Genomic DNA, 121,896 nt, shown 5'->3' with positions numbered 1-121,896 from the left:
TCATGCTTTGAAATAATCATAAACTTTTGTTTTCTAGGGACATCCCACCACAGACAAGTTTACTTATGGTTGAGTTTGTTAAGCATGTAATTTCTACTCCCCGTCTCGCTCTGAATGGGTCGCATCCGGTTAAAACAACCGCATGAAAAACTGCACAGGTCACTTTTTTTTTTCTCGATTGGCGGAAAGCTACCATGACATTCGCACTGTTCACTGGTTCCTTCTGGTTCATGTCGGCTGTTTATGCGACTGCAGCTGTCTCAGATGCTATAGGGAGCACCGCTGCCTCCGGGAAGGATTGCAACCAGTCAGCGGATGTCCACGTGGTAAATCTGTATTCGCGAATGTCACCTCCATCTGAACGATCGCTAACTCCGACAAAGGTTTTGACATAACTGCATTTGAATTTGGCAGCGAATGAACTTCACAGTTGGCTGACGCTTTACTTTACCAAGGGGTGTCAAAAGCGTGCTGCTATGGTTTTAAGAGAAAGCGCGAAAATGTTTATTCATGAAAGAACCAAACGTAAACGATATACGACGACGAAGCCTCTGCGAAAGCATGGAACTGTGGTAAAAATTCGTCGATGCAGTAGTGATTTTTCTTGTTTTTCATTTGAACTACAAGGGAGAAGGGCTGGCTGGCTCAGTTAATTGTTTGAACGCAAAAGTAGCGAAACGATGAGATATGAAGGGGAGCACGAGGACGCGGATACCACGACACTTTCCACATAACGTGTCTACGCACTGTAGTTTTAAATGTTTTTGCTTTCAGATGCTTTGCTATCAATATTTCGCAGGATTCCTTTAGTAGAGCAAGAATACGACTCATTTATCAGATGAAATATCTCGATCTGCCAGAATAGTTATCCACTTAAGGCCCTTGAATTAGTAATAACAAGATATGGTCGTATTGTCATTCAAGTTTAGGGTGATTTTAACTTGCAGAGCTCTGCAACTGCCATCGCTACGGTGTTCAGCGTATCTTTAGAACGTTCTAAACTGACAGGATCCGACACATTTTTTTTTTCAGAAGCGAAAATTCTCAGACATGGCCGCAGCTCTTACAGGCGCAGCAACTAGACTTTATCGTTTTTATTGCGACAGCAATTATACAGACGCGCGAGGCCCATTCGCACCACCACCTTCGTACTGTCACAGTATCGACGCGCATGCGCAGCCCGCGCGTTTAGTATTAGGCTTCTAGAGACGCGCAGTGCGTTTGGCTGCAACAGCGGCGAAGCCAAGTAGACGCACCATCACGCTCCACTCAGTCGGCTCTGCCGGAGCCAGCTTTCTGGCCTCCACTGCTCGCACGCACCGAGCGGTGGTGGTGGTGGTGGTACAAACTTTATTTAGAGAAGGCCAAGCGGAGGCACCACTGCGCGTGTGCGGCACGCTGGTAACGCTGGTGCGGCCAGCGTGTTACGGGGAGCGGCTGATCGCTCGCTCCCTTGTCTCTTCTCTCCAGCGGAGCGCGCGTAGCGTTTTTGCGAAACAAACATGGCGGCCACCCGCACGAACAGCGGCACGTCGTCGGCGTCGTCTTCAACCGCGGCGCTGACTCGCCTGCAGGCGAAAAAAAGCCTCGTAGGTGTTTCACCACTTGAGGGCCCCTATATCCTGCGAGAGGTTTCAGCAACGAGGCCGTTTGGCGACGATTTGGAGTGGATGACTGCGATCGAGAACCTGAAGTGAGCGCTTGGCCGCGAGCTGACACTTCGCAACAGGAACGCCAACCTTGTCCAACAGTTGGCACAGCAAAGCGCTCCGCTCTAAAGCCCCTTAAACTTCGTAAAGTAGTGCCACGCTTTGAAGAATGCCTCCTCTTCCTCGCGCGCTCTGGCCGAGGCCGACGCCGCGTCGTTATTGGCCTAATAGCGCTACGTGGGCCCTCGCGCCGTGCATCAGCACCACTTTTGCTCGAGAAGCGCCTACGGAGTGGCGAGGAGCGCATGTTGGCGCCGTTGCTACGCTTGAGCAGTGTAGGCGGCGCCACGGTCGAGGAGGGAGCGTAAAAGAGAGGAGAAACGAGGAGGAGTGAAGGCGAAGGAGAGCGTCGGTACTTTACGAAGTTTAAGGGGTTTTACTTCGCTCTAGTGTCGCTGCGTAGCCAGAAATTTCGTAAAGGGCGGGGGGGACTCACATTGCAGCTCGGCCTCTTTAAGAAGCTTTAGCTCGGGTGCTCATCTAAATACATGTAAATACGTTTTTCTCGGCAACCACTACACCAAATTTGACCAGGTTTGTTGTATTTAAAATAAAAACTTAAATTCTACTCACTTTTCGTTTCGATTTTTTTCATTTAGGTTGTCAGTTCTTTACTTAACATTGGAAAAAATCAGAAATTTCCAGAAAACGAAACAATCAAGTTTAACACTCTGTAACTCAACAATGAAAAATAATATCGCAATTCTGTGAATTGCATCCAATAGTACATCTACAGCGGACAAAATTGATCTGTTACACATCAATCTCAAAAAATTTCGTATCATGGAAATACGGCTTTTGCAGAACCCTTGCACACAACGTAACCAGTTCACGTAAGATACAAATTGACATATCAAATTTGTCCGCTTTGACTGTTATAATAGATGCCGTTTACAGAACCGCGATATCTGTTCTTGATGCAGAGCTATTAGCTTTTAACCTCGTGCTTCTATTTTTTTCGAACTTTCGAATTTTTCAACATATTTAAACAAAATTCAGACCCTAAATCGTAATTCTGCTTCCAACAGACACTAGAATTTAACTTTCTCTCTCAAGTGCAACAAATTTCAAGAAAGGCGATCGAGGAGTTATCTCAGAAAAGTGTTTCTGCGTTTTACATGTACTTGAATAGGCCGCGTCGGAGTTAGGCCCGAGCTAAAGCTTCCTCTTGAACAATTTGTCGAGGTTTCAAATACATGAATAATAACTGCATTGTCATTGCCAAAGATGCTGCAAACGAATTCTTGAATGCTACACACTGTAAAAAGAAGTAAAATAGGTATTTTTTAATAAAAGAATGTACTCGTATGTGCCAAAAACTGTGCCCAGAATACCTGATGTCAACGTTTCCATGTTTTTTGCCTATCTAATAAGTAAAGAACGTATCAAACGAACTTTAGAACTATATCAGTTAGAAACCAGCAAAGCAGTACATGCAGCTGATATGAAAAATGTAAAGGCCATGAAATGAACAAGTTCATGGCAAATGTGTTAATGAAACTTTGTCATTCAGTAACCTTGTTCACATTCTTGTACATATGCAACGGCCAGTGAAAAATCTCAATGACGCTTTGATTTGTTCGAATGTATTACGCAGGAGCAGTTGTGTGTCCAGTCGTGTGTCGTGAGTAATTGCATCGAAATTATAGTCGCAACACAGAGCACGTATAAAAAGCGGCAGTTCTGCAAAATATACGAGGGCGAGTCAAATGAAAATGAGCCAGTGGGAATACATGACAAACGGGGTACTTTATTTAAAAGTAGTCTTCATGAGCATTTCGACATTTCTCCCATTGACTAGCGAGTTGCGTGATTCCCGTCTCATAAAGCTCCTTGGGTTGCTGCTTGAAAAAGCCTGCAACTGACTCTTTCATGTCATATGAAACTTTCACGTCATATGCAACTGACTCTTTCACCATGGTTTGTCCCCGATCACAGTTGCAGACAAGAAGTCGTCACCCTCATTATGATACCGGATCAGATGAGTCAAGGCAGCGCCGATCTTCTCCGTCTTCTGGCGGTAGTTCAATATATTGGGCATCCATTTCGCACACAAGAGCCGATAACCGAGATGTTCATGAATTATGGCGTGAACCGAACCGTGACTAATGTCCACACGCTCTTCCAGTTCATCGATGCTAATGCTCCGCTCTTGTCTCATCAGATCATCAAGCTTGGTAATTTTGTTGGGGGTGATTGCACGATGGCTTTGGCCCGGTCTTGGACCGTCTTTGCAACTTTCACGTCCTTCTTTGAACCGTTTACTCAAACGCTTCACAGTGGCCAATCAAATTAAATGTTCAACGAACACGGCAGCCATACGGCGACTAATTTCTTTTTGGGAAACACCTTCAGCTGTAAAAAACCTCGTGGCACCACGCTGCTTAACTTCTGGAGCATCCATTACGTCCCGCAACCATGTTCAACCCAGTGTATGAGAGCATTAAAGAACATTTATCCTCACACCTGCGTGTCACTTTTGTAAATGAGAGATGTCTGTGTGCTACGCGCATGCCTCGCAGATAATGAATCGAACCATTATTGCGTGGAGTGGGTAGGCTAACTTTAATTTCACTCGCCCTCGTACATTATAAATGCGAGGATACAGCTTGATAAAGGAGGGCAAAAAAGTGTCACTAGAAATAAAGTTCACTGCACGTATACACAAAACCTGGCAACAATATATTTAAGCGCATAAGTATCCAATAAATCTACCTATCTAAGAAAAAGCCACTCTATGTAATGCGTCAGACAAGGCGAATGAACATGTTGCGCAATCACAGATTCACAGAATCCTAGATCCCGCCCCCATTCCATCCACTCTCCCCGATGTATCGCGCGCGACGGAAGGCGGTGCGCTTGCTCCTCGCTTTTCTCCTTTGCGCACACAAGACTTAGCAACCATCGTCGGCTCACCCATTCCATTACCCCCCCCCTCAAAGTCAAAGTAGAAAAAATAAATAGGAACGTAGTTAGTTTGCCTGGCTATAGTGTCTTGACATGGATGCTTTGGTGTAGGTGAAAAAGAAATGTTGATATATTTTTATGTGACATGACGGCACGAATGAACCACCCCAACGCTTCGTCTCATCGGACCTCGCTGCGTGCTTTGCCAACTTGATTGATTGATTTACTGATTGATTCTTTATTGGTTTATTTTGCCTGATAGTGTGTTGATTAGGCTTGTCTCGTTGTATGTTCCGATGTAAGACTTTAGAAAAGTCAATGCATCTTTGGCGTCAAATGTTTATAACTACATTAAACCCACAAAGTTCCGCAATTCAAAATCTGAAGCACAACTTTGGAAATGTCAATGCACCTTTCGCATCAAAATTTTATGAGAATTTATACCCATAAAGTTTCGGAATTGACATCCATGCGCTCCGTAGATTCCGCGGCGTCCGCGACATGCCGCGGTGAGTCCGTTCGCCATCAAAACGCCCTTGAAATTTGGTGCTCGGATGGGGCTCCTTGCGTTATGTGACTCCAGGTGCATGAGCATTGCCACGAAATCCAGCCCGAGTTCGCAATGTTCGCGGTGAAATGTCTTTTCGAGCGTGAAAAGGACCCCCCCCCCCCCCATTCTAGACAAAATCCAGAATGATTTCCGACGCCGGAGGCTGCTTTGGTGGGCCGTGCATGGACAGCACGAAAAAATTTCGGGGGGGGGGGCTGAAGCCCCCCCCCCCCATAAGCCTCCCCCCCCCCCCGAAATTTTTTCGTGCTGTCCATGCACGGCCCACCAAAGCAAAAAAATTTCGGGGGGGGGGGCTGAAGCCCCATAAGCCTCCCCCCCCCCACGAAATTTTTTGCCCCTACGCCCCTGGCTGTATATGCTCCCACAGGGAGCAGAGTTTCGCATAGTTCCGCTTTGTGTTCTAGCTCTGCAGTGAAGCCACTTCTCGCGCGCGCAGGAGGCAAAGCCGCGCGGTGTTCAATTTGGTTTTTGTCTGCTGTTCGCGAGCTACCTGCGGCAATTGTTCGCAAGCACTGAGCTAGATGGCATTATTTTATTCAGGCTGCGCTTGAACCATTGGCGTAGCCGGAGGGGTGGTAGGGTGCCAACCTACCGAAATTTTTAGTTTGTATGTGCATATATACCCGCGCATATACAAACACACGCACGAACGTACATATAGGAAGTAGGACACCTCTCGATCTCTTGAAATAAAATCCTGACTACGTCCGTGGCTTGAACAGCTCAAAAGTTCGCGTGCAAACGCGCATTTACTTGCAACAAAAAGCGGCGTAATGATTTTCAGTATGAATATGAAATTTTCTCGCCGAGGACGAAAGGCAAGAAATGTTTAAAGGGTGTTTAACGAAAACTTCACACACGTACGGCGGACGATTATGTGAGCGCTTTTTGGCTTTCGAAACCAGCCGGTTAATGCTCGTCGCCAAGAAAACTATTGTGCCTGCAGTTATGTCACTGGCCGTTAACAGGACGTCATTTATCACTAACCGACATTCAGAGCAGCTGCACGTTTTCGATATATCCGGTACAGACACGCAGATTTAAACGCATCTTAAATGTTCAACCACGCAGATTTTATGCAAAGCTTAATTTTATGGTTCACTCATATCGCAAACTAAACAGCTGCTTCGTAGCAGCAAATCTGCAACTGGAAAAAGGTGCAAGATGCACGAGCTTCTAGATCAAATTTATTTCGTACAAGGCAATGGATGAGCAATGGCTCGTGGCAGCAGGGGAAGAGTGCGGGTTCTTGGAGCCTTGGGGGGCAGAGTTCAAAGCCACTGGAAAGGCAACAAGCTATTAAGGGTAACAACAGGCTATTTTTATTGCGCTAATCACATAAGATGGCAAAATTGCAAACTAATTATTCACACATTGCACACTGTAATACAACACATTTTTCTTTATCTCTTCATACTACTCAGGTTAATTTACTATAGCACAGCGCTTATTAAAAATACAAAAAGAATTCTACATTCCTCACGTCGACTAAGGCCGATCGAACAAGCAAGATATTGCGGAGGGTATATACTGAAGCTATCACAGCTGTCTGACAAGCGGGAGCGCACGATATTTTCGCTTACTACAAAACAATGAACACCAGTACATCAGAAAAATCAGAAAGCCGACAAAAATATTTTAAAAGCAGAGGAGAGAAAAACCAGGGTGCAGAGGGCAAATTGTATCGGCTAGTATTTACTCTATTTTGAACGCACTGTTATAGACCCGCATAATCAGAACAATCGTACAAGCAGCACAGCGAACTGGGTGAGTTGGTAAGTTAACATTCTTGGCGTATATGTGCAGCGCGACACAGACGTATCATTCATTCTTTGTCCCGCGTCTGTGTCTCACTGCACATTTACACAAAAAATAGTACAAGTGAACAACATTTCATGCCAGGCATGCGCATTTCAGCGTGTACAGGAGTGTTACTCGATATAAATGCTGCTTTAGTGTAAACAAGGTGAACGCCCCTCGCACCTGGTCCCTTTCGGAGCCGGTCGGTCCCGGCCAATACGCAATAGCCATACGTGTCTCAGGCACACGTCTGTCCGTCCTCACGGCACTGCATAAAAAACTTTGCCACCTTCCGTGTAGTTTCAGCAGTTTGGTGCGCTGCACCCCGTCATACTGGAATACAAGTGTCAGTATGATGTGTTTAGTATCACTTCACCAAAATCCTTAACTTAATATCGTCGAATACCGTACATGCAACCCGGAGCCGATGAATGCAACGCACGCTCGACGGTCCGCTAATTGCAATGTCGGTGGCACTGTCGGAAACGAGTCGGCGTCGCGCCCGTAAAGTTGGCTTCGCAGCGGCACAGTCGAACATATGACGTCATTTTCCACGTATAACGATCGTCGAATAGCGGTGCGAGCGGCGCCGAAAAAGTTATGCGCAACTCTGCTCCCTGCGGGAGCATATACAGGGACCTTACTCCGCTCTAAACTCCGCTCATTCCGCTCGACCAAGCGAGGGATCGCTGAGCTAGCGCTCTTCTTTCCGCCGTGGTCCGCTGCCACCTCCGCTCGCCCGCTCGCCCGCTCGTACCGCTGGCCCGCAGACCCGCTAGGCTCTATTGTAAAGCCCCTGAATTAGATCATCTAAGGGCTTTACTCTATTGGCGTTCCTGCTCCCACCAGCGCCAGTGAGAGAGTAAAACTTCTTTATTAATAATATTTGAATGGCGAGAGCAGTGTGGGAGGAACCCTCAGTCCAGAGTCCCTAAGATGATTCCGGCGATGTTTCGAGCCCGTTGTATCACAGCTCGGAGGACCTCGGGTCCGTCGCGGAGGGCATCATCCCACAGGTCTTTGTTGCGTAGGGGGTAAAGGAGAGTTGGCAAGGGAGGAAAGAGGTTTGCAGTGCACTCAGTCGTGACGTGGAAGATTGTGGGCGAGCTGCCACAGCCAGGGCAACGATCTGCATAACATAGTGGGTAGAATTTATTGAGAGAGACAAGATTTGGAAAAGTTGCGGTTTGTAACTGGCGTAATGCCACTGCTTCCTCCCGCGAGAAGGACGGCGGTGGTGCGGCGTGGGTGCGACGAATGCGTGTATAAAGACGGAATATGTCTTTGTAACGGAGCAAGGGATCCCCCTACTCTGAACTAGTCGCCTCACCACGCCGAGTCGCCCGGAGGGAAATTTCTCGGGCAACCGCATGTGCGCGTTCGTTACCCGGCAGCGAGGTATGACCAGGCGTCCAGAGTAAGTGGATGCGGGGAGGTGTGGTTGGTGTATTTTGCGGTATCTGTTTGAGAATTTGGTGCGCCGCTCTCGGGATGCCATGTCCTGATAGGAACGCCCGGCATGCCTGTGGCGAGTCCGTCAATATATACACTTCCAAAGGAACACGGATGGCGTATCGAATTGCAAGAGCAACACCGAGAATTTCTCCGTAAGCGGCATTTGTTCCGCGCATTGCAGCAGAGTCTCTCAGGGATTCGGTGCCATCCAAAACTACCGAGGTATAGCCCTCTTGAGTGCGTGATGTGTCCGTGTATAATATATGTGTTTCCGGGATGTTTGCAAGCATGCGGCCAATGTATCGTACACGGGCTTTGCGCCACCTTTTGCCATGCTCGGGGTGCATATTACATGGCAATGGATGAATACTTAGTGCTTGGCGTATCGCTGACGACAAGATTGTTGGACGGGTTTCATACTCAAGGGGTGGGACAGAGTATCCTAGCAGTGTGAGAAGATGGCGGCCAGTAGGAGTGAGTAGGAGGCGCTGTCGATGGCTGACCCAATGTGCCTCTAGCAGCTCGCCTAGTGTGTTATGTGTCCCTAAGTTAAGGAGACGGCGTGTGGAAGTATAGTTCGGGAGGCCATGGGCCAGCTTCGTCGCTTTGGGAATCATTGCGTCTATGCGAAGTTGTTGCGCTTGGGTCAACCGCTGAAATGGGAGATGGTATGTAAGGCGGCTGATCACTCATGCCTCCACTAAGCGCAGCAGGTCCTCTTCTCGAAGGCCCCAGCGCCTGTTGGAGACCCTCCGGATCATGGCCAGAATTTGCTCAATCTGGTCTGGATAGAAGGGAAATAGTGTAGTTTGACCTGCCATCCGCTTGGATGTGTAGGCCGAGGATACGAGCACGATTAACCTGTGGTATCGGTGTGCCATCCACGTGCACAGTGATAGGGGGAGTAGAGGAATGGCTCCGGGGGCGAATGATTATGAGCTCCGACTTTTCCGGAGCACATATTAAGCCGTATTTTCTCACGTACTCGGAAACTGTATCGACTGCTTGCTGCAGTTGGTCCTCGATGGCTCCGTCGGAACCCTGTGTCGACCAGATAGTAATGTCATCCACATAAATAGCGTGGGCGACATCAGGGATCTGGTCGAGTAGCCGGGGGAGCCCTGCGAGCGCGATATTGAATAGAGTAGGGGAAAGAACTGAGCCCTGGGGTGTCCCACGTCCTACAAGGCAAATCGTACCGGATCGATGCGGTCCCATTCCTACGGTGGCTGTGCGATCTCGAAGAAATGCGCGGATATAGTTGTACATACAAATTCAACAGTGTGAATGTGCAACATTGCGAAGGATGAGATCATGTTCAACATTATCGAATGCCTCTTTTAGGTTTAAGGCGATGAGTGCTCTCGTTTGGGCGGACGACGGAGGTCCTATGACTTCTTCCCGCAATTGTAAAAGCACATCTTTGGCAGACAGATGAGCCCGTTATCTGAATTGAGAGTTAGAAAAGAATGATTTTTATTCGAGGAAGGGCTGCAGACGCCGCAAGGGTACATGCTGTTTGGATCGCACCGCTGGCGCGATCGGTTGTTGGGAACTCGGCGCTGACGCCCGTGGTTGTACCTGGGTCGCAAGCCCCAAGGGTAGCATTGGCCTGGCGGCCTGGGGTACAACTGGAAGCATCCGAAGGTCCCGGCAAAGCATGGGTCGACTGGTAACAACAAAACAACTTGTTTATTTTAACATCGCAAAGAGTTGGCGGTCAGGTTGACCGAGGTAGAGAGACGGGAGAGCACTTTACTCAACAGAAGAAATCGGAGCCCTCCTTTTGGCGTCCGGGGGCAGCTGTTTTTATACTCTCGCAGTTGAGGGCAAGAAGGAACCCCTCAATAGACGAGCACGTGAATGTACAATGGGCTAATGGTGACGCACACTGTCGTAGCGCTGCCGGTCGGGCACAATGACTGGAATGAGAGGGTGATCCCTTGCTTTCGCATCGCCTGGTTCAGGCACAATGACTGGAAGGGGAGGATGACCCCTGCTGTCGCATCGCCTGGTTCAGGCACAATGACTGTAAGGGGAGGATGACCCCTGCTGTCGCATCGCCTGGTTCAGGCACAATGGCACATACACTCACACACGCACATGAAGACACGTGGCATCGGAACATGCCTGGAAACGCCTGGCGGGGAGCGTTGCGGCGACGCCGCACGGGCCAAAATGTCTGCCGCCCCGCCGCAGTCGCGCCGGCAAAACCGCGTGTCGCAGGCGAAACGCAACAGACCGCCCCGCCGGGGGAAGGAGATCCCGATGGACAGGGGACTGCATCCGCTGTCCGGAGGGATGTCGCTCGATGATGCTCATAACCGAAGTCGGGCGTCCCTCGACGTTTCTTGAGCGCAGCGCACAGAGAAGGCCTCGTTCTCTCGTTCAGGTTCGCACGGGACACTGCAAAGTGACTTCGGGAGAGTTCACATTTTTGCTCTCGTTCCCGGCAAGCGTTAGAACTACGCTGAAACTCAACCGCTCAGTCAGCAAGCACGGCACAACCCTCACTAAGCCCTGCCAGGCTCTTTCCCCTTTTTATACCACTGCCTAGTTCCTTACAGTAGTCTAGCATCACTCAGAACGCGTCCACAAATTGAAAAATTGCACTAGAAAGCATATCATCACTTTGAAACACTAAACAAAAGCAATATGTTAAAAAAAATCCTGCCTCAGGAAGAAAAACATCGGTAACAAACAATTTTTAGGCTGATTCCTACGTTAGGGGCTTCGACTTAAGCCATCGGCGTTACCGTTGAGACTCCCCTTTTTGTAACGCACCTCAAAGGAATATTGTTGTAAAGCGAGGCTCCAGCGCAGGAGGCGGCCATTTTTGGGAGAGATGGTCTGCAGCCATTGGAGAGGGCAGTGATCCGTCTCAATGATAAACCTCGAGCCGGCTAGATAGCATGACAATTTCTGAACGGCCCACACGAGACACGCACACTCTTTCTCGGTGGCGCTATACGCCTGCTCACGACTGGTCAGCTTACGACTAGCATACAGGACGGGGTGTTCTACTTCTCCATTTTCCCGTTGGCACAGTACAACGCCCATGCCTCGCTCACTAGCATCGCACTGAACAATGAACCCTTTTGTATAGTCTGGCGATCGTAGCACATGCTGGTTTGTTAGGGCACTCTTTAGGGCGCTAAAAGCTCTTTCCTTTGTCTCGTCCCAGACGACTGTTTGAGGCTCTGACTTTCTTAGAGCATCCGTCAGGGGAGCCGCGATATCAGAGTACCTGGGAATGTACCTCTGATAGTAGCCGGCGACACCTAAGAACGACCGAATATCGGTCTTCGTGCGCGGTTGCGGAAAGTCTCGCACAGCGGCCACTTTTATTTCAGAGGGGCGGCGACGACCCTGACCAATCACGTGACCGAGGTAGACAACCTCGGCCTGTGCTAACTGGCACTTAGGAGCCTTTACTGTCAAGCCCGCTTCGCGCAGGCGGGTTAGCACTGCCCGCAAGTGTGCCATCTGCTCAGACCAGGATGCGGAGAATATCGCTACGTCGTCTAGATACGGTAAAGCGAATTCTTGCTGTCCCCGCAACACTTTATCCATGAGGCTTGAAAAACAGTATGGCGCGTTCTTCAAACCAAAACTCAGCACTTTAGGACGGAATGTTCCCATTGGTGAAATGAACGCCGCATACCTACTAGCCTCTTCTGTAAGTGGAACCTGCCAATAACCCCTGACAAGATCTAGGGTGGAAATAAACTGAGCGCTACTAACTTTCTCAAGGCGCTCCTCGATGTTAGGGATCGGATAAATTTGATCCTTAGTGATGGAATTAAGCCTGCGGTAGTCGACGCAAGGACGAGGTTCCTTGCCCGGTACCTCAACTAAAATCAAAGGGGAGGTATAATCACTCTCACCTGCCTCAATAACACCGAGCTGTAGCATTTTCTTTACCTCAGCCTCCATAATATCGCTCTGGCGGGGTGACACCCAATACGCCTTGGATCGTACTGGCTCAGGGGAGGTAAGTTCTATATCATGAGTAAGTACAGAAGTCCTACCAGGCCTCTCAGAGAACAGACCTTGAAACTCTTGTAATAGCTGGTGTAGTTCGGTTTTCTGCTCAGGCGACAGCGGTGCTTTACTGATAAGGTCACTAATGATTTGACCGGTGTCTTCCCTGTTCGTCACTGAGCCTAGTCCCGGAAGCTCGACCGGAAGCTCTTCAGGAACGTTTACCATCATGCACACCACTGCTTCCATTTGTCTATAAGGTTTGAGCAGATTACAGTGGTAAACTTGCTGTGCTTTCCGCTTTCCTGGCAGACTTACCACGTAGTTAACGTCCGACAGTTTCTGAACAATTCGTGCTGGGCCCTCCCACTGCACGTCTAGTTTGTTGTTTAGCGATGTGCGCAATATCATGACCTCATCGCCCACCTCAAAACGACGGGCCCTGGCTGTCCGATCATAATAAACCTTGGCCCTCTGCTGGGCCTTTGTCATTGCTTCACCTGACAACTCCTGTGCCCTTCTTAAGCGTTCGAGGAGCTTAAGTACGTACTCCACCACGACTGGCTCGTCGCCCCTACCTTCCCACGATTCTCGAAGCATGCGAAGCGGAGACCGAAGCGAGCGACCGTACACCAGTTCAGCTGGCGAAAACCCCGTAGCTGCATGCGGCGCGGTCCTTAATGCAAACATCACCCCAGGCAGACACAGCTCCCAGTCAGTTCGATGTTCAAAACACAACGCTCTCAACACGCGCTTCATGACGGAGTGGAGCTTCTCAACGGAATTCGACTGTGGGTGGTACACTGAGCTGTGTAGCAGCTTTACCCCACACCTTTCGAGAAAAGTTGTCGTCAAAGCGCTAGTAAACACTGTGCCCTGATCTGATTGGATTTCCGCAGGAAAACCAACTCGCGCAAATATGGACAGTAGTGCATTAACTATCTCAACTGAGCTGAGTTCTTTAAGCGGCACTGCTTCAGGGAACTTTGTCGCTGGGCAGATCACAGTCAAAATGTGTCTGTACCCCGTGGCTGTTACCGGCAGAGGTCCCACTGTATCAATAACGAGCCGTCTAAAAGGCTCCGTAATGATAGGTACCAATTTCAACGGCGCCCTTGATTTGTCCCCTGGTTTGCCCACCCGCTGACAGGTGTCACATGTCCTCACGAAATGGTCTGCGTCCCGAAAACACCCTGGCCAATAGTACTCTTGCAAGAGACGGTCCTTAGTTTTCTTAACTCCTAGGTGTCCGGACCACGAACCCCCGTGTGACAAGCGCAACAGATCCTGACGATAGCATTGAGGCACGATCAGCTGATCGAACTCCACTCCTCGGCGGTCTAGATACTTCCGGTACAGGACTCCACCTCTTTCCACAAAACGCGCATTTTTCCTGGCGATACCTTCTTTGACATTGCAGCGTATGTTTTCTAGGCTACCATCCTTCTTTTGCTCGGCTAGCAAAGCCGACCGGCTGACTTTTAGCAACCTATCAAGTCCGTCTGACGTAGGCGCGATGAGCAAATCAGTAGATAGCTCTTCTAACTTTCCCGTGTCGGGCGTTTCCTCTCCAGTATCTGGCGCCTTTAACGTTACAGACTCAAGTTTATTCAGTTCGGGCGTGCTCTGAATATCAGCTTGCTGCGCCTCTGACCCTTTTTCGTTGTTTGATAACGTCGGCCCCGCAACTACCGCCTTTGCAGCGAGCTCCCGAACCTTCGATCTGGTTAAGGCCTGAACACTAGCTTCACCAAACAAAAGCCCCTTCTCGCGCAGGAGGTGATCGGACCTGTTTGAAAATAGGTACGGGTACTGGGGTGGCAGCATAGATGACACTGCCGCCTCTGTCTCAAGCGCTCCGAAAGGTCCTTCAATAAGCACCTTTGCTACTGGCAGACACACGCTATGAGCTTCCACGGCTTGCTTGATCCATGCGCACTCGCCCGTGAACATATGGGGTTCTACGTAAGACGGGTGAACTACATCCATCGTAGCTGCGGAATCGCGAAGCACTCTGCACTCTTTCCCGTTCACGAGGAGGTCTCGCATGTAAGGCTCGAGAAGCTTCATGTTCTCGTCAGTGCTGCCTATTGAAAAAAACACAACTTTTGGTGTTGTTTCCGGACACTGCGCCGAAAAGTGACCCGGCTTCTGGCACGTATAACAAACGCGCGCTCGCCTCATCTCGAACCGCTTTCTGCGTTTGGCTGCCGCCGTCTCTTTACGTTTGGTCGGACTGCTTTCACTCGCATCCTCACTACGCGTGTCCCCCTTTAATCTCATGGGCGTGAACTTCGGCCTCTCAAACTTCAAGCCAAATTCACCCTTTTGACCGTCCTTAGCTCCGCGAGCTCGACGCGTCACAAACTCCTCGGCTAGCTCAGCGGCTCTAGCCACCGTACAAACGTCTGGCCTATCCAAGACCCAGTATCGCACGTTCTCCGGTAACCGACTATAAAACTGTTCTAGCCCGAAGCACTGCAAAACTTTATCGTGGTCACCAAACGCTTTCTCTTCTTTGAGCCACTCCTGCATGTTCGACATAAGCCTATACGCAAACTCTGTATATGACTCACTTTTAGCTTTCTCATTTTCCCGAAACTTCCGACGGAACGCTTCCGCAGACAGCCGGTACTTTTTTAGCAGACTCGATTTTACTTTGTCGAAATCCTCTGCCTCCTCTCTATCCAAGCGAGCGACTACGTCGGCCGCCTCGCCGGGTAACAAAGTGAGCAAGCGCTGTGGCCACGTTTCCCGAGAGAACCCCTGCTTCTCGCACGTTCGCTCAAAGTTAACCAGGAACAAACCAATGTCCTCTCCAAGCTTAAACGGCCGCATCAGGTCAGTCATTTTGAACAATACTCGTTCTCCTGCACCGTGTGCCTGACTTCCATTACGAGCGCGTTCCATCTCTACCTCAAGACGCTTCATTTCCAAAGCGTGTTGACGGTCACGCTCTTCTTTTTCTTTCTGCTCTTTAAGTTCGCGCTCCTGTTTCTCTTTTTGCTCTTTAAGTTCGCGCTCCTGTTTCTCTTTTTGCTCTTTAAGTTCGCGCTCCTGTCTTTTTGACCTCTCCTCAATAGTCTCAAGGCATTCCGACAGCTCGTCATCCTCAGCCTCTAACTCAAGAATAGTCCTTAGCAGTTCAGGTTTTCTTAGTTTGTCTGAGACATCCAGACCCAACTCTCTTGCAAGCTCCAACAATTTCGGTTTGCGCAACGACTTCAAATCCATGGCTGCTCTGAATGCTGCTTTCTCTACTGCTTACTATTGTCTTGCCGCAAACTAACCCGGCAGCAACGACAACCACAATTACCAGCTCTGTTTCTGACACTAACAAAAGCCTGGCAAAGCTCAGAAGAAGAAAGTCCCGCACTCACCAAACCTCGCAGGCAGGAATTCCGCGCAGTCGTTCCGCTGCAGGCAACCAGTCGTCACACAGGGCTCGTTGCACTGCTCCCGGATCGTCGTTGAGCTGTTCAGCATACAGTCAACTGCATCTCTTTGCTGCTGGCCTCCGTTGTCGCGATCTCACCGCTGGCAGACAGTTGTTTGAAGTCGGAGGCGATCTCACCGCTGCCAACCAGATGTTTGGATCGCACCGCTGGCGCGATCGGTTGTTGGGAACTCGGCGCTGACGCCCGTGGTTGTACCTGGGTCGCAAGCCCCAAGGGTAGCGTTGGCCTGGCGGCCTGGGGTACAACTGGAAGCATCCGAAGGTCCCGGCAAAGCATGAGTCGACTGGTAACAACAAAACAACTTGTTTATTTTAACATCGCAAAGAGTTGGCGGTCAGGTTGACCGAGGTAGAGAGACGGGAGAGCACTTTACTCAACAGAAGAAATCGGAGCCCTCCTTTTGGCGTCCGGGGGCAGCTGTTTTTATACTCTCGCAGTTGAGGGCAAGAAGGAACCCCTCAATAGACGAGCACGTGAATGTACAATGGGCTAATGGTGACGCACACTGTCGTAGCGCTGCCGGTCGGGCACAATGACTGGAATGAGAGGGTGATCCCTTGCTTTCGCATCGCCTGGTTCAGGCACAATGACTGGAAGGGGAGGATGACCCCTGCTGTCGCATCGCCTGGTTCAGGCACAATGACTGTAAGGGGAGGATGACCCCTGCTGTCGCATCGCCTGGTTCAGGCACAATGGCACATACACTCACACACGCACATGAAGACACGTGGCATCGGAACATGCCTGGAAACGCCTGGCGGGGAGCGTTGCGGCGACGCCGCACGGGCCAAAATGTCTGCCGCCCCGCCGCAGTCGCGCCGGCAAAACCGCGTGTCGCAGGCGAAACGCAACAATGCTCCATGAGCTTACCAATGCAGGATGTTAGGGAGATGGGTCGTAAGTTTGCAACCTTAACAGGCTTGCCCGGTTTGGGGATCAGTGTGATGTCGGCGTGTCGCCATGCTTGGGGGAGCATGACTTTGCGCCAGCAATCATTGAAGATATGGGTGAGGTGGTTAATATCCGCGTCACAAAGGTTACGAAGGGTGGCGAATCGGATGTGGTCGGCTCCCGGTGCCGTGTTGCGGCGTAGGTCTTGTAGGACCACCCGCACCTCGTCAGATGTGATGTCTCCATCGAGCAATTCGTTCGCCTCGCCTACATAAGGATAGTCAGGGTACTGCGGCGGCAGGCCTGTGGGTATTAAATGCTTCTCTAGCTCTCTGAGGAGTGTCGAGACATCGTTCCTGTACTCGTGCATCAGGATGTGCAGCTGTTGAAATGTTTTTCCCTTTGTTGTGGTGGGATCTGTGAGTGAGCGAAGAATCGACCACGTTTTTGCTGTGCTCAATGTGCCTGAGAGGCGATCGCAAAATCCTCGCCAGTTATTCCTCGTAAGGATCTCTGCATACTCCTGAGAATCCCGTGTAATTTGATCTCTACGTTTCCTAAGTTTGCGGTTGAGGCGTTGTCGTTTCCATCGTCGTGTCAACTCTCTGCGGGCGTTCCAAAGATGAAGTAAATGCGGGTCTATGTCTGGTGTCTCGGTTGTGGTGCGCAGTGTGCTCGCGGTGGCCTCTAGACCTTGTGCGAGAGAGTCAAGCCAGCGTTCGTACACTTGGCGTTCAGGTGGGTTCTGGCGACGTTTCCTGAATTTCGCCCATTCCGTTATACATACATTTCGCTCGGGCCTGCGTGCACCCCGTAATGACAAGGTGGTCGCCACAATGTAGTGGTCACTACCAAGGTGCTCCTCTAAAGGCCCGTGCGCAACGACTGGGCCAGTATTGCGCACAAAGGTAAGGTCAGGGCAGGTGTCACGAGATACGCTGTTGCCCATACGAGTGGGGTGCTCTGGGTCGGTAAGCAGTATGTATCTCATGTTACAGATGGCATTCCATAAGCGGGTCCTTTTAGCCTGCGATTTAACGCAACCCCATGCAGTATGCGGAGCGTTAAAGTCGCCGGCCACCACACAAAGAACTGTGCTGGGTGCTGTGCTGGGTGCTAGGTGCTGGTGGGTGCTGAAAACAGTGCGTTCGCGAACGGGGCGAACTGTATGCATTGAGTATAAACAGACTCTCGCTGCGTTTACCTTGCGTAATTATTTCTAATATTTGGTGAGGAATGTCAATGTTAGTGGTATGCATGCGACATGTAACATGTTTCGAAACTAAGGCTCCCACAAGAGGAGAGACACCCGAGAGCGTGCTGTAGCCGGATAAAGAAGGGGTGAAATTGACTTCCTGTAAGAGGATGACATCGGGAGGGTTCGCCGATGTGGCGATATACTGCTGTAGGGAACCTCGTTTTCGGCGGAATCCCCTACAATTCCACTGCCACACTACTAGTTGCTCCGTGTTACGCGGCGCCATCATCATCGCTAGAGGAAGCAGGCGGTCGCGCATAGAGATGACGGCGCCGGGTGCCCACATTTGAAGGTTGCGGCCGAGAGCCTTGGTCGGAAAGCGCGCTTTCGTTGTTACCGCTAAGCTCAGGAACTTGCATGCGTGCGAAAGTGCACTCTATACATGATTTAACTTGCTCCCTAATCCCTATTTGAAGGGCCTCCATTTGGCGTTCTATCCTGTCCAGAGCCGCCTGCATTCTAGTGCTCATGTCTGCCACCAGCGCGTCCATTTGTTTTTGCAGGCGCTCACAGCGCGTCTCCATGTCATGACGTAGGCGGGCTATTTCTATTAGAGGATCGGGAGTTGATAACGAATTGGTAATAGGGGAAGGGGTAGGGAGAGATTTACGGCGCGGAGCGAGCTGTGGGGGACCCTCCACCCGACCTACCTCCCGAGGCGCCTCCATTGCTGTTTTCTTCTCCGGGGTCCGCTGCACCCCTGAAGGGACCAGGGTCACCTTGGCTGGGGCGTTGGTCTGCAGGGCCTTCTTGTAGGGTTGTTGGGAAGATGGGGAAGGAGGGCGCTTCTCCGGGAGTCGCACCGATGCCTCGCGGGATCGGGACCGAGACTTTAAGGGGGTCCGGAACTTGCGACGGGATCTCGAACGGGTCTCCGACCGGACTTTTCTGGTCTCCTTCGTTGGGGCGCGCGACGTTCGGGTATCCGCCGTATCTGTGGTAGTGGTCGGGTCGCTGGAGGGTTGGAGTTCACGCTGCTCTTTCTCGAGAGATTTCCGCACCCAAGCTTTGTTCAGTGTCTGCCTAGCACGCCGCGGGCAGTTTGGATCCGCTGTAGGGTGGGTTCCGTCACAGGATCTGCAGTGTGGGGTGCACGGATGTGACGGGGTGGGGTTGTCAGTCCCGCACGTCGCGCAAATGACCACGTGCGGCGTAGTACAGTAATCAGCCCAATGGCCGAGCTTGTGACATATCTTACAAACCAGCTGGCGGGGTCGATGGGGGTAGCAGCGGAGTTCTGCACCATAGAAACGCACGTAGCGAGGCATTTTAAGTGCTTCAAATGTTACTAACGCAACGTTGGTTTGACCCATCATTCGTGCCTGAAGTATTTGAGTTCCAGGAGCCACAAGCTTATCCACTAGCTTGGAAGACGGTGTACCGGGCAAAAGGCCAGGAACAATTCCCTTGCATGAGTTGTCTGGGGCCGCAAAATATGTCGTGATGGGATAGACCCGCTGACCAAGGTTCAGCTCCCTCACCTTGTACAATGCGTCGGCTACGTGTGACTGGGGTGTGCTGATGATTGCCAAGTTCTGATGAGGTCGCAGTCGGAATATGATGTCCTGACGATCCTCGGTGGTCAAGCCGGCTGCACTCCATAGAGCACTGGCGAGTTCTGGGCGCGTCCACTTATCGAGACAAAGTCCTCCGTGAGGCCACAGAATTATCGTTTCCTCGTGCAAAGGAAGTTGAGGCAGGTTCTGATTCCGACTGCGCCTGCGTACGGTAGGGTGGGAGGCGTCCGGAATGCCCGAGATGTTCTCGGAAGGTTGCGTCTTAACGCGCGTTTGACGGATGCGTCGCTTATGTATGACTGTCTTCCAACAGCCACCTGTGTCGTCGTCAGTTTTGTCGTCGTAAATGTTCGGGGCAGTATCTTCCTCCATCCTTTCCCCGGTCGGAGTGTCCACCTCTCGCTGTTGGGAGGGAAAATTGGCGACGATGGGATCGGCGGCCACTGCGGCGGTATCCACCTCGGGCGCCTTCGTTGTTGTCGAGGAACGCGCGGCGGCGTTCTCCGTCGCCGATTGCGTCTTCTGCTCGTTGGAAATTGACGTTGCGGTAGATAAATGCTCCATCGAAACGGAGCGGTGAGTTGGCCGAAGGCCCTTTGCACGCCCGTTTAGAACATGGGCCTCGAAAGAGCTGGTCGCTTGGCGCTCTTCATTCATTGTGTAGAAAACACGCCAAGGCAGCTATCAGCGTCAGTGAGACTCCTCCAGCGCAACGCTCTAAACCTTACTATTGATTTCAATGTAACTTCTGAAGTAACTTTTCCTTTTTTAAGTAGGCATGCCTCAGACAGCAACTGCATCCGTGATAGTCAACATCATTTGTGCGCTGTTCTTTCTTTCTTTGTGTCCACGTATATAGGGTAGCAAGCCGATCGTGCGTATTGGCAGCCTGCTTGACCTCGTTCCCTTTTCTTGATTCTATTTTGCTGTATACAGTGCCGGAAGTTTCAGCCTTGGCAGAGAAACCCTGCATCATATAGAAACAACAACAACAACAACAACAAAAAAAAGCAGACGTCACTTTGCTACCTATTGGCGGCGAGGAGTTACGGAGTCGCCATCTGTCGGAAGCGCCTCCCTTGCGTAGTATGAGGGATCACGTGGCGCGCTCCTCATAGGTTTCGCTTACGGTGCTCAATAACACCACCACGCGGCAGCCCTCCTGGACATTTATGTAAGTACTCTCAAAACGAGGGAAGCTTTTGACTGTCGATATAATAATCTTGGGCAAATTCAAAGCACAGAATCGTTTACATACGCTATCTCTTTACCGAATACGTACAGTAAACGCCACTGCGCGCGGTCGCCGCGATGGAGTCTCCCGAACCGGCTTCTTGCATGAAAGGTAGGCAAACGCTGAGAGTAAACCTTGTTAAATATGTTCTTATAGTGGGTTGTCTGTATAACCAAATGGAGCATAATAGAATGAAGCCTCACTGCAGCGATCGCACGGGTCCGCAGCGACCGACTGCGCGTCTGCATGCATGTGCACACACAATGTTTTTGCTTTCGCTGTGAGTGCGTTTTCGCACCGGGCCGCGAGCTTTAGGCCGCAGCATATGAGAATTGGACATTACACACAAGCAACCATTGTTGCGTGGACGCCATCAGAACTGTTCAAAAATAATTTCGTTATAGAGACTTCGACGCCTACGGCGACTGTGATGTGCCGTCGCGACGATTCAATCTTTTTTTTTTTGTCTTCTAAATTCTTGAACACTTCAATATTATTTCTCAAGTTGCTTCGCACTGTATGTTTATTGGTCTTCTCAGCGTGCGATTTCCTTCTGCTTCTTTTTCGTAATCCAGTGCATTTATTCGTAACACAAACATGACCATATGCCGTGCCTTTTTTTAATGTGCGTCGTACAGCTTCCTTTCCGTTCCAGTGAACTTGCCAGTATCTAGCATCAACAACCAAACTGTCATGGCATTAACCGGGCAGCGGGCGCCGGCGAGCGTCTCTGTACGCGTTTTCTGCTACTCACCTAACAATCGCAGACCCGGCGCCGTAGGAGAAATCTTTTTCACGTCTGTGCTTGCTGCATACTCGAGTTGTAGCCGATGGCTGTCTGCCGGTTCTAAGTTTCGCGAGCCAAGCTTCACGCAGCTCCTTGTCCTGCGGCTACGTGTGAATAAGGCTGACACCGGGCTCCGTTGTGTACGTCGGGCACTGCGACATAGACCAGTAGCCTACCATGCTGCACGCCTCCAAAGGCAGCCACTACCTATTATAGTACTTTCAAATGTTGTCAAGCAGACACCCAAGGCGGTAAAGCCTAACCACTTAATCAGAACCGCAGCGCAGCTGGGACTTTAAACTTTAATTTCAGCTCGCTTCGGTGCCGCCGAAGCAGCCGACGTGGCCACTGTGTACACGTGATCCCTCATGCCACGTCACGCCGACGGTGGCGCCAGCTCTTCCAGTGGTGGAGCTCGAGGCCAATAGCAGTGCGTGAGGTCCCGCGGGAAGACAATGCGTTTTGCTTTGTCACTGCTAGACGTCTCTCTTCAAGCTGCGTAGCAAGCAGGTACGGGTAGCGGAACAGTTTTGAAAAAGAGAACGAAGATTAAGGAGATGTATACAAAAATGCTAAACTGAAATATAGCATACCTGAAGCAGGCTAGGCGACTATTTGTCATCGCCCCGCTTCAAAGAGAATGGCAATAAATCATCAGCAGCAGCAACAGCAGGGAAAATTTGCATTCTCCGGAGGAAAGCGGAGTCCTCACTAAAACGAGTTCCATCCCCCAATTATCAAGATATCTACTCTGCGTTCCAAAAATGTGTAGTCCACCGTGACCTTGGGAGGGGCGCACGTGAAGCCTTGTGGCGATGCTGCCGACGCCGGCCATATTTAGATATATTGGGAGAGAGAACGACAGAAATAAACTCTCAGATAGTTCTTGCCGGCATGCATATGACACTTACATGCTGCTATGCATAGGGAGGGGGAAGGGAATTAACAGATTCTAGAGCAGAGTAGAAAAAAAAAGAATAAAATAAATATAGTATAGGTATTTTGATGACACAGCCATTAAATAGGTTAAATAAACCTAGAAATATTCTGCACACAGCCAGCATGAACGAAACAGCACACACAGCAGGGTCCGTATTGACAAAGCTTTTCGTTCGTAAATGCTGTTTGCCATTGGCCGTCCGCCTTTGCTAATGCTAATATGTTCGGCAACGCGTTTAACAGACATCTGTGCTTACGAACGGTTCTAGCGTAAGAGCTTTTTGTCATTACTGGCCCAAAATACGACACGTGACTTGTAATTTATTTTGTGCCGTCCCGTTTGTCTCAGCCTTTGCGTATAGGCGCAACTGAACTCTACTCGAAGTATTCAGTCAGTTAGCTAAGGAGAAATTCTTATAAATCGCTCACGAAAGCCTTCGCCGAGTGAGCTCCATGTTCCCTCTTCTGCGCATAAGCCCCTACAAGACAAATATACAGTACCTATCCGACCGGAAAAAAAGAAACATTTTGTGTATATCACGAAAATTGAGGCTGGGCAGTACTCTAAAATCGCCGTCTCTGAGAAGGCCCATAAAAGTGTCCGATTAGAGCCACTTTGTAAATATGTTTACCCCAACTGAGTCGCCCGGCATCAGTTAAGATGTGCCAGAAGCTGGCAGAACCCTCATTAGACAAGGGATCCGATAGGTCTGCTGCTCACGCTTGTACTCTGGTGACGATAAAAGCGTCCAAGTAGCAGGAGCAGCGATTGGCCTTTCTGTAAAGAGAAAAACTTTCCACAGCCACTCAGACGGAAACTGCTTGCTTGTCTCACTGCTAATTTGATCACTGAATGATTGAGACAACATTTCGACAAATGTATAAAACCAGTTATCAGCCCGCACAGCCAGTAAAAGTGAAATCTTGTTTATTCAAATATTAAACGAAACAAATTTGAGCAGTGCATTTATTTGTTTAAACTTCTACAGAACAAATGAACACAACCCGTGGTGTGCTGAACACGCTGCGCTCTACTCGGACTGCGACAAGGTGCCTAGTTGTGGCGTATTCAACAAGCTAAGGGAGTTTCAAGGCAGGCGAGAGCGCCAGTAGCGCCATACCTTTGCAGAAGAAACCACAATTTGATCAAATTTCTTCACTATCGCTTGCTATCTCAACATACAAAAAGATGCATTCCGAAAACACATGACACATTGCCTTTCATCTTTTTCAAAGTTTTGCGCAACGCCAGACGCCGATGAACATGTGTACGTGAGAGCGTTGCCTAGTCTCACGCCGTTTTGATGGCGCAGCGCGTCTGCGTTCATCAAAATCCATTGACTTTGACGTTTTCAGGTGATGGCAAAAAACAAAGAAGCAAAAATAAACAGTTTGTTCCTAAGGAAAAGTGATGATAGAAACGTAATTGTTGCGATATCTTTCTGTGCGAACGCCTCATTTCAATCCTAAAGTAAATAGTAAAAGTGTCAACCAGATCGAACAAACGCTTCACGTGCACAAACAATAAATTGCGAGCTCCTGTATAGGCTGTGTCCGGCACGCACTTTAATCACACAGCGCGCCACAGGCGCAGTTCGGCCATTTATTTTATCTCTCTCTCTTGCTCACTCACTCATTTCTTCCTCGCGCGTTAAGCATGCCGCTACGCTCAGGCGAGCTACGAAAGCAAGAAAAAAGCCGCCAAGTGGGAGCCGAGTGCATGCGCAGTTCAGATATCGCCCATGGCAAGACACCCAAGGCTGCGGACAGACTGGTTCCTTCCTCGCGGAGAGCTTTCCAGAGCCTATCGCGGCATCCTCTGCGCCAGACGCGTTCAGAGAGACCGTGCGGCGAGGACCGACGGCGACACTCCTTCGCGGCAACTTGGAAGCCTCCGCTCGAGTACAGGTTGGTCCGGTTCGTTTTCTGCGCGCCTGGTGCCCCCGTGTATACTGTGCACAAGCCTGAGTCACTTGCACGGGCACCACTAACGGTCTGCGGCGTTTCCGATGACTTCGGAACAGCCGGGGGCTTGACGGCGCTCGCGTTCGTTCACGTCGGGCAATCTCGGCCTTTCCATGCCTTGCCAGTGCGAGTTGTCCTGTGCGAGGCACTCGGAGGCCACGTTGCCAAGCATTGCGCAATCGATTATACAATTTGGAAACGCCTCATATGGGTTTATCGGCTGTGATTGGGAACAACTCAGCATGCAAAGAACAGGTCATATCATTGTGTGTGCATGTCTAAGGTAAAGAAGTGCCGCCGCTCGCGCGTGACTGTTGCCGCAACGTGAAGACCATGTAGTCAGAGGTCTCTTGTCATGTCTCCTCGCCTCTTATAGGTTGATCCATGAGCACACACTCTGACCATATGCAGCGTAGCCTTTGTCCCTTGAACACTCATCGATCTAGTGCCCCTGTGTATGTAACGAGTGCTGTTTTTACAAGACTGCTTGTTCGACGCATGTGCTATGCATACGGCGATTCGGTCACGCTACGTGTAATGTAGCACAACAAATGTTTTCGTACCCATACGACGTGGCAGTCATCATGCGAGTAATCGGTATCTTTCTACAAGCCTTTCGCTTCCTTATTGATGCTTGAACTTTTAGTGGGGGGGGGGGGGGAGGGGGGGAGATAGGAATTTTGTGCAACCGATAAAAATGGGACAGCGTTAATGTATACATTCTGGTACATAGTGTGACACCAGATATTAAACTTGAGAACATTCCGTCTCAAACATTTTCATTTGAGCGTTCTTTGTTCTACATTTTTTTTTCTAGAACAGCCCTTCTCAATATTTTCTTTTGAATATTGCAGAGATTTCAAACACATCCTGTAGTATTTTATTTACTTTCTACAGATAGTCTCTTTGCCAGTGCAAATTTTTCATAGTGTTAGATACGGTAAACGTAGTATGACATCTTTTGGCCTTTACGCTGAATTTAGGACGTTCCGCAAGTGAGAGAAACGAGGTATAATGCTGAATTTCTCTATGGCGTTGCAACATTGTTGCAAAACACGCAAATAAAAAAAATATTTTGGGGTAAGTGTTCCCGAGTTAGTTTTTTCATATGCTTAATATATGCAAGCTGATGTGCGCGTTTTACTTATCAAATGCTCGCTTCATAGTACTTCGTACTTTCTCATCTTTTTCGCAGGTTTCAATGCTAAGTATAGGGAGAAACACTGATCGGTTTGAGAGTATGGCGCGACCTTTTAAGAAACGAACACCCAAATTGTTCACTCGAGAGTGCATAGTTCTTCCCGCTTATAAAAAAGGCGGAAGGTCAAATATGTATATACGGAGGACATTAACATGTTAAAAGAAGAGCACATAAGTCACAACGTAGAAGCAAATAAATGAATACACGAGTAAAAGCCAGATCGATAAATGTATATACGCTCGTACTCTCCGAAGGATGGGTTGTACTATTAGTGGCAGATCAGAAAATCCTTATATCGTTTTAGTTGGAGCAAGCTAAATGTGAGGGAGTTCTTGGTCTGTAAATACGCCGTGTACCTGTGTGTCATCGTTTCTTAGCAGTGAGGATCACAATTAGGCACGGTTGTGCACATGTCTTTGCCGAAATAAATACGTACGCAATTGTACGAATTTTTGCAGCCGCTTATAAATAGAGGCGAAAACACCCGTGTACTTAGATTTAGGTGCACGTTAAAGAACCCCAGGTGGTCGAAATTTCCGGAGTCCTCCACTACGGCGTGCCTTATAATCAGAAAGTGGTTTTGGCACGTAGAACCCCCTAATTTAATTAATTATAAATAGATACCGAAACCAAACAATATATATATATATATTTATATATATATATATATGCTCACCCTGTTACTGCTAATCCTACATAGCTCGTTGGATATTTTCATGCACCTTAAAGAAACGCGTGCCTAGAACCGACAACATCAGTAACGCCGAGCACGTCTTATTCTGTAGGAATCTTGCCCGCCTTGCAGGCACGACCCGATCGACACACTTAGACGCACCGCACGGGTGCCCAGTTCGTAATTGCTCGAACGCTATTACGAATATCCTTGGTTGTATGGCGCGCCGAATAGCATGTTGCATAACCGTTAGTGACGGGTTCTCCACAAACTTGCCAAGCTGAATATAGGCATTGTGCTCTTGCCATTGCTGAACTATAGAGATCTCTGCTGCTTCTCTCACTCATGAGCACTGGAGCTAATGGCATTATACTGGACGGACACATAAGTTATGCATCTAGGAGATGCACAAAGCACGAGCATGATACAGGCAGGTTTCCGTGTACAGTTGGCCGAACATGGAAAGTAACCGCCGCAAAATGCGCGCACAATTTGAGGCTCAAATGAATCGGCCTCATTTCCCCAAGCGTATTTGTCCGATTAAACCGACTAAAAAAGAAATCGCCATTGACTCATGAATCGATTTATCGGAAACTTAATCGGTCAAGCGCTAAGCCTTACTGTGTTTTGTGTATGCGACAGATTTCGATGCGTATTTTAATCGAACGGTGTGTCTGAGAGCCATCAAATTTTGTATCTTTTTTGCGTCTAATACAGTTACCACTGTACTCAAAGACGGCAATGTCTTCCTTGCACGTTTAGACCTGACACAAATAGTGCCGCTAGCACCGGTGGCTTCCGCAAACAGGAGCGCATAATAGAATAAAAAAGGGCAGTAGATGACATGATTCAGTTAAAGAATATCTGTTTTTAGCTAGTTCAATAGAATAAAGATATTTCTGTACATTAAAACTAAATCAAATGCACACTCAACTTCCTTACATAGGTGCCTTTGGCTGACCTAACCTTACGTTTTGCATCGTGCATCGCACAGCACGACTCACTTAGTTCTTAAAGCGCTGTGTTTTGGAAAATGGGCGACGCGAAAGGTAGCATACTTCTTCGACGTTATCAAACATGCAGTAATTCGCTTGCGCACTTTGTGCCACTATTATTCCAAGATAAAAAAACACACACACACACATAGTCAGCATACTAAGTATCAGAAAATTAGTAAATGTGTCAAAAATCGATGGAATCCAGCTAGCGCCTGCATTCAGAAAAACATTCCTACACTATAACTGTTCGTAGAATCTGTTGGAACGATAGATTAAAGCTAGCGCATTCCACGGACTAGCTTGTTTGGAATAAATAAAGAAAAAGAACACCTGGGTTGGGAATCGTCTGCAGCATCATCCTTTATATTACAGTGCTAACATTACGATTACATATAGAGCCCGCAAAATGTCGATATATTTTCTTTTTCATCATGGGGTGAGTAGTCTGTGGCGCTATAACCTAAAACTATTCCAATATGTTTCTATTCCAATCTCCTGACGTCAAATTTGCGTAACCACCGACGCAAGCACCGGGCGGTCACCCGCAGGGTTGTCTGAACAGACCAATCAAACGCTCTTCTCGTTCAATAGGAGGTCACTTTTGTTCGCTTGAAAAACGAATAACATTGCCTACACTGAGTGGCTTGTCGTATCTAATTGGCTGACAAGAGGCCATGAGCGCGCTCAAGTGGAGAGGGATTCGATGGGGCCGAGCCACTGCACTGAAAATCGATAACCGGATGAAGAGGGTGGTGCCGGTGTCTGCGATTGGTCGGCTTTCCCTTACTTAGCTTGTGGTGGCTGGTCGAAAATCACGGCGGCATGCAACGGAAGCTTAAGAATGACGCTAAAACTGACCCTCAGCAAAGAAGAGTTGGCAGAATGAGGTGGTAAACGTGCCGAAAGGGCTCGAAAACGTTACACGGCCACGCAAGAAGTTTTACTATACGCAAATATACACCCATGCTCTCCGGCAGGTGCGAGTAGCCAGCGTCTCAGCGATCGGCGGCAGCCATCTTTTATTCCTTTCGGAACGGGGCAGTCTGCGGCTATTCCGAAGAAAAATTCAGTTTTGTTCGGCGTATTAATTCATCTTTATCGCGTACACATCACTTTGACGCGGTGAGTTTGTGCGGTTTCGTGACATCGCGTGGCAGGCAAGTGAAGAGGGTGCCGACCGAAAAACTTTTTACCAATAGCGGCGGGCAAATGGCGAAAAGGGTTCGAATCAGAAATAACTGTTTTTCTTTTTTCTGTCAAATCATGCATAATCAGTGTGTACACATCATATAAGGTGGGGAGGTATCGCGGTATTCGTGACGTCGCGTGACAGACAGGTGAAGTGGGCGTGGTCGAAAAAAGTTTTTGACCAATCGTGGAAAGCTGATAGCAGAATTGGAATAGAAAAGTTTGGAATAGTTTTACGTTATAGCGCCCCTGGAAATAATTTTAATGATCCACCGATGAGTCAGTGCATCTGACAATACTATGCCCTTAAGGTTTGTTGTTTTTATCGATATATACATGTACAACCACTGCGATTATATATAATTAGTATCACACCCACTGGAAGGAAATACCCGAGGTTTAAGAACTCCCCTCTCTCTCTCTGTCGTTAGCTGTATATTTCTTTCGCTGTTCGTTTTTTATATCAGGCAAATCTAAAAACCTAGTCACAGGTTGCGTTTATAGATTGAGCCACGGGGACAGAACGGGCTGCGATCACGTGGGATCAATCGACTCTGGAAGAAGCTTGTGTAACGCTACAACTCATTTCTACTGTGTCTGCGCAGTAGAAATGAAAACTGGTGAGCAATTGAAAACTGGTGAGCAATTGCGTAGCGAAATAAAAAGAGACCACTATATTGCCGCTCTCAAATGGTTATTTTTTATCAGTGAGGTAAAAATAAGCCGACTATCAATAGAACTCTTCATGGAGAACAGAGCCACTGACTGTTAGGACTCGCTGGCGGACGATATATGGGTCGTTGCTACACACAACGGGCCACGTGGGCCACGGATTCTGCGCTTAGCGGATTTGACGGACTTTTCTTTTCAAGGATGTCATTTCGAGCTTTTGGGATGACGACGACGAAGTTTTGTGCTCGGTTGGTGGTTTCTCCTAGTGCTGAAGTCTTTATTTATGTGCTTTTCATGCATTAGTAACAGGCAACGAAGTTTTTGCTGAACCCTGAAGGCTCCTACTCGATCTGCTGAGAGATACTCCCCGATGAGCTTGCCATGGAAGACCTGGTCTTGGACTCGTCTGGCGGCCAGCACAGTTCGCTCGCGGCTCGGAAGCGGCTCAGTTCTTCAGTAGGATCAGACGCCGCTGATTCTGAGCTTTCTGACTCAAGATCTTAAGATTCGGATGCTTTCATACCTGCCAGGCACCACCGTGCAAGACGGACGTCTCTGGCGTCGTCCTCAAGCGAAGCGACTATCATATACAGCGGCATCGTGAGTACGACAGTAGCTTTCAGGCCCGTCGATGCGATGGTAAGCCTGAATGCTGTCTCCCGACAGAACCTTAATGATTCCTTCTTCAAACTTGCCCCTGGACTAATCCAAGAGGTTCGCGGGAACACCTGGAAAAATGTCATTGCCGTTGACACAACAGATGATAAGATAGTGCAAACTCTGCTTGGTTTGTCTGAAATCTGTGGTGTCCACACGCAGCCCTACTTTCCCCAGGGTGCACAATAGCAGCTGGTGTCGTATTTGATGTCGACTTGGATCTCAAAGACGACTTGTTTAAGAGCATGATCGTTTGCGCGCCACCATGCAAAATAATTAGCGTTCAAAAGCTGGGATCCTCATAGTATATAAAGATACTATTTGCCTGAGGTAAACTGCCTAGTCATGCTTGTGCGCTATCATGTTCAGCCCTTCGTACCGCGGCCCTTACAATGTCATAAATGTTTTAAGATTAGTCATGTTCAGAGCTTTTGCACCACAGATCTGGTCTGTGGCGGTGGGAACCACCATGTAAATTCCTGTGAAAGTCAGGCATATGGGTGCCCTAACTGCAACGGTGAACATTTGGCAACGAATAAAGGATGCCCATTTATTGAAAGATGAACAAAAGGCACTAAAAGAGAAAGCCAAGAAAAGAAGGCAGCAGGATATGAAAGCTCGCGTCGCCGTAGTGCTGCTCCAGCGACTGGAAAAGCAGTGCGTTCAAAGAATGACAAAGACACAACGCATCGAAAAGTAGGGGGCGGACCTTCTGCCTTTCAGAGTCATCGTGGCCAGCACTGCCATCGAAATCGTCGGAACAAGACTCTACAAATACTGCGACCACAGTGGAAAGCCCTGAAAACACAGTACCTAAACCAGTCTCAGACAACGATGATGTGCAACTTGTGAATCTTGAGATCTCTAATCGCCGCTCGTCAGACATTAGCAGCGACAGCACCAGAGCAACTTTTGGAGGCCCTCGTTCCAGTCCTCGACAACCTTCACGAGACGATTTACCGGAAAAAATCTTAACAGTTGTCAGCAGCCTCTCCCATTTGTGCTGCAATAGAATCGCCATGAAGGCTCCACCCGATATAATAGCGTTTCAGGGCACTAACGTAAGGGAAGACGAATACCGACTGCCAGGCTTTGTGGGTGTCCACAGTACCACTCGATGCGCGGAACCAACTTGAGGCTCTTTCTAGTGTGTGAACCCGGCTTAGACGCGCAATGCTTCAAAAGGTTCAGTGTACGTACGTGATGACTTGGATTATGATGAATTTGAGTGTGCAGATGTTACTGTGAGCCTCAGGGGTGTGACTACGACGGTGGCAAGCATATACAACCGGCCTACACGTTCTTCAGATACCTCACTACTTGAGTGCTTAGTGTCTCGGTGTGGTTAATCGTTCGTGTTATGCGGAGATTTTATGCCCACCATACGCGATGATGTAGCCACGCCCAAGAGAGTCTTGGGGCAGAGATTACCGAGCTTACTATCAAGAATGATCTGCAAATACTAAATGACAGTTCACGTACATCTATAGGTAGAGGAAAGGAGCATTCCACTAAATAAGGACCTTGCGATATCAACGAAATATGTGTGCTTAGCTTGGTCACGCGAAGCTGACCCGTGGGGCTCAGATCACCTACCCATTTGGTTAACACCAACACATACTACGCGTCGCCATATTGCTATGTATACAATGTCAAACAGAGACAAGTTCCCTCAACTTATCTCAGAGGCACCATCTCAAGAAAGTATGTTCAAACTGATAAGTGAGTGTTTACGAGAAGCTACAGCAAACGACGATGGAGTATCGGCAAACCAAATCCCGATCTAAAGCTTCTGCGGCTCCGCGCATGTTTACGCCGCGCTTATAGGCGGGCACAGAGCTCGAAACGACGCACCGACTGGACTATGTATAATCGAATTGATGCAGCCATATACGGCGGCATACAAAACAGCTTCGTCGCAAGAGCAGTGTAACCTTATGTAGTTCGCTGCATACTGGAAGTGGTTTTGGAAATGTATGGCGCATACTCAAGGCTCTCCGCACTCCCGAAGTCTGCAAGAATCCTACGGCTGCATTGTGCATAACGACTGGCCAGTCACCAAAAGTTCTAACGGAAGCATTTGCAGACCTTTTCACCTCTCCTATGTCCAGTGACACCAAAAATGGCGACCCTCCTTCTTTGACAAGTCAGAGTACCATAACCATTTCCTGTGGTCCAACCTGTCAGATGGACGAGGCAGACTCTTGAGAAGCTAGCTGCGACGTGCGCTCAGCCTCTCCAAACGCCGCACTACCCCAGGTGAAGACGCTATGACGTATCAAGCATTGCGGAACATTGATAAGGGTTTTCACGACCGTATATTGGACGAGTATATTGAAGTATGGAGAACTGCTGTAATACCTGCTGCTGAATGGAAATCGTCCGTGGTAATACCAATTTTAAAGCCCGGGCGCCCTGCAAGACACTTCAAGTCCTACCGGCCAGTATTCCGAACTGGAGCGAAATGGAAATGGAGCGAATGGTCCTGTTTCGCCTAGATGTCAGGCTAGAGAAGCTGAATTTTTCCCCTGGTGTCATGAATGGCTTTCGTCGCCGCCATTCAGCTCTGGACAACATTTCAGACCTTGCCTCAGCGCTTGAATTTGCTGGAGGAAACAAGTATTCCGCTTACAAGCTCTTCTTAGACATACAGCAAGCTTTCGACTCGGTTCCGCGTAAGGCGATTATTGTCGTTCTTGCAACCGCGACAATTTCGGGCCGTCTTCTCCGCTTTGTGCGCAATTTTCTATCGGAGCGCCGGATGAAAGTGCGCGTTGGAGGAATAACAAGTGAGTCCCGCACTATGAAGTGCGGTGTCACACAGGGCAGCGTTTTATCGCCGCGTCTCTTTAACACCGTACTCGCCGCGCTTCCAAGTTGCTTGCCTCGGGACAGTGACTTCCCTGTGAGCATAGCTGTCTACGCAGATGACGTTGCTCTGTGGATAAGCGGCCCTTCGCTCCTTGGTCCGCGGCTTCATGCATGCTTGCAAAGAGTTCTGAACGCGAATTCAGAATACATGGGTGATGTTGGTCTGCAGATATCACCTGCTAAGTCGGCTTCAGTAGCATATCATCCCAAACAGCGCGCTCGTCGCCGACTGTACCTTGACGAAACGCCGATAAGGTGGATGCGACAACACCATTACTTGGGCTTAACTGTAAATGATCGCGTCTCTTGGCGTCCTGTCGTTCAAACTGTACGGCGCAAATTGCGATATCTCCTTAATTATGTGGCCCCTCTGACTACTAGAGGTGCTGGCTGCGACCAAACAGCGGCTCTGCAGGTGTACCAGTCATCTGTACTCTCAGGCATGATGTATGCGTTACTAGTTTTGAACGTACCACCTAGTTTGATGGGCCAACTGTAACGAGATCGTCGCGTTGCCTTCGAGTAATGCTTGGATAACTTTGTGAGGCGCAATCTGTTGAATTACTCACCGAAGCGTATGAGTTACCCCTGGGGCTGCAAGTAGACCACAGAGCTCTATATTATATTGAGGTCTGCACTGCGCATGACGCATCAATCGCTCCTTGATCGTCTGAGTCACCGCCCGTTTTCTCGCATGGGAAAAATGGCGGCATTATTTATGAAACACTGCTGACATTTCTTAACATGCTGCTTTATGTTACGCCTCCGCCTACGAAAAATATCACCAAACACGTATTCCCCATTAACCTCACAATCCCTGACATACAAAAAATGTCTGATATGCCAGTTTCAGCAATATTCCAGCAATATTCCAATTGTCTCAGTAGGACATGTTCGGAAGATTTCCAGATTATCTTCAAGTATTTGCAGATGCATCTGTACACAGCGACGGTCAAGGCGCCTCTACAGCTTTTTTCTGTCCTTCGATTCAAGTACGACGTATATTTCATATACTCCATCAAGCCTCGTCAAGAATTGCCGAGCTAGCAGCGATTAATTTTGCACTGAAATACGCGCAAGAGGAGTTCACCGTATCGAAGACTGCCATCTTTACGGATTCCAGCGCTGCCCTTAGCAGACTACAACGCAGTCACACTGATTGTCCAGTTGTGCGCAGCATTACTGAGTCTGCAAACGTTGCTCAATAGATACCTTCACACATAGGCATCGCCGGAAATGAAAAGGCTGATTGGCTGGCTTCAACTTGCGCTCATAACAACTGTGTCTGCCCTCAAACTTTGTGCTAGCTTGATGACGCTCGTCCGCTGATTCGTCGCCACCTACTCAAGCAGCATGCAAACCAACGCGTCGAAAAAGGGAACATTCCCGCCCTGTCGGTCGAGGCTTGCCTCGTCGCGATAGAACACTACTGCACTCTTACTCAATGCTGGCTTAAATCAACGCATATAAAGCGGAAAGTAATCATAATTTCGCCGTTTATGAATGGCTGACTCCAAACGGCCTATTTTATGCGGCCCACATTTAAACGGCCCCATTCGTTGCAGAGAAGGGGCGCTTGGAAAATGTCACTCATAACGCCAAATCATTCTGCGGTATTTCAGATCAAATCTGTTCGCCTTACTAGGCGGCTCAAATTATGCGGCCCAATGGGCATTTTTAATGGTAAAATCTTTTTTTTGTTATAAACAGACGCTGCCCAGAGTCGTTTTGCACGAAGTTTAATACATATAGCTTATAAACACATTATAGGAAATTGGGAACACTGATCACATAAACATGGAAACACAGGGGATCGAATCCGGGTGCACCGCGTGGCAACCGAACACTGTAACCACTACACCGCATCACTACGCTGACACGGAGGATTCGCATAGCTATTCGTACATACATTTGTGCTTCTGAGGCTGCCGTTTTATGTAGATTGGTCACCGCAGGCGATCGTGTGTGGTATACATATAGTTCGTGTAACTGTTGCCGATGCTGATGTGGTTGGTGATAGTAATAATGTGTTTAAATAATTAACAGTATACGACCACCGCTTTCAACAGCTGTCACGTGCGGCAGAAAGGCTAAAAGGGGTAGGAACCGAGCATGGGAGCTGCGCGAAAACAAAAACTGCTTCGCCAGTTGAATGTTGTTCTTCATTGTTCTGTCTTTATTCGCTATGCTGCAGATTGTTTGCTGCAGTCACTGTTTAATCGGGAACGTGGCTTTGTCTGAGAAACTTTCAACCTCGCTCACAAGGTTCAGTCAGATATGATCCGCCGCCAACATGCACACCTGTATATATAGGTAACTGCACTTACTTCAAGGTTGCGCTGCCTCGACGGTGTAACGGCAATACGGCTCCACTATTCTGAGACGTTGAATAAGCGGGCGGGATTTTGCCGGCACGTATGTTTGATGAACCGACGAATATTTCTAGGAATAGGTATCGTGTACAGAACTTGAGTGCCTCTGTGTTTGTTATATTTGTTATATCAACTACACAGTTATTAAATGCATAAGTTTTTCTCTCACCACCTGAAGTATGCTTCAGTGAAACGTCCCCTTCATCTGTGTACACAATCTGAAAGCATCCTGTACATTTATACAGACATGTTCATGCAGACTTAGACACATAACATATCTTTCAAAGGAGAATGATTTATTTACAATACAACAAAGTGGGCAGCATACTTTCGCTGTAGGTTCTTAACACAGAATGAAGACTTATATACCAAGCTCTGAGCGTAAAAACGAAAAGACAAGAAAAGCAGATAGGCAATGTTCATGCCTACACCTTTTAAAATGTGAAACAAGCATAACATATGAACTTGCACGAACTTCATGCTGTTGTGACCAACAAAAGTTGGGCCCCTCACTTCGTCGCTTTCTCGTTCATTAAAAAAAGTTTTGTTTATAACCAAAATTATGTAAAATAGCAGATAAGCACAATATCAGGCACAGAACACACATACGTCCCAAACTTAGTGTAAGGTCACATTTTCTATAGATGGGTTATCTAATGAGGAACTTCGACAGCGAAGTGCTTGCAGCTAATGAAAAGATAGCTATCCATGACTAGCATGAAAAAAGAAAGGATGAAAGTGCTGCAAGAAAACGTACGTATTTGAATTGAACTCTTGTGGGAGCCAAGCAACATATATTTTTTTTGTCCTGCACAGCACACTCCGTATACATGTCGCAGTGCCTTGATGAATAATAGAAAAAAGAAGTCTTTTCAAATATGCATTTCAAATGTACATAATTGCTTCGCCATCACAAACATGTCAGATATCCTTTTTGTCCTCATGACTCCTCATGACTCTTAACTATTTGTCCTGATGACTCCTGGACCTCTAGTCGATCGTCGTACCTGGAAGGAAAAAGAAATTCCACTCAATGTTAGACAATTCCAGAAACTGCTTCACCTTGGCCCTGTTAGGGCTATGTTTTGTTCAATAGATGTTCAAGACCAATATAGTAGCGATCTTTCACTAAACAGGTCTCAAGGTTAACCGCAAACTTTTGAGGATGCGAGATAATGATGCGAGATCTCTTATATGACTGCCCTCATTGTGGTGTGGCTAGAAAACCAAACTTGACTGCACTTATTTGCACATTGCTGGGGGAGACAACCAGTGTCGACACTGTGCTCAACACCCTTGCGTTGCCCTGCTTCTTGACATGCGGGCTGTTGCTAGAGTGCGCTCCATCACATTGATGTGCACACATTCTTTTTATTTTTATTTTAAATATCGGCTCTCCTGTTTCCTTTCATTCTATTTATACCCTTTCCCCAGCACATAGTATTTCGCTTGTATTTATGCTGGCTAACCTGCCTATCTTCCTATCTTTCTTCCTGCTTCCTCCAAGAGCATGTGTCAGCATTATAAAACTGATCTAATGCGAAAGGCGCGAAGACGACGACGGATGATCTGGTCAATTGCCAGTCTAGTCAATCTAGTCAAGCTAGTCAAACGCAACATGGCTAATATATGCCTGCTGAACATTTTCAAGTCCTGCCCGCATCAAGCTGCGGAGAGTTTTCTTAAGCAGGTTGAACGACTAATAGGGGCAGGCTACCGACAACTTGTGCCAGTTTCCGTAGCAGAAACAAGCCTCAAGAAGTTGTGAACTCGCCAACTGGCCCAGGAGCCACCTTTCGAAAAAAAAAAGGTAGCCGTCATACCTCACATACACCGCATGTCGCATAATTTGCAGAAGATTGCCCAGCGAGCCAATGTAAAAGTGGTGTTTTCTGCCCTGTGCAAGCTTTCAAGGATCCGCAGAATGACCAACCCTTTTTTCACAAGGCACCGGCCTGTGTAAAAATCACGAAACTAAGTACATTGATTGTCAGGCAGGAGTCGTTTATGAAATTACTTTGTCATGTGGTAGTAAGTACATGGGACAAACCGAACAATGCGTGAACGATAGGCCGAGGCAACATCAAAACAATGTTAGAAATGGGAGAGGAGCCACCTGGCAATTCATTGTAAAGATTGCAAATGTAAGCCAAAATTTCACGCCTGCCAAGAGGCGTGACAAATGGGTTAGATTAGTAATTGAGGCCAAAATGATCATTCAGGCAGGTGATAGACACATGAGTGTTGCATCAATCTCATTATCGCAAAAATAACTGCTTTACCTGAACGCGAATGTGCGTAGATGAACTGTGATAGTGCTCCTTCTATAATAGTGGAGCTTTTTCCTGATTGAATATTGTTGTAAATAAATAAAGCACCCGGTATGTGTGTTTCTCGCTTTGTTTGTCATCCTTGCGCCTTTCACATTTCACAATAAGGTAATTGAAAAGCTAATAGAAAAACGTTTAACTAATTACCTTACAAAATTTAACATTCTCTCACCACTCCAATACGGCTTTCGCTCGGGTTACTCGACTGAACTGGCTCTCGTTGCTCTAACCGATCAACTAAAACTCGCTATCGATGAAGGGAATTATGCAGCTTCAGTGTTTGTAGATTTAAGCAACGCGTTTGAGAAAATAAATCACCGCATCTTATTTCGTAAGCTTGCATCATTGGGAATTACCGGCCCAGCACTCTTGTTGCTACAAAATTACTTAACAGACAGAATGCAGGTAGTAACTATTTCAGGCATTCATTCTAAAACCATGTTCACTAATATTGGCGTGCCCCAGGGTTCCATATTGGGTCCGCTTTTATTTTTATTATACATCAATGATCTGCCTAACTGCATGTCCTCTTCGAAATGTATACTTTATGCAGATGATACTACTATTATTAATTCCAATAAATGTATTACAACCTTAGTATCTAACGTTAATGGTGATTTACATAGCCTGCTGGAGTGGTGCCATACTAACCAGCTACAGATAAACCCATCGAAAAGAAAATTTGTTGTATTCACTTCCCACCAACGAACACTTCACTCCATTCCTCCTCTCTTCTTGGGCGGAAGTCCTATCCCTGCAAGTTTTTCCTGTAATTATCTTGGCATAGAAGTAGACAAACATCTTATATTTATTGAACACTTAACCAAACTAAAACAGATTACCTACATTAGGGTACTTCTAAAAGCACAAAACATATTTGACCATCAAATATTGCTATGATTATATTTTTCATTTATTCATTCCCACATTAACTACTGCGTTACTTCCTGGGGAAACACTTGCGTAATCCATTTAAACTCATTGCAAATCCTACATTATCAGGCTATTAGGATAATTACATTTAGCCCGTGTAACAACAACGCCTCATATCTTTTACGAACTAATCACATTCTTACAGTCACACAACTCGTTAAATATAATCTAGGTACCTTTTTGTTCCCTCAAATCAATTACACACGATGCGATAGCTTGATTATCAATATTCTCTATTAAATACTAATATTACTAGGTTTGCAATAAATAGGAACTTCATTTTGCCTAAAATACATACTAATTATGGCAAACAGAACGTCCATTTTTCATCTATCGCATTCTGGAACACACTACTATTATACATAAAAACACTTAAAATTCACGAGTTCAAGAAACAACTAAAAGATTACATTCTGTCGAATACTGATGCCTATAGTCCATACTCACCACCATTCTTTCAGGCTGCTTTCATTTCATTTTCATTGCCATACCGTTAGGTTTCTGTTTCTGCCTCACATATACATTCGAGTTAGCAAATTATACTGTGTTCGTCACGTCATCTACGCTGTTACTTTATCAGTTGTCAACGAGATTGCGTTACAGTGCTTTCTTTCACGACATTTATGCATATGTAATTCTTCAATCATGCTATTCATACTAAAACCTGTAGTTTTTTTATGTTAACAATTTGTTGAAACTGCTGTACTTTTGTTTGATTACGTTTACTTTGTAAAGGAGGTCCCATTGCAGTCTTTGACTTCGGGACCTCCTTCTGAATATTAACAACTTGTAATCTTTCTAATGATCTCAGTAAAAAACGATTCTGATTCTGATTCTGATCTTGCCCAACCAACACGCCCAGTTTTCCATCTTAACATAATAAAACTAGGTGGCGAACCAGGTCAAATGTATGTGTGTTTTCAAAACAAATAATAACAATAATGTCATTTAATTTACGTGTCCGCGAGCCACGTCTACAGCTCAGTAAAATGTGTACTAGTTAACAGTGACCGGGGGTCTCTTCAAGCAACAGTACACATTTATAGTTGCTAACTGTAAACAGCGTATTTTTCTATTGAATGGAAACGTTGACGAAGACGTGTCTTCGTATGACAAAAATCATAAGAAAAGGGACTCATTTCAGAGAAACCATAATTTAACATTTTCATAACTACGTGTAAGAATACGTGATCAAAGGGTTATTATGCATGCGTAAACAGATGAGAACGATAATTTACCATTATCTCGAAAACGACGCTTTCAAGAGATGCATGATTGCTATACAATGCTCAATAAAGGATGACAGGCACGGCGAGAGAAGTGCCGTGAATCACAATGGATGGATGGATGGATGGATGGATGGATGGATGGATGGATGGATGGAAACAACTTTATTGTAAATCCGGCAAAGTTTAATGACCCGGGCTCAGGTCTCCCATGTGGGTACTTCGGGGCCTTGCCTCGTCGCCACCTCTCGAGCCCGCCGGACTGCCCACTCTTGTGTGTCTTGAAGTTGGACCTGCACAGGGCGGCGGCCCACTTGGACCCAAGAGCCTCCGGAGCTACTGCCATTTTAGCTGCTATAACAGGACACTCCCACAACATGTGCGAGAGCGTCGCTCTAGTTGCCTGACATAACTTGCAAAAAGCACTTGGGCACCTATGAGAGAGGAGAATTCGGTCACGTGACGCAAAGCTCGGTTCCCTGAAACACTTCCTGAGGGGGTTCCCCCCGCGCATAACTACGCATAACTGGCGGCCGAACCAACCAAGGACGGAGAACATCGGTGTGTGGTAAACTGCGTGATGAAAACGTTGGGACGCTGGCCTTTTTTTTACTTACTAACGTGAACCACGTGGTGGTTTGTGATGGATTCATTTAACACCCGAACTTCCTCGAGTGAAGCTAGCTTAGCGGGACTCTTTGAGGAACTATCAGACATTGTGTGGGATATCATTGACCTTAGTGAGGTTAGAAGAACTGGTGAGGCTTGTACAATGCTGAGAAATGCAATGCCCACGTCCTCTTTTATAGAGGACTTCCAGATAAGAAGCAGTACGGAGTAGGATTCCTAATCCATAAGGACATAGCTGGCAACATTGACGAATTCTACACCTTTAACGAGAGGGTAGCAGTGGTCGTAATAAAACTTAATGAGAGGTATAGATTAAAGGTAGTACAAGCCTCCAACCTCCAGTCATGATGATGATGAAATAGATCAGCTTTATGAAGATGTGTAATTAGCGATGAGAAAAGTGCAAACTCAGTATACTGTAGTAATGGGCGACTTCAATGCAAAAGAGGGCAGAACACAGGCTGGTGAACAAGCAATTGGCAACTACGGCGTCAATTCCAGGGATACTCGAGGAGAGATACTGTTAGAATTCGAGGAAAGGAATAACCTGCGATTTATGAACACTTTCTTCAGGAAGCCTAGGAACAAAAAGTGGACCTGGAAAAGCCCTAATGGTGAAACAAAATATGAAATGTATTTCATACTTTCTGCCGATCCCAGCATAGTGCAGGAAGTAGAAGAGTTAGGCAGGGTAAAACACAGTGATCATAGGTTACTGAGGTATAGCATTCACCTCAATTTGAAGAGAGAAAGAGTAAAATTGGTCATGAAGAAACAGGCCAACCTAGGCGCATTAAGGGTAAAAGCAGACCAATTCAGGCTAATACTTGCAAACAAATATGCAGCCTTAGACCAAAAAGAAGCTGACATCAAGGTAATGAATTAAACCGTAACTAGGCTGGCTTCAGAAGCAACAATTGAAGCAGGACGTAAGGCACCAAGACAACGAGTAGGTAATTAAGCTCTCCCAAGCAACAAAGAACCTAATAAAGAACCGACAAAGAATGAAAGTGTCCAACTCAAGAGATCAGATAGAATTCGCGGAACTGTCAAAACTGATCAACAACGAGAAAATAAGGCATATTCGAAATTATAACGTGAGAAAGACTGAGGAAGCAGTAAAAAATGGACGCAGCATGAAATCAGTGAGAAAAAAACTTGGCACAGGAGAAACCAAGATGTATGCGCTGAAAAATAAGCAGGGTAATGTCATCAGTAGTCTCGAAGGTATTGTAAAAGCAGCGGAAGAATTCTATACTGACCTGTACAGTACCCAGAGGAGCTGCAATACGTCCATTCGAAGCAGTAATGAACAGTTTGCAGAGACTCCTTCTATAACTAGCGAGTATGTTAGGAGGGCTTTGCAAGACATGAAACGGGGAAAAGCGGCAGGATAAGATGGAATAACAGTCGATTTAATCCAAGGTGGAGGAAACATAATTCTTGAAGAACTGGTGACCTTTTATACAGCTTTATACGACTTTTATCGACTTCAAAGGTTCCAGAGAACTGGAAGAATGCCAACATTATACTTATACACAAAAGTTGAGACGCTAAAGAATCGAATCATTATAGGCTCATTAGCTTGCTTTCAGTAATGTATAAAATATTCCCCAAGATAATTCCCACTAGAATAAGGGCAACACTGGACATCATTCAACCAAGGGAACAGGCTGGCTTCAGGAAGGGATACTCTACAATGGATCACATTCATGTCATCAATAAGGTAATCGAGAAATCTGCAGAGTACAATCAGCTTCTCTATATGGATTTCATAGATTACGAAAAGGCATTTGATTCAGTAGAGTTACCAGTAGTCATAGAGGCATTACGTAATCAAGGAGCACAGGACACTTACGTAAATATCTTGAAAAATATCTACAGAGATTCCACAGCTACCTTAATTCCCCACAATAAAAGTAGGAAGATACCTTTAAATAAAGGGGCCAAGACACAATATCTCCAATGTTATTCACTGCGTTCATGGAAGAAATATTCAAGCTATTAAACTGGGAAGGCTTAGTAGTGAGGATGAACGCCGAATATCTCAGCAACCTTCGATTTGCAGATGACATTGTCCTATTCAGCAACATTAGGGACGAGTTACAACAAATTATTGAGGACCTTAGCAGAGCGAGTGTAAGAGTGGGGTTAAAATTAATATGGAGAAGACAAAGAAAATGACGAATGCCCGGGCAAGGGAACAAGAGTTCAGGATCGCCAGTCAGCCTCTAGAATATGTGAAAGAGTACGTTTACCTAGGTCAATTACTCACAGTGGAACCTGATCACGAGAAGGAAATTTACAGAAGAATAACAATGGGTTGGAGCGCACATGGCAGACATTATCAAATCCTGACTGGAAGCTTACAACTATCACTGAAAAGAAAGGTGTACGATCAGTGCATTCTACCGGTACTAACACATGGGGCAAAAACTTGGAGACTGATAAAGAAGCTCGAAAACAAAGACCGCGCAAAGAGCGATGGAACGAAGAATGTTAGGCGCAACGTTAAGAGACAGGAAGAGAGCGGTGTGGATCAGAGAGCAAACGGGGATAGCCGATATTCTAATTGACATCAAAACAAAAAAATGGCGCTGGGCAGGTCATGTAATGCGTAGGTTAGATAACCGGTGGACCATTAGGGTTACAGAATGGCTACCAATAGAAGGAAGCGCAGTCGCCGACGGCAGAAGACTAGGTGGAGCGATAAACTTGGGAAATTTGCGGGCGCTAGTTGGAATCGGTTTTCGCGGGACAGGGGTAATTGGAGATCGCAGGGAGAGGCCTTCTTCCTGCAGTGAACATAAAATAGGCTGATGATGATGACTTTTTCATGGAAGTGATGCACGTTTGCTGTGGTGCGGTAAAGTGTGTGTGTGTGTGTGTGTGTGCGTGTGTGTGTGCGTGTGTGTGTGCGTGTGCGTGCGTATGTGTGTGTGCATGCGTGCGTGTGTGCGTGTGCGTGTGCGTGCGCGCGCGCGCGCGCGTTTGTGTGTGTGTGTGTGTGTGTGTGTGTGTGTGTGTGTGTGTGTGTGTGTGTGTGTGTGTGTGTGTGTGTGTGTGTGTGTGTGTGTGTGTGTGTGTGTGTGTGTGTGTGTGTGTGTGTGTGTGTGTGTGTGTGTGTGTGTGTGTGTGTCTAGCAATACGATTAGCAATACATCTCGCTTGCGAGGCCGCGGACGCGCGTTGTGTGCAATAAGGCCAGTCGTGGTGATCAGGCGCCGATAGAACTTCAGGACCCGTAATTCTTGAACAAGTGAGAATGAATGAGACGCGATGATTAGTGAACGCACGTATCTCGGTGGCATCTGCGTTGTGTGCAGAAAAAAAACCTTCATTTGAGCATAATCTATTGACTGAAAGATATGACTATAAATTAGTTCCTAGCATGTTTTGCCACCGCCGAAGCTGCGTGTATACATTTCACCACGGGAATGTACAAAAGGCAAACCACTGAAATTATTGTGTTTTAACGCAGATCTCAAGGGTATTAAGTAAAACTGAAGTTTCTTCTTTCTTTATTGTTACACTTACGTTTCAGCACAAACTTCATGCTGTGATGATGCACATATACATGCAAAAGTTGCGTCTTATAAAGTTGAGAGCAGAAAAGGGAGGCACCAGAGAATTTGGAGGCATCAGTCACAGGGAAGTTACCACGCAACGGATTATGTATTTATGTACGCTTTTGCTTTGTACATTCACATGGCCATGACTAATAACTGAAATAAATTATGGTGTTTAACACCCCTGAGTTGCACAGCGGCTTGTGGGGGACACTGTAAAGAAAGGCTCCGGATCAACTTTGATCACGTGCGGTTTCTTTTCGCGCTCATAAAGCACGGTAACAAATGTTTTTGCATTCCTCCCTCATCTGAATTAAGCCGCCACTGTGTACGGCTCCCCTGAGTCGCCGTGATGGGTACAGCTGATAGTTGTAGACAAAGTTCATCTTAAGTATCGTTTAAAAAGTATTTACTAAGGTAATTGCAAATAGAATCAGGAACACCTTAGACTTCTCTCAACCAAAGGACCAGGCAGGATTCCGTAAAGCCTACTCAACAATAGACCATATTCACACTATCAATCAGGTGATAGAAAAATGTGCGGAACATAACCAACCCTTACATATAGCTTTCATTGATCACGAGAAAGCGTTTGATTCAGTCGAAACCTCAGCAGTCATGGAGGCATTGCGGAATCAGGGTGTAGACGAGCCGTGTGTAAAAATACTGAAAGACATCTATAGCGGCTCCACAGCCACCGTAGTCCTCCATAAAGAAAGCAACAAAATCCCAATAAAGAAAGGCGTCAGACAGGGAGATACGATCTCTCCAATGCTATTCACAGCATGTTTACAGGAGGTATTCAGAGACCTGGAGTGGGAAGAATTGGGGATAAAAGTTGATGGAGAATACCTTAGCAACTTGCGATTCGCTGATGATATTGCCTTGCTTAGTAACTCAGGAGACCAATTGCAATGCATGCTCACTGACCTGGAGAGGCAAAGCAGAAGGGTGGGTCTGAAAGTTAATCTGCAGAAAACTAAAGTAATGTTTAATGTCTCGGAAGAGAACAGCAGTTTACGATAGGCAGTGAGGCATTGGAAGTGGTAAGGGAATACATCTACTTAGGACAGGTAGTGACTGCAGATCCAGATCATGAGACTGAAATAATCAGAAGAATAAGAATGGGCTGGGGTGCGTTTGGCAGGCATTCTCAGATAATGAACAGCAGGTTGCCATTATCCCTCAAGAGAAAAGTTTATAACAGCTGTGTCTTACCAGTACTCACGTACGGGGCGGAAACCTGGAGGCTTACGAAAAGGGTTCTACTTAAATTGAGGACGACGCAACGAGCTATGGAAAGAAGAATGATAGGTGTAACGCTAAGGGATAAGAAAAGAGCAGATTGGGTAAGGGAACAAACGCGAGTTAATGATGTCTTAGTTGAAATCAAGAAAAAGAAATGGGGGGGGGGGCATGGGCAGGACACGTAATGAGGAGGGAAGATAACCGATGGTCATTGAGAGTTACGGAATGGATTCCAAGGGAAGGGAAGCGTAGCAGAGGGCGGCAGAAAGTTAGGTGGGCGGATGAGATTAAGAAGTTTGCAGGGACAACATGGCCACAATTAGTACATGACCGGGGTAGTTGGAGAAGTATGGGAGAGGCCTTTGCCCTGCAGTGGGCTTAACCAGGCTGATGATGATGATGATGATGATGTAAATGGTGCGCAAATTATAACCGTCACGACAATGCAATACAACTTTTTGTCCAAAGGGCAGTCATTTAAGTGAAGTTTAATTTCGGCACCGTCAAAATCTGCATCTTCTGCGATAAAATGTTCGCATTCGAAGAGTAATAAATTTTTGCGGCTGTTTGATCGACGCAAGAGGCACATTCTTACGAAACCACTACATGTTGACCCAAAAGAACCATGCGCTCGGCAACAACGCTACGTTATTATGCCGGTAAAACGGGGACGATTATACTTTATAAGCACAGTTCGTAGATGCTATCACTTCAAAAAATAGCGAGATGCTGGAACTACGATCGCGGCAGGTGATATGCAAGCAGCGTTCTCACGCAGAGAGAACAGATCGCATGATCGTTTTTTGCTAACCAGCGCCAACTTCGAAGATGCGGCGGATCGGAGGGGCACTCGCAATGACGTCCCGCTGTTTGCAAACAGGGAAAGAGAGGTGTATTGCGCCCGCGGTATCGAGGAGAGAGAGAGAAAAATACTTAGTTTTTCCGCGACGTGGTCACGCCTTTACCATCGTGAGTCGGTAGCGGAGCGGGCGTTTGCCGCGACGCCTCATTAACCAGACAGTGTTTACAAGGAGCGCCGGTTGCTTGCTCGGCTCAGCCCAGCTGCACCAGCGTATGCTTAGAACTTGGAAAGCCGGCGAGCACTCCAGCATCGGAGAGGAGCTCAGTAGCTTAAACCGGAACGCAATTAAAGATAATTTGCACCACAGAATTGTCATGAAGGAAGCACGACCTTCAGACCGCACCCCCCCAATTGATTCGGCGAGCTTGATATCGGGAGCGAGAACGTGTAGCCCAGACCCACGCGCCCGGACCACAGCTCAAGCTTAAAGGGCAACTCCGGCGTTTTCTTAACCATATTAGGATATAGTCATTTTCAAATGGCCCTGACAGTCCTGTCACCGCTAGGGCGGTTCACTTTGCCTAGAAATTCATCAATAATTTTAAATTAACCGTAAACGAGATACTGAAACCGAAACGGGTAGCAGGTTCATGTGACGGCACGATGGATCGATGACGTCAGATCTTACACTACCATAATGTAAACACGCAGAAGGCGAGCTAAACACGCAGTACACGTGGTGCTAACGCCAAAGAAGCGAAGCTGATGATGTCTCCTGACGACACAGGGAGCTATTACAGATTTTCCGAGCTAGATTGACAGCGGCGATTTCAGCGACGATTTAAGGGACAGTGGCGGCGTAGTCTCTGACGTCACAAACACAGTGTGGCCAGTAAAAAGCCACGAGTCGAGAACTGAACCAATCTCCAAAATCCGTTTTCAGAAAAATGACATTACTCGCAGCCATATTGTTTGGCACAGATAATCAGAGTGCGAAATAGAACGTATATTCTAAATTTTATGAATATCAGTGGACATCGAAAAATCGCCGGAGTTGCTCTTTAAGTATTTCGAGTTACACGCTAGTAAACATCGTGTAGTTTTTTTACAATATATTAAGATTGTTTGAAACTGCTCATTCACTGACATTCCTTCCGACAAGTGTTTCAGCATTGCTCTTCATCACACGAGTAATCTTGCTGTACACACAAATAAAGATTGCTTCACACTATGGCGCATATAGAGTTCCAGTGCTTGCAACTCCAGCCTCTATAGTCATCCGCATAGCCTGCGTAAAGCGGCATGCAACTACCTCACTTCACCTGCATCGACGCGAACACATGCATGCTTCTGCTGCTTCATCGGGCCAAGGGAACTGCCGTGATGTAGTGGTTAGAACATCTGCCTAACGGTCGTGAACCCCACCGCGTTGAAGGACTTTTTTATGGCCCCATTTTCCCAATAACTGCGCAGAAACCTATGCGACCCTCCAGGAGTGCTTCGTACAACGACGGTTGTCATTAAAAGAAAAGCTACATAATATCGTGACTTGCGTGTCTGCAAGCCACGCACCTACAAATTCTGGCTTGCGTGTTTATTATTGTGTGCGTTGTCTTGCTCGCCTGCCTCGCGCAGCGCTTCTAAATTATGAAGCGCTGAATGAGGTGCCTGTGATTTTGGCATTTCCCAAAAACTGATCAAAGGCGGCGCTCGGGCGGAGCAATTGCCGGCATGTCTCGCACAGATAGATCCGCCTGCAGCCAACAATATCCACTGCCTGCTCACACAAGTACCCACGTACCCACTGCACTTGTATGAGGGTATGCTTGCACTTGAACTGCACGGTTCGATTCCCAGGGTGGGTACATAACAAAAAATTCATTTCGCTCGATTCGACTCATTTCTTGTTATCTATCGTTCACGGCCAGTCGATTCTGGTGATAACGTATAGAGGAGCGCTGCTCGGATCACTGACGAAGCACGAAAAAGAATAGCCATTGCAATAGAATCGTTACATTATCACTGCCTCAGCCCGGTTCCACGGCCGAGAATATGTTCAGGGACGCGTATTCACAACGCAGTTGATGTGCTATAGTGGCTCGAAAAATTAGGCGTCAGCCAATCTTGATAGCGCGCATATTATTAGTGAAAGCGGCTAGCCAATGACAAGCAATTCCACTCGAACGAAAGGCTTTTTGAATTCGGCATCTGTCACAACGGCCCGGACGCTGATTTTACGAGCAGCTCTAGTGAACGAACTGCTTTGACAATAGGGACCAAAGGCAGTCAACCACTGACAAAGAGTTCTTGGGAGCAAAACACTAAATTTAAGCCCCAGTGCCCTTATTAACAAAGCAGTTCGTTCACTAAAGAGTTAGAAATGATGGCGTCACCAATGAAATATTGCTACAGCTGTTGCTACATTTAGCGATAGTGGTCGACCAGTGACAAAGTTTGGAAAGCTTTCTGAATTCGTTCTGAGTTTCTTTACTGTTCACGCGTCGTATCGATCACAACTTTGTAACAGTAGTGCCACATTCCTTAACGCACTTTCTGCAGCTTTCATATTCGTGCACACAAATGCGTTCATAAAAAAGTACCGTCTCATAAAGTGGTTATTTTGTGTCCCTTTCGACGGTGTCCTCGCTGTCATCTGTTCGACTAGCGCGGTCGGCCAGCATTCGAATCGTTTTTGCGTATAGAACAAAGCATTTTTGGAAAGTCAAGTCGATTCCGGTCACATCACGATAGGAAAAAAAAAGCTACGTCAACATTTAGACGACGCTCTGCGCAAGTGCATAGTGCTAAATGAACAAGGTTGGAAACATGCTTAATATGGCAATACACGTTGCTGATGTCCAAGGCCGGGACAACATCACGAGAATGCGCCCAAATTCTACTTTAATCCGAATCTGTCCTCCCTTCACCATCGGAGGGACCCTGCCCAAAGGCTTTTCATACCGAAAGTCTAGCCTAGTGAGCCGAGGGACACCGTCACATCGGGCTCAGCACAGAGAAACAACTCATGAACGCCGGAAGCAGCTTTTGGCAAGAAATGTTATGCATTCGCGTCACCAGAAGTTACTTCTTATACTGAGGCATACGGGCACGTGTGTCAGAATTCGCAGAAGGTATGCATGAGCTCGTACCCTGCACAAATGGAAACGGATGCACTTCAAGGATGGGGCTAGGGCACTCCAGCGTTGGAGCGCGCATCGGTAGAATAACGCAAGCGCTTCCTGATCTGCCTGTAAACTCAAATTACTGGCATCGGCTGTAAAGCTGGTAAGGTACTGAAATAGATTCCATGCCCTCTGAACAGACGGGTGACATTTACAAAACGAAGCTAAATAGAGAGATAGAGAGAGAGCAACTGATAAATGAAAGGCAGGGAGGTTAACCACGACTGAGACAGGTTGGCTACTCCCCACTGGGGAAAGGAAAAAAAAGGGAGGGAAAGATTAAAAAAGCTGAATACGTTAACCATACGCAACCTAACTTGGACAAAAAATTATCACGATAAAATTATTTGAAAAAAAATTATCCAAGTAGCTCGCACAAACAAGAAGTCATTCTCAACGTGAGCAGAAGAAAATCCCCAGGAGCCGAATTCGCAACGCTCTAAAGCAAAGCTGCCTTCGCCTCTTCCCCCACTTAGCTGCTGGCTGCCATCTTGTACGATGAATCAAATGCAAGCAAACGGGCTTATATAACCCCTATATGCTGACCGACAAAATAGTGCGAATAAACTCACCTTTGTTCTGCGTAATAAGCAAATAAATTCTTACCTAAGGCCTGAGCGTATAATGTCGGCTGATAGGTATCCCTAAAGAACATCGATATTTTAATGGAATTGCGCATTACATTCGACTACTTCCTTCATTTTCTTAGATTTGGCCATTCGGTATGTGCCAGTGGGTGTCTGCACATTTTCGGAGAAGCCTCTAGAATGGCTATGTGCCACTGTTACACAAGAGGTACAGGCGCGATCGGAGATCGTTGTTCGAAACGAACGTTCAGTTTGCGTTCAGTTTCACCTCACGCGATTGGCCTAGGCCTCACGCCTGACGCCTGTTTCGCCTCACGCACGGCCGAGGCCACGCCGACGGGCTCGGCTGAAGACGTTGGCGCAGCCTATAGGCCAATCGCGTGAAGCGAAACTGAACACAAACTGAAGGCGCGTTTCGAACAACGACCTCCGATCGCGACCAAGGGGCGTGGCCAAGGGGCTAGATATGTGCCGTACTTCTCTGTGCATGCACATGTCATTCATTGCCTTTACTTCTACAAGCATCATAGGTTGCTACGTTCTCGTGACATCGCTGCGTAGGCGTCTACCACTGTGCATCTGCCGGGTTTTTTTTGTGTGTGTGGTGTGGCCTCAATACATGTCTCATACCCACGAAGGGGGTTGGCCACACTGGTGTTTGCAGTTCGGTATAGCTTGTGAGTGATATAGTGCATTAACATAAAAACTACATGAGATTAAAGTTGTGACCTTTGCAATGGACAAACACTGATTGATTTATTTAACCCCTTTATTCCAACAGATGGCGCAGTATGGCCTCAATATGGGATCGGGGTAGAGTACGAAGGCAATAAAGAAAGAAAGAAAAAGAAAAGAAAAGCGTTCACTTCACATCGGCGGTCGACGCCAGCCGAACGTGCGGATTTCCACAAGCAGATTAGCGTTTCCTGGCATGCACGTCGTTCCTACTGGGTGTGACGCATTCTTTGAGAGAGGTTATTAGGGATGCAAATGATCGGTCCTTTTGCTCTGCAGGCCACTGCAGTCCCAAAGGAGGTGCTGCACAGTTGGGCTGCACCCCAGCCATGCATGTACTGCAGACAACCTACGGCGTTGTTGACCTTTGTTCCTCTTCTGCTGCTTGAACGTTGTATGAAATTACACGCTGCACAGTATTAAAGTAAACACGTTTGCACACGCATCGTCCTTAATTGTATAGCGTTCACCGCTTCACTAAAGCTTCAGTTCATATGGATTCCACCACATGCGTTCGATCTGAGTATGTTTTTTTTTTTGCCTCTCTCTGGGGGCGACCGTGTTTTGTGGTGCTGTGGTTGCCATGTGCACCATTGATAGTTATTAAACTTTGAAGGAAGATACTGAACAGATAAGTTAATTATTTAATTAACGTACACGAACGGATTTGCGAATTCTGCAGGATCCCTGATATGATGTGGTAGCAGTGCTTGCTGTCAGGAAAGCTCATAAAATGCAGAATTAAATAAAAACGCTAAGGTAACGCCTTCTCATGCACTCGATTCTCACGTGTTTTGCAGCTCAGCCAGAGTTGCAGGAGTACGCGTGTTTTGCAGCCTTCATAATGATATTTTTTAATTCTATTTGCGATGCCAAATAAAGGACAAACATTTTACAACCTCTTGTCGATGCTGTACTTTGCGGTTAAGTTAGATACTGACTCAGGTTTAGCTAGTTAAGGTTATTTTTGTTTTGCAGGAATGCGTGTTGCAGTATAACACATGGCGCTTATGTTTTTATTCTGTGAGAACAAAACATGGGGGGGGGGGGGAGCTGCCATGCATGTCGACTGCATGGCACATATTTAGCTTGAAGCCGACGCAAGTGGGTTGTTTGACAAGTCGGGCTGAGACAATCCGACCCGACAGCGTTTACATTAGCTCTGTAATGCCCAAACACAGTTACACATCCAGGAACATTAGAACTTGTACCATTTTATTTCTGACTGTGAAGAGTATTACGAGCAAAAAGAAAAAAAAACAAGAAAAACAAACATTGAAATGTTATTTGACTGTAAACTTAATTCGTACAGTAATTATTAAATTAGTAGTTAGTTTGCTGAGCTACCAACGTGAAAATTCGCTCTAGCGTATCAAAATAATTCTACATATGATATCAGTTAAGTTTCCTACGCTTAAATCACAATTTAGAAGTATCAAACTCAATAATAAAACGGATGAGATGGACAGCAAATGGTTAAGTACACAGTTTCTGCTGGTCCCGATCGCAGCTAGTGGCTGTGGAAAAAAAAAAATTATCTGAGTTACTATAGGCTATTGCGAATAGTATGCGCTCGGTTCAATTCGCTTCCGACGCACCTTTCATTTTTGAAGTCTTGGCTGGCTACGTGGGACACCCTGTATAATATATAGAAGCTTACGTACACCCCAGCTTGTAACGAAGTCAAGATAGAGTGCACTTCGCAAAAAAAATAAAAAAAACGATTAAACTGCCGTGCATAACCACACAACATAATTACTACGTTCTAACGTTCTAGTAATTATCTTCAATTCTTGTTACTTCTAAAAAGTTCATTTAAGGCACAAACTGAACGCTCTTGCAGTTCAATTGTTGGCTATGACCCCAATATTTTCTCAATTCAGAGTGGACATTTGTCCAGAGCCCACAATTTATCTCGTATTTCTTTCCTTATGCGGAGCATGAATACTGCAGAGAAGCAACACGTGCACAATGCCTTTTTTTCTTTATTCCGAGCAAGAGCACACAGCACTTTTGGCTTGCCCTAGTCTACGTAGACTAGGGCAAGCACTTTGTGTACGCTGTGCCTAGACGTAACTTATGTATTACTGTTTCAAGAGAACGTCTAACCGTTACTGAAGTAGTGAACTCTATTTTGGGGTCAACATGAAGTAAAACGAGGTTTCAACCACCGTTCTCAAACCAGCCATCTCTAATAATCGGACTGAAGGTTGACTGTTGCATGCATCGTTATGTGTGAGAGGTATCAGAGGATTCTTATTTTCAGTACGCGCCGCGCGTGCTAAACTGTCTGCCTCTGTGTTGCTTTGAATGCCACAGTGAGTAGGAATCCACTGAAATAAAATTTCATGTTGAAAGTCTGTCGCCTTTGTGTATATCTTTTGTCCTTGATAAATTAGAACATTATCATATTGTTCGTGCTCGTGAAATTAATGCTCAATGAAGATGCTTAGAGTCGCTTAGGATGAGCCATTTAGTGGGTGTTGTGTGCATATGAAAATCAACGTAGACATTATGACAAAATTTTGGTGTGGTAGATGTAGTGACACTTGATAATGTGAACGTTCTCTGTTCTCTCGTAGAGGGTATACAAAATGCACACGTTGAACTTTGAATTTGACACCAGTAGCCAATGTAAACCTGAATGTGATCCCTGCGTGTATTATAGATATGCCACAGTATTAACTGCTTCAAAGCTATTTCCGGTAAATCACATTTGCGAGAGATGACCGGTACTTTAATCTAAACCTCTGGGATCGACAACAGCCATCGTGGGTGCTCAGTATCTGCTGGCCAAAACTTAATCTCTGTAACAATGTTGCTGCATTGTTGTATTGTCAGGTGTACATGTGCACCGTTCCTATAATTTCATTTCTGATGAAACAGCCGGTGATGGGCATGCTGTGTTGCCAGGCGAAAACAATGGCGCGGCAAGTCTCAACAAATTTCAGTCCCCGGGAAGAAGACTGGCGTGCCTCTGCTATTGATAAAGAGCCTGCCGTTGCACGTGGCGCTCCAGTTAAAGACACACACGCGGACTTGTGGCCAGAAAGCGGTCAAGAGCTACCACCGAGGAGCGGGAGAGATTGTGAAGGATTGGGTCGAATACACTGTTCTTTGCCTTATGATTGCACAGTGCACGCGAAGCAGTGGTGATGTTGAATAGCCCCATTGCGTTCCCGCATTGCGTCGTAGAACATATATAACCACGTTAAGGTTCTGTTCCATGTATTCTACATGCCCCGTCCATGTTAGGCCTCTGTCAAGGACCCTACCTAAGTACTTGTGTTGACGAACATGACTTAGATGCTTTCCATCTATAAATAGACAAAAATTTTCAGGAGTTATCCTGTGAATGTGAGAACAGTGGTCTTTTCATGGGAGAGAACCATGCCTCGACTAATTAAAAATTCAGAGCCAGCCTGTAGGCCCTGTTGCAGATTCTGCTGTTGCATGATATGGATGCTTGAGCTTGAAGTCCATATGCACTGGTCGTCTGCATAAATTTAGTAAACCAGGGAGACAGGCAAGGCCGGGCAACTGAGACGTAATACAATTCAGCAGGAAACGGCAGTTCCTTGCTGAACACCGTGTCATTATATACTGCTTGCTTTTTCCGTCAGCTGTATTGGTGAATACTGTCATTTCCTCTAAAAAAATCTGCAATCTAACGCAGACACCGTCCAGAGATGCCTAACTAAAGCAGGTCATGAAAAGCATGGATGTGACTTGCTTCATCAAACGCTCGCTTAATATCGAGAAATACAGGGGTAATTTTCTACATTGTCGTTCGGGCTCTACATGCGTGACCAGATCCAAGATTGTGTCCGTGGTACAACGCCTTCGGAACCCCACCATGTTATCAGACAGCCTCTGGGTATTTTCAACCCACTACTGAATCCTAGCATGAATAATTTTTTCCATTGTTTTACAGAAGCAGCTTGTAAGGATGACTGGACGAAATAAATCCAAAGACAGAGGTGTCTTGCCAGGCTTCAAGACTGGGCCTACTCTTGCTGTTTTCTAGGAAGCCGGGGGGAGTTCCGAGATTTAAACGTCGTTGAGCGCTTTCAATAGAATACATGTTCTTGAGGGACCAAGATGTCTTATAGCGCGTTAAGTTATGCCACCAGGGCCTGCGGCAGTCTTGTCACAAGTTTCAAGCGCATATTTCAGTACCCCGATAGAAAATGGCTGATAAGTTTCAGGTTCTGTTCACTGTAGTTGGAGGTGACTAGTGCTTTAACTTAGGCGGCTCAGTTCTGAAACACGGCCGTGTTTAAAGCACTCCCATGACATAGCATAATCTAGCAAAAATCATAAGGAATTGTTGTTTGTGGAACTTTATTTGCGAAGACTAGAGTCCTAAAAGGCTGTTTCTGTCTCACCGGCTCACTAAAGTACCTTAGAACATGCCATAACTTCGGTTGTGGAGTTAAAGGGGTTAAATAAGCAGAATTCTCCGCTGATTTCTGCGTAGGTATGGAAGCTCACGGTGCATCTTGGAGTATGTTCTTTTAGCGTCTAGGTATACGTCTACCGGTACTTTCACTCCGTTCTCCTTCGAATAGCTTTGAATCGTTCATATGCTGAATCTACAGCTGCATAACCGTTCGGAATAGGAATCGTCTTGGATGTGAGGTCTGTTTCAATTTGAATATGTGAAACAAGGCTTTCTACATCACTTATTGTGTCTGCTTGTTGAGTCATATGGAACCTTAATGCTTGCCAGTTTGCCATCTTAGTACTTCACCAAGGCCGTGAACTGCGTGAGCGACGATGTCGGATAAGTATTCGGAAGTGGTCACTTCCTTTTGTCTCCGCATCTGTTCTCCGCTCTATGCCACTTGCGAGCTCTCGCGGACCTAACGTAAGGTCCAGACAGCTGGAGTAGTTGCACCCGCGAAAGAATGTTATGGAGCCGTCATTTAACAAACACAGGCCACTCTTCTCAGTAGCCTCCCGCAGTATGTTTCCACGGCGGTCACAGTGATTGCTCCCCCACATAACGTTATGCGCCTTAAAATCACTACATATGATGACATCGCCCCTACACATGTACAGAATCTGCATATGGGCACAAAAGGTAACATTCGTCGATGGCTGAAGATATACATTATTACTGATATGCTCACGCTTGCGATTTGGACATCGAAATCCGGAATATCAGGAGCAGACGCTCCTAATTTAACTGACGGCAGGTTTTTACGCACACAGATAATCGCTCTACTTAGACCAGCAGATCTAGATGACGTGTAAACAAGATAGTTCGCCAAACGATGAGGACTACCCCCACCTGCTCCCACTATAGGCATAGCACAGGGAATGCGTGCTGTGCCACCAGTTTCCGGAAATCTGCACTCTTAGATCTCAGGCTGTTATCATTCCATTGAAGTATAACTGCTTTTTGCAAGAAATTACAAGCCTTTGGCAACTCACAGAAAGTGTTTTACATCACCAAATGCTCCATTGAGAAGATCGCTTTGATTTTAGGAAGACAATAAACTTGCGGAAGTGCGGTAATCATTTTATCCCAATTCTCTTCCTCTCTTATCATCCGTCTCACCTAATGGTCGATCCTAGTGACAGAGGGGGAGCACAATCTTGGGAGCTAATGACGAAGCCCACATAACGGAAAATGAAAAGAATCGATTTGCAAAACAGGGCTTCCCGCAGGTGGTCAAAATATGTCCCCCAGCCTTCCATTACCGCGTCTCTCATGGCCCCTGTTTTGCTTAGCGGCATTAGGTTCCATCACAGGCACATACCCAAGGGGGGACACGCCCCCCCCCCCCGAAATTAAGTGACATAGCCCCCCCCCTCGCCCTCGCCGCCGCTCCCACGCCACCACTCCTCACACACATTCCTCAAGCGCTACCAAATCAATATTGAGACTCGACAGCTATTTGGCGGTTAACAATTTGCGGCCTTTTTTTTTCCTTTTAGATGGCGGTAGTTATGGGCATCTCCTGGGGTGTGAAGGCCAATACTCTCATCAATTCGGTGCTCGCGCGATTGAACTCGAGATGCGTTCAGTTGTCACCGTCTATTGGAACGGTCACGCGCATCGCTGTTGCTTCGTTAGTTCAACGTTCTTTGTTTAGACTGATCCAGGGACCAGGAAAGGGAATCAGTTCATAGTGAGCTGGTCTGTATGCTCATGGAGATATCTGCGGCCGAAGAAACCGCCAGTTGCGTTTAACTTTCCCTTCTGTTTCATAATTTCCTCGAGTGACAGCTCGCCGCGATGCTGGCAGATCCTCGGAACCATATACCCGCGATATGGGTTTGATAAGGTGGAAAGTAAAATCATGCGAAACAGCGTCCATCATGAAACCCCGCAATAACCGTTAAAGCCATAAGCAATATCAATGTCACCCGTTACCTCGTCTCGTTTTTCCCTAACTGTACAGAACTTTTCGTGCAAGATTGGCAACTGGAAACAAGAGTCTCAAGGAGTTGAGAAATTAAGCGATCTACTAAGAGAAAGCACCGAGGCAACAGCTAAACAGGAAGGAAAAGCGAAAATTAACAAATGTAACTATTGTTTGCGAAAATATTTATGAATCATGATCTTTTTCTTTTAAAAGGAAGTAGAGAAAACGCTGCCGGAAGGGGATAACGATTCAGTGTGTTTTGAATGACGCTTCTACATTTATCAGTCGAGCCGCCTAACGCAGCCACTTCTCTGCTGTGCTTATGTGGGTGTTTTTCTAATCTTTCGCGGTGGGCGCAGTACGCCTAGAACCGCAGCGTCTCGCGTTCTACGCGGTTGTACGGGACTGGCGGCCACGCATCGTTACGCAACTTCCCAAATAACAATACGAGTTGGTTTTGGCACTTAGTAGAGCTGCAAACGAGGGTTCCAAAAGAACCGTGATTATGTGATGTGATGTGACAACTTTATTTCGAATCCGGCGATTGGGAGACCTGGGCCTGGGGCCGCCTAGATGGCTACTGGGAGCTGCTGCTCCCGTGCGGCTTCCTTGGCTCGCTGGACGGCCCAAAGTTTAGTCTTGTAGTTCTGAGCTGAACAGCACGGCCGGCCACACCGCCCGTAGATTTTCTGGGGAGACTGCCATTTTATTTTGGTATATTTCGCATCCCCACAACATGTGTTGAAGGGTGGCTTGTTCCGCAAGTATATATTTCTCTACAATTCTAAAAGAGCTAAATTAAAAAAAACGCTACTAGAAATGTTTATTTTACACTTTCGCTTGTTTACTTGTTCTTGGCAGTGTTCTTATTGCGCTTCTTTCTTGCACGAGTCCATTTGATGTGATTCCTTGTTTGTCAAGGTGTATCACACAGGCGTACCTGTGAGATACACCTTATTTCATTTCTCTTTTGCGGGTTGACACGTCTTTTTGCTGAATGGTGGGCATTATTCACATTTGTACTAGTAAAGGTACCCCCCCCCCCCCTCATGTGCGTAGGAAAGTTATCCTGGGTTGGGCACCCCCCTGAAAGAAAGAAACCTGGGTATGTGCCTGTTCCAACAGCCAATTTACTCAGTCTCCCAAGCCAATGGTGACTGTTAATTATCTTCTATGACACTAAAGAATGATTTTTCACTCGACATTGTTGGTGAACTGAAACACAGGAAAGGGCCCGTCGAGAGGGCCTCACGGTCCCCTAACGCGCTCGATGAATGCCTGGCCAAAAATCGCCATTTGCAAGAAGCGCAATGTCATGATCGTCTCTAGAGGCTGCGACAGACTTTTCTGGCAGCATCATTAATTCACGTCAGCCTACGTGCTGCACGGCAGGATGTCTCAACCCGCCGCGTGTACATTTGTGAACACTACAAATCTGGTGCCTCGCCGTACGCTATGTATAGGTGCCCGATTAATGTGTTTAACAGCGGACAAAGCACGATCAGACGGAATGACATCTGCTGTCTACACAGGAGGCCTGAAGAGAGTCATACCTGAGCATCAGAGACTCTTCCTGTTTGTCTTTCGAGTGGGCGTGCAATTTTCCTGGTAGAAATTAGTGTCGCTCCATTTCTCTGTTGTTGTTGTTTTTATCGACATACACGTGGCGATGGGCGCGAGAGGATAGCACATCCGGTAGCTGCACGCGGGACTCGCGAACGAGCGACACGCGGTCGACGGCAGGTGCGGCGCAGATCGACTACGGGTTCGAGGCGGGCAGGCAGGCAAACAGTTGGTCGCTCTTTCGTGCCCGGGGTGGTCTCAAACGAAGCCAGTATGTTTCCAGACAGCGTAAGTTGCCTCACATCTGACTCGACAGATATTCCGGTTTTTTTAATGGCGTGTCCATACGTGAATACATTCCTACGAGCGTCATGCTAAGCGTATTCATCTCTTTCTCATTTTCCCCGCAACACACATTGAAGCTGCGCGGTGGGCAGAATACACCAGTGCCGATAGCCGAGCGAGAGATTGAGTGAATCGTTCCTCCGAAAAGCGTTAAGTCAAATTTGGTTCGTATTGGTACGACTCGCTTCTTCCGTGTTTCACACTTCATTCCTTTTCGTGGCGCTCCTCGTGTCTGACGGCCTGTGGAGCATCACAAGCGCTGGACCGTGTTTGAAATGTGTAAATTTAAGAAAATGTGCTGCGAGAGAAAAGACGAGAAGAATGCACTACACGAACGACGACACGCGTGCGTGCCTGTGTGTGTGAAAGGGTGAGAAAAAGCTAGGAGACGAAAGATTGAGAGCTTGACCAGAAGAAATGTCGGGTTGGCTACCCTGTATTGGGTGAAGGGGAAACTGTAAAAGAAACAAGGATAAAGGATATAATTTTCTCTGTGGACCAGTCACAGTTATACCAGAGGAGGCCCCCTTAACAATGTCGAACCCCTCAAGAAATTAAAGCGGTGAGGACAAATGCTCGTTCGTTCCGCGCAGACCTAGAGACAGAGGGAGAAAAGTATTCGATATCGTCTATAGGAAAGCAGCCGGCGAAATATCCAACTTCGCCAAAATCTTCAGCCTCGAACAGAGAGTTCAAAATTGTGTTACCTGTGAGAGGAGAAAAAAGGATTGCTGTCCGGGAAACGCGAATTCGTATATGTCGTAAGTCCATGGAGTCGCATCAGAAAGCCGGATATCTTGCGCGAGTCAGTGTTGACGTCAAGAAAGAAGTAGTTAGACGCAAGATGTTTCACAAGGCGCCGAGAAAACACGCAGAAAGAGTACTGAGTTTACAAAGAAACTGCTACATAACTCTAAAATGCTACGCTACGCATGCGTAACACCCATAAGAATCGCAACGCGTTCACGACTTTCGTTATAGTCCGCGTTTTTTTCTTTTTTTACTGATTCACTCTCTGCTTGCATGTTTTGACTGTATCTCCTTTGTTACGCATGTCAGAGCCGTTCCGATTGCTCACAGCATGTACGTTCTGCATATAACTCACTCACGCGTTATCTATGTGCAATTAACACCTTGGTCAACCGCTGAGTATAGAGCATTACGCAGGTGCACAGTGACACTGCGCCGCATTCGAATTTGATGTATAATAAAACAGACCGATGTTTCGCAATGCGTTATACCCTTCTATTTCTCAGCTCGCGTAGTACGCAACACGGCATCTAAGCGGCGTGTCCGCCATCTCAAATGCCCGCGCCTCTCATTCTAACTTGACTACTAGTTTTTTCATCGTATCAGACGCTAAAGAAGGTACGTATATGAGTGTGTGTAAGAAACTATGCCACTTCACCAAACGAAAGCTGTGTACTTCTTTGTCCATCGCCTGATGTATTTTATTTCCGATAAACGTCCCATGTCCACCTTATTGTCTTTTCTTTACGTCACTACCTGTTTTTGACAACTTTCACTAGGCTTCGCGGCATGTTTAAATGAACTTTCTAGAAGCAAGTGAGCGGCCCCTCTATAGGGCATCGGCCGCGCCTGAAAAACAGCACTGAGGGCACGCGAGCCCGTTTGGCCCGATGCTGAGGCCGACACTTAGCGTGCGGATGGCGAAAGGTCCAGGGACGCCACGCTCTGGAACAGGTCGCGATAGTGACGTCCCTTGCCGCTTTTCCGCGTCGTCACACGCTTATCACCCACAACGACGCCGGGCGGTTTGCATCACCCTGACCACGCAGCGTCGCGTGACCAACGCCGTCCGAGAGGCGCAGACAGCGCCGGGGTACCTCACGAGGACAAAGATCAAAAAGAAACGCAGTCAAAGCGACAAGACTGAAACTTGCACGTATGACGCACTTTGGCAGAGTGTGAGAACAGCAGACAATATTTGGTAGAAGTATTTCAGAGCAGCGCAGCACGTGGCATGCACCATGATGAGAGAGAGAAAGAGATTCTCGAAGGATCCAACCGCGGAAACTTGTTTGCTGACCGACGGTGTGGTCACGTGACGGCGCGTCAGAAGGCAACCTTGAGATTGCTGGGTCTTCCCTCGGCGACCTTGTCCTTGTTCAGCGATCGAGAGACTTTCCCTCGAGCGATTTTCTCTGCGCAAGCGTGTCGTAAGAATCGGCCAGGTCGGGTGAAACCAGTCCGACGACAGTGGCGCAGCGGCGACTGTTCGGCTGCCCGCGGTCCCCTCGCCACTGAGGCGCGACCCAATGCATCACAGTCACGTGGTCGACCACACTGCTTACCCGCACTGAAGAAAGGTAGCACGTGCAGGGCTGCTATAATGAGAGTCTGTTCAAGTACACAAGCTCGTATTCACAAAGCAGCTCTTACGTTTCAGTGGCTCGTAAGAACAGGCGCCAGTCAATCGCGATAGCAAACACGTTATTAGCGAACAGCCGGCCAATGACAACATTGTTCTTACGAACGGAAATGTTTGTGAGTTCAGCCCAGTGGGCCCGAATTCGCAGAGCTTCATAATTGGCTGACCGGCATTCGCTAATGATATATCGAGCATCAGGATTGGCTTGATTTTGCTATTGCGAAAAATTCTAGAGTCAGAGCCTTTTTTGACACTAAAGATGTTCTGAACAAAGCCGGCTTCATAAATGCTGTTGCTAATACAAATTGGTCTGAAATTAAATCCCTAAACGACCCACAGAAAGCCTTTTCCACATTTTTTCTGGTATTATATCATACCTACGATATTCTCCTAGTTCATCTCCAAAAAGAAATGTAAAAAAAACTGCAGCATTTTCTCACAATCCATGGATCTCGCAGCAGTTATTAACAGCATAGAGCAAACGGGATAACTTATATAGGAAAACCAAAAGGAAACCGTTTAACATGAACTTACGTGCCCGATCTAAAAACTTCTCTAATACTCTTACCTGTAAACTAAAATCAGCTAAAGGATTGTATTTCGAGCAAAACATTTTACAGGCGGCTAATAACACTAAAAAGGGGGGAGATTGTCAACTCCTTCTTAAACAGGAACTCACGACTAAAGCAAGTATCCAGAATTTTAAATGATGGAGTAGAGCTCAATTCTCCTGCCGATATAGCTGAGGCTTTTAGTAGTTTGTTCTTTCTTAACAATTTACCTTCTCCTACACAGATCATCAGCATGAACCGCCTACTTCATTCTTTTTATTCCCTACAACGCCAGAAGAAATAACTGCTGTCATATATAATCTAATAGTGACAAGCGCTGGAATTGATGAGGTCCACCCTGCTAACATTAATTTAATTGTGCACTTAATTTCAGATATACTTTCATTTATTGTTAATTTATTATTCTAGACTGGTTTATTTCGTTCTGAACTTAAGCGTGGCAAAATCATCCCAGTTTAAAAGAAAGGCGATAACTCATTATTAAATAACTACAGACCTATTTGTATTCTACCATTCTTTGGGAAAGTTATTGATAAATTCATTGAAATACGGCTAACGAAATACCTTTCTAACTTTAATACCCTCTCCTCATGCCCGTTTGGTTTTCGACATAGATATTTCACAGAGCTGGCACTCATTCATCTTACTGACCAACTAAAAAACTAATCGACGAAGGATTTCTCGCCGCCTCAGTCTTTATCAATCTAACGCAAGCATTTGATAGCATAAATGATAATATCCTTTTCTCTAAGCTCGAAGCAATTGGTACTTGTGGGCCTGCTCTCTCACTACTAAAAAGCTACTTATATAACAGAGTTCAAGTAGTTTCTATTTCCAATGCTTATTCTCGACAGCGATTTACTAACTTTGGTGTGCCCCAGGGCTCTAGCCTGAGGCCACTTCTGTTTTCGGTTTATACTAATGATTTACCTAACTGTCTTTCTTCCACAAAATGTATTCTGTACGCAGATGACACCACTATATTCACGTTCATAAAGATATCTCATCTCTCGTTAATAAGTTAAATGCTGACTTAGAAAATATCCTAAGGTGGTGTAATGTTAACATGTTACCTATTAATTCAACTAAGACTAAATTTGTTGTATTCTCTTCACATCAACGAAACAAACCATCCATTTCACCTATCACTTTTGGTCCTCACCGCCTTCATCCAAGTTCATGTTCATCTTTCCTTGTTATTCTACTTGCTTGTAATTTGAAATATCACAATCATATTGCTCACATAAAAAAGAAAATAGCTCACGGTATAAGCATCTTAATCAAAACACGCCTTTACTTCACACCTACCACATTGCTCTCACTTTACCCCTCTTTCGTCGACTCTCACATTACTTATGGCATAATATCTTGGGGAAACACCTATAATACTTATATTGCGTCTCTCCGGACAGTTCAGAACCGAGCTATACGAATAATTACTTGCAGTCCACGCTTTTCTAATGCCACTTCCCTACTACATGAGAATAACATCCTTACCATTTCGGGACTCACTAAATACAACCTAGGTATATTTTTCTACAGACTTGTGAAAAATGAGCTACCATCGATCCAATTTTCACCATCTAACCTGATGATTCATAGTGCTACCAGACATGCGTGAATAACAATTTTCTTTTACCAGGAATCCGCACTGACTATGGTAAACAGAGTGTAGAATTCACTTCCATTTCAATATGGAACTTTCTTCCTTTCATAATGAAAAACGCAAGATCTTTATTACAATTTAAAAGAGAAATAAAAATGCATTTATTATTAACAGATTAACGACAAGGATTACTGTATTCGGTCTTTGTTCGCTTTTTTTATCTTTTTTATTTTGTTGTTGTAAATGAACTGTTGGTATTTTGTTCCTGCACAATTTTTCCTGCTTCCATGAGGTACGCTAAACATTGTTATTATTTGTAATCAATTCTGTATTTTGTTCTGTAAACGTTCTTTTCTTGTTGCTTGTATACTTCCTTATTATATGCTACTGTTGCTTTGACATGTTAACTATAATAACTGTTCTTGTACAGGAGGTCCTGATACAGTCTTTGATATGGGACCTCCTTTTGCATACTAAATATTTGTAATGTGACCCAAGTTCTAATAATAAATTCTGATTCTGATTCTGAATACGGGCGTCGGGGTCGAATTCACAAATATTTTCGTTCGTAAGTGCTCTGTACCATTGGCCGGCCGCCTTCACTAATATTAAGTCTGACATAATGATTGGCTCGCATCTGCAGAAACGAAAAATTCTAGCGTACGAACTTTTTTTTTTGCAAATACGAGCCGGTGGTTTAGTAAGTGCCCGCAACCTACCACATGCGCTTAGCAACGCAACTGCGTTGTTATGTCGAGTATTGTAGAGATACAGGCATGACGCACCGTATCGTGCATATTTGCGGATGCTAAGTGACAGCAGAACATTTATGTACATCCGCTGACTTCTCCGCACCTGTTTTTTGCATTCGTGGGTTAGTGATGTGTGTACATCCTTTTCTTTCTTTCATTTTCTTCGAGTTTTATGCCGAGCCGATGAGAGAATCCGTCGCCGTCGGCAATATGTGATGACAAGATCTCATTTTCAGCCCCACTGAAACACATCTCTGTCGTTTTGTATACGGAAAGTCATTGAGTCTATCGTCTACCCTGTAACATCGTTAGCAGCTTTAATCGCGTTATGTTTTTCTTTTGCTTTCCTCCTTCGACTGTGTGTTCCGCCTTGCTCTAGATTATTTTGATCCATTTCCACGCCACTATGCAGAGTGACATGTCAGAGGTCATGCATGCTGTACTCTGCTGCGGAAAAAACTCAGTGCCCTTCCACTCTGTGAGGAAGGATGACCAGAGAAGCTATGTATGCGGGCCCCTTAATGGCGAACTGCACATCCGCCGTGGGTCGGCCCAGCATTGCACTATCTTCGGGGTTTTTTTTTCTACACGCGGAGACGATAGCGGGGAAAGCAGCCGTTAATAGCTTCGCTGTAAAAGAAAAGAGAAACATGTTCGGCAAAAGCTGACAACTCAAGTTGCTTAGTTGCAGTTGTTTCGGGAAAGGGACATCCATATGATATAAAGTAGGAATTGCTGCCATTCTGTAATACTTTCTTGAGTAATTACGTCAAGAAAGGTTTTATCTACCGGACAATTCTCGAACTTCGTCATCTTTCGTTATAACACTTACTTTCTGTTGATCCTTTCGTGACGACAGCAAACGAACAATGCAACACAAATCAATAAGTGTGTGCAGATGCTGGCGTAACACCTCGCACGAACATTGACTAAGGGTGCGAACGAAAGCAACAGCTTTGGCCGCAGTTTCGAAAACAGCGTGCGTTTGGAGGCCACCGAAACAGAACAGCTTTCGTCCGTGTGTACTGCAGAATCACCTGCGCGCGTTTTCGTCATTGCGCTACATGTTGCCTTGACATATTTGCTGACGATTTACCATCTCAGCAAGTCACTATGAAGAGAAACGAAACAGGGAATGCACGAAAAACTATGAGGCAGACAAAATACGTAGCGAGCTTCACAGAGGTTAAAAATAGTAATAATAAAAGAAAGATATCAAAACACTAAACCGCGCGCATCCGCATTGACGACGAGCGGCATAGTCTGTAAACAACTGTTTGCAAGTACCAGAGAGACGGAGATAAATAACGAAGCCCACTTTCTTGGACTACCACGGTGAGGTTCGGCCAAGCCCAGCCGAGGAATGTCTAAATGAATATGTTGACATATGGGGGCACTGGATTACGACAGTCAGAATTCGCTGGTCGGAACTGGGCACACTAAATGATGACCACGTGTGCATAAGTATGTTTAAATCGACATGAATTGTGGGTTCAAACGTCCCGAAGCAGTGCGTTTTGAGGGTAGTGGGGGCTTTAGATAAATTTTGACCACATAGCGCACAGGTAAGCGCAGGACTTTTCCCATCTGGAGGACAAAACTATCTCGGAGGACCCGCTTCCTGCCGTTCACTGACTTCAAAGCGTGCTATCCATACTGGGACATTTCGCGGATACTGACTGAACGCGAAATGAAGCGTCGCCATAGAATGTATTTATTATTTACTCAATAAATCGCTTATCACACTTTTACCTTGTCATGCGCTAAAGGATGTTGTGCAATGCGTATTTTGTCCACAACTTATTTTAAAGAAGCTGCAACCATGCATAAAAATGGTGCAATATTAACGGCTTTCTTTTCTTGCGCAGTACAGCCCTCAAGGTGTCGACTGTCGTGCAGTTATAAATGTGTAGATTCTTTTTTCAAAACTCCCATAGCCACAGAGGGCACTTCAAAATTGGAGGACGCTTAAACTTTGCCTTTAAAATGCAACTCCGGCGATTTTTTGGCCATGTCTGGGTATGGAATATTTAGGTTCCCGAGACCCCCTTGATACTTCAAATAATTTTAATTAAGCAAAAACAGCAAGAACGAAACCGAAACCTGAACAAGCAGCTGAACGAACCTCCTCGTATGACGTCACAAGTGTGCCCACCGGGAAAGCCACGCAAGGCATGCCGGTCTCGCCCGCTGGCAAGGAAGAGCAGATGCTCGGCTGACTCGTGACGGCGCCGGACATTCGGGTGACAATGTCAGCTGCGCCAGCTCTTCGGATCTGTCAAATATTCACAGTTATGATTCTGACGTATTCAACAGCCACGAATCGCCGTTCGCATTCGACCCGCCACCACGAGAACCAGCACCCATGCGCTACATATCGTGCTACAACATGAAGACCAAGGGTAGCCCTAACCACTTGTTTATACGTGCTGCTTGCTGTTTTATGTGTTTTGCCCCTTCTCAGGGAAGCGTTTCGCATGCTCACTGTAAGGTGTGGAGCACGAGTTTCCGCTTTTGTATCCCGCAAGAACGCTGCTGACAGTCTAAAGCACGAATTGGTGCATTTGTTTACATCAGCAGGTACAGCGACCACTCGTCGTTCGCTTGAGATATAATGCTAGCCGTTCATCGGTGACATAAGTTAATGTCAGAACTTATCAAAACAGGCAGATTTTGTGCACCGTTGCATCACTCTGAATCGCGCTGATATGAGCGATCACATACCTTCGAAAACAGCGAGCGGGAGACCGTAGTACGGGAGCGTTGTTAAGCCGTCAGGATTCTGGGAATGTGGGTGCAGAGCAATCAACGCTGCACACACACCATAAACCTACTCAAGCAAGCGACGGCACAGGTGGCACGTATGATCACCCGCGTCTCGCAAAAAAGAAGTGGCATGAAGGAGGACGACACAGTCAAGTTGGTTAAGAGCCTCATAATCAGCCGGATTACGTACGCCCTCCCATATTACAACACAAACAAAGGCGAACGGGACCAGGCCGACGCCATCATAAGGAAAGCGTTCAAAACAGCGCTTCACCTGCCGGCCAACACCTCGACAGAGAAGCTGCTGGCCCTCGGACTCCACAACACGTTCGAGGAGCTCAAAGAAGCACAATTAGGGTCGCAGCTACTCAGACTCCAGCAGACTACCACGGGCAGAGAGCTCCTAAAGGAACTGGGGCATAAAGAAATTGAAAGGGAAGAACAAAGAACGGCAAACCTACCCGATGAGTATCGCAGTACCATCAAGGTAGGGTCCCTGCCAAGGAACATGGACCCGAATTTACACACAGCCAGACGGAACGCTAGGGCAAAGTATGTAGAAAAATACCTAGCAACCAAGGCGAACACGGTATACACGGACGCCGCGGTATATACTCGAGAACGGAGGGAAAAAGAACAAAGAGTCGTCGCGGCAGTAATAGGCTCGGACTATAGGGAAATCGCTTGCGCGTCGGCACGGGATTGTACGGTAACCGAGGGAGAGGAAATGGCTGTTGCTCTAGCAGCTGTGGAGGGCTACCGCACAAATAGATCCCTTATAATTCTAACAGACTCCAAGGAAGCCTGCCGAAACTACATTAACGGCAGAATCGGTCTAAAAGCGCTCCAAATCTTCCTCCGCGCTGGCCAACAGAATAAACGCATTAAACACACCATCTTTTGGGTACCGGGGCACACTGAGATTGAGGGCGACCAAAGGGTAGATAGGATCGCTCGCGAGCATACAAACCGAGCGGACCTAAACAGAGATCCTGAGGACTTCATGACAGTGATCCCAACGTACTCTGACATACTAAATTACCATAGAGGGACGAGGATCAGATATCCCCCGCCTCACAGTACACTCACTCAAGAACAGGCAGTTTACTGGCGAAAGCTGCAGACAGGAATTTTCCCAAATTTACATACACTATACAAAATGTTCCCAGGTCAATACAGGGACACATGCCCGTGGTGTGGCGCAATACCCACACTTTATCACATCACATGGGAGTGCAATACGAATAAGGCATTCCACAAAATAGAAAATCCGAGTGCGGACCAGTGGGAGAGCGTGCTCTCCAGCGGCGACCCTAGCCTCCAACGGAGGCTGGTGGATCATGCCCGACGAGCAGCCACGCTCAGTGGTGCCCCGGAATAGGGGCGCCAACCATGCAGGCCGGAGATCTTCATCAACCAATAGAAGATCAAGACATCCGGCCCGACCGCTGAATTACTCTTTCTAGGGCAATAAAGTTTACTTCCTCCTCCTCCTCCGTAAAGTGGACATAGATGAGGACTTTGCGCGTATGATCGTTCATTTAGAGAACGTGTAGCTTTCTCGCAGAAACGCCGATGCGAATATAGGCACCGTTGGCAGCTGAACGAGGCGGTTGTTTCGCTGCTGTATCGAGAGGCCTACGCTTGCTGCCAGTTTGGGATATGGGGCAAGTAGTGCACCTCGGAAGCTAAATAATGAGTCTGCATGACAATACGTAAAAATACACCCGTGTTCGTAGTCGCATTTAATTTAGGGAAATGCAGGTGAGTGCCGCGGGCAGCTCTCCGTCGAAAACGGCAACGTACCGATGTCGATACTGCTCCGTGTCGTCGCTTCTCACTTTTTTGTGTGTGTACTGTACGAAATGAGTAATGGTTTGTTTCAAATCCGTATGGTCAAAACTGAACTACAGAAGGAGTTTTCATCATTCTGATGGCTTAATTAGCTCCAGATCAGTCACTCAGGTCCGCCAGCAGTAGACGCATAAACGACGCGACTGTGGCATATAAGCTTAACCTCGAATTAGCGCGATCGGCATCGGCTGAAACTGTGTGTGCAGATGGCGAGGGCTGAAGTTCGTGCAGCCAACAACGCAATACCACTTGCCTCCCATGCATCTCTTACACGTCTACAGGGAATGCAACTTCTCGAGACAGCAACTTCTCACGCCATGCATGCACCAAACAGCTTACGATCATCGACTCATCGACGCTATCGTCGCTGTCGTCTGCATGATCCCGGCATGTTCTGCATAGAACATTCCTGACGTCATACATAATGTGGCCTGTAATTAAGGAAGAGGCAAGGTAGGGTGTTCGAAACAATTAATTAAATTCATTTGTGAAAAATCTGTGCAACTTTCAAACCTGCTTTTTTGAGGAAATGACGGAAGTGTTCAGAGGAACTTACCCAGCGAATCTCATCAACATTCATTGACATCGAAAAATCGCCGGAGTTGCTGTTCCCGTACAACGCGGGCTCCGACTTTCATAGCAAGTCCAAGTGGAACGCCTTGCTGAAGAGCTCGGATTTCCCAAACCAACTACAGGCCGTCCAGAGGGCCCACGACGTCGCGGAGAGTCACCATCTCCCTGTCCCGTCGTGGGCGGAGCCACCAACTTGATCGGGGAGCCTTCGGTTCCCCCCAATCAAGTTCCTCAGGACCCTCTAATAAAGTTCTTGTCACTGTCACTGTCACTGCCCTCTAAGAGTTAGAACGCGATAGCATTCAAAGATCCCTGACTGCTTCTCACGCATCCAGCAATTGCAGTGTATGTAACCGTAATATTTACCGGGAAACGTTCACTGCGAACGCTATGCACGAAGGCGGGTTTCTGGTAGAAACGCGCCCTCTTGCATGGGCCGCGATGCGGTGGAGGCGAGCGCCATCTGGAACTGTTCCAATGAAGCGGACGCGCCGCTCCGTGGACTGTTAGATTTACGCGCAGGCGTGCGCAAATGGCGGACACCGGCTCCGGCCTATGCATTGTAGAAACGCTGGAAAAGGGGTTTGTTTGAGTTCTCACAAAGCATAATTCTATTTTCTCTTAAATTCAAATAACAATCCGAGAGCTATCAAGTTTGTAAGTTGTGTGTAAGTCATAGTTTACGATTTTTACACGTATTTTAGCTTGAGAAATTCAATTAGTTCAGTCAATTCCTTGCGTCACATGGAAGGCCTGGGTATCTTTTCCCCGAAACGATGTCTGACGCCGTACGCGGGACGCCGCCACCAGATTTTCTGCGACACGGGCTCCTCAACGCTCTCGCGTCAAAATTGTACCTTCGTAGAAATGTAAAACGATTAACCTCTACAGAAAATATTGCACTGTGTTCTCAAAGCAGAAAGCACTGGCAACTCAGGATGCTACCATGGATAATCTGACTAAAGGCTCTACGCTTACACATCCTGTCCTCACCTATTGAATTCTGAAGGACCAAAGCATAGTTCGTAGACTGTGCAATGCCCTGCTCAACAAAAAGGAAGAAGCAACCATCGAAGGCGCTCATGTGACGTGCAACTATAACGGCTCTGCACGCGCTGTGATACTACATGCTAGGCGCTTGAGAGCGTCCTGCAAACACTTCGAATTCGATGCGTAAATTCTTATTTCCGTAATTATGCTTTGAACAGAGGAGGATGGACAATCTACGTCTAATGTCGTTCCTGTCTCGTTCAAAATTGGCATATGCGCTATTCAGTTTCTGCAGCTGGAGGCGACTGTGCTAATAGTCGCCTGCATGGCATGCTTATTTTCTCCTTTGATTATTTTTTCCCGCTGTTACGAATCCCCGGCGCTTATCATTACGAACAACTCTGACGTACGAACTGCATGATTTGTGGACGTGGGCCAATAGTTCGCATAAAGTATTTCACAAGAATACACGTGGGCCAGTTGTGATAGGAGGCGGCCTCACCACGGTAAGTAGGTCTTACGACGGAGCATTTCGTCAGTTCCGCCCATCCGTATTTCATAGCACCTTCAGTTCGTTACTGGCAATCGCAATCGTTTCGTCATACCGTCTATCGCAATCACGAGTGGCGGGGGTTCTTGCGACTCAGTCAGAAGCGACTCTTGCGTAAGATAACTTTTGGGAATTTGGAGCCAACGGCCAAATTCATGATGCTTCTCGTTCATCAGGACCATTCATTCGCCTGTCGCCTTCGAGGTTATAATATTATGCTCGCTACCAATTTTTACCGGGTTCCATCTCGTCAATATATTGAGGGGTATCTTAATGTCCTAAAACAACAATGGGTACTTTAACTGCGGATTAAGTTTTCGTGGCAGTCGATTCTTTAGATACCTCACTGAGGCTGAGTTTTCGCATCTCTTACACTTTCATTGCAGAGGCCGCTCCGCTGGCTTCTTTTAAGACAGCCATATACAGATAGCTTTCCTTTCTAGAGCGCAGCTCTTAGGCGCCCGTTGCTACCTTGAGCGTCGGCGTCCCTCGGCTTCTTCGGTGTAACCGAGCGGACGAGCACAGCGAAGGATGAAAGAGTGAACGCGGATCGCAGTGGGGGTTAAAGACGGCGATAGCGAAAAAAGCGCGAGGAGGAAAGTGGAAGAGGAGGGTATGGCAAAATCGTCATGCATGTTTCACATGATGAGATTTTCATCACACCGTATGTGCGATTTCCGTCGCATGCGACGAAAATCGCAGTCGCAGTGCTGACACCCCGCCCATTTTCGGCTGCGACCGACCGGTTAGTCGCAGCGTTCGGTGTGATTTTCTGTCGAAATTGCGACGAGAGCTATTTCGCGGTTTGTTTTGGGAAATGGCGTCTCGCTCAACAAGTTCAACGCGCGGAGACTTCGATTACCGAATCCGGTATGCACGCGAAGGGAGAGTAAAAAAACTTTAACCGCAAATTCCATTCTCCCATTTCTATGCGTTCGTTGACGCACTGCGTAGCAAATGAAGTGCCTTTTCACGTTTGCTTCGTACACTGTAGTCACACCTTTGCGAGTTGTGAATACTACGAGGTGCTCGATCCCCACGAGAAGACATGTGCTTTTGGAGTCGTCATAATTTTCTTTTGTTACAAAAATAAAAAAATAAAAAGATCGCGCGCACGGAGCAGTTTAAATAATTGCAACCTTGGCAATGGCAAATACTACAGCAGAGTACCCAAGTTTTAACGTTGCGCAGAACACGCGACCGTTTAGTTGCATTCTTTCCCTGTCTGTTTTCACGCGTAAATTTCACGATGCTTCTTGAGAGGTCATATTACGTCACTTGCTTATTAAATTTGACGTGCCAAGCGTGCAGACTATAGAAATGAATTTTCTGCGATAGCATATTTAACTCCGTGGCTTGAATAAACAGCGTCGTCAATTTGTTTTCGAGTATTTCATGCAGCTTAAGTTGTGTCTGTTCTCTGATGGAGAATGTTTTTTTTTCTGCACCGAAACCAATAAACCTGGAATTCGTTGTTGAATATATTCTTACTGCACTTTTATTAACGCTTGCTTTGAATGGTAATTAACTATACAGTTACATAACATTATCAGCTTGCTATAGTGGCACAGTGACAACGCACCCTCCTGCACCGTCATGTAAAACTCGTGCAACCAGGCGAAAAACAGGCAAACAGCCTTTTCTTATGTACATGAAAGGGTAGAAAATGACACGTTAAAGAAAAGTAAATCAAAACTGTACAGTTAAGCCAGCTAGTTGCATCCCTTCCTGTGAATGACTGCATCCTTCGGGTTTCACAAAAGTACCGACCACCGCGGCTTCGAGCTTATTGAGCCACAGGGCCGCGTCAGCCTCTAGCGCGTCGCTGCGCGCGAGCTCAGGCCGCAAGGGGCTACCGAGCAACGCATGCGAGAACACAGTATTGCTCTGAGTTAATGGAAACTGTTTATGGTCTCCGGCGGCACACGACACTGCACAAGCGCCCGTTCCCGGGTCGGCGGGGAACCAAAGGGGTCCCGCACCAAGGGCGAAAAATACAGTCAGGGGCGCCAGTAGCAGGTCGCTGCGAGAGCACAGGCTCAAGCTGGGACACACCGCCAGGAAAGTCGCGGCGGCTATGCTACTTCTCTTACGATAACAAATCGGCCCACTCGCGAGAGCTCGTGCAATTTCCTTCGACTTGGGCCTCCGATAAGTGCAACTCGGCATGGTACAACCTCGCGCGAGCACTAGGCACCCGTTCTTCGACTTAGCGTCCGGACAGGATCAACACGAGGTACGCGTTCCCCGCACGGGCAAAGGCACCGTGCGTGAGCTCATTCCTAGTCACAAAGGTGTCGGCGGACAAGAGGAAGAAAGAGATTCTTGATCGGGGGGGGGGGGGGGGATGTGAAAGGTGGGGCCGCGTGAAAGGTGAAAGGTAAGTGCCGCGCGGAAACTGTCTCTCAATAGAGAACACCTCAACCGTATGTACGCACTCGGTGCAGTCCAAATGGAGAAGAGAGACGCCACCACCACGAGGTTCTTTTCGATCGCTCTCCACGTGCCCCGGAGCAGCTCTGAGGCGCTGCAGGCCCTGCCAACGGAGATTCGGAGCGTTTCCACCACGCCGTCACAACACAACGTCGCCGCTTTTGGCGACGGTCCACCATAGCCTAAGCTCTGGGCATGTAAGCCGTTTTTGCCGGCAGCGCCGGGAGCTTCGGCTTTGGTTTGGTTTGGTTTCGCCTTCCCCATTTCCTCGAACAGCGAGTCGCATGTTCGGCTTGCGTGCTTGTACTCTGCCTGTTAGTTCGAGGAACGTCGAATCTGCTCAATTCGGAGGATGACCGCTTGAAGGCAGACTAAGGTCGCAGCAGAAAGCGGCGTGGGCGGCGCGTTTCTTGCCCCGAGGTTGTTCTCACGGCGTCGACATTAATCGTTTCCCAGTAACATTTCCTATTCATGTACTGGTGGCTGGCTTCATCTACGTTATTACTGGGGTGTGTAATTTTCCTTCACGAAACTCGAAAGACGGCTGGTTTCACTGGCCTGACGATCGTCCGATGCCGCTTGCAAAGCAGCGCTCTGTTATGAATAAATGGAGCGCAGCAACTTTTCTTGACGACGGGAAACGCTCTTCAAGCGTAGGAACCTTGTTGCTTGTTCATCTTTCCGTCTTTCAGGTGCACGCATTGCTTGCATGCATGTGCGAATGTACCTGTGGAATATGAGAAATCAAAATGCCTTCTTGAATAACTAACATAATTACACTAATTAACTATTTAATTAGTCAGCTGACGGCCCATACTTCAATCTTCTTATTGAATCTAGTGAGTATGCAAGGCACATCCACTTAGAACGAATTCTCAGACCTAGACGAGTTTCGCTATAATTTTCAAATGGTCCAATGAAATGCATTGGCGTTCGAGTTAATTTTGTGCTTCAATGCATAAAACATCGTCTTCTTTAAAAAGGAAGTGGAACAACAGGACATTTTACCGCTATCTCGATACCGGTGTCATCCTCAGAATTCGCTTCAATCGTTCCAAGTGCGTGCGTGCGTGCGTGCGTGCGTGCGTGCGTGCGTGCGTATGTATGTATGTATGTATGTATGTATGTATGTATGTATGTATGTATGTATGTATGTATGTATGTATGTATGTATGTATGTATGCATGCATGCATGCATGTATGTATGTATGTATGTATGTATGTATGTATGTATGTATGTATGTATGTATGTATGTATGTATGTATGTATGTATGTATATATGCGTGGGCATCGCCCATGTTATAGGGAACCTTCAAGCGCGCGCCTACGTTGTTAGACACAGCTTGAGCCTGTGTGCGTAAGACGGCTCCCTAGAGTTGCTGGAGTGCCCTCTATGTGTCCAGCAAAGGCAACAATTACGCTACAAACTTAGGGTGTTGGGCGAACACCGATTGTCACTTGGAACGAAGCTTGGACTGCGGTCAGATGTGAGTTAGCAGCCTTGAAAAGACAGCTTTCATCGCAGTGAAATACTTCTTTCATAGTGTGGACAGTTGTGCTTTTCAAAATATTAAGGATGAATTCATGCTCAGTGACTCGCGTTCGTCCGCTTTTGTTTTGTGTTTTTCCCCCTCTTGTATGTGTACAGCCATTTGGGCTTGCTAAAGCCCACAATCTTTATGCTAAACTTTACGTTCAGTGTTCCATTATGGATTGATTGTTGGCCTTTACCATCCCAAAGCGAGTGAGGGATTATGAGTGACGCCGTTGTGGACTGCCACGTATTAATTTTGACCACCTAGGGTTTTTCAATGCGCCCAGAGCTCAGAACTCGGTTTGCATTCGGTTGAATCGCGCGGCTTACCATAACCACTGAGCCATCGTGACGGTTAATTTTCCACTAGTGCATTTTGAACAAAAATATGGCGCTGTTTTTCATGGTCATTACACTGACAGGAAACGCTCCTTTGTTTTTTTTTCTTTTTTTATACTATGATGCGCTGCTCTCCCGCGCACATGGGCCCACGAGTGCCTTCCTGAACGTTACAACACACGCCGCTTCATTACTCTTATGTGCCATCTCTCCGCGCATCCGTTCGTAAGTGTGTTGGTGTCCCTAGCAGCGCATGCAGTGAGCATGCTGTTTACCTGCCATGGTGGCATAGTGGCTTAGGCGTAGCGCTGATAAACACGAGGCCGCAAGACCAAATGCCGCGGCCGCGGCGGCCGCATTTCGATTGGGGCGAAATGCAAAAACGGCCGTGATGCCGTGCATTGGGTGCACGTTAAAGGTGGTCAACATTGTTCCGCCATCATTTTATTTACGAATACAGTTACTAGATTTTAACGTCTTCTTTTAAATGAAACAAGGCTAAGCAAAACAGCTGCAATGGTTGCCGAGAAAAAACGATTTCATCATTTCCATGTATTTACGATGGTCCGTCCCAAAGGTTCGGGCAGTCAGTTAGCAAAAAAGTGGGAGAGGACGTAGCGTCGCTGCTCTCTCTCTCTCCCTCTTTCCACTCGAAAGAATCCGATTGACATCTAGTACGAGCCGAACTGTTGTATGACAAGGCAGAATTTGATGCAGGACCTTTTGTTTTTTTGCAACCCATCTTTTGTATTTGTATCAGTTGATAGCGACGAACAAACGCAATAAAGGGGCTACATGAAATTTCTTGTGAAATTGGTAAAAATGTTGCAGAAGTTCATAAAATGTTGCAAAAGGTCTACGGAAAGGATGCCCTAAAGGAAAGAACTGTAGTGGGTCTAGCGTTTCCGGAAAGGCCGCGAAGGTTTGAAGGGCCGCTATCTTGTACATGTTCGAAAAGCCGACGTTCGATTTCGCCTCGCGCGATTGTCCAGGCTGCGCCGATATCGCGGCCTAGGCCAATCTAGTCCAATCGCGTGAGGCGAAATCGAACGTCGGCTTTTCGAACGTGTACAAGATAGCGGTCAAGGTGACCATATTCATGTATCTGAAAGTTCGCAAAGGAATCTTTTTTTTAACGTACTGCACGAACTTTTGGGGCAGACCTCGTAGATAGCATGACCTCCCGAGCTGCCGAGCGCACTCAGCTTGTGTGATGGCACATAAAAAAGTGACAGGGCAGCGATTCCGGCATTGGCTGCGCGATTTACCCCTGCAGCGATGTGTTTCCCTCCTGGAGGTTCACGATAGCGATAAGCAGATCATTATCTGATTATCACAGTGCACCAGGCTAAATTGGCTGTTCCTTCATACGCGGCACGTTTGAGAGCACTGGAATCGCGCCGCGCAAACAGACATGTCAGGCGTTCTCTCTTTCTTTTTTTAATGTTACTCGGGAGGAGGAAAAAATGATTACGCAACAAGTAGGAACTCAAAGGCTGCTAAATTAGAGATTTCCTAGAAGGGCCTCTAAAAATTCTGGTTGGAAGTTTTAATCGTCCTAAAATTATTATAATAATTGCGAAGTTGGCTCATTATTCTTGTCTAATATAGTAAACGAGAAGAAAGGGGGTTAACCGAGGGGCCTAATTTTTAACAGTCATATCATAAGAAGCCAACAAACACTGACACCAAGTACAACTTAGGGGAAATTACTTGTGCTTAATGAATGAAATAAAGAAACGAGAAATTAATGAAAATTAAAGTGGATGGAAAAACAACTTGCCGCAGGTGGGAACCGAACCCACAACCTTCGCATTTCGCGAAGGTTGTGGGTTCGGTATATAGTGTCACTTGCACTAAATTGCACTACTCTTGCATATAGTGTCACTTGCACCAAACAAATGCCGACTACATGAATTTGGTCGCGTTCTCAAGTGCTTAGGCATATTTATAAACCTTAGCTAAAATTAGTTGGAACGCCCGTTTAATAAAAAGAAACCTGATAGCAAAGTGGCCTAACGTAAAAAAGAAAAAAAGTCTCTGTCGGTTCACAAGTGGTTAGGTCGTTGCTTTTATACAAAAAAGAACACCCTATAAATCATGGCATGCACCCCACAGGCGTTGGAGGGCCAGTGGGAATCAGGTGACCCTTTTAAAGCCGCGCTACGTTTCCATAATCAAGTTTTAACGTGCGTTCCCCTTTGTATGATGTATAGTTTATCGCACGACAATGGCCGGCATAATGTAATGGTTCCTTCTGCTCGTTTCTATTATTTTCTCATCACCCACGTTTAGCGCATGTGACGTGCTTCTACGTGTGTTCTCCTTCGGGGTTGTGTCCTCGCACTGCATTATGTCCTTCGAGAAAGGTGAAGAGATCGGCCTGAGTGACGTGCCGGTAGCCTATACTGCTCCACGCTTGGAGAAGGCTTGCTGGAAGAAAAGACACGCGATTGCCACTGGGCTGCCTGGCCTAGTATTTGCAGTGACTGTCCACACCAAGTACGGGCAAGGTACGGGCGGCGCACGTAGTGCCTTGCCCACGAGACGGACCAGCTTCTAAGTTTCTTGCACACAGTGAAACGGAGAGCCCTTGCTGAATGGAGCTTTCCAGAAATGCGCGCGCACCGTCAGCGGCGGCCGCAAGGCAGCATGGGAAGTCGAAGCGCCAGAGAATCGCCTGTTCGCCTTGCCTGCAGCGTGCAAGCTGCGCGCGATCCGGCGCTCCCTTCTATACCACAAATGCCTCGCGCATGACCACCAGTGGTGCCGCCGTGGGGTGGAGCCCCAAAACTGGCATGCGGTCAGTGGACATACACGTGGTGAAATCTGCATGATTCGGCTCTCCCTGAGGATCATATTGACAACGGTGACGAGATTATCAGAACCCCAAGCAAATCATAGATTAGTTCTTAATGTATTTAGCAGCGCACTGAACGCACGGGAGAGTCGGAAGCGCGACTAGATTGTCTGCGCCGGTTGAGAAGTTCCTGACAAGGGCAGAAGGAAGCAGTGTACAGACAACACTTTAGCACCTTACAGCCAAAGACGTCGAATTAAACGCAGATTTTTTAAGTCGATGATAAAACTATCGTGAGGAGAAACGGTCTCTTGAGAAATTCTTGGGCGTATTCACGAACTATTTTTGCAACTAAAGGTGATGATAGAATCAATACTCTTAACTACAAAAATGTTTTACTGTGTACCCATTTGCGTGCATGGATGCGCACGCCCGCCCGCCCGCGCATGCACGCACAAGCCCGGTCTCCTGTGAGAGGAACAGATGCACAGCTTAACGAGGGCATCCGCTGTAGGGGGCGTGAGGTGCAGAGGTGACGCCAAAGGAGCACCAAGGAAGTGACATACACGACGTATATGCAGAAGAATGCGCGTGTGCGTCACGGCAAATGGAGGTACTACACTTTTCCTTTTTGCTTTTTTTCCGCCTTCTTCCAGTGAAACAGGAAACTAGCTAGACATAGCGAACAAACAGTTGGGCCGAAGCAATAACGATCCATTTAGATCTATGTGACAAGCACGATACCGTTACACTAAACTGAAATTCAAACTTGCGCACACGTGCCGGAAATATTAGAACGTCGCCCATTTATGGCAATGACTGCTCGGTTGCCATGGGTAGCCATTAGTAACAAATTCGTGCTGATGCTGTTGTTTATTTCAAAATATCCATAACACACAGCACGAAGGCTGCTCTCGATAAACGTGTGCTTTGGATCAAACTTCAGTTTTTCTTCCGAGTGCATGAGGGACCTGTCGTCCTCTCAGCTACGGTACGTTTTTATATGAGCCACTGTTTACATCTGTTAGTACAATTAACCCCATCATCCGCCGACTCGTTCCTCACGTCTTGGCATTAAGACCTTCCCCCAATAGCGTGTTTCTACTACTTCTACTTAGGCTGTCCACGCATAGATTTGCCATCAAGCCCGACTTTCATTGCATTGCTACCGATTGACAGAGAGAGAGAGAGACAGAGAGAGAGAGAGAGAGAGAGAAAGGAAAGAAGGAAGCAAGGAAAGGCAGGGAAGCTAACCAGAGGTAGTTCCCGTTGGCTACCCTGCATGGGAAAAGGAGTAGGGGGATAAAAAGAGAAAGAGAGTAGAAGGGAGAGAGAGAGATCACAAACAAACAGCTTATACATACAGTGGTAGCGGGCGGCCTTCTTAAAGTGTATCGTGAAGTCCCGTAGACTGCAAGAACCTTAGCGCGAATGAGACCTTTTTCGTGGATGTTCTTTGGGAGAACTGGCCTAGAGCTTTCGGTTCTGATAGTGGACGATGCTGGACGATTGGTTCAGTGATGGACGATTGGTTCATCACTCTGGACATCGCTTGACTCTCAGCACTATAGCGCGGGCAGAGACAGATAATGTGTGCGAGTGTCTCTTCAAAGCTGCATAGGTGTCGCACGCGGGCTGTCGTCCATTCGTATAAGGAAGGCATAAGAGTCGGCAAATGCTACGCCTAGCCACAGACAGTACAGCATGGTTTACTCACGTCGTGGTAACCCAGGCGGTAGATGCATTTGTATAACCGGAGACAACGAACGCAAACGACACATGGTGAAAGCGTTCTAGTCCCACAGGGCAAAATTAAATTCACGGGAAGTGCAGATTAAGCATTTCTTATATATTGCTGAGTAAATCATTAGAATCTCCAACCTTTTGGCAGAAGATATGTGGTGGGCATAGCCTAATCCAGCATCAATCCAGGAAGCAATGCGAGCTCTATAGTGGCATTCTTTAAAAACGTACCTGACACCACTTTTGAGATCACTTAAGTGCGCGGAAACTATCGGGACCCGTGTTTACAGAAAATTTATTACCATAACAGTAACTATAAGACCAGATACCGGTCAATGGCGATATCGGACATATTACTAGCGATGGCCAGCGAGATAGAGCGCTTGACTACTTTCTTGTTCTACCGGGTAAAATGTTCCTTTGAAAACATCACTCTTCTTTCATCGAGCCTGAGCTCTGTTAGTCGCTTCCCCCTTCGTGTTCCTTTCTTCATTCATTGTTGAACGGATGCAATTAAATTTCTGGCGTGGAATGTCGTACTCCCCAATTAAGAAAAATTAAATTATGGGGTTTTGCGCGCCAAGACCAGCATATGATTACAGACACGCCGTGGTGGGGGCTCCGGATTAATTTAGACCATCTGGGGTTCTTTAACGCGCACCCTACGCATGGTACAATGCCGTTTCAGCACTTCGCTTCCATCGAAATGCGGCCGCCGCGGCCGGTATTTGATCCCCCGCCCTCGGGACTTAGCAGCGCGACGCCAGCGCCACTACGCCAGCACGGCTGTTCCTTCCAATTGGACGTCATTCCATATGTGACTCTGTTTTGCTTAGGCACAAGTAATTTCTGAAGATTTCCTTCAGTATGCAACAGTGTCTTCAGCGCCTGTGCTTATTCTGTTCATCGCTCTGAAACGTCCCCAAAATGAATAAAAACAGGGCTTAGTACCGAACCATGGTGGAACCCCGCTATCACCTCGAAGCTTCTAGTTTCGCCGAGGCAGCTGCAAAAGCTCGCCCTTGCGCCGCTGAACGTTTCACCAGTCGGAACTATCAGACAGGCCACACACTCGGCTTCCTGTAGAAATTTCGTTGCTTAAACGCCGTAGGCAAGAAGAGTGGAAAAGCTTTTCATTCTCCTCAACATGGAGCGCCAGGCGTACTACAGAAGCTCTGCAATATGTTTATGCACCTGATATTGTATGTTTCTGGGGTTTCCTTTTTCTAAGAATTCTTCATACTGCTTGTCTTTGGAGATTTGCCATAATATTTCTCCATATCTACGAAGAAATTGTAGGCTTGTTGTGTGTTTCTTCATACTTTTTCATGATTCATAATTTCTGGAAGATTACATTTGTAGTATGCTTCCTAAGAAATAATTCAAACTGTTTTGGTCCGATACCACTTTCTTTTCCCAGTCATCTATCCATGACCTCGCATTTGTTCATGGCGTATGACATGGAACTTGACTCCGTATTTGTTGCCGCCCTGAATGTCGCTCTTATTCTTGTAAAGCGGGATAGTTATGCGCTCCTTCGTCTCATTTGATATTTATTCTTACTCGCAAATTTTTGTTGTGAGGTCCACAAGGTGTTGATGACCGCTTCCCCAGAGCCTTACAGGAATTACACTAGACGACTTTGTCAACCGCATGTACTCTCCTGTTTTTTTTTTTTTGTCTTCGCTGCTGCCGCAACCTCCAACTTCGCTAGCCCTTGTGTAAAGGCTCATAAGTGATCACAGCAGAGAGCGACGAAAGCGCTGCTACAGTTTTTATAAACGTACTTGCAGAAAACGGCTGTAGCCTGAATTGGTGTTCATTTTGCTGCACGTGATCCTGAGATAGTGTGCGGTAATCATGACCGGCTGTGATCATATATGTATTTGCTCTCAGTCTCGGTACAGTACCTCGATGTGCGCGCCCACGAAATGTCGCGTTCCTGAAGAGTACACATACAGTAAGCGTATACATTTAACCCGAAGTCCCGGGGTGGATAGCAGGGCCGTCGCAGTGTCTGCCGTGTGTTGCGCTGTCCAAGTGTACTTCTTTGGAGAGATTGTACCGGACTGATGGATCTATTGTGTCGGATAACTCCAAACTTCACCATGTCACTGAGAGAGAGATAAAAAAACAAGTTTAGAGCAGTTTTTAGGAGATTATCAGAAACCTTCGGTGCAGGGCCTCACTTGCTGCGGTCGGCGGTACCGATTCGATGAACGCAGCAAGGAAGCTTTGATAGTGTGTTTTGGAGTTTTTAGTGAACAACTGGGCGTTGGGGGCATGGAGACTTGGGTTTCGGTTGGTAAGAGTGATGGAGTACAATAGCAGTGCAGTGTATGTGTTCTGTGTTGGGGTGTTGTCCGCAGCGTTTACATTTAGGACGTGGTCAGTATGCTGATCCCCAGGTACGGTGTAGACTAGCAGGTGTGGGTAGAGTAATGGACTGTGACTGTCTTGTAAGTCTGCGTTGAAGTGTTGTGAATATTTTTTGGAAGACTCGTCTGGCGTCTTGATGATGTGTAGTGTTTACTGTTGCAAGGGCCAGATATGGCCAAAGGGCGACATACACGTGGTAATGAGTTACCATGAATTGTAAATGACAAGGGAATATGAATTGCGAAGGGTAGATGTAGCATGACTGTAGAAAGGCCTAAAGGTCAGTCGCTGTAAACTGCGTAAAATATATTGCAATAATGAAAATGCTTAATGAGATGTGCTATGACCATAAAAGATAAGTTAAAATTATGGTAAAATATGTCCGTGCTTGTAGCACTACCGCCTCACTGAGGTTCCTTGAATGGACTCTTGATACTGCAGCGCCTGGGTTGGATTAGGGATATCCAGCGCCCGGAGTAGCGTTTCTCGGCCGAGCTGGTCAGCCCATTAATTTCCGGGTAGTCCTGCGTGTCCAGGTGCACAAATTATTTCTATTGGTTTTCGAGGAGAAATTTGTAAACCGTTTCTTGCAAGTGAATTGGCAAGTGCCCCGCTTGCAGTATGCTGCAAGCGTGGTTGGAATTTGTGAAGATTGTGGTGCATGTGGCAGTGACAAGAGTTACTGACTGGGTGCCGTGCACAGATGGCATTCAAGTGACTACAAATATTGAGCATTTCTTCTGCGTATATTCGATCAGTCGTATGACTTTCGTGAGTACACGTCATGCGAAAGCAGGGATGACGAATTGGGGATGCGGAATCTGTAATGCTTTATCGGTCACAAGAAATGCAAACAATGTGAGCTAGGTAAGGTTGTCGGTGCGTCACAAACATGGTAGACGGTCAGACTCGTGTCTTAATAGGAATTGCTTGTTGTTCTGTTAGCGCCAGTGTCCACTTCATTGTCGATATCGTGACATGGGTAACACGTGCGATTTATTTCTTCTACTGGTTCGTCATCACTTGCAGTTGGCATTAAACGGTGGTCAATATTTTGCTGTTTCTACTATCTGATCTGGCCTCCAAGAGATGCGTGACACGTCTCGCACGCCCCACAACAAGGATTGCTGCATCGGCCTTTGAGCTATACCAATACACTGTGGCCTGCATTCGACCCACGCTGTTATTGTTATTAACCTGAGTAGTTGTGGCGCATGCCCACAGTGTAGGATTGACCATGAATCGGGTGGCTAAATTAGCTAGGTGGCGTATGCCGCAAATGGCAAAAGTTTTCTTTTACTATTTCAATTGCTGAGCGGATGGTTTATGCAGGTTGTCAATGATTATGTATGAAAAATCTATTGCATTCTGCATAGTTTCACTGCAGTTCAAGACGCTTTCGTTGGAACGTGGATTCTCTCTGCGATATTGCCCACAATAAGGCCGAGCTTTTCGGCTTATTGTCAGCGATTTTAGTTTAAGCCGTTCTATGGTCAATAATGTAAAATAAAGACAGGAACCGTAATCAGATCGAAGTGATGGCACAAAGGGATGAAAAGAGAAAATGGGGAGCTGCTCATAGAACGCACAATAAAACGCCTATCATTGATAAGAACATGACCGCGACCACAGATGCTTCAAAAAGCACAGCAGCGGCTTCGAATGCATCTGCTCCAATTAACAGCGGTCATAATCAGTACCCAACGATTCTCCATTTCGATGGCCAGCTATTGTCCGCGCCTTGCATAACACGCGGGACAGCCATTTTAGCACACTGAAACGACAAAAGATGCAATGGTATGTGTATGTTTCGGTGCACCCATAGAACTAACAAACAGTTACCGAAGATCCTGATAATAGATTTAAAAAAAGAGTGGCTGGGGGGATTCGTTAATGTGTCTTCAATGCAACCACAGGCGATTTAAAACAGCAAAGCCACGCCGTTGTACGCAGGGAAGGACTGAGAGTGTAAATGGGGAATCCAAGGAATAAACAGACATTTGTGAAGTTGGTCTAATTTGACTAGGCTAGTGTAAGGTCACGTAAAAGCACGCGAAGCGATTGTTTTTTTTTTTTACCCTTCGCTTGTGTTTGCCAACCGACATATAGCTTTCGAATGCAGGCTACATATCTATGTAAAGTGCAGAAAAATTCACTTGCTGTTTGCTGTCGTTTCACGTGTAAATTTTACTAAACAGTTAATTACGAAGCTTAACCACTGGCTGTTACATCCCATAAATAAACAGAAGGGGTAGGGGGGGCAGGTCTGCCCCCCTTCCTTGCATACTTAGACTCTTCAGGAGCTTCATTCAATATTCCACCAGGTGGCCATGTGTTCAACAGAGCCTCAGATCGGGCAGGCAGTCCCATCTCACATGCCGATGCTTTGTTTCATTTGAAGAGTGCGGTCTCACGAGGAAAGTGAAACTAAAAACTATAATGAGAAGTATATAACATGAACACCTACGCCCGTATTCACAAATATTTTCGTTCGTAAGTGCTTTTTGTCATAGGCCGGTCGCCTTCGTTGCAGCCCACGTTCTGCTGCTTATGGCGAAATTCCAACGCTATCAGCTAACAAACAACTTGGAACTGGCGACAAAATGTGATTGCCTGAACAGCGCAAGACTAACGCGGACTTAAATGGGCATTGTAAGGCAATGAATTTCATGCGATATGCGATATGAAGCAAGCGACGCCAAGCACGGAGGCCAGCCCTATCGAAAATAAAAACATGTGCCTTATAAACACTATATCCAAACATCCCATATGAATATAGCTACATATATAAAGACCTCATATGTTACCATAAATCATATGAGATTATTATTACATATGGGAGTTAGCGGGTATACTAATTTTTTCGATAGGGAGATATTGCTTTGCAAGATCTTGTACTTGTGCGGAAGACACTACCGGGCAACGATCAGGCACGTACCCAGGACTTTCTTCCGGTGGGGGGGGGGGGGGGCAACCAAGGTAACTTTTCCATGCAAATGAGGGGGGTACCTTTAGTAGTACAAATGTGAATAACACCCTCCATTCGCCATAAAAACGCGTAAACTCACAAAAGAGAAATTAAATAAGGTGTATTTTACAGGTTCGCCTGTGCGATACACCTCTCCTTTACTTGGCAAACAAAGAACCACGTCAAATGGACTCGCGCAGGAAAGTAGCGCAGGAAGAACACTACCAAGAACAAGTAAAGAAGCCGAAAGTGTAAAATAAAGATTACTTTAGTAGAATAGAACTTAAAGAAAACAGCCGTTCGCAACAAAGGCACACGGACCGCGCGGAGTTGTGTTACTCCGCCAGCCAATCACAATCAAACAAAATAATAGTCATGCGGCCTTTTCAAAATGGCGTCGTACTTGATACCTCCGGAGCGTCTGATGTTCTTGAAGAGTCTTTTCATCGGCGAAAGACAACAGACATGGACAAAATATATGGAGTCTGAGCATTTCGCTCTTCAAAAGTCTGCGGTGCAGTTGGGTGCGTGCCTGGCAACGATACAAGGGTTCTTGGCCCTTTCAATGTAATGCTAAGATCAATACGGCAAAGCGTGCCCCCTTAAAATTATTGGGTATATTTCAATATTGGACAGCTAGAATTCACAGCCGCAAGCAACATTCCTCGCTATTACGGCAAAAGGAGTGGAATAAAAATTGGTGGAGTGTAAGGCCCAAGGAAGAAGACGAAACAAGACTTCAGAGAAATCGAAGAGGACGAGGAGAGCAGAAAAAACCTAAACGCATGGCTTGGTGCCGTTACAATTGTAGACAAGTATGGTGGGAAGGACAAACAGTTCTCTTGCGGCGCAAGTAATATACATACAGAACTCTACCTTGTCAGAATTATATATGGCGAAAAATAAAAAAGCGTTCGGTGCTCTGTGAGACGTGCAACTAGGCTTTGAGACCAGTGTTGCGGAATAAAAATCAGGAAATCCGCAAGTCGAGCCCCCTAAAACCACAAAAACGCGCTGGTCGAGGCTCCCGAGATCACTAAAATACCACTAAATTCTGGATACGACCAGTAATATAGTTAGGTTTGTAAATTTTATTGCGCCTGCGTTGCATACCACTTAAGGAATTGCTCTGAGAATAAACTTAGCTTTCTTTTCCTGCAGAAAGCTGTAAATAATTGACGTAATAAATATTAATCAGTGTTCTTAAGTTGTGGGGCAACCAACTAAGGAACTAAATTAACCCTTCGTTTGCAAGATTTTCTGATTTGCAAAACATTTTGCAACACGGAGGAATACATCGCTCGTCTAGAAACTTGGATTGTCCAGCAACCAGAGTGGCGAGCCGCGTGGTCAACGTCCTTTGGAACGATTCGTAAAGGAGAAGACAACAGAGAGGAAGCGCAGGCACAGTTGAGCAAATGAAGTTATCACGAAGAGCACGAGCAATCGAGACCCATAGACTACGTTGCATCTTGAAGAAAATACATCGATGCGCAATGTCCTTGTTCTTTATTTTTCTTTTGCTTTTTTAACAAGCTATTTTTGGATATTATTTGACAGTTTTGATGACGATTTTGCTAAAATGAGATTTTCAGGATACATAGGGCTCATCATTGCGGTCTAACATGCATGCTTTGCATAAATTATGCACTGAAATAAATAAAGTACATCAAAGGCCACGGCGCAGTCAGATATCGAACGCTATGCGGATTCAACGCAAAGTCTTTCTTCAAACTTTCGCTGTATGTCCCAAAATAATGTCGCATCTTTCCAACTGATAAAATAATGTTCTATTTTTACTGGTACATCGCAAAAGCGACAGTGTATGACACAAAACTTTATACCTTCGTTATGGGACGAAGTTTTAACAGGTAACATTTCAGTGTATAATTCGTAAAAAAAAAAATGCTCGTGCACAGGGAAAGAGGAATCTTGCGGTCACGCTGAAGCACATCGTGAACTCATAAAACAGGCAAAGCAGGGCAGCAAAGCAACAGGCAGGGGGAACGACATGACTATATGTTCCTCCTGGACCCTCTTTCCTTATATGTTCAAGTAGCCACTATATTGGCAGTAAGGAAATATATTCAGCACAAAAGCGAACCAAAAGAAAATACACGGTCAAATAAGCTTCGCACATAAAACCCCACCAACAAGGATGTTTATAAGTGTGTTAAAATTACTATACCGGGCAGATAATTGACCGAATCAACCCGCATGAATGCTCACATTATTGAATGAGAACTATCGCAAAAAGAAACAAAGAAACAACAAACTATTTGCCCCCCCCCCTCATGCCCCCAACGAGATACACTAAACTCTGCTAGTACATACAGGCCTAAGAAGGCTACTCGCCTATAATCTTCAAAGACAGAGGACCGCAATAAAGTAGGTGGGAAACGCTGATGTATGCCCTGTCTCACTGAAGAATCCGGGGCCGAATTCACAAAATTTTCCGTTTGTAAGTGCTCTTTGCCATTGGCCGGCCACATTCTCTAAAATGTCCAGCATCAGCATTGGCTGAGGCTTTCTCTTACGAACAATTATCGCGTTAAATGTTTTTGTGACTATGGTCCCAGGACCTGTATTCAAACCTTGGAGAAGCTGTCCAAGGATTGAAAAATGTGTTGAGGAAGCGTTGCACAAATTTTTTTTTTTGTTGATCGACTCATAAGCATTACTTTTCTCCTACTTCAATAGCTTCGCTTTGAACATTTAATCCGCCTTTCCCATTGTTAATATTATTATTTTGTCTATATATGTATGCACATGGATTCTTGTGATTTATTATCTCTTTTACACCCCCCTCCCCCCTGTAATAATGCATTTATTTAGGCGCTGCAGGTAATTTGCATCAATAAACACAACCTTTGGCTTGCAGCTGCTCTTACGAATAGCTGTTGCGTTAGAACGTTTTCGTGAATATCACACACACAAAAAAAGCTCTTAAGCTAGATCTATTCGTAAAAGCAGATGCTAGCCAATCGTGATGCTGGACATACATAAATCAGCGAATGTGGTCGGCCAATGGAAAATAGCACTTCACAAACACGAACAAAAAGATCTTGAAATTGGTCCTCAGGTGCTTCCAAAAGTGGTCGTTTTTTATTGGCAACGCTACTTGTTCGGTAAAAGATTAGTACAGGAAAATCATCCTCTAACGGAATCACGGACGAATAGACGGACGGACACGCAGGCCAAACCCAGTTTCGAGCTCTTAACTGCATCTGCAGTAAAAGAATGGAAAGCTTGTGACGCCCCTCAAAGCACCTAAATTTAAAGCGCGGTTGATCGCGCAGGTGTTCTACACGCACATCTTTTGCAATGGCCAGCTATATATGGTGTCAAGTCTGACAATTTTTTACGTCAAGTGTATCAGTATTCGTAGACACTTTCAATTACGCAGCAGCCTGATTAGGTCGTATAATGTGTCTTTTTTTCCTTCTAAAAATAAGTCGTGAACGGCGTTTTGAACGCGATCGACGAGATTTGTTTCGCATTCCATTTCAAGCGTGACTTATGCTGATGCGCATTCCATTATACCATTTACTTTTAAAACATCGGCCTTTTGACTTTTACCTGAATAAAAAAAAGAAAAAGAAAAAAAATTCATCAGCCCTTCCACTCTCTGAAGAAGGACGAGCAGAGAAGCTATGGTGTTTTTACCTCAATCGGCACACACACACACACACACACACACACACACACACACACACACACACACACACACACACACACACACACACACACACACACACCACACACACCACACACACACACACACACACACACACACACACACACACACACATATATATATATATATAGATATATATATATATATATATATATATATATATATATATATATATATATATATATATTATATATATATATATATACACTCGGCGTAATGTTAGAGTCGTCCTAGCGGCTAATTGACACATAATTTGTTTTGGGATGATTTTGATAAAACAAGAGTCACAGCCGTTTTCTGTAACCATACTCCCTCCGTAGACGGCCATGTATTGACAGCAGACACGAATTCTTTAACGTTTACAACTTTACTGCGAACTAATTAATCATGACAAGTCAATTAAACTCCGCGTATTGATAGAGTCGTCTTGGTGGCCTATTTCACTACCATTTTTTCCCAAGATACCTACACTAGATTGAGAGATACAGAGCATTCGCGAGAAACTGGAGACGAAAATTTTTTCGTGTCGGCGCGACGCGTGGACGGACGGACATCGACCACCACCGGAGGGTAGCTATATACAGCTTCGATGTAAAACTGTCTCACAACGCCAGAACATCACCTCTCTAAATAAGGCAATAAAAGGGGCTAGTTGGTGCACGTTCATGATTACGCTGCGCTGAGTTTTACATCGGCAAAAAAAAAAAAAAAACAAAGAACGGAACAAGAACGCGGACGGACGAAACGCAAACAATCAACTCTTCATTTTTGTTAGGGAACACGTTAATATGCGAAGCGAAAAGGGGGACGAGGGGAGGGCGGACAATGATATGCATGTCATGCGACAATGCGATAGCCAGAACCACAGAGCTCAATTGCACCAATTTCGTCCTGAGAACTTGGTTTCAGCCTCTGTAAGCGAGATAGTGGGAGTGCTTACGCACTGGTCTTTTTGTTTTCGGATTGCGAGTTTCCCATACTTCTTCTTCCGTTTTTGTTTTCGCTGTTCCGATGGCTGTGGTCTCGTGGTCTTATCTAGCAGAGGCGAGCACTTACACTGTTTACAATGGGCCGCCAAGTTGCTATAGGCGCTGTTATGAGCTGACACGTGTGCTTATGTTCCTTTAAGCTGTAAATTAAACAGCGTCCGATCTGACCGATGTATACTTTTCCGCACGTGAGTGGAATGTGATACACGACACGGCACTTGATTTCTACGTAGTTGATCATATGTTTGGTCTAACACGCTTCTTAAAAAAAAACACTGAACACGGTAATTACATGTATGAGCAAAAGGACGGTATTTCTATATGTTCCTGAATTGCTCCATACTTTCTGACTTGTTTTTAAGTGTTGGTGATGGAAAGCTGGCAAGTACGTTCCAGGCGACCGACATAATCTGCTGGTTTGGTTCCGTAGACGATTATTTAGTTCGTTTGAAGCTCGAAAAGAATAAAACAAAAAATAAATTCTGGGGTTTTGCGCACCATAGCCACGATCTAATTATGAGGCACGCAGTAGTGGGGGACTCCGGAAATTTAGACCACCTGGGGTTCTTTACCGTGCACCTAAATCTAAGTACACGGGTGTTTTCGCATTTCACTCCCATCGAAATGCGGCCGCCGTGGCCGCGATTGGATCCCGCGACCTCGTCCTTAGCAGAAAGGAATGAAACACTGAGGATACTATCGTCGGGATGTTGGCAAACACTCATGGCGGTCTCGAGTTCACACGCGTGATGCCAGTCGAAGGGCGACTGCAATATCTTGATTTGAACCTAAGCATAAGTGACTCCCATGCGTGCTGGTCGTACAAGACTCGAGGAGAGAAGAAAATTCTGCGGTACGACTCTTGCCGCTCTAAAGTTATAAAAAGAGGCATCGCCATAGCGTGTATCCTCCATGCTGTCGCCATATCGAGCCACTACGCCGTGGGGGGAGAGCATCGAAACTCAAGTAAGCCACCTTCGAAACAGTGGGCATACCTCAGAAGTTTGCTGGCGTAAATATGCGAACAGATGCTGCCGGAAATCGGGGCATGCAGCAAAAAGCATGAAAAAGAAAAGGGAAAAGGAAAAAACAAAGAAGCCAGTGGTTTCGCCTTACATGCACGGGCTGAAGACAGCCAAACGTCACGACGTGAAAGTGCCTTTCTCACTCCCACAAAAATTGACAGGCATGTGCAAGAAAACGCAGAACCCACGCAAGAAAACAAAGAAGCCTGTCAGACCAAACATATTACCAAATACGTCGAATGGAAGAGTTGTGTCGTGTATCACATTCTACTCACGTACTTCTACATCGGTCAGACCAGTCGCTGCTTAAATGGCAGATTAAGGAAACATAAGCACAGGTGTCAGCTCATAACAACGCCTAGAAACTTGGCGGCCCACTGTAAACACTGTAAGTGCTCGGTTTTGCTGTACGAGACCGCAGTTATAGGAAAAGTGGAAACAAAAACGGAAAGAGAAATATCGGAAGCTCTCGCAATCGAAAAAGAAAGAGGCCAGTGCGTAAGCACTCCCCCTATCATGCTCACATAAGCCGAAATGGTAGTTTGTGCTTCGTCCGTCCACGTCCTTGTCCCGTTCTTTGTTATTGTTTTGCCAGTGCAAAGCTCAACACAATTGAATCATGATCACCTCTATAATTTTGCTCGGTGAGCAGCAAATGTGTGACACAGTTTTAGTAGGAGTGGTGGTGTATTTTTTCAATAATTTTATTTGCTGCGACGATTGCATGTCCACGCTGAAAATTAGCGGTGCAGTTAATTGCCTGTAGCTACGCATTTCTTTTCCTCCTTTCTTTCTTTCTTTCTTTCTTTCTTCCTTTCTTTCTTTCTTTCTTTCTTTCTTCCTTTCTTTCTTTTTTCCTTTCTTTCTTCCTTTCTTTTTTCATTTCTTTCTTTCTTTCTTTCTTTCTCGCTCTAGGCAGCACCTCGGCCATGCTAAAAAGATTGCTGTGAACATGGTCCACATTTGCATGTGCTGAACGCAGGCGGGCTGGCTTTCGCGCGATGTTTTAACTGAAAAAATACTTTTCAAGCACGAGCACGGCGAAAGTTCTAGAGCTGGGACAGCACAACACGCTAGAGGAGCTAATAGAAGCGCAACGTATAGTGCAATACGAACGCCTGTCCAAGACGACGGCGGACAGACATATCCTAGATAAATCGGGGATCCGCTACCACACACAACACGGAGACAAACGGGACATACCCAAGGAAATAAGGGCCAAACTCACGGTACCCCCCTTACCCAAGAATATGCATCCTGTGCACCACGAGGGCAGGAGAAAAAGCAGGGCAAAGAACATGACGAAGAACTACGGAAGGAACCAGGACGCGGTCTTTGTATAGACGCTGCACGTTACAAACACAAACGCAGCTTTGTCGTAGCAGTACTTAACCACAACAGACAATGCTGCACAAGCTTGACCATAAACACGAAACGGATCGAAACGGCGGAGGAAGCGGCTATAGCGTTAGCCATAGCCCAAACCAACGCATACTATATAACCAGCGATTCCCAGACGGCAGTACGCAACTACGCGAACGGCCGGATCTCAGCTGAGGCGCTAAACATACTCATAAAAGGCAAACCAACAAGGGAAGACAGGTGCGTCCAATTCCTATGGATACCAGCCCACACCACCGACTCAACGGGAGAGGACAACCCTAACGCGGCGGCACACAACGTAGCTCGAGGACTGACTTTCCGAGCTACGTAGACCGCTCGACAGGGTCCTCCGAAGTATGGGAATGAGAAGACAGATTGACCAGGTTCAGCGACATCACCAACCATTACAAGTTGCAAAGATGCATTTATCCTCCACCCCCTCCACAACTCACTAGATCGCAAGTTGTCCAGTGGCGACAACTACAAACCAAATCCTACAAGAGCCCTATACTAATGCGCGCTATTTAGCCACAAATATACACAACAGATAGATGAAAAGTATGTGGCACCAGAGCCACGCTACAACACATGCTATGGGAATGCCAGGAACTAATACAGGACAATGCGAGCGCAGCCTCCATCGACAGCCTCCGCGCGCGATGGCAGGCCGCGCTGCTCAGCTCAAACCTAGAAGACCAACTCTGGGCAGTCCAGCGGGCAAAGGAAGCCGCCGAGAGGCAAGAACTCTTGGCCGTAACCTCGGCGGGTGCCCCAGCCTACTAACTCGCCGGGCGCGAATCGTTCTGATTCGAAATAAAGCTTTCTCACTCACTCACTCACTCATATTTCCCAGCACCAGCTTAACGCAAAAAAAGTCGGCAGATTGCATGCCCTTTGGGAATTGATGTTATGCGAAGCAGTGTGCGGGGAGCCTACCAAGTTAACGACACAATCATGAGAGCCCCGAGACGTAGGCGGCCGTTTCATGACCTGCATGACAAGCACGTCATGACATTCATGTCATCACCGGTCATGTATGTTCGTCATACTGTCTTGTCATACTATGTCAATTTTGGTACATACCAAGACGTAGGCGGTTGTTTCATGACCTACATGACACGCATGTGATGACATTCATGTCATCACATATCATTTATGCTCGTCATACACTCTTATCATACTATGCCAATTTTTTTTTACATACCCATTTAACGAAACGACCATGAAAGCACCAAGACGTAGGCGGCTGTTTCACGGCCTACATGGCACACATGTCATGATATTCATGTCATGACCGATTATTTATGTTTTTCAAATACTCTTATCATACTATGAAAAATTTTGGTACATACGATGTTACCGAAACGACCATGAGAGCACCAAGACGTAGGCGGATAGATAGATAGATAGATAGATAGATAGATAGATAGATAGATAGATAGATAGATAGATAGATAGATAGATAGATAGATAGATAGATAGATAGATAGATAGATAGATAGATAGATAGATAGATAGATAGATAGATAGATAGATACTGTCAAAGTAGCAAATGTTCGCGAAGAAATGCTTCGCATTTAATGGAAAGATTGGAAAGATATGATGTCGGTTCACGATATGTTTCCTTAGACGCCCAACGGGCTTGAATAATAACGAAAGTTACAGGATATGCTCTGCTTCAGAGCATCTGTAGATGCGCGTTGCATCTACGAGTCTTTGATACGTAGGTTCTGCGGTGACTCACGCCACTGCTTTCCTTTTTTATCCTGCAGAACTGCAACAAGAAGGTAGGGATGAGAGTACGGACTTCGTGGAATGCTCCACCGTCACGGTTTGCTACCAACACCAACAACCCGATTCGTGGCTTTGTCGAAGACGCGGGCCTCGTTCCCAACGCAGACAAAACGCTAATTTCGCTCTCGATCGGGGACCCCACCGTGTTCGGGAACTTGGTGCCATGCGAGGAGATACTGTCGCCGATTGAGACCAGCCTTCGCAGCCTGAAGAACCACGGCTATATTCCAAGCACAGGTGAGCAATGAACACTGTTTCACATCGTGGTCGCTGTCATATGCTGTCGGCGAATAATTCTCGCTCGTGTTCCTGTAGACGGTACCTACACGAGAACACCAAGTACACATTCTTCTTCCGCTGTGAACGTTAATGTATGCATCAGCGTGCTGGTCACATTAAAACGCATGCGCAAATTGCACAAATGCACAAATACGATATGTAGGACGCAAGAATATTGAGAGGAGGAGAAGGAGGAAAAGCTTTATTGATTATTTAGAGGGAAGAGGGGAATAAGGAAAAGCGTAGGGTGGGAGGGAAGCGGCTGGGTGGGGCTGAGGCCTCTTTGGGCCCCCAGCCCCGGCCTGGCGACGAGGATTTCCCAGAGAAAACTTGTGCTCGCGAAAAAACAAGTACTAAGAAGTGCAGTCGGCGTCGCTAGGCCACAGCTGCAACATATGTGCCTTTATGTTTAGCGTCCTTACGCAATTGCAAAAACGCTGAAGCGTGCGTTAAGCCGTGAAAGAGTAGTGTTTTCGTCATAGACTTTTGCACAGAATGCACCGAAAGAAAAATGTCAGAAATTGAGAATCACTTTGAAGCACTAGCTCGCCGCTTCCGGAGATGTCTCGCGATAGTACATCATTTGTTTAATTGTCTTTTCTAGCTGCATTGTTGTATCGCTTATTGGAAACGAATGTGTCCTTTTTTTTATCTACAGGTACACAAGCAGCCAAACAAGCCGTTGCCGAGTATTCATCCACCCATGGACTCAACGTTAACCCACAGGTAAGATTTCTCGAAACCTCCGCCCTTCCCCTCACAACGTAAATATTTAAGTCGGGAGAGCGCTGACGGTAAGAGACTTCTGTTCGCTATAATCCATTGCTATTTGCTTTTTCTTTTGTCGATTCCTCACTTATGATGTATCCGCCATTAAAATGTTACGCTTTGCCCTATATCTCCTCCTTTTGCTTTCGATGACTGTAGCCAGTTGCGACTGTAGCCCTTACAGTATGGTTGTCAAGTTTGAGCTTGGTCAAAATTAAGCTGACATTAGTATAGCGAGAATATAAAGATTCCTATCGGCGCGAGCAGCATTTAACACATCGACTCATCGTCAAGCACATACACAGTACAGAGATGACATCAAGAACAGGCGCCAGAGATCAGATTATATGACAGCTCACGCCCTCATTACAGACATTTGATACGAGGAAAACGCCAACAAGAGCTTGACACCGATATTGTATAGTTTCCGTCTCGCCATCGGTTCATCTGCGAAGGCTCGAAATGAACAAAGAAGAATAAAACCAGTCGGAATATGACGCTTCTAAATCCAAACGCACGGGCACCTTTCTCGCTCCTGAACTACCGACCTTCCGTTATTAGACTTGTCATCGATTTCCTCAGCAAGCGATGAGTATGCATTTGGTTCACGATCATCTCGACTACCCACCGTGGTTGCTCTGGCTGTGGTGTTCGGCTGCTGAGCACCAGGTCGCGGGATCGAATCCCGGCCACAGCGGCCGCATTTAGATGGGGGCGAAATGCAAAAACACCCGTGTACTTAGATTTAGGTGGTCGTTAAAGAACCCCAGGTGGTCGAAATTTCCGGAGTCCTCCACTACGGCGTGCCTCATAATCAGGAAGTGGTTTTGGCAAGTGAAACCCCATAATTTAATCATCTCGACAATGCAACAATTGAGACTGAGGTTCTTGCTTTTGAATAACACAGTGCGTGTTCCATTCATCTTCACGTCGTACTAGAGATCTTAGCAAATAAAACACTCTCGAAGCGACTGGTCTGATTCCTGCTCGATAATTAGTTTTACAGAGAGGAGGAAACGATAAATAAACAGCTGCCCGATTATAGGGTTCGCTCCTCCGGGCGTTTTCTGGCATGGGCAGAGAGTGTGATGCAAAGTATAGTGAGCACCTCTACATGTTGGCAACGCAAACGATGAGCAGCAGAACAATTTGTCATAACATGCACTAGAGGCTTGGTGAAACAGCCTGCCTTCAAAACTTTCCGACACGATCAAGCGTCGTAAGTACCAACCACATCAATTAACTCTGTGCGTCAAGGTGAAAGGCTCCCCACGAAAACAAGCGAACATGGAGAGAGAGAGAAATATAGAGAGAGCACGGAGGATAGGGTAACCAGAGGAAATTCCGGTTGGCTGCCATGAACAGAGCGATATTAAAAAATAAAGAAAGGAATAAACAAAGAAGCATAATCGGTGCATACGCCAGTAGGCAAGCAACGCAGTCATGGCACGTCAATCAACTATGTCGTTAACGAGTGGAGAAGCGCTTTTCATGCCGGCAATTCGGACGTCGGTCGGGACCAAGAGCCTAGAACGCTACGGTTTGACAGCAGACGGCCGTCCAAGTTGCCGGGACCAGTGCAGAGCGCTTACGGGGGACACGCACAGACGAGATGCGCGATCGTCTCGTCACTGCGACAAGCCGCCGTGGCTTTGCCATTCTTGCATTCTACTAAAGCCAATATAGAAATTATTATTATTATTATTATTATTATTATTATTATTATTATTATTATTATTATTATTATTATTATTATTATTATTATTATTATTATTGAATGACTCAATAAGTATTCTCTCATGCTGTCTCAGAATGTAATCTCAGCAACAACTTTGTCGTCAGAACGCCGACGCAGACTAGTTACAAGGCACAAACGATGCCCCATGTACCCGGGGCATCTTGTGACTATTAAATTCAAGTCCAGCACGGACGGCTCCAAGTTACGGTGCTGACGATAACGTGACACGAGCTTTCTTGAACTTGATTACGATGGCGCTTTATAACGCACAGTCCTCGGGCTGGCAGAGGTGAAGTTTTCCGTGAAGGTCAGCACGTGTGAGACAAGTCTCCGTGCGCAGCAGTGTGTGCAAGCCCAAGCACTCTGGACACGTCTTGGCCGTCCAAGGTGTGCTTCCACAGCGGCTACTGTTGTCATCGCGCATGATCACCTAATCCGTACGTACACTGCTGTCGATGTCCCGAGAATTCCTATCAAACACTTTGAACGGCTTCATTCACATAAACTTGCTTCCCTTCCTGCAGCTAGACCCCGTGCGACGTTTTTCAACCGTGTCCTTGTTTTCCATCACGTCTCTCTGTTGGCAAATTTTACTGCGGTAGCGAGACAACCCACATGTTTGCGGTGCCTGCATGTACATTGGATGCATCTTTCCATCCCTAGTGTCAAAAATAAATCCCCGCTTGCTTTCAAACAAACCTTGAAGCTTTCTTTGCACTGTGAGCTCGATGTAACTGCACGCATACCTACACTGATAGCTCGGTCAATTCCAATAGCCATGCAGGTGAAGTGAGCATGAAAACATACATGAAAATGCATGTCGAGCGCTCACCGTGCCTCTTGGTTGCGGTGGCCAGAAAGCACAAAGGCGATACAGATAAACATTCGCTTCTCCATAACCTACACAAGTAGAATCGACGTAACTTCTTGCCAACAGAAGGTCAACAGGTACCTGCATAATCTTGATTGCTTGCGACGATGACATTTCGTACGTGAGCGAAAATAGACGGTCGTTATCTTGGTAAAGTATTGATTAACATGGCATAAGCCTAGATAAGCGCGCACGCCGGTCAGTACTCGTCTTGCAAAAAACAGCCAGACTTCACGGAGGACGAAGGAACTTTGCAATCGAACATCTACAATATTTGAACACGAGTTGCACTGCACTCACGCTCACAATGGGCGACAATGTGCATGTCGTTTTCTGAACACTTGCGTAGTGCGTCTGCAATCGCGCAAGATAGAAAGGCGGAAACGTGTGTGTATACGAGCGCGTTGTTGGCGTCGCGCCTACAAATTCGAGATGTGCCCGGCAGCTCGAATGAACGTCGAAAGTATTGAGTACAAGGAAAAAATGAAATAGATGCGAGCGAGAGAAATATAAATGGGGCTGGGCCGTAACTGTCGCCAATTTTCAACCGGCAGGCGTTATGCCCAGTGGCCTTGACAATGAGCCAGTTGCTCACGTTACCAAACGCCGCCGCCTTGGTAGCGAGCGTCGTAATCTTGACGGGCGCTGGCCGCCGTCACGCATCGCGCCGTTCGCTGCTTTCAGCCGCGACGCCCCGTGGCCCCGCCTGGCACGATAATGAGTGCGATGGTGGTGGGACGTACGCAGTGCGAAACTCGATCCGCGGCCCCTCCGCAGCACTTTCCCCGCGCACTCAGCGCCACCACGTACCGAATGGCGCGTGTTTGCGACAGACGATCGAACGAGAACGCGCACGTGAGTGTATCTGACCTACTTCAAGAGCAGTTAACATACGCACAATCTGCTATTTGCTACTACCCATGCGTGCAAAAACAAGGGTACTTCGCAGGTGATGCCGGTTTGACTGCAATATAAGCGGCGAGATGATGCGCAAGTTGAAACAAGTTGGAAACTGGCCACGCCCCCGATGTGACCAGCAGTAAAGCTTTGTGGGACATTCATCGCGGTAAGGCGAATGATCATTCTACGGAGAACTGAACGTAAAATGAAATGTTCACCTTCGTTTATCATTTCCCTTTGTTGCTCGGGCAGAAACTCTTAGATTTGTCCTGAGACTGCGTAATAATTCGTTAATTAATAATAAGAATAACAGAGAATTTGTTAGGAACACTTATGTCGCATGGAGTCTCTCTCTCTCTCTTTTTTTCTTTGCTATAGCTGTTTCAACACTTCGCCACGGTGGTCATGGCCAGAACAACAGAATAATTACACAATTACACATCGAGCTCTTCAGACACCCAGCATTGAAAAGCTACAGGCCCATGTACGGGATTTCAAAGTCGAGAATTGCTGCGAAAGAAATATACTGGCAATAGCTTTCGTATATTTTGAACAATTGTACTTTTGTATATGCGTGCTTCATACGTGCTCTTGTGCGTTACTCAAGTATAGTCTCTGAATACATAAACTGAGTGTGTGATCACTTCGAAGCTGACAAGAAGTGTGACATTGGTAGATATAATGTGCCAAAGTTATGTTCGCATACAGTTATCAATGTGAAAGGGAACGCCTAAACTTTGTCAAGTTCCCGTAGGAATTAAACGCACATTCCCTCCATAAAAGTGCTCAATGAAACTATAAGTTCATCAAGAAAACTTATTTTGTGTATCAAGTTCCTAGATTTGAACCCAGGCATCACGAGTTATTGTCGTCTTAGAAAAATTCAGAGCCCTTCCACTATGTAAAGATGGAAGACCAGCGAAGCTGTTTAGCCCCCGTTACAGAGATGACCCAGAATATTGAACAAATGTACGAACATATTTATTGTCCTAATCTGTGGTCATCGTGACGATGTATGTACGCACACACATTCGCGTATCACCTCTGTATTTAAATGTGTCCGTCACGTAAGACAATTAATGGCTCACACCCCCTTAAGCAACGGCACATACCCACGTAAACGCGGCAACCCCATTACGCCAACAAAAGCGAAGTCAAATTCTACGCTGGAATGATGAGCGGCAATGGAGCCAGCTGTGGAAGACGACTACGCTCGAGCCATTGCAGATGATGAAAATTTTTTGCACAACGGAGCCAGCTGTGGAAGAAGGCGACGACGACGCACGAACGAGCAGCGACCCTACAGCACGTTTGCAGGGTTGGCGCCGAATTTGTTTTAACAGTCCTTTTTGAAAAAGCTGTAAAATACATTTTTTTTTTCAAGAACATCTGTTCTTACCCTTGTGCTGACGGAGACAAAAAAATTGTTGATGGAGATCAATTATTTTGTGACCATGCGGCACTGTCCCCAAAAATATTTTGCTACGTTATTGCTATGCGTTTTCGCTGTTATTTATTTGTTCCTTCAGAGAACAAATACATAGAATACATAGAAATACAAAACAAAAGAATAGACGATAAATTAAAAAACTGATCTGCAGTTCTTAATGCCAGTTACAATCAATTAGGCAGGTATGCAGGGCGGACACTGAGTAGAACTCCGTCTACTTCGTGTGACATATGCTGCCGAATGAGCGTAGATCTCACACAAATTCAGCTTCCTTGGGATTCCTGAAACGATACATGTGCCATCCTGGCTTTCTCCAGAGCGCACGCGCAAGCTGGCTCACAATTAAAAAGGAATGCCACCCAAGAGCTACAGAGCGAGCTCACAGTTGCATAAATTCTCGGCATCGCTTACCGATAGCCGATAACAGCCAAACGAAGTCCAATTGTTCCTCTGACTTTTACTTTATTTAATTGACACCGTCTGTGCTTGCCATGGAGAATTCCCAGGAAGCCGCAGCAGCAGTCACTCAAGGCTCGGCACAAACTGTAGCACCCGTGTAGGACAGCGCAACCATTGAACTATTGTGCCTGAACACGGCAGGCGCCCTAAGCACAAGTGGTATCCTCCGCGAAAGGCAACGACGGCGTGCTGTCTAGACAGCGACGGCGACGCTGCCTAGACAGTACGGGCCGACCATGCCTACAGTGATACTCTGAGGCATGCGTACAGCGCGTACAGTGACGCCCAAAGAAGACCGCGGAAACGAACAACTTTCAACTGTGCAGCAAAGCTGCGACAATGTCAGAACTAAAATCATATACGAAAATTACCAAATAAGAGCTGATTTAGTAGCAGACAGTAAAACAGCTGAGACATCCTGGCTTTATAGAGCCATGGCATCTCAACTGTTTGGCTATTTGGTACTAAATCAGCTGTTTTACTGCTATGTTATTTTACTCACTGCTGGTAGCTGTAGAACAGATAGGTCTGACATAATCCAAAAGAAAACCAAGCAAAATGCACTCCGGAGTGACGAAAAAGAAGCGCAAAGAACTGCGCGGACGTTTCCTTCGCGCGGCGCACCCTGGAACGCGTAGTACTTATGGTGCTTTCATATATCTCACGAAACCACAGATGAAGTTACTCAACTGAAGCCCACGAAGCTGCGCGTGGCCAGCGTGACGCAATCAACTACTTAACCAATATATAGGATCGCAGACGTGGAAAAGCGTGCGATCAAACAGTGCGAACTTGGCAAAATGAAAGCTAGGGTTTAGCGCACCAATGAGATCAATGTGGCGAGTCACATAACTGTTTCCACGCACTGCAGCGAATTTTCGCAAGAGGCGTAAGTCGTTTGCTATCGCCAGCGCAGCGGAATGCACGGTCGTAGAATGTCAGCAACGAAGACGCAGGGTTTAACTTGTGGTCGAACCTGTTCGAAACAGTTCCTCCGTCAAGATCAGCTTCGGGTTCGGTTCCAAGATGTCGAAAAAAATATATCGGTTAAGTTCTGTTCTGGATCTGCTGAATATAACAGTTCATGTCTGGTTTTCAGTTCGGCTCCGGTTCCGTTTAACACCCTGGCCGCAACGTTAAGAGGTGAGAATGGGTGTATAGCTCCAAAATGCCGAGCTGGTTTGGGCTCTATGGCAGTTGCATAAGCTTCCTCCCCTCTGCCTTTCCGTCTTGGTATACACACGCTCCTCTTCTGAATAAACATTTGCTTGCTTGTTGTTGTTGTTGTTGTTGTACTCGGCACGAGCAACAGTATATCCATGCACCAGTACCTGGAACTGCATGTCGGTAGGCTTTGAGAACTAAGATGGGAAAGGCAGGGAGGTTAAGTGGAAGAGAAGGTTCTGGTGCTACCCCACACTGGGTCAAGTGTAAGGGTGAAAGAAAGACTGAAAGAATAGCGAAGAAAGAAAGCAAACGCGCGAAAAAAAGAGGGATGGGGAACGTATGAGAGTTTCAAAGCCACTTTAATAAATCAGTCTAACGTAAAAACTTTATTAGTGCCTTGATAGAGTTTTCGTGTGAAGACTGTAGAGGCCGGGGCTACATTATTTTCTACAGAATAAAGAATAACTTCTATCTTGCCCTTTGAACATGCTGATCAGTAGCCCACCGAGTTACCAAAGCCAAAGAGGTCCCCAATGATGCGCGCTAAGTACTAGAGTAAAATCTTTGTTGCCTGTGCGGGGACACCATTCAATAGAGTTAAGGTTAAGCAATTACATTCTGGGGTTATCGGTGCCAGAACCACGATCTGATTATGAGGCACCGGTAATCACAAGTCTGACCACCTAGGGTTCTTTACCGTGCACCCAATGCACGGTACACGAGCGCTTTTGCATTTCGCCCTCATCGAAATGCGGCCGCCGCGGTCGAGGTTGAACCCGCGACCTCGAGCTCCGCAGCGCAACGCCACAGCCACTAAGCTACCACGGCGGGCGGATGAGGTTTTGCCATTACCGCAGTGTTTTGCATCAGGACCGCAGGCAACCACCGCTAATGAATCGCAAGAAATATAAAGAAAGTCAACAGACAACTTCGCATCTACCCTAAGAACTTCTTAGGGTGGATGCGAAGTTGTCTGTTGGACCACGAACGGTGGTCCATTCGAGGATAGAGAGGTCGCATTTATGGCTCCGGTTTAGTGACAAAGTGGTTCGGGAGAATGAAACGTTATATATATATATATATATATATATATATATATATATATATATATATATATATATATATATATATATAGCAGGGTGGGAGAGGTAGGGAGGTCAACCAGACTAGCGTCTGGTTTGCTACCCTACACTGGGGGCAGGGGAAACGAGGAATATGCATAGCAGAATATGGAGAGAGTGAGCGCTGCACGCACATAGTATATAGCACGCACAGCAGGACTGAGGCCTGCTGAGGCCGGTCTGAGGCCGGTGCTGCTCAAAACCTGCAATAGCGCACGAATAGCTTTCTACACCATTGATGGATGGGGCCAGGGTCCAAGAATTTTCGTTTCGAATAATGTCCTAGTCTCCACTTGGCATAGTATGGCATAGTAAAGAGATGCACAGGACGTCGTATTTGACGGGAGGCGCACAACAGGTGTTCGACAGTTTTTTCGGACCCACAAGCGTCGCACGTTGGTGTATCGGCCACTCCAACAAGGAAAGAATTAATTAATATAAATGTCGTAAATTCTGGCAACCGGTATGTCGGCTGTTTGAACGCGCAATGGTGAAAATTGCTTCGAAGCCAGTTTAGCACTGATGCAGTGGTTCAAACAGGTTGCAAAGCAAAAGCCACGATTACTAAAGCCTTCTCATCCGTTTCACAGGACGTTATTCTGACCTGCGGCTGCTCACAAGCACTGGAGATGTGCGTCACTGTCCTCGCAAACAGCGGACAAAATATCCTGATGCCAAGGCCAGGATTTTCCGTCTACAAGACACATGCAGAGTCCATTGGGATCAAGGTCAAGTTCTACAATTTATTGGTAAGAATAACCCAAGAATGAGAAGTGTTTTCTAAACAGGTGTTCTTCGTTTAAAGCGGGAAAATGCTATTGTACAATACTTAAAGAATTTGCTCAACATGAGTCGCCAGGCTCGTTGGTTAGACATTACTTTTGACTGCGACGCATGAAGATCAACATACGCAAACCGGTTTCAAGTTATACGTCTTCTGTCCAATAATTCTAAGCACTTTACTGCAAAGTGTATTAAGTATAGTGCTGTCGCCAGATAATTCGAACACTCAGGGCCAAAGTCACAAAGCTTTTCGTTCGTAAGTGTTCTTTGAGATTGGCCGGCAGCCTTCGCTAAGTGAATGTCCAGCGTTAGGATTGACTGGAATTCGCCCTTACGAACAATTGCAGCATAAGAACTTTCTGTGCATACGGGCCCACTTATTTGGACAGATCTGAATGTCTGTGAACGCGAACAGTGCCTGTGAGAATATTTACCTCCTATGAAACTTCAAATTAAGAGCAATACGTCTCTAGTTTAAGGTTGAAGAACGGCTGTGAAGCGCATAAATAAAAACCAGTTTTAAGCAGCCACCTGAAGCTGATGATTACGAGCAGCAAGATTGTAATATGCCAATTGTTTTCATGTCAAGAAAGCATTTTGGACATGCGAGTTACGTGGCATGTACAGCAGATGTTCCACCTGCCGAGCGTACCATGTTGACACGGTGCGTTATTGTGGATTTCTGGATTTGTTTCTACCTTGTGCTATAGCACTAAGTGCGGGAAACCAGAGCCAACAACATGAAGCGTCGTGCAACAAAAAAAAAAAACGAACCTTACTTAACAAAAACAACCCGTCTTCTCGACACCACAATGCTTCATGATTCAAGCAGCCCACTCATATCGTACCATTTTTTTAACGCGTGCCTGGTAACCTTCGTATGACGTTAATTTTCACGAAGAGCATGATGAAAAGAATTTGAGTGACTGTCACCTTCATTTTTCCTTCGTTTCACCGCACTTCTCTGCTTTCGCCTCCTCGTCGAGAAAATGCGTAGGCTCTATTGCGAAGTTACGTTTGGCCAAAAATTAGGACTGCACTAGCACACATGATTAAGAATTACGTGGCACTGCCGTCAATCTACTGCACATGACGAAGGTTCCCCGCATGTCGTGCAAGACTGCTTTGGTGCCACGGCGAAGCCACAGGCTTCAGGACCCGCAGGAACATTGGAATACGATCAGGACGAAGGCAAACGATTCGGTTTACTTCAGTTACGGTGCACACACGTTTCGTGAACAAAGCTCGTGTAGACGAGAAAACTTACACACAGTCGCCTTCGCAGTTTTAGATGCACCCGCCGCTGTGGCTTAGCGGCTATGGTGTTGCGCTGCTGGATGAAATCCCGGCCGCGGCGGCCGCATTCCGATGGAGGCGAAATGCAAAAAACGCCCTTGTCCCATGCGTTGGGGGAACCAGGTCCCCTGGTGGTCAAAATTAATCCGGAGTCCCCCGCTAAAGCGTGTCTCATAATCAGATAGTGGTTTTGGCACGTAGAACCCCATAATTCAATTCAATTTAGTTTTAGATGCCATTTTGCCACATAATGCTATCGTATTACTAAAGTTTCAGTGTAATATACCAAACAATATTTCGTAAGCATGATGCGGTAGAACATTTAGCACAACTGAGTGGAAGTGCAGAGCAGCGCTGCGATCAGGCAGGCTGGCGACAGAGCCCTTTCAGTGGTACAGCGCCTACTATGAATTCCCTACGGGCACACATTCATTGAGCAGCATTGTAGGCATAAATGTATTCGTCATCCGAGTGCTCACACTAAACTAAGCTGATCCCATGGAAACTGTTGTGCTTCAACAAAGCATTTTAGGCACTTCGCGCCAAAAAAAAAAGAAAACCAAGGACACTGGAGTGCAGCACTGCTATAGTGCTGTGCTCAATACATGTTTCCAGTTATTCGCCCCCAGAGACTGCCACGAAGTACATTTGGTGGTCCCCGTTGTATTGTTCCGCAGTACGAAAGGAACGCCGTTCGGGGGAAAATAATAAATATAACGCAAATGCATTCAGCCTCGAGTTTGTAAACGAATATCTCTCAATTGACGCTACTCTCGGGATGCACGTAACTGGACACGCCTCGAACACTGACTGGCTTCAATTATGCAGTTACAACCTGTTTCCTAAAGTAATTTTAATAGAAAAGTTGAATCATTCGCAGCTTAGATTCCCGGAGTCGATGGCTGCATTTCAATAAGCGTGGAATGATCGAGTGCCGAGATTCCAGTACGCGTTACAGCACCTCGGGTTTTCAAATTTGATCCGGAGCGGCCAACTGCCGCGTTGCTCATAACCAAACTGCACCCTTGAGACGTGAGACCAGACGCATCCATGGATTTGTAGATTTCAGGCCATTAAAAAGTTAAGTGATTATAATGCATATTTTTTTTACTTTCACAGGGCGTGACTAATGTGCCGCCGAAAAAATTGTTGATCTCTACAGCACTGTCTTTACGAATTACTTTAAAACGTCCTTGCTGAACCAGATGCTGGTATAATCAACAAATCAAAATTGGAAGAAAAACAAAGAGAAACACAAAATTTATTTACACTCGTGAAATATTTTTTTAAGATTCAATTTGCATTCATTTGGTAGCAAAGGGCTCATAACTAAAGCAGAAAACGAAGGTCAATGTATCCCTTTTGAATATCGTACGCAATGCGAAACACCGCTACTTCAGCGTAAAGTCAAGAATTTCAAAGTAATTTCGCGTGTTTGGGTCGTTTTTCTACGGAACGTTTTTCTTTCAGAACTTGATAAGTTGAGTCTTCCGTCACTTTAGAATGTAATGTACTGCTTGCTTGTTTATAACCCAGCAGATCCGCTCATTATATCATGCGGCATAACTTAATGGTGTTGGCGCCACTGGTTTTGGTTTTGGCGCTTCTTTTCTGTCTTAGCAAGTCTGTGCTCACGACAACACAGACCGTTTTGGTATTCGAGAAGCGTAATTTGCATATGCAGCTTATCTCCACGTTTCTATTAAATGGACACTAACGAGAAAAATGATTTCACCTGTATTAGTGAATTGCCCTTCTACAACGCCAAAAACACCTCTCTTAGCACGAGAATACGCTTGGCGTCGCGGCGTCCCACTGACGCACCGGTGTCCTGGTTCCGGCGCGAAAAAAAGCAAAAAAAAGCCTTTGGCCTCCTTTTTTTCTCCGCAAATAATCAACGTATTATCCAAAATTAACGACAATCGAAGTTTTAAAGAATACCTTATCAGTCTATACTGAGTTAGTGCTTCTTTTTGGTGTCCCTCTAGGTTTTCTTTCTTTTTTTTTCCTCAGTTAAGCCCATCGTAAAACAACCTTCATCGCATTCGTGAGAGACAATCCCCGTGCGGCAGTGTGCAATAGCGTCTTGGCCGAACCTCGGGTCTACAGGTGCCGATCTTGTTTGCCGAGAGTTGACCCGCCTAACCGTTCGCAGCCTGACAGAAGCTGGGCAGTGGATCTCGTGCACCTCGAGTCCCAGATTGACGCCAACACGGCAGCGATCGTGGTCAACAACCCGAGCAATCCATGCGGCAGTGTCTATTCCAAAGAACACCTCAAGGACATCCTGGCTGTGGCTGCGAGAAATTATGTGCCCGTCATCGCCGACGAGATATATGAGCACTTTGTAAGTAACTCTCCTAGTTTGGACAAAGCCAGCACGTTGTTGCATAGCGTTGATTGTTCTGCTGCCTGCAGATTATTGCTCTTGTTTTGTTATTTCTCCTTGCATTTTTTACCTTAAATTTTTGCTCACTTCCTCAATAAACGTTATTATGCACGCAACTTCGTCCCTGCGGTAAAAGTCTCGCACGCTGCTGCGTTCGTTTGTCTTTCTCACTTTTTCTTTGTTTGTTGCTTGCCGAAAAAGAGTTGGCGAAAACTAAGGCATGTTTATTCCATCCAATCCTTAATAACTTCTTTTTAATTGCATCGTTTCATTGCTTGAGATGAAGGGGGAAAGTGATTTTCAACAATCTCTTTCCTGTGGATATAAGCAATGTATATGCCGCATTACAGATAGCTCCAACCAGTTTTTCCATGGAATGTCAGTGACGGTTAAGGATAACTGTTCGTCGCGCGTCCCCTTGGCACTAGAGTACGAGGTCATATAAGTAAAAGAAAACGGCACTCTTACATCTCTGTTTCGCACATGAGTCCATCAAAATTTGCGGATAAATCAGAATTTGACTAAACCGATCAGTCGCGTCTATGTGTATTTTCTTTTTCTTTTGCAGGTTTTCGAAGGCCAGCAGTACCACCCAATGGGATCCCTAAGTGAAGATGTGCCCATTTTGTCTTGCAGCGGCCTCACAAAGAGGTAATGCAATTACATTTACAATTTGCAATTACACAACAGGTTGAATGCTGCGTAAAGCAGAGAAATAGCTCCAACGTGGAAGAAATTAAGAGCAAAAACGTTTTCTCTCTCGTTGCGTAGATTCCTGGTTCCTGGCTGGCGAACAGGTTGGATCGTAATCCACGATAGACACGACGTGTTCGCGCGTGGGGTGAGCCTGTGTGCCCCTCACAAGGGCGCTTTCTTCTTTTCAGAACCGTATTGTTACAGGTGCCATGATAGCAACTTTTTGCGTTGACGCCACAGTTTGGTGAGTTGCTCACCGATTTTTGCCCGTTTAAAACGTGAACACCAAGGTTGGGGCTTCGAGTCATTTCCTTTCACTAAACATGTAGCTCCGGTCTACAGTTCAAGTGTTTCCATTCGGCTGTGAGACCTATATAGCTCTCTAACAGCGGAACTCTTAAAGGACGCATTTACAGCACTGTGCTAACCCTTCCTACGAACGCGGCGTACCGACTAAGGACAAGATACGCCAAGATGGGCTCAAAGTTGCTTTTCCCATATCGTCACCTGGTGTGGGGCGCTCGCGCACACAGCCCGAAAATTAGGTGTGCACTGCGGAAATCAAGCACCGCAGCTTAGTGAAGTGATTTAAAGATTCAGAGACCGCATGATGAGGTTGGCATGCGGGCATGTACGCGCACACTTGGAAATTCGCTCCAATAAGCTGAGTTTGTTCTTTACTTGTTCTTATTTCCGGTTTACAGGTGAAGCAAGGACTGCAGTCGTTGAGCCAAAAAATAATGGGAGGCAACGCCCTTATTCAGGTAAAAATTTAGTATGTGAAGTGAATGAAAGAAGAATAGGTCAATCACGAAGAATAGAAAAAAACAAAGATAGAAGAATGGAGGAACTAGGCCCATAGGGGGCTGGAAAAGCACTCATTGACACCAGCGGCACCCAGCGACACTCAGCTGTCGGCTTAGGCTCCTCTGGCCTTGTTGAAACCCTTGGGTTCAGGGATACCAGGGGGAAAGTAAACATGTCCGCAATAGAGATTAGTAAAGGCTCACTCACACTAGGCCGACCCGACACCGGTTTCGGTCGGCCAACTGTCAGCAACAGCGTTTTTTTCCTTCGTGTCGGCGCCTCTGTCACACTCTACCGACGCCGACAATATGCCGACGGTCGGCGGAGAGCTCGGCGTCGGTACAGTATGACAGAAGCGCTGATACGAAGGTAGAAAACGCTGTCGCCGACGGCCACAGACCGAAATGGTTTTCGGGTCGGCCTAGTGTGAGTGAGCCTTAAAAGGCAGTTGGAGGTTTGGTGGCAGAAAAGTAGGCAGACCGCAAACAACGGAGGCGTACAAAAACAAAGTTTTCAGTACTGGTTCAGAAAGTTTGATGCTGGGAATTCTTTGCGAGCGTGTACTTTTCTTTTCAGAAAGATAGGTAGGGCACTAGGCAAAATAAAAACAATAACTTGGGGGCAAACTTGACGCGGCAAACAGAGCAAACCCACAAAACAACTTAGATGCACTGAGTCTGCAAGCACCGAGAAACGAAAAATTACAAAAGAGTGTGCTAGACAGAGGCACGTAACTGGATTCGTAAGGATGCATGGTCACTACTAAGAAAGCAAAACAAAATAACAAATCAGAGATCCCCCCAAACTAGTATCTTACTAGAAAGTCCCTCCTATAGATTCCCCTAACGTGATGCAATTTGCCCTCACAACAACCATTCTCTCTCTCTCTTCAGGGAGCGCTCCCTTCCATTTTGAAGAACACGCCGAAGAAATTTTACGAGGAGACTATTTCCGCAGTGCAAGTAAGGAACCTAAATGGCGTGCCGAACCGACTTGAACGCACTGTCGCGTCACCTTACTCGTATTTCTGAACATTCTTTCTTCTCTCCCCGTCTTCTTATTCCTCGCAGAAAAACGCCGAGAACGCGTACAAAGCGTTATCAACTATTCCAGGATTGCGCCCAATAATGCCGCAGGGCGCCATGTACTTGATGGTGAGTGGCAACGCCGGACGCGAGCCTCTCCGCTAGAGAGGGCGCAATGTTCAGTTTTGAAGACAGCGATCCCTGTCTTCTTCTGTAACTCGCAGGTTGGCCTCGAGATTAGCAAATTCCCCGAGTACGACAGCGACGCCGAATTCGTCAAGGCCCTCTTCGCGGAGGAATCCGTCTTTTGCCTGCCAGGACGGGTACGTCACGGAGCATGTCGGCAGCACCATTCTGGTCAGGGCCTCCGGTTTTAGAAAGCGCCGGACTCTCATGCGTAAACAAAGATAGCAAGTATACGTGGAAAGAGATGTGAAACAAGTTTCTGGCGGCGGCATTCGGCGAGCCTGCCTGCGGCGTCGTTTAGATAGGCAGCTCGCTCCAGACTGCCTCCAGACAGCCCCAGGCAAAGCGCGCTATCGTGCGTCTCACGTAGCACCCTAGACAGAGCGGAGCCACTAGGGGCCCCCGTGGCCGCGTTATCTGTGACGGGCGCGGCCGCGTGCACGGAGTTTTAGCGCTACAGTGTATTAGAATTTTGCATCTCAACAACAGAAATGAGCATGGCAGAACTTGGCTCGAGCAACAACACCTCCGTCGGGGATTTCAGAACTTAAGGCTGCATGTTTCTCTTTTTTTTTAATTCCAGTACGAACTCCACTGCACCTGCTTGTGTGAGCACGAGTTTGAGTTGTGTTTTCCGACTGTACCGAAGAAGGAAGGAAGAGTTTTAAGTGCTGCGTACCGGCAATTATCACAGCGGCGTTACTCTAACGGGATATTATTTGCGAAGCGCGCCATTCACTTCACGAATTCACCCGACTGCGCATTCAGCAGTACTAGCCCGCAGATATTACACGAGTACTTGTCCTAGTTAGGGTTTCCATTGACCAATCGCTGACCGTAACAAACGCCCACTCTCCTTTTGCAGTGTTTCCACTATCCGAACTACTTCCGCATCGTACTCACGGTGCCAGAAGATATGATGCTCGAGGCCATCGACCGAATTGCGGCGTTCTGCAAGGCCCACTACATTGACGAGAACAGGCTCGTGCAACAAAGCGAAAACAACCTTGTAATAGGCGGCACACCGATCGCCATGGAGGCCCGAGGATAATATGTACAGAGAAGTGGAAACGATGTTGTGCAAAACTGTTGCTCTGCGACAGAAGGCAGCGCGTGCAGCAAGGCATCTGTTTACATCAACAGGATGAATGTCCGCATTTATGTATATAACATAGGAAGCTTCCACAAAAGTGTCACCAGGCGTGCCTAAGCACGAAATGAGAATACTGGCACTAAACTTGTAACTACTGCGAAATTGTTTTTAATGACTAATAAATTTTACGTTTTAAAAAAACCCAAGCTCTCATCATATTACTGCGCAAACACAGCCGCTCTCCACATCCACATGCCTTTTCAACAAGTACGGACAGCGTCTACAGTTTGAAAACGCCGAGAAAGGTCATTCATGCAAATCAAAGGGAAAATGTCGGCGAGCAAGCAGCTGACCGCCGACCTATAGGAACAGGTAAGAAAGGAGTAGCTGGAATGCAATATCCTTGATGTGTAAGGCTCGATCGTCGCTACACGTACTTTTCCTGAGAACGTGGCTCGCACCCATGTTCGACGTGAGCGCGCGCATTCATTTACTTGTAGTCTCATGTGCACATTTTCGTTTTTTTTTTCATCTTATGTGTACGATAAGAAATGAAACCGATGGGCCCAATTTTTATTAGTCATATCACAAGAAGCCAGCAAACAATAGTTCGTTGGCTTCTTATGATAAGACTATACATATGTATGTATGTATATATATATATATATATATATATATATATATATATATATATATATATATATATATATATATATATATATATATATATATATATATATATATATATATATATATATATATATATGTATATATATATATATATATATATATAATTCAATGAGAAGTTGTGTAGGTCCGGTGCATAGGTAGTTTTAGAAACGAAGGTGCACACTTAAGAAAATTGCATCTTTAAAGTTTTTAACGTTTCGGCCGTGGCACGGCCTTCGTCAGAATAAACAGATACAAGCGCGCAGCCGCTTCTATGGGCATGCGCACGTAGGCATAATCAGTAGTACATGAACGTGTACACTTGCAAATAATAGAAAAAAAAGTACAGCAGCAAATATAACTTAAGCACGATAACTGATATGCATGAAATATCATTAACTATTTCACTATACCATTATATATCAACTATACCAACTGTATCATTAAATTTTTGTCCCGCAACTGGCGGATACAATGAATTTCAACTGATTAATGATTTGCACAATTTTGAAAGAAACATGAGGTTATGCGAGTACTTCCACGATCGGTGCCCCTCTAACAAGACATCTTTATTTTCGACTAAGCACTGGACTCCTCTTTCTCAAAGAGATAAATGCCTCGATCTATACATCAGAGCTGTGCAGCGAGATGTACTTGAAGCATACGAAATGCAATTACCATTCCGTCGGAACCTTAGCCCCAAAGAAAGGGACGCAATTGAAAGGTTGGCTAACCATGACGACATCATCATTAAATCCGCTGATAAAGGTGGGCACAGTCGTCATTATGGACAAAGTCAATTACATAAGAGAGGCTCACAGACAACTTAATGACCAGTCATTCTACAGGCACCTGAGTTACGACCCGACCAAACAGTTCAAAACCATGGTAAAGGAAACTTTAGAAGAAAACAAGATAGAAAAATCTGTAGTTAAGTCATTAGTCCCCCTAAGCCCGGTAGCTGGTAGATTTTATCTCCTTCCTAATATCCACAAAGAAAACAACCCAGGGCGACCAATAGTTTCAGGAATAGTTACCGTCACAGAGAATTTGTCCCGCGATGTAGATAACCTTATCAGTTCAATTCCTCCTAAATTTTCTTCTTATATCAAAGATACTAACCACTTCGTGTCTGATGTCGCTGACTTGCGTGTTCCAAGCGATGCTCTTCTAGTCACACTGGACGTGGCGTCGCTGTACACGAGCATTCCCTATACAGATGGGATTTAATCTGTACTCTGTGCATATAACGATTCTGCAGATGACAAACCCATCGACGATTCTACACTAGGCATAATTCTAACGCTAATCCTTGAACTCAACTACTTTGAATTCGACGGCGAACATTACGTTCAAACCAGTGGTACCTCCATGGGCACAAAAACAGGTCCCAATTATGCTAACATTTTCATGGGCATACTAGAAAAGAATTTTCTCGATACTCGTGACCTCAAACCATTCTATTACAAACGCTTCATCGATGAGATTTTCTTAATTTGGCACCATGGTGAAGCTGCATTACTTTTCTTCATTACTTACTTTAACAACGCCGCACCGTCAATTTCCTTTTCCCATTCCTATTCATCACTCAGCATAAACTTTCTTGACGTCTCGGTATCTCTGTGCAATGGTAACTTAACGACAAATCTTTACAGAAAGCCCACTGACCGACAGCGATATCTGCATTTCAAAAGCAGCCATGTCAAGCATTGCAAAGCGAGCATTCCCTACAGCCAAGCTATCCGGTTCAAAAGAATTTGTTCGGACAATAGTGAATTCACTCGCAACTGTAACCAGCTTCGTAACGCACTAACCGCACAGAATACCCTTCACAAATAATTGATGATGCCCTTGAACGGGCCGACTGTCTCGACCGGAAGGAACTCATCTGCACGGACAAGCGATCGGCGCCGATTTCACGAACTAACCTTATCCTAACACACTCTGCATCTATTCCTAACGTGTCCCACATTCTCAGGAAGCATTATAACTTACTAACACAAAGCGACCGTCTTAAACACACTTTCACGGTATCGCCAAGAGTTGTCTATCGTCGCTCTAGGAATCTGCGTGACCTAGTAACCTCTTCCAAGACTAAAGCGATTGCTCCTGCTGGTTGTCATCTCTGCAATAAGCCCCGTTGTAATTTTGGTACACACATGACCACATCAAAGACTGCTAGAAGCACAGCATCCATTTTTGCTGTTAAAATCAACGGTGACTTCACTTGCGACAGCACTAACGTCATCTATTTGCTTGAATGTTCAGTGTGTCATATGCAGTATATCGGTCAGACCGAAACATCTTTTCGTGTCAGATTCAATAACCACAAAGCACACGTTAACAGCTTGCCACACCTTCCATTATTTAAATATGTTGGACTGCAAGGTCATACGTTTGACAATATCAGTGTAACCATGATACAATCAGGTTTCAAATCGCACCATGATCGAGAAGTACGAGAATCCTTTATAATCCATAAATTTCACACGGTGTCATCCGGTATCAACGAGAGCGTAGGAAAAATGTCGTGCCTTTCTGCCATATCATGATGTGTATGTTCTTGTACAGAATGTACAAAGCATGCCAAATGAGTTTTGTCATGTCGCAATCGATATTATTTTGTACTTCATGTGCAATCATCGTGACACGTTAATGATATTTCACGCATATCATTTATCGTGCTTAAGTTATATTTGCTGCTGTACTTTTTTTTATTATTTGCAAGCGTACACGTGCATGTACTACTGATTATGCCCACGTGCGCATGCCCATAAAAGCGGCTGCGCGCTTGCATCTGTGTTTATTCTGACTAAGGCCGTGCCACGGCCGAAACGTTAAAAACATTACAAGGTTGGTGCTAGTGGTCAAATATAAATACCCAAGAGCGTAGGTAGGAAAATGGTGCCGTGGTAGCTCAATTGGTTACAGCATCGCACGCGCAATGCGAAGACATGGGATTGTTCCCCACCTGCGGCAAGTTGTTTTTTCAGCCACTTTCATTGCCATTAATTTATCGTTTCTTTAATTCAATTATTAAGTACAAGTAATTTCTCCTATGTTGTCCTTGGTGTATATATATATATACAGTGTGTGTGTGTGTGTGTGTGTGTCGCGCCGTTCGGCGACTGATTCGATATATTCGTGGCTGTATAGCATAGCCAGCAGCACTTTATAGCAACTTTTCTTCCTTGTTAGCTAGGGTGCCTCGAGCAGAGCGCTCGTGCACCAAGGCACCCTACTCTGTTAGCACCATACACGCGCTGCCACTTTGCGACCGCGTAATGTGCGCGAATTACGATGCAAATGTCAATGGTGGGGCAAGTGTATATCCATGGCATAAAGACAGAAAGAGAGAGAAATATAAGACAGGAAAGGCAGGGAAATTAACCAGGCGCACGTCCGGTTTGCTACCCTGTACTGGGGGAAGGGGGTATGGGGATGAAGAGAGAGAGAGAGGAGAGAGAGCACAGTTTCGCGCACAGTGGAAGGTTCGCACCGAGTGGCATAGATTCTGACGTTATAATATCGCTCAACGACATCAATACGTGCGCCGTAAACGAACCTTCGTTCACGTTGGTGGAAATATTATGCTCAGCTGAGCAGAGTGTGCCTTGCGCGACCTGGAGGAATGATCGAAAGCGTCGAGCGCGCTGCGAGACCACCGCCAGGTGCGAATGCGTCACCACTTTGTGCGGTGCAGAGGTTGCGGTCGCGCTGCCGCGCTGCAGCAGCTGCTGTCACCTTCGCCGCATGCGTCCGGCGCCTGCGATCGCCAAGAACACGCTGCTCGGCCTTGCACGAACACGCAAGTAGAAAGATTGCGCATAGCCATGAACATATTCGCGTGGCGTGATCGCGGGGCACATGAAGTGTTGTCACGATGACAAAACGGCGTTTCGCAACCAGCCGCAATAGGATTTACGATGGGGCGACCGAATAGCCATACTTTGAAAAACTTCCACGATTGCGAAGTATAATCTCGCACGCCGTCGGTCATGCGGGAAGCTCGGCGTGTCTGCAAATACTTGATCGCATCGAAGGTCCGATGGCACGCAAGTGACCTCGCTAGCGCGCTGCTTATGGAAACTGAAAGCTGTAAACAAACATCGGAAATATACCGTGAATGTTTTCCGGTCTTTCCCTAACTCGAGAGTGGATTACTGAGTGGCGTTGGTCTCGCAGAAGCGGTACTCAAGTTGGCCAGCATTTAAACTCTGGAAAGGGAAACTTCGCGGACACGTTGGTTCAGCGGTTTTGCCATTTGTGCATTTGGTGCCACAGGCGGGCAGACAATCTCAAAAGACTCGACCTAATTACTTCGACCTCTAATCAGATTTGACGACCTCACTCAACTTTAACCTGAAGGTTGAGATGCTTTTCGAAGATTAACCTTTGCTTTCTGCGGTTGTCAGCGACCTCACTTCAACCTCATTATTAAGGTTAAGGTCGAGTGCTTGTTCAGTAAGAGGTTTCAGCGAGGCACTGATATATTAGGGGGTAAGTCCAGATGCCCTATCCCCTCTCACCCAATTTTTCGCGAAGTTCATCATGGAGGCGACCACACTCTTGTTCTTGACAGCTGGCGATTTTAATGACCAAGTAAGCACATGTTTTATTTATGACAAAGAAAGACGTACACCGACCAAGTAAAACTTACGCCCATTGTGAACAAGGCTTCCGTATGGAAGCCGAAACGGCTTGTCTTTTAATGAGTTTTACTTGGTCGGTGTACGTCTTTCTTTGTCATGGCACCTCCCGACCAGAGGGGCTTCCGTCGAACTCTCGATTACATGCTTTACTTATCCACCTTGGAGCTAGAAAAGCAACGAGGCTGCGTGGGCTTCCTGTTTTCCAATTTATACTATAGAAACCGTGACGAAACCAGCCCTATAGGGGAATGGTACTGGTTTGGGCTAGTTGGTTACAATTCATGATCAATGTTATTGCACACCACTTGGAACGAGGACTGTCGTCCCTCATTCCTCGTTCGAAGTGGTGTGCAAATAACATTGATCATGATAGGGTAATGTTCCCTCGCTCCATGCTTGAATATAGACTGTGAAGAGGGAAAAAACTGAAAGAAATGGAAAGAAAAAATGTTCATAGGTGCTTCGACTGGGGATAGTTCGTATTGGATAACTCTATGGTGTATTGATGCACTATTGTTGCAAAGTGCAAGGTCCGTGTTCGTTTCTTGATTTTCGCGTGAGTGTCCATGCGTGTGCCACCGTGTGTAAATGCAGGAAAAGAAAGCGGCAGGAAAGTAGCTACAGTTGCCCCGTGAACATTTACAGTCTATGCAGAGACTGGGAGGTGTAAAATATCTGGAGTAGTTGTAACTAAATATAGTTGTCCAAGTCAGGAAAAGAAGAGGGAAGACCGGCACAGGATTTCGTGTTTCGTGAATGCTTATAAGTGGGCTGCACTGTATTGAGGACTACAGGGCTTCGAATCATCATCATAATCATCATCATCATCAGTCTATTTATATGTCCATACCGAAGAGCCGACGGAGAAATGGGTTATATTTTGCGACTCTAAGCCAGCTCTTCACAGCATCAAGTCTGCATTACATCACAGAACTTACGAGCAGATGATATCCGACATCAGGGAAGCACATCACCATGCTCTGTAAACAGGACACAGCATTATCTTTCAATGGATTCCTGCCCACTGTCACATCGTCGGCAACAACATTGCTGTCTGCCCCGAAGACACCCAGACGTGTCCAATACCTTTGGCGAGGTCCGACACTGCCAGGGAACTTCGCCTGCTTGCACGCAAAAGGTCGCAAAATTTCTGGATTTCAAGTGCCTTCAATTGCCGATTGCATAAACTAGACCCTATGCTACGGCTACAACTGCCATCTAGCATTTCCCGCGGCGAAACAACCTTGCTGTGCCGCTTGTGGCTGGAGGTGGCGTTCACGAACGCTTACTCCTATCGTATCGGAATGGCCGAGAACCCGATGTGCGACTCCCGTAAGTGCGAAAAAACGATCGAGCGCCTACTGTGTACCTGCTCTCGCTACGACGTACAACGCCTCCCTCTGAGGACAACATTAAACAGAGTGGACTCAAGACTGTTCTCCGAGTCAAAGATACTCGGACCGTGGCCACACCTGTCACTGGCACCAAAAGCAATTCGTGCACTAGTACACGACTTGATGTGCACCGGCCTAAAAGACCGGTTATAATGTCCCTGTGCATCCTCCCACACGCACTCAGTGCACACTCCCTCCCTCTTTTCCTCTTTCTTTTTTCCCTTCCCTCACCCCCAGTGTAGGGTACCAAGCCAGGAGGTGCTCGTCTGGTTGACCTCCCTGCCTTTCCTGTCCTTGCTCTCTCTCTCTCTCTCTCTCTCTCTCTCTCTCTCTATATATATATATATATATATATATATATATATATATATATATATATATATATATCATTGAGCGATGCTCAAGAGACGAGCCGCCGCGTGAACGACGAAGAAGTTGGTCGGTGCCCTTGGCTCGCGAGCGAGTGTCAGCCTGGCTGCCTGGCTCCAGTGTAAATAGCGTGTAAATAGCATCTTTCGTCTGTGTCTTCCCACACGTAACATTTCTGGTGGAGGTCAGCGATCCCCGTCCTCACCACGGAACTCCGAAGTGGTCGGCACACCGAGCTTGTCACCATGCCTCCCGGTGACGAGCCCGCCTCTGCAACCGTTTCGGCTTGTCCGACTGCTCCAATCGTCACGGTTGCCCCACATCGTGACCCAGGTGTGTTCTCTGGCCTGGAGGGACAGGATGTCGACGACTGGATCAAGCTATATGAACAGGCCAGCGCTAATAACAGGTGGGACCCAACGATTATGCTGGCCAATGTCATCTTTTATCTCGGGGGCACCCCACGCGTGTGGCACCAAACGCATGATGACGAAATAACCAGTTGGGACAGTTTCAAAAAAAAAAGCTACGGGAACTGTTCGGCGACCCCATTGGGCGCAAGGCTGCCGCGAGAAAGGCTCTTGCGTCTCGTGTTCAGTCACCTACAGAGCCATACGTTTCCTACATCCTCGACGTCTTGGCTCTATGCCGTAAAGCTGACGATCATATGCCCGAAGCAGATAAAGTGGCACATGTGCTAGAAGGCACCGCCGACGACGCTTTCAATTTGCTTGTTTTCGGCAATGTCTCTACTATCGACGCCATTATAATAGAATGCCGTCGCCTTGAACAGGCTAAGAGCCGCCGTATCTCACACCACATTGCGCGGCTACCCAACACTGCTGCTACGTCGACATGTGAGGGTCGACCGCGTCAGACCACCACCTGTGACGACGTCACCCGTATTGTTCGCCGCGAACTCGAGGCCGCCTGTTCGCCAGCCTTCTCCACGACGCCTCCCGATCCGCCAGCAACTACCATTGCGATGATTCAGGCCGTCGACAGACAGGAATTTGAAAACATGGGTCTGAACACCGTGTGTTCCACGTCTCGACCCAGCGTTCCCCAGTTATCTAGCGGCCCTCCTCGTCCCCGGCAGTCCTTTTCTGCCACATCTCGCCGCAACCCGTCCGAATGGCGTACCCCTGATGACAGGCCGATCTGCTTCCACTGCTGTCGCATCGGCCACGTCGCCCGTCACTGCCGCAGCCGATGACCACCACCTCCGCGGACTTACGCCGCCACTTATTCCCGCACCTGTGGACCTTCTGTACCCTATGCCACCCGCCATGAACCCACTACCTCTGATGCCCCTGCTCCGAACCTTCGCTACAGCCGCTCGCCCTCACCTCGACGCCACCAGTCTCGTTCGCCCCAACCCCGCCTCTTTTCTTCGCCGCCTATCGCCTCCCGGACCCAGCCGGAAAACTAGGCACTGCAGCTTCTGGAGGTGAAGCTGCGTTGTCGACCCTGCCCTCAAATCCTCTGCTCACGTTACCTAATAACCGAAACCTTCTTGACGTTGACGTTGACAGCTATTGTTAGGGTTGGCGTCGGACACCACAGGTGATACGTCATCCCTCTACCCTCTACTTGGTCGGAGCCCACGGGCGACAGGTCATTCACCCTAACTTCTACTAGGCCGGAGCCCACGGGTGACAGGTCGTTCCCCCTACCTTCTACTAGGCCGGAGCCCACGGGTGACAGGTCGTTCCCCCTACCTTCTACTAGGCCGGAGCCCACGGGCGACAGGTCATTCACCCGACCTTCTCCCGGATTCGTCGAAAAGAGGATCGACTTCTCCTACCCGTGCTCGCTAATGCAGGAGGAGGGGCCCTCTCTCTGTGCCTATCACGTGTCATCGACGGAAGCAAGATCCCGCCCACACTTGTAGAGAGTCTATTTAAGGGGCTCCGAAATGTACTTCTGAGATACTTCATACTTCATACTTCATGCTCTTCTTATTTTCTTTCAACTACCTTTGAATAAACAGTGCAAGTTTCGCACTAGCAAATCGTCTCGCCCTTGCTCGGTTGCCATGGCCTACCGGATGCCTGCAGCCCGCCGACAACGCCACGCTACCCAATAAGTAATGTCGGTCGAGCTTCCGTAGGCAGGAGTCGCTACTTCTCGGCAGCAGTACGGTACGCTACCCTGGAGTACGCAACAAACTGGTTGCGAGCGGTGGGATCGCCTCCAAACGCAACACTATCCTGTCACGGCACTCATCGATACAGGAGCACATCTTTCTATTATGAGTGCTGCCTTCCGACGACGACTGAACAAGCTCCTCAGCCCAGCGTCGGCACGCGTCGTCCGCGTTGCGGATGGCGGTACTGTGCCTATCATCGGCATGTGCACGGCACGTGTCAGCATCACCGGCCGCCACACTCCTGTCCTCTTCACCGTAATTGCTCATTGCCCCCACGACCTTATTCTCGGCCTCGATTTTCTCTCCGCCCATTCTGCTCTTATTGACTGCTCTTCCAGTACCCTTCGCCTTGAGTTGCCGATGCTCGCAGAACCTTCTGACGCACCCCACTGCCGCTTACGCTCCACCGGCTTTCTTCGCCTGCCGCCAAAGTTCATAGCCTACATTGAACTGTTGTCTTTCCCACCAGTTCCTGATGACGAGTACCTCGTCACTCCTCTGCCCGACATCCCAATACAGTATGACGTCACCGTGCCTCACAGTATACTTACTATTACTGCGAACCACACTCGCATGCCTGTCTGTAACTTTGGATTGGCAAAGCAAATTCTACCGCAAGGTATTTGCCTTGCCACCATTGATTGTCTCGGCGACCAATACGTGGCAGCGTTATCGACCGATGGTTCTCGCGAGCTTAGCATGCCCCTCGCGCCAGCCTCGGGCGTCGATCCCAACATAAAGAAAATGGTTGCGACGGACCTGTCCTCTACGCAGGCTGAAGACCTTTGCGAAGTATTATCGTCCTACCGCGATATTTTCGACTTCGACGATCGCCCTTTAGGCCAGACGCTCGCGGTCAAGCATCGCATTCTTACTGGCGATGCTGCGCCTATTCACCGACGACCGTATCGAGTTTCTGTGTTGGAACGCCGAGTAATTCAAGATGAAGTGAACAAAATGCTCGATAAAAACATCATTGAGCCTTCATGGAGTCCCTGGGCGTCACCTGTGGTGTTGGTTAAGAAGAAGGACGGCACGTGGCGCTTCTGTGTAGACTACCGTCACCTGAACAGCATTACAAAAAAGGACGTCTACCCGCTCCCACGTATAGACGACGCCCTTGACTGCCTCCACGGTTCCAGCTATTTCTCTTCTATCGATCTTCGTTCGGGATATTGGCAGATTGCTGTTGACGACATGGACAGAGAAAAAACCGCGTTCATCACACCTGATGGCCTATACCAATTTAAGGTAATGCCGTTTGGATTATGCAACGCCCCTGCCACCTTTGAGTGTATGATGGACTCCTTGCTCTAAGGTTTCAAATGGTCCACATGCCTCTGCTACCTCGACGACGTCATCGTCTTCTCGCCAACGTTCGACACTCACCTTGAGCGTCTCACAACTATACTTGATGTATTTCGCAAGGCGAAGCTGCAACTTAACTCGTCCAAATGTCGTTTAGGCCACCGACAAATTACTCTTCTGGGCCATCTCGTTGACGCTTCCGGAGTACAGCCTGATCCCGACAAAACTTGCGCTGTCCGAGAGTTTCCGGTTCCGAAGACAGCCGCAGACGTTCGAAGTTTTGTAGGGCTGTGCTCGTACTTTCGTCGTTTTGTTCCAGATTTTGCGACAATTGCTAGGCCACTAACTAATCTTTTGAAGAAGGGCATACAATTCTCGTGGGTTACTGCAGAAGCCGCCGCCTTCTCTCGTCTCGTCACTCTTCTAACCTCATCACCCATTCTCGCCCACTTCGACCCTGATGCCTCTACAGAATTACGTACAGATGCCAGCGGTCATGGCGTAGGTGCCGTCTTAGCCCAGCGTCAGCGTGGCAAGAATCGCGTTATTG

The 121,896-nt window shown here is 46.6% G+C and overlaps 1 protein-coding gene across 2 annotated transcripts; it reads left to right on the top strand.

The window, feature by feature from the left end:
- Positions 1-24,267: 24,267 nt before the first annotated feature.
- On the top strand, positions 24,268-111,003 carry LOC142560650 (tyrosine aminotransferase-like). Of its 2 annotated transcripts, none has more exons than XM_075672894.1 (12): positions 24,268-24,418; positions 93,753-94,011; positions 94,712-94,779; positions 103,118-103,276; positions 106,762-106,953; positions 107,564-107,646; positions 107,767-107,836; positions 108,396-108,455; positions 109,392-109,460; positions 109,569-109,652; positions 109,748-109,846; positions 110,575-111,003. In XM_075672894.1, exons 2-12 carry the CDS (start codon positions 93,774-93,776, stop codon positions 110,758-110,760), a joined length of 1,308 nt encoding a protein of 435 aa, XP_075529009.1. In that variant the 5' UTR covers positions 24,268-24,418; positions 93,753-93,773; the 3' UTR covers positions 110,761-111,003. The 2 variants fall into 2 exon arrangements, with proteins under 2 accessions (XP_075529009.1, XP_075529001.1); XM_075672886.1 differs by lacking the exon at positions 24,268-24,418 and adding an exon at positions 58,480-58,577.
- Positions 111,004-121,896: the final 10,893 nt, after the last annotated feature.

This window comes from Dermacentor variabilis, chromosome 1 (assembly GCF_050947875.1).
Source record: "Dermacentor variabilis isolate Ectoservices chromosome 1, ASM5094787v1, whole genome shotgun sequence".
Classification (NCBI taxonomy): Eukaryota; Metazoa; Arthropoda; class Arachnida; order Ixodida; family Ixodidae; genus Dermacentor; species Dermacentor variabilis.
The sequence above is the reverse complement of the archived record's forward strand: the minus strand, read 5'-3'. Positions and strand labels throughout refer to the sequence as shown.

Bases quoted from the DNA above. Each gene is read 5' to 3' on its own strand.
- LOC142560650 (XM_075672886.1), top strand. The intron at 107,837-108,395 runs GTGAGCCTGTGT...TCCGGTTTACAG, and splicing joins ACGACGTGTTCGCGCGTGGG to GTGAAGCAAGGACTGCAGTC. The intron at 109,461-109,568 runs GTAAGGAACCTA...TATTCCTCGCAG, and splicing joins AGACTATTTCCGCAGTGCAA to AAAAACGCCGAGAACGCGTA.